The 143,824-nt window shown below is 41.9% G+C and overlaps 4 protein-coding genes across 8 annotated transcripts; 2 read left to right on the top strand and 2 right to left on the bottom strand.

Annotated features, from left to right (window-relative positions):
* The first annotated feature begins 55,595 nt into the window (after window positions 1-55,595).
* On the top strand, window positions 55,596-102,126 carry CLINT1 (clathrin interactor 1). Its single transcript, XM_027718555.2, has 12 exons — window positions 55,596-55,715; window positions 79,809-79,913; window positions 80,552-80,648; window positions 82,106-82,214; window positions 83,104-83,268; window positions 86,308-86,482; window positions 90,912-91,152; window positions 91,671-91,752; window positions 96,025-96,102; window positions 98,790-99,070; window positions 99,500-99,701; window positions 100,403-102,126. Exons 1-12 carry the CDS (start codon window positions 55,675-55,677, stop codon window positions 100,762-100,764), a joined length of 1,938 nt encoding a protein of 645 aa, XP_027574356.1. The 5' UTR covers window positions 55,596-55,674; the 3' UTR covers window positions 100,765-102,126.
* Window positions 102,127-116,130: 14,004 nt separating this feature from the next.
* On the bottom strand, window positions 116,131-127,883 carry LSM11 (LSM11, U7 small nuclear RNA associated). The gene is made up of 4 exons (XM_027718779.2): window positions 127,461-127,883; window positions 123,989-124,128; window positions 123,154-123,237; window positions 116,131-121,651 (listed from the first exon to the last, which is right to left on the bottom strand). Exons 1-4 carry the CDS (start codon window positions 127,870-127,872, stop codon window positions 121,253-121,255), a joined length of 1,035 nt encoding a protein of 344 aa, XP_027574580.1. The 5' UTR covers window positions 127,873-127,883; the 3' UTR covers window positions 116,131-121,252.
* A 1,065-nt stretch (window positions 127,884-128,948) lies between these two features.
* On the bottom strand, window positions 128,949-136,302 carry THG1L (tRNA-histidine guanylyltransferase 1 like). 5 transcript variants are annotated; one of them, XM_039385258.1, is made up of 7 exons: window positions 135,984-136,302; window positions 134,778-134,954; window positions 134,151-134,320; window positions 133,327-133,415; window positions 132,619-132,726; window positions 131,355-131,548; window positions 128,949-130,974 (listed from the first exon to the last, which is right to left on the bottom strand). In XM_039385258.1, the coding sequence occupies exons 1-6, from the start codon at window positions 136,172-136,174 to the stop codon at window positions 131,375-131,377; spliced, it is 909 nt and encodes a 302-aa protein (XP_039241192.1). In that variant the 5' UTR covers window positions 136,175-136,302; the 3' UTR covers window positions 128,949-130,974; window positions 131,355-131,374. The 5 variants fall into 5 exon arrangements, with proteins under 5 accessions (XP_039241192.1, XP_027574478.1, XP_027574477.1 ...); XM_027718677.2 differs by having other exon boundaries at window positions 131,363-131,548; XM_027718676.2 differs by having other exon boundaries at window positions 128,949-131,548.
* A 199-nt stretch (window positions 136,303-136,501) lies between these two features.
* Window positions 136,502-142,291, top strand: SOX30 (SRY-box transcription factor 30). The gene is made up of 5 exons (XM_027718675.2): window positions 136,502-137,182; window positions 138,181-138,420; window positions 139,372-139,545; window positions 140,426-140,900; window positions 141,855-142,291. Exons 1-5 carry the CDS (start codon window positions 136,525-136,527, stop codon window positions 142,222-142,224), a joined length of 1,917 nt encoding a protein of 638 aa, XP_027574476.1. The 5' UTR covers window positions 136,502-136,524; the 3' UTR covers window positions 142,225-142,291.
* Window positions 142,292-143,824: the final 1,533 nt, after the last annotated feature.

Here is a 143,824-nt window from a genome sequence, read left to right as displayed (position 1 = left end):
GCATACAAGAATCTCAGTGCATTGAGGAAGGGGGCTGCTGGAACCCCCCTGCCCTGTCTTGGCATTCACAGCATGGAAAGCAGCTGTCTGGAATCTCAGGAAGTACTCAGATGTGGCAAAAGAGGACCCCACTCAAGAAAAGCTGAAGATGGATGGCAGGAAAGAGGTCATCTCTGTGACTGCTAGGGAAGGATAAAATAGAACAATACTCCCAGCACACCTCTGCTCACCATGGCTCATCTTTGCTTAGGAGGCAATGATCCCTTACAGTCCTATCCCAGACACAAAAGCATATGGTTGGGGCAATCACTGTGGCTAATTGCACACACACACAGAGCTCAGTGCCCCGGGACATGCCCTCAGCCCATCCTCAGCCAGCTGGGGACTGAGGTGTCAGCAAGGTTCAGATGAACCAGTTCGTTCCAAGCCCTCACGGCAGTGGACAGCAGGCTGCCATGAAGCAGTCCCATCTCTGAGACAGACAACCACCTCGGCTATAATTAAAGATAATTATTCAAAGGCGCCCTGTTCATGTAGCACTGCTCAGAAGCTCCCTGCATGAGCATGTAGGCAGCAGGGCTGTTTTTCTTCATAAAAACTTATGAGGAACGCTGAGCAGATTAACAGCTTTAATGACAAAAATTACCGCTTACAACACTGACTTCAAATCAAAGAACAATATCTGCAGACAGATATTTTCATGGTTTTCATAACAATTCATTATAGGTGGCACCAAGGGATTATATTTTTATTTCCCTTGTGTCATTTCTCTCAGACTCAGGTTCATTTCTCTTAATGAGGCAGTGGAAGATAAAGGGCAGTGAAGGCTCCTCCAATGCCTCTGCAGAATGTGAGGAGTTTAGGGGCAAAGTGATAACTGATCCTCTAAAGGAAAAGGGAGGGCTTGGAAGGGGAGGGGGAGAGGGAGAGTGATGGGGTGGGATGCTCTCTGCCATAATGAACTAAAATTAAGACATAAATTTTCCTACCTTTGTTCCGGCCAGATCTAACAAAAGGGAATCAGCTCTTTAATGAAGAATGGATCAGTAGCAAAATTATTATCTAATTAATTGTAAAGGAAAGGGAAAGAAAAAGGAAAGAAAAAAATCTTCTCCTTAAAGGACAGGACTGAAAGTTCTTCTCATGAGCTCCCAGAATAGGAAGGAGGACCCTGAAACCTGGAAGCTTTCACTCAAACAGCAAGGCCATTCTTCACACATAGTTCAGGATGGCAAGGCAAAGGTCCAAGCAAGAAGGAATAAGAACTAAGCAGAGCTCAAAATGGGGTCCAGGATTCCCCTGGTAGTACCAGGCTTATTAGGACTGAGCAGAGGTTCCCAGTGAAACTGGATGGAAACTCTCCTGTGAAATAGTTTTCTGCTGGAAAATAATGTGGAGACAGAACAAAAGGGTTCCTGGGAGAGGGGACTCCTGGCACAGACTCAGAAGACCAGGAAGCTGTTTTTTTTCTAAACCAAAAACATCAACCCAAATGCTTTAAAGTCTTCTGAGAACTAAATAAACTGAGGACTGGCATTTCCAATCCATGGAAAGGCTTCTCATTCCTGAGTTTTGTTCCAGCATTTGTTTCAACAATTTTGGTTTCCTGTGAGTGGGGTAATCTGTGTTTCAGCAAGTTCTGCCCATCAATTAGGGCCTCAGGGCCCCCAGCATTTGTGGGTCAAAGGGACCAAAAAAAAAAAAACATAATTCAGAATTTCCTCTCTTTTGGGAATTCCACTGGAGAAAAAGATTCTATTTGAAAGTACTTAAAAGGGGACAAAAGTGAAATTGGGGCTATCAGAAAAACTCCAGTAAAGGGAATTTCTTTCTTTAGATTAATCTTAATTCATATCCTCCTTCTGTCTGCTCCAAGTAGTGCTTTCCTGAAAACCAGCATTTTAACCATTGCTAGAGCTGGGCAAAAGCCTGGGAGCCTGGATGGGTAACTATATCTGACAAGCCATAGAGACAGGAGACAAAGGGGCTAGACAGGGAAAGGAGAAACCGAGGATAAATGAGATACAGTTAGTGGCATTTGTGTGTGTTTGGCTGTGGGGGAAGACAATCTTGAGAAAGAGGAAAGATGTATTTTTGTCATAACCCTTTTCCCTCTACTTATTATCAGCTCCCAACTTTTCACCCTCTAAATGAAAAGGGAATAGCCATCCTTTCGAGATGAGTAGGCTCGACTGAAACAGATCATCACTATATGAAGTAATTATATATGGAGTATTTAGCCCACACTCTTTCTGCCTCCTTCAAATTATGAGGAATCTTTCATGCCTTGGCAGGGCCCTGAGTCACACAAAAAGGTGTTTCACACCTGCCTTCCTGTTCTGCACTGACATTAGGGAGCACAGGCTCACAGACTGAAAAACGTGGGGCTGAGGACTTCCAAGGTCCCTTCCTGCCCTGTCTCCAATGAACTCCAAGAAGCTACAAAGTTGACCTGCAAAAAAAATTTAAAAAATTAATATATATATGTATTATCCATATATATCTCAAGATATATTTGCCTTCTTCTTCCCATATTTTTCAGACTTTTCACTTGAAATCAACAGGGCTTGAATCATCTCTCTCGTTTAATGAAGGCTGAGCTTCTTGTGGACTCACATGACAGCAGGAGGTGCTGCTCACTGAAAAGCCCAGGATGGTGGGAGACTTTGATAATATCACGAGAGTTGGTAACATGGGCAGAAGACTTTGAATAAAGCTGTCTGACCTCCTTGGCCCAAGTGCTTTTACAGCCAAGCAAAACAATTTCTCTGGACTCTAATGAATAGACTTCTGTCATTGTTCATCATAATAATGCCCCGATCCTGGCAAGATTACCTAGATGCTACCATAATCCTGCTAATAAGTGATGATTATAAAGCACACACTTGAGGAAAAGGAAAGGTAGAATTTGGATCTTTTGCCCCAGTCTCTTCCCAAAGGAAAGCAGGATAATAAATGACTTCTGACTGTGATATATGACAAAGAATCTTACCACATCAGAGTCTGCTACAGCAAAATTCAGCCAGCTCACTTAGTTTTGCCCTTAAAAATACTGCTCTATTCAATGTGAGAGGCCTGATAAATGGGGGGGGGGGGACCATACTGAAGACAGTTAATTGGTGTTTTTTTTGTTTCTTGGGGGAAACAGCTGGAGACAGAAAAAAAAGATTAATTGTTTTTTGTGAAATAAGCATTTTTTCAAGCAGCAAAACTTCCTTGTAGTGCTATGCAAATATATGATTCTCTTATTATGTGTGACTTCCTATCCATTTTCAGCTAGTGACTTCTGTTTTCTGGCAGAGGCCAGGTCCAAATATTTTACCCACAGGCTAAACCAAGTTACTTAAGACAGCAAAGTGTGACTGAGCAGACTAGAAAACAAACAAACAAACAAACAAATAATTAATTAAATAAATATCAAGTGGGCAAATTCTAACTTTTTTTTTTTAACAGAGCATATGTAATGCCCCTGACGTTCCACTCCAGCTCAGCTGCTCTTTCTTGACTGTAGAAGGTACTGGAGGCTACTTATCACGGGGGAAAAAAGTCTTGTTGAAAACATGAACATGAGAGTTTTTGCTTCAGAATTCGGTGCATCACAGCTGATGGAGGATGCACAGAACAGAGTTCTTCATGCTTGCTTTACTACTTGTAAGTGTAACTGCTGCTTCCAATGTTAATGCAAGGGGACTGCTTCATTCGGAAGTGGTGTTATGCAGGTAAAAATCTTGCTGTATTCTGTAGCCTTAAAAGCAGGGGATGAGGTACTGGTATATGCAATAAATAAAGGAGACTTATGTTCATCTGACTGGGAGACCTCCACAGGTACAGCATAAGGAGATCAGGGCAAATTCCATCCCAGGAAACATTTAGGTACTCATGCAGGAAATGTGTTTCTACAGCCTCCATTATTATTCATTCCTGCTAAAAATACATGTCACCTCATTTACACACCAGAAGTAGCTGGTGTGCAAGCCTGCACGAATTCAGAAAGCCCAATATGTATTTGGAAAAAAACCCCTTTGCTTTCACAGTAAAGTTATCAGCAGCTCAGCTACCACCCGAGCTAAAAAAGCCTTCATCTTAAGACAAGAGCCTTTCTCTTCCCACTGGATTAGATTTCAGTGGGAGCTAGGCCAGGAAATTGCTTTTATTTATATTCTCCACCCCTGGCAAAGTCAATGGCCTCATTAATCCGCTGATGGGCCAGCACCACGATGGAAACTAGAGATGCAGCAGGGAAGAGTGCCAGAGGAATTGCCGCTTTTCTTGTCTCCCAAGCCTTCACCTTGCTACCTCCCCAACCTCACCTTCAGATCCCTCCTGCCAGCATGAAGAGCTTTTGCCACCACCTCCTCCTTTCCATCTGGATCTCCACCCTTCTTGGAGACAGAAGGAAGATTACAGCCTCAAATTCTGTGGACATATCACATCTGCTTGGATGGATTGGAAAAGGTTGAAACTAGCACATTGCCTCTGGGATCAGGCCCAAATAAACCTTCACTTTCTTAAATATGCAACAGAATTGTAACACAGCCTGTAGAAAATTAATTGTAGCACTGACTATGGTGAATTCAGGGAACACTGACTCCCTTTCAGACCACAGCTCAGATTCTTTCTGCACCCCTTTTGGAGGGGCTGTCACCCTCGCATTTCTTTTCAACACATTTTTTTATGTTAAAAGTGTTTTTAACCATGGACTTTAACACTGTGACTGTCTGTGCTTTGACTTTTATTTTCCATATAATCTGTTTTGCAGTAGAGGGACCATTAACCAGTCAAACAATGTTCTATCCCAATAACATTATCACTTAAAGGGAGCACGGCAAGAATTTCTGCTAACTAGTGGGCAGTAAATTTACTCTTCTAATAGGTTCATCTTTTATTAGGTATTTATTTCAGGAGGTTAAACCGTAATTAGATTGCATTAGGAAGCTAAAAAAGAAAGGAATGGCGATTCCAGCCTGAGAATTTGTTTTATTTGCTCCTCGGATGTCCAAAGAAATTCTCAGCGCAATCTGTATTCCTCCAGATAGGGGGTTGCACAACTAAACAGCTCCAATATTTCTGCCAGGAGTTTGCATTTGTCTTTCCTGTACAAAAGTTATTGCCAAGCTGTAATCCTTCCCTGAAATACAGTGTGTGGAGCCAAGGCTGAACCCAATTTACTGTGGCAGATGAATATAGCCAAGGTGGTGGTCTGAATGTTTGGCCTAAAGGCACAATCCAATTTTCAACTGTTTCAAAGCTATTATGTCAAAGGCTGTTTGCATAAACATAACAATAGCTGCGAGCCCAGGCAGAGGCGGCAGCAGAGGAGACGCCTGCCCTCTCGTGTCTCCTGCCTGCATGTGCCTGGGAGCATCCGCAGCCTCACAGAAACTCCCGTGCGTGGTCATGATGGAAAGAGTCAGAATTACGGGAGAGAAACAAGTGTATGCGTGCGCTGCTCTACACAGAGCCCATCTCTCGAAGGCAGAGGGGCCCTGTAGAGAGACCCAGACAAACGAGAGGGCTGAGCAATCACCAACCACTTAACAAAGACAAGTGCTGGATTCTGCTCCCGGGATGGGGCAACCCTGGATGTATGGACAGACCGGGGAATGAGATACTGGAAAGTAGAGCCGAGAAGGGGACCTGGGGGTTCTGGCCAAGCAAGTTGAATATGAGTCAGCAGTGCTCTGGCAGCCAGGAGGGCCAGTGGTGTCGGGGGGGGGCATCAGGCAAAGCATCACCAGATGGGAGAGAAAGGGGATTGTCCTGCTCTGCTCTGCACTGGGGTGGCCTCACCTGGAATATTGTGGCAGTTTTGGGTGCCTCAATATAAGAAAGATATAAAGCCATTAGAGAGTGTCCAAAGGAGGGCTCTGGAGGTGATGAAGATCTAGAAGGGAAGTCATATGAGGAGCAGCTGAGGCACCTGGTTTGCTCAGCCTGGGAAAGAGGAGACTGAGGTGAGGTCAGACCTGCAGCTTCCTCATGAGGGGCAGTAGAGGGGCAGCTCCAATCTCTGCTCTGTGTGCTCAGTGACAGGACCTGAGGGAATGGCTGGAGCTGTGTCAGAGGAGGTTTAGGTTGAATATTACAGAAAGGTTTTTCACCCAGAGGGTGATCAGGCACTGAACAGGCTCCCCAGGGAAGCGGTCACAGCCCCAAGGCTGACAGAGCTCAAGGAATGTTTGGACAACACTCGCAGGTACATGGTGGGGTCATCTTGGGGAGTCCTCTGCAGGGCCAGGAGTTGGGCTGGATGATCTTTGTGGGTCCCTTCCAACTCAGGTTCTTTTCTGATTCTCTGATTCTCTGATCGTCATGCCTGCAAGAGGTGACTTTGTGCACATGCAGAAACGGGTGCCATCTGCCTGTGTGGAAATGTACACAACCACATGCACTCACTTGAGCTGCAGGAACACACGTGCATATACACAGACAATTTTTTCACATGCACACTTGTCCACACAGCCAAGATGCTGATTAAAAAAAAAAAAAAGAAGTAGATTCTGCCAATGATGGAAATAGGAGAATGTTAATGACTTTTTAAACTTTTCTCAAGCTTGAGAAACAGATGTGATTATTCAATTCATTACAAGGAAAATGTCTTGCAGCAGCATGCATGTGATGAGCTGACTGATGATGTGGGAACCTATGAGAAAGCTGTTTCCCTTATTAGAACTGGAGAATTTTCAAGTTGATGTTCTATTTCTCTTTCCTGTTGTGTACACACACATAGATGCTTTTTTAAATAATAGAAATATGGCCTAAACCTTTAAATTCATGATGAAAAAAAGCAAAATAGCACTTTGGAAGATTCTGTAAAACCTGTATGATTTTACACATGGACTGGAACTGTCCCCAAATCTGTCATGTTCAGACAGTGTTTGGACTTGGGACAAATATATAGACTGGACCCAGTCCTGAGGCTCATCTCTAAATTTAAAAGATGGGAAGAGGATACACTTATCAGTTTTCTGGAGGGTAGCTGGAGCAGGGAAATCGTTAAATGACAGAAGTTGCCAAAAATAAACATCCGTTGCTTTAAAAAATCCTCCTTATATAGAACCATCAATGCACGGGGCTTATTAAGACATCTGGCAAATTATTTTTTTTCTGATGGTGAGAATTCTCAAGGCCTCAAACACAGAACAGTAGAGAATTTCACAGAGAAACAGATTTGCAGAGTCAACGTCACACATACCCTGGCCATTTCTGGGAGTCTGTGTTCACTGGGGTCCCACAGCTAAGATGGGGTTGAAGCCAAGGGACACAACCCCACAGCAACCTTCTCATCCAGTACCTGATTTCCAGTCAAAGCAGGCATTAGACAACACTATCGAATATGATAGTGTGAAGCTGGATGTGTGTGACAGATACTGGTTCCAAAATCAAAATTCTTTCTAAACTCAGATGTCTAGAATCTCAGACTCAGCAACATAAGACTTTCCATTGTTCCAAATTTCCATTTCTGCACTGACTACCATTAGAAGCACACGTTAGCTCCAGCTGTGACTGGACATCTCTACCACCTTTATACAACATGACCTAGAACTCTACCTTATTTTTGGCAAATTAACAAAGTGTATCTCATAGAAGTGGAGTCTTTATTATCAAAATATCATCAATCTGAAAGAAAAAAGTGCAACTCATCACTCTGATAACTCTTTTAAACAACCCAGTGATTAAACAAACAAAACTAACAAACACCCCACCACACCAAAGTGTTTATTCAGTCAAAAATAATAGATAATGCAGAAGGTGAAGGGCCTGTCAGGGTTAGGGTGGGTGTTCGAACAGGGTATGTAATCAGCTAACAGACAGCAGACCTTGCTCTAGGAAGCCAGTTGCCTCAAAAAGATGAAGCAGATCAAAGCAAAGCAACAAACAGACAAGTAAGCATTAAGTTAGAAACAGGAAAATTGTTCTTTTTCTCTGTAAGTAAAAGCACATGATCCGTTTCATCATATATTTCTTTCCAGAACCAAGGTAGGATTTATAAATCTTGTCTCATGCTTAAGAGGCACCCAGGCTTCCTGAGATCAACAAAACACAGGTACAATACAGCAAGGTTTCCCCAGGGTTTTCCTTGCCTGTGAAATGGGACAATGACAACTGAGATAATTATATTTTTCATAGGACATCGTGATGATTAATTAGTTATGGAAGGAGCAGAGCATACAGAAATTAAGAAGTAGATATTTTTATGTGATTGAAAAATATTTTTATATCTATGTAAACACTGCCTGACATTCAGAAGGGAGAGCAGTGACTTTTTGAGCAGTCTCCTCAAAGAGAAATTTTTCCTCGAAGATCCACTCTCAGCCTGCCCCCGTGACCCTCCTAACCCCTTCCACACACATGGAAACCCACCAGCTACAGCTGCTGTGATTCATGTACGTGAAACTAAGCATGACCTCGGGCCTTTGGGAGTCAGGGGTGGTAAGAATCATAGGGCAGGCGCTGAAAAGGGAAACGTGACGCTGCTTTTGCCCGACTCAGTAGCAAAATTAAGTCTCCCAACTCCCAGCCTGATGCTTCACCCACAAAAGCATCTGTCTTCCAGGGAAGGGCGGTAGGGGCAGACAGAAGTAGGATGCACTGAAGCAGCAGTGGGAACTGCTGAGAGAGACAGCTGAGAAAGGGTTTAATGAAGACCAGCTTTGCTACATATTTTTCTGCATCTTGTTGTTTTAAAGATGTATTCCTGTTTACATTGTTTCAGTTGCTGCTTCGTCCTTGGCTTTCCTGGGACCACTGTTAGATCCTCTTGCAGAGATCAGGATGTTTGGAATTGCAGTTCTGCTGCCGTGATTGGGATGTTAGAAACTGCTTAGGCATAAACAAAGCTTACAACCCTCCCTGTCCCTCCCCCAGAGAGGGCTGTGACAGCCCGAGAAGGACATCCAAAGGCAGTTCCCAGCTCCACCATGTTGCATCAGGCTCACCAACTTCAAATAAGGCATGTGTGTATCCTCAGAGTCATTCTCTGAAGAGATGGGAGACTCTTTGCAGACAGAAGTTTCAGTGCTTTGCTGAGTAAGGAAAGCTCATGTGCAAGTGTTTTGCTGAATTGCAGATTGATTAAATGCAAAGAAACGAGAAACAACTGGATGCAGGAGAGAAAATACACAAAGTTGCATGTTGTAAGGCTGGCATATTGTATCAGAGTCTCATAGAAGTGAGACCCTACAGACAGGCTCCTTCTCTCATGCGTGTCCCTTGGATGGTAGCTCATCTCAGGGGGACAACTCCAGTGAAAGCAGAATTGAAAGGATGTGGGTAAAGCCACAGAGCCAGGACTGGTTCTGTGTAATCAATAGTTCTGCTAAAATTTTCTTCACACTTGCTATCAGGTCGCTACACTCTACATGTTTAACAGCCTTCTGGTTTTAAGGACCCAATTCCTAGCTTTCTGAAGTACAGCTACATCCAGACTGTAGGAATCAAGAATACCCTTGAGCTCCTTTATCTGTGTGGGCCCTGCTCCAGTCGTACTCCCACACCCTGATTTTCAAGAGTGTGAGTCAAGCAGCAAAGACAAAAAGCAACAGACTCCTATTCTAGATGGTGGAAGAAGGAGGCCCCCAAAACCAATTGCCAGCACCTGAAGGTCAGTTTAACAGTCACAGAAACTCTGGAATGGAGAAAAGGGAAAATTAGTAAAAACTCAAGGATCCTGCAATCCCATGATATAAGCCACCATAAAATGAGAACAGCATCTGCCAAAGAGGTGCAGGCACTACAGCATCCTGTGTGAAGCCAGCAAATCCTCACTTTGTCTCATGCTGGTTTTGCAAAGCTTCCTTAACATTTGTGAAATGTTTGGAGAGCCTCAGAGGAAAGATGATACTGGACAGCAAAGCAGCATTGTTCATCAGCGTTAGAATTAAGTCTGCGTGCTGACAGCCAAGTAGATGGAATGAAAAATGTCAGAAGCTCGAGAAAACTGCAAACTTCAAGATGCATAAAGGGAGCAGCCTGCTTTTCCCCTTCCCCCTCCTTCCCATCACGCTCAGATGTAATAACTTTTCCTGGTTCTGTGGCTCTCACATAGCTAATGCTGTGTTCAGTTGCTGGAGTCTTTACAGATGCAATGCATTAGCAAAGCCTGCCAGTCGGCATCCTGTTTTTCCAATCACTCTTCTGAAACTCCTCCACTTTTCTCAGAGGTTTTATCAGAAAGATGTTCCTCTGAAACATTTCAGCGAGGGGATCTGACAGCTCTTCAAACACCAGCTGAAATTCATTTGTTTTCCACTGCTTCCTGTTTTTACAAGTTCATTAGTGTTTCACCAAGATAGACTACAGATTAGAAACTTTCACTAGCAATGCTGGATCCCTGACACACAAAGTCACGGGAGACTGAACGTCCACATTACATACAGATACACAAAAATGCATGGCCTGGATGCATGTACGTGCAGACTGTATGCATAGGCATAAATATACATACAGGAATATAATAAAAACGTGTGTGTGAGCGTTAGGTATTTGTAAATCTCAAATCTCCTGCATATATTGAGGAATGCACGTAACCGTGATGTGCACACGTAAACACACCCACACACATCCATAGGAAAAGCAAAGGCCCCACTGTGGGCAGCCTGACACTGAGCCTTTTTTTTTTTTTTTAAATGGAATTTCTGAGGCCAACAAAGTAAATAAGAGCCTAAAGTATCTCAGCTGTGGTCCATAGGTCAGGGCTGCTCTCAGGACAAGCAGGACGCCGAGCATGTACAGAGACATTCCTGAGGACTCACAGGAGCTGAGTGTTGGAGCTCAGTGAAGAAGGCACTGTGTGTGCTCAAGCATCCAGGCTTTTAGCATTATCTGTCTGGTACATTAATATGCTAATTGTAAGAGAAGAAACGTGGAACTAATTCCATGTATCGTTCATGTAAAAGCATCTAGGTAACAGTAAGATAGGGCTGTATGAAAACAGGCATAATCACATTACTTTTGATGTATTCTAGAACAGGAATACACAGCATGTTCTCCTATTTAAATAGGTTAACAGACTGTTTAGTTACAACAGCAGCAAGAAAATTGAAATCTATTTCTAATTTTCACACAGAAGCTGCTTTCTCTTGTATCCCTGAAATGCAGCTGGACAGCTTCTTCTTATAAATTGGAGTTGTGAAGCAAAGAGCAAGGAGCAAGAGAGACAGCTTTCAGATTAGTAAATTTGTCTATTCCAAAGTTATAAAACACCACTTTGCTGTTAATAATGATGATTTAACAGTTGGCTCTTAAACTGTCTCTCTTCTGTTTGGGTTTTATTACTACCTTCTCAAAATCTCCTATAATTGATCAATTCAGAAATGATGAGAAAAGAAAAAAGGTGAATGGAAGCATGTTTGCTTTGGTCTAATGATTTTAAACAAGCCTGATGTGTCAGCCAACAGAAAGTGCTGTTGATATAATCATGAAAGGTACGGGTAACTTACTCTACTTTCACATTAAACTAAATCTGTATGATCCAGGAGCTGGAGCTTTCTGCTTGACTGCTAAGAAAATATCAAATAATGTCATATTTTTAAACTGAGTTCTGAGGCTGGTGGTGATTTACAGCCAAATGTTTACGATAGAATCAAAAAGCCTTTCTTTGTTCATTTTTGTTGCAGGTCAACTTCTATGATTTCTGAGCTTCATCACGTGAATAAGACCAGCCTCACTTTAAAAATGGTTCCCTGGATGACCAAAATATCAAATTCCTTTAAAATTGTCCTGAGCCCTTAACACCACAGAGCCATATTTAACTTATTGCCAGAGACCATAAAATAAAATATTACTGCTTGGTTACACACCGTACTTGTTGTTCTGTGCTCTCTTTATAAGGGAAGCAAAACAACTGCTGCATATCTGCCCACTTTGGAACTATTTGCCATTTCATGCTATGATTAAAATTATTAATTACTTTTAATGGCTAATGAATATTCTATTATTATGTAGCTCAAACTTACTACAGTGTTTGATGTCTCTTTGTGTTTCCCCCAAAGCCTTTGGACCTGCCAAACAGAGCTGGAAATATAATCAGGTGTTTTCATGCTATTTTCATTACTGGTCTCTCCCTGGCCAAACCAACACTGCTGTAGGAGTATTTATTTGATGTGTTTCACCTTCACCTTCAAGGCTGTGCTGAGACCACCACAAAAGGACACTGGAGGGAAAAGTATTCAGTAAAGTAGCAGAGGTTTCCTGGGCTGTGAGGAGGAAATGGCCTACTGTCAGTTCAAGCAGTGGGTAAAGGTTTACCAAGTTTATGATAAAAGATAAGAACCACCACCATCATGCATCAATGTGAAGGTTTTTTCATCTGAAATCACTGGAAATTTTACCCAAACAGCACAGCAATGTAGCAAACAGACTGTAAAGTCTTTGGCATCCCACAAGCCCTGCAAGAGTATTGATGTTTTTGTTGGTCATCTGTGCTGGGAAAAAACTGCAAGTCTTTGCAAAGGAAATAGCAAACCTGAGCCTCCTACCTGCTGCCTTTGTTTAGTTCCAGCCAAACTACTTTATTATTCATGAGCTACATAATACAAGTAGCATGCTAGAATCTATATAGACAGGTGGAGAAGAAAGTAATACCAGAGGAAGCCAAGTTCACTGTTTACCTCTTCCTGGCTTTTTAGGAAGGTCTTTACAGAAACAGTGGGTTCCCCCATTAACACAAAGGATAGGATGTGTTGCCTTTTGCAGAATGTACTGGCATGTATACTAAGAGAAAAAAATAGCCTTCAGCACTGAAAGAGGAGATCAAAATCTGTTCTCGAGTCAAGTTGTTAAGACAAAACTCTACCTGGCAGTTTCATCTGTTCATTAGCTGTTGTAAATGAGCAATGTATCATATTTACTTGAACATAATCTTTTTCAGTCTCCCAGGCTCTTAAGAAATAAGGGTCACCTTGGGGCTGGTATCCTCGAATCTGAGTAAAACCAATAGCAACTTGGGGGAAGGGGAGGGAGAATAGTAGAACTAGAAATGATAGCAAAGTGAGCATGTTTGGAAATGATTTCTACTGTTTCCCTTTGAAAATCCCCAGATATTTAACGTGGAGTGTTATGAGTGTATAAATTACCTTTTGGAAGGAATGAGTTTTAATGATGTACTTGACAGAGGGGAAGCACAGGGGCACAGGAGAAGCCACCTGGGAGCAGAGCACAGCATGAGTTTAAAGAAAAAAAGCCAAGAGCTGAGAGTAGGAAAATTCATCAGGGAACTTGGCCAAGGCAGCGGAAGGCAGTGGAAAGAGATGAGAGAATGGAGACAAGCTTCAGTAGATCTTCCTTCCTCATTGTTTTTCTGTTGCTGCTGACCCCTCCATCTCCTTTCTCTCCAAGCAGCCAAGGCAAGGTGAGACCGTCTGGCGTCTGCAGCCCAATTTCCCTCCCCACCCCATCTCAACACCATCTGGGAATCCACACTCCTAATGGAGTTTCCAGATGTTCATGTCATTCTGGTGTTTGTGTCATTCTGGATCTGCTGTTTCAGTTCTGATCTCCCGTGTCTCCACCACGGCATTGGACATGCATCAAAACTTCACACTGCACAGCAGAAAGCACAGGAATCTCAGCAGGATGAAAGCCTGATGCAGGTAGGGATAACTGAGCCTTTATGACTGGTGTTCATGCAAGTAGAACTATCTTGCAGAGAGCCACAGATGTGCTGAAGTATCTAAGGGATGTATCACCCCATTTCCTGGCAGCCTTTAATACTGGTCAGCTTCCAGTGCACATCTCAATCATCACTACTGGGATGTCCATTGCCTGGAAGAGTTTTACAACAAGTATAGATAAATCAAAACACAAAATACCAGAAGGAACAACTTTACCACCTTGTTGGAAAAATTTTAATCTAATAGGTTGTTTGCACCTATAACTTCCATGCTGTAATCAGCAAAGTTATTCCACACAACGATATTGTAGGGATCCTTCTCAACTTTGCACTTGCACTGCTTAAGCCACAGCTTCTCCAAGCCAGACCATATCCTTGTTGTGGCTATAACTAACATTTACTGGGTTCAAAAACAGAATGCTTACAAATTTTTTTCTTCAGACTTATGATTATTTCCTGCAAGTGTCATTCAGGTGAATGTTCCCATCAAGACCTTGAGAGATGATCCCTAAAAGGCAGGGGTTTTTTGAACCCTGAAATCTCATTGTCTCTTCTACTAAGAGAATAAGTTATCTGCTTTATTATGGCCTTCTAAAAGAGTAAAAAATGCAATATCCTCTGCAGCCACTCTAAGAAAGTACCAATGGTGCTCTAGTAAAGCCTTGACCACATAAAAAGGGAGCACAAAATAAATGAGAATTAAAATCGAAAAACCAGTAGTCATTTCACAAACTCCTGAGCCACAAGTACCTTTTCTGTAATTTAAATTAATCCACTTGGAAAGTTGCACAAAGGCACTTTAGTAGAGAAGAACATCTGCTCTGGGATTTAACACAGAACAGTTACAGTGCCTAAAACATACCCCCAAACTTATTCTGTACTAACTTCCTGCTCAGATAAGCCCTAAGAGTTGAACTCTTTGCTCCTGATTTCCCCTGTGAAGCTGTGCAAAACCCAGGGCGGTGGGAGCATGTGCCTTGAAGAACAGGGGTCAGAACTAGAGAATCTATTCAATTGTTTTCTCACCTAAATGACAAGGAAAAAAAAGGTTCCCTTAAACTCCCAGCCAAGGAAGAAAGTAACTTGGCAAACAGATTTCTTCTGAGTTCTTTTACTGGAAAGATTTATATTTTGCTCACCACAAATATACAGAGCAGACGTATAGCACACTGCGTACGTTCCTGTGCTCCTTGTAGCAGAAGTTTTTGGCAGTCCTTTCTAGGGTAAGGCTTAGGAAAAATCACACTGCTGGGGGCAACTTGGCCATTGTAAAAGCCAAAACCAGCTTTTAACTAGATATATTAGAGATTTAGGCTGTTGTGATTTTAGGCCAGAAGGTACTACTGATCACCCAACCTTGTCTCCTGCACCACACAGGCCATAGGGATTCTCTAAATTAAATTCCACATTTGAGTCCAATAGCTGCAGACGAACTCAACTGTCCTTTAGAAAGCCATCCAATAGCAATAGGAAAGTATTCCTAACAGAGAACATACCACATCACAGAATATCATATGTCCAAGATTTCTTGGACAACCCCACTCCATGTGTGGTGTTTACACCCCAAATGGCAACTCAAGAAACTTTCAGAAAGCTCCAAGCCTGCTGTTCCCAGGCAGAAGCTACTGCAGCCCATGGCTCTTAAGAGGTCAATCTGCCTTTGGATGAGAGTCCACACCTATCTAGAGGCCCTAGACAAATGCAGCCATCCCTCAGATCAAAAACAATTAGGGTAAATGCCTTCTCTGTCCTCTGCAGAGGACCCTCAGAAGAAAAGAGGTACCCAATACCCTACTTACAGCCCCTAGTGCTTCCAGAACAAAATAATCCTGCTGTTAGAAGCATCTTAGAGACACTTTGAGGAAAGGCAAATAAAAGCAGAAAGAGAAAGAAAATGCTCACTGTGGTAAAAGAGTTCTGACAGAGCCCTTGACCTCTTTTCTTCTTTCTTTTTCAAGCTGCTTCTCTCACAAAGTCTCCTCTCCATAGGGCAGCTCCAGCTGCCCAGTCCTTCCACGCAGTTGTGAGCAGAGACTCTCCCCAGAGGAACAGTGTTAACCTTTTCTCTACTGACCTACTGGGCTAATTTATTCTTTGGGGTTTGGGGCACATAGAAAGTCTCATAAAGACTTGCAAGAAGTCAGCTGAAAACAGAAAGAAAATCATTGTTTCTCGAGGCTATGACAGTATTGCTGGTTGCAATTGCTGGTGGCAATAAATTTTGCAAGTTAAGGTGCATTTGTGTGCACTGTGGGTTACTGAAAGGGGGGAATTTCAACTGCATGACCGTGATTTAATTTGTTTTGCACTTCATCATGCCAAGTTTTAGTGCCTCTCCTGAGACTTCACATTCTGCCTTGAAAGCAAAAACCTAATTATTGTTGAGCTTTACCTGTTTCGTATTGTTACTCAAAAGTTTGACAGTGCAACAATCACCAGGCTTTCCAAAATGCATAGTGATCATGGAGACTTCTGTTCTGAGGGCTCCAATCACTCAGTGAGTTCTCAAGCAGAGTCCAGCATTCACTTTCTGAAATGTAGGCATTTTTCAAGTATTTCCAGCTGGACCAGGAAGTCACTTTGGACATCTCTCCCTAAGTCCCTGTCCTCAAGACACTTGGTTCAAGGAAGGGTGATTCCAATGCTGCTGGTATTGGCATAAAGCTGCTCTCTGTGGGAATTGTTCCCAGCTCTCAGTGAGGGCAGAATGACAGCAATCAGCTTTTGAAAGGGGCACACACCCACCATATAGCTCAGCTCTCGTGTTATGGTAGCAGCCACACAGTTCCACAGCTCCTTTCCCCTTCATATCCCAGCTGCACCCAGCCCCAAGAAGTCTTCTATTCTGTTATTCCTGGATTTTTAGAGCACTATAGATAGTTATGAGGCCGTGTTTTAGTTTGTGTAAAGCAGTGGCATACCCAGTTTAACTACAGCAAACAGATAATTGCAGAGCCCTACCACACGCTATGCTATGGCCTAACACACTCAGTCTTTCAAAAGCATTGCAATGTAAAAGTTACATTATATACTTTAGAGTGAAGCAGTATTAGCAACAAGGACAGGAGAGCAGGGTTGTTTTTTTTTTCTCTCCTTTTATTCTGTGTTCAGAAACAGAATTTTACAGGCCAACCAGCCAGCTGGTGCAACATCCATTATTTACTCCTCTTGGACTGGGAATCTCAGCAAGACCCAGCACCAGCGACCTGACACTGGCAGCATAGAGAGTGGAGGAGGCAAGAAAGATGCTCCCCGATGTCCCCAGCAGACTGTTCCTGCTGTCTCAGACAGATGAAGAGCACCGCATGTTGCTCTTGTTTGGAAGGTAAGAAAAAAGAAAGTCTATTTATTTATTTATCCAGCAGCATCTTAGAAGATTCATTCCCCGCTCCTTGGGCCTGATTTTTCATTGCTGCCCTGTAAGATGTAGTTTGTTACACCCGTGTTGCACTCTTTTTGCAGTGGTTCGAATGTTGTCATTTTATACGAGAGAACCAAAGAATCATTTAGGTTGGAAAACACCCTTAAGATTATCAAGTCCAACCACAGAAAAATGGAATGGTGTAACACTCACAGAGAACAAAGGCATGAAATTCCTCAACAGGAGGCATATGAGCTTTTCCAGTTTTAGATAAGAATTCATCTTCACCTCTCTTCAAGTATTTGACATGTACATCTCAACCTCCAAGGACTCAGAGAGATTTTTGCCATTGATTTGCCTGAGTTCAGTGGCCTATACAGCTTTTATTATTCACAGCATAAACTTCACAGCCTTTAAGGAAAAGAGAAATAAAAGTAGAGGTTGGTATAAAAATAAAAGAAGTCGCTTGTCCATAGAACACTGTTTTTTTTGTTTTCTGGGTCCAACTGGTGCCATAGCACAGGTTTTGATTCTCATTTATCCATTCCTGATGAAGGAAGAGAGAGATAAGCACACAATACCCTCCAAGCCTGTGGATATCATGGACTTCTTTTTTGACCTTACCATGGGTGGGCCTGGCCCTGCAGCTGGGCAGGAACCTCAGTGCAGAAACTGCACCCTGCAGGACAGCTCATGTGTGAGGTACCAGACAGCATCGCTGGCCTCAGGGCTCAAGGACCCACGTGTGCTGCCCAAATTCTTCCTCTGACTTCTTGTTCCAAGCCCACTCCAAACACACAAAGTACAAACTACTGCTGGTTACTGCCACACTTAGGTGTTTTCATTTCTGAAATGCAGAGCGTTTATTTAGCAGCAGGATTAATCTGAGAGGGAAATTCAGCTCCTAGTCATAACCTTTTTATTCACTCTGTGCCACTCAGACCTTGGTAAGTCCTAAGGGATCATCAAAAGTTAGCAGCCAAAACTCCACCCTCCATGTACTAAATTCATACCTAGTTGTTTGCATTTCTCCTGAAAAAATTGAGAAGTTCGTGATTCCAAAAATATTTAAAACATGTTGCTTTTGGGAGTAAGAAGCAGAAAGCACAAACCACAGCCATATACCCCCAATATATAACATGTTAACAAACATACATCCAATGAGCTCCAGAGTAAATATTCTCCTTTTTTTACCCCAGATATTTTGTCTCCCAGCCCCCATTTCAAAAAGGTTTTCTTGCAGAATGTGTCATTTGTGACCAGCTTTGGGTATTTAAAACATTTATAGGGGGAGAAAGACAGATTGATGCCTTTAGTGCAGCCTGCACTCATCAGGTCTAAAGACAGGTCAGGGAGATGACAGGAATGCTAAGCTTAAGGTGACGGGCTTGGCGCCATGCTACATTTGAGCCGAGACTGAGAGACCGGAATTTCTGGACATCATAAAGAATCTATTATCATTGTGGTCACTTTCAGCAACGCTGGTTTCATTACCATCTGTCTTCATCCACCGATGCTTAGGGAATAAATATTAAATATGGAACTTTTCCTGGATTCAAGTCACAGAAGGCACAAGGTGAAGCCACTCTCTAGTAATACAGTCTCAGACCACCTTTGAGTAGGTGGAGGAAGATAAAGGAATCAGATAAGATCATTAGCTCTGTCGAGTTGAAAATAAGGGTTCAGTTTTCAGTTGAGCAATAATTCTCTTTTCAAGGTGGGCAATATTTAAGCAATCATCCCTAGAAAATTGGTCATTACCACTGGCTAATAACCGATTTGTTAGTTAATAGCCCAAGGTGAAACCAAGGGCACTAAATGCTCTGGCAAACCACCACTGACTGCAGTATTAACAGATTTCAAGGGCATCATTGCTATTATAAACCATGTTCATTGATTTATAACAACACTAATATGTTTTATAAAAGAGCGGTGCAGTGTTCTGGAAAAATTAATCATTCCTTGCTAACCCACAGCTGACTGTCCACTGTTCCCAGTCCTGTAGTGAACTGGATACCATCACATTTCATTCTGTTTTAGCTGAGGAGCACAAGAACTGAGCTTGAGGAAGACGGGGAAAGGAAGGATTCTTTTCCAGAGTAAGGCACATATATCCGTGTGATCCTGACAATGGTTGCCCAATGTCCACATCCACAACTGTGTATTTTTTCCCTTGATCTTGCTGGTATCACACTCACATCCATTTCTTCCACACTACCCCAAGAGCCATTCACAGATGAGGTCTCCTTCTGAAAGCTTTCACAGTCGTCCTAAAACAAACAGACAAGAGGTTCAGATACGCTTTCACACCAGAAAGCACTGTGTTCTGCTGAACTACAAGCCCAGCACACACAAGCTCCAAGCAGCATCATCTGTGACGTAATTTGACCCCACTTGACCTCAGGGAAAGGCATTGACACCAAAGTGCACTCCTTTGCTGCTGGAGCGTGCTGGGAGCACAGACAGGGGTATTACAGAGCTCAGCTGACGGGTTGTGTCTTGTTAAGTGACTGTAACTCCAGCACATCACTGAATCCAAATACTCTGCAACTGAAGAGTGCAGCTATCACAGAGCTAATCAGATCAGAGCAAACCCCGAGCACGCCCACACACAACACAGGGCTGGAATGGAAAACCTGCAGCTTCTACTTGACCTGTGTAGCAGTTCCCCCAGCAGCATCCTTCCCCGTGTCACCCCAAAGGGCTGTAGGTGACACATATGTACATGTAGTGCATATTATTCATTATTCTTTACCATCAGCTGAAAGGAATCTACAGAACTGTACAAACACCCACCTGTATGCACTTGACTCCTGTGAGCAAGGAGAGGAATTTCAAGAAAAACATTTTGTAGGAGTTTTACCTCTGGCTTAGTTCTACCTCCTGGCACACTGGTAATTCCAAGTGCTGTTCCAGCCCTGGTTGAGTCTTGACAGAATTCACTCAGAAAGAAGAGTAGTAAAAAAAAAAACCAAAAACAAAAACAACTTTATGTTAATCATTCCCTGTGGGCAAAAAGCAACATTTTCCTAATTGCTGTACTGCTTGAACTTAAACTAGTCAGCTCACAGAGGAAAACTTCAGGTGGGGCTATTCCTCATTTAGAAGGATACTGAGAGTTCATTTATCCCTTCTGTTCGTAAATCTGTTCCTTCTGCCAACAATGCCCATCAAACCTCCATACTTTCAGGGGCAGGACATGGCAGTTCATGCAAGCTTTCCCAAGCTGTAGCATGAAAGCCTCAAAGAGGAAAAACTTGAAGGAGAATGAGCTCTGCTTCCAGATGGCCAGGAAAACTCCTGTGATTTCCAGTCAAGCAGCACTCTTTGAGTAGCTGCAGTACTTGAAGTTTCTTTAGAACTGAAGCTGGGATGCCCAGCTCCTCAGTGCACTTAGATACTCCTAACATTTCAGTGGGAATTTAGTGCCTAAATACCACTGAGTTCTGGAGCAAAGTCTTCAAGCAGACTAGGACTTTGCAATCTCTACCTGTTTATTCCCGAAGGAAATTTGAATGTGAACCCAGTTCGGCCAAAAGAAACAGATAGATGAGCTAGAGCTACTATATGTACATACCTGCCTGTATATAGATTAATCATAATAAGGATCTGGTGTGGACATTTCAACCCAGTAATTTTAATGGAAATGAGGCTCTAAATCTGTATTATCACACCAAGAAAAATGGAGCTATTTTCACATCTCAGTTGCCTAATGGACTAGACACACATTTTCCTTTGTCTTAGGGAATGAGCTGTAAGTGACAGGCTCTCCTCTGGTTGTTAATGCTATTTTCTTCTGTTGCCTGGCCCATAACAGCCTGCTTGTACTTACAGCAGGCTGTAAGTACCACTTTCTGCCCCTAAGCAGTTGGTGCTCACGTTGGTGCAGGAGGTGGGCAATGTGGACGTGTAGATGCACACCTTGGTCACCAACCCCTTCTACTTCTGAAATGGAAATTTCTGGTGAATTGAAATTTCTTTTAAATCCAGCTGTGACCATTTACTTTGTGCAATGGTTAAGGACCCTGTGACTTTCTCAGAGGTGAGTTTTTCCACACAAAAAACTTGTTGATCTCATTGTGAAGACTGAGCAGAAATCAAGTCAGAGTTTTGGGAGCTGCCCCAGTTTTACCAGTCACTGGAAATGTGTTTCCATGTATTACACAGGCTCACTCTAAGATATGTTCTGAAGCTGGCCCTGCCCAACAGACCTAATAAAGATTGTCGACTGCAATAAAACTTCTTTGACAAGTTAGGAAGAACAATTGGAAACATAAATTCATGCTGTGGATCCAGCACCTCGGCAAACATTTACTGCTTCTTTTTTTTTTCTTTCCCACAGAATGTTTAAAAAAAAAAAAAAAAAGAAAGAAAAATGACAAAGAATTAGCTGTATGTTTGTGGTTTATTGGTTTTCCTAGAATTTATTGCAATGCCAGAAATTAATTTATGAATAATAGCAAGCATGGGATCACAACAAACTTCATGCAAAGAAAAAAAACACCTAAAGAATGTTCCAAGTTGGCAAGAAAAAGCCCCTGCGTCAATTTGAATGCCAAAAAAGGAGGGTAAATCTCACATACCAGCTTTGGAAATCATTAGGGGTTTGTAAATTATGAGACAATGTTACATTGTCTTCCCAAAGATTTTTTCCCATTTACTTCTCTGTGTGCCTAAGCTCACAGTGTCCTGGAATTTTATTGCTTTATGGCCACCGATATGCAGAGATTTGGGAAAATGTTACTTTCCCCCCCCCCCCAACAGTTGTTCTTTCTTTTCCTTTGAATGGAGATTGCTATGTATTACTCACTCCCGTGTCTCTTTGACAAGGATCATTACTTATGTTTATCATAAAAAGATGCTCCATATTACTGTCATATGGTTTCAGGATTTGTTATTATAATGTTGCAGAGTTCGGAAATGGCATAAAACAAAGACCAGTTTTATTTGGCATTTTTGGGATTGTCTTTCGCTGCCAAGCTCCTCCCTAGTTGCCCCAATACAAGCATCTCTAAGGTCTAAAATAGAAGAGCTCATTTTGCACAGGGAAATGAAAAAGGGGCCAATTCTCATCTAGGAAAAACAGGTAAAAAATGGTAAAAAACACATACAGGAGGTTACATTAGTTTATAACACAGTTCACACTAGCACTGCATGGCCAAATACATCCAGCTGTCCAGGGCTCAGAGCTACTTAAACCCTATAAGTACCAGGAGATATGTTTCTCCATCAGGAATCCCCACCTTAGGACTAGGATCCTTGGCAGGTTGCTCAGCAGAGAGAGGAGCAGGAAGGTGCTGCTCTAACCAGCTTAGAGAGCAGAAGCAGGACTGAAAGTCATGTGCATGAAAGGACTTTGCAGCCATGTGGACTGTCCTCCATCCCACAGCCAGGAAAATGCCACGCACTATGAGGTCCTAAAGGAAGAGGGAATACAATCTCCTTTACATTTCCATCAATCTAAGAAATTCTTTCCAGAGAAAAACTCTCCCATCAATGTTTAGTTACAGAAGGGCTGGAAGCTGCCAGTGTGTTGCACAACACTGTACTCGAGAAAAATTTGGGAAAGATACAGGAATTTCCCAAGTGCTGATGTCTAAGTTCTAAGGAAACAAAGAAGGAAAGGCTGGCTGGCTGGCTGGATAGAGTCCATTTGGTTCCTTCATGGCAATGTATCCACTCCAATTTCACCTGATCAGAACTCATAGTACTGGCACAGACACTGGAGTGACATGAGATCATTTTGTACAACATGTTCTATAGTCATTAAATTAATATAATACTGACCTTACCTGACTGCTAGTCAGCCAGTGTTTATGGAGATCTTCACCATCACCAATCAATGCTGTAATCTCTTTATTAAAATGGAGTTTCCTCAAGTATTCCCAGATATGGTTACAGGCCAGTAAATGCAATGTGAATCTTATTTTAAATACAGTCTTCGTCCTAATCACTAGGAAAAACTCAAGTAGTAAAACCTTGATGTAGATGTCAGTATAATAAACACTTGCAGCTCGTGGAGAATATTTAAATTATTCAAAGCCTAAAAATGTGAAAAGGAAAATCAACATTTTTTAAGATGTGTCTCATTCTGAAACCTCCAAACATTCTGTTGAAATATTCTTCATTTATGCTGCATAAAAATGCTTTCCATCAGAAAGGTCAAAATGTTTTCACACTTTATTTCCTTTTAATTTAATTCATTTATTATAAGAAATTATATTGAAATTGAAATGAAACATTTTGACCCTTTTGGAATTAAAGGCCCTTTTCATATCAAAGTGAAGCATTTCTACCTTATCTAAGTGACTTTTGAAATATCTTCCCACAAAAATGTTGATGAAGCTCTTACACTTGTGAAAATAATTCAGTTTTTTTAAGTGGATCATTTTCAGTGGACTAATTCCAGTGCACTTGCCACACAGAAATATCTTTCATAGTAAAACAGACCTAAAATTGAAGTTCTTCTACTTTTATAAAAGAAAAAAATACATGGTGCCTCTGATAATTGTTAATTTGAGAGATGCTTGATTGTATACAGCAAAACAACAAAATTTGTACTAGACAGCAAAGCAGAAAACTGGTGAGGTTTTGAAGAAATGTAACAGCAACCTCCAAGCTACAGCCACATAAAAATCCTCCCGTCAAAGCCCTGCACCGCAAAACCTCTTCAGCACTACATCTCTAGACAACTTCTGCAAAATCCTCTAAATATGGCCAAATATTGACTTGGCACGCACAAGGCCAGGTAAAACCCAGCTGGATTTTGAGCTCCACAAGGGCTGAGCTAGAGAGACTTCAGCTCATGTATCAAAATTAGGTTTCAGAGGCTTGCAGTCACTGATCCTGCGGCAGCTCTGCGGATGGCTGCTCGGGAAGCCGGGGTGCTAATGAACAGAGAGCACAGTTAAGACTTCCTGCATTGGAAGTAAATGACAGAGGTGGTTTATCTTATTGTTTCCAATGGGTGCATTTGACAGGAGTTCAGCTGGAGCAGAGAAGGAAAGGAAAAAAAAAAAAAAAAAGGAAAATGTTAGATCTGGACCAAAATAATAATGACTGAGAATCACAGCGCTTTCCTTTCAAGTACTGTCACCTTAAACAGGGATGTATCTTATCAGGAATGGAATGACAGCTATATAGGTGGCTGTAGTTATAAATGCTGGCTATAGAGTCACTGGAGTATAAAAAACACATTGGGAGGATGTTTTCATTACACATTTGCTTTTGTCTTCCTTTGTCAGGTTAGTGTTGCGTTTGGTCTGTTGTGTAGTAGCAGTGACTTTTATTGATTTGTGTTCTTTATACTGTAAATGCTCCTGGTCAGGGGCTGTCATCATTGCTTGGCATGACTACATTCTGTATGGTACTTAGCATGAAATATATCAATAAAAATGGTGAAGCCCCCAGAGGATTCAGCTGTGGAGTGCTGAGCATGTCCCTGACACATCTCACCTCAGGATCTACAAAACAAGGATTCAAAAAGGAATTCAAAAAGAACATTTTGCTGTGTGTTGCTTTCTGAATGTGTCTGTTCCTCTGTGCACGAGGACAGGCACTGGCATTTGGGAAAAAAGCAGTCATGATTATGTCAGGGTTTTTTTAACCTTCAACTCTAAGAATTATAAGTTTTTTAAAGATAGAGATAGAGATAGATAGAGATGCAGAAACAGAGAGGTTTCTAAAATCCCAGGACCCCGGAGATTAATTTTAAGAAAAAAGATCCATTAGCACAAGAGTGCTACTAACATAATGGAAGCCAGCAATGATCTGTTCAGGGCTTCCCTTATGAATCCTCCTTAGAGGAACTTTTCATCTTTACTACTTCCTCATGACCCACTTCAGGATTTTCACTGTTGTTCTCTGGGGGCCTTTACGCCACTGCTACTTGTCTAATTCAGGTCCTGAGTCAGCAAGATACTTTATATCTCTGCCGAGTAGCCCCACTGGCTGTACTGGGATTACTCCCATGTTTAAAAGTAATATCTTGCTAAATTAAAATAACATGCCCTACTTAAAACTGCATAAACCAGAATCTGCTGGGTCCAGACCCCAAAAACATCAGGTGTCTTTACACAACTACTACTATTGAAGGTCACTCATATGATCAGCCACAACTCAGGAATCTCATGTCACTGTCTGGGTGCAAGAAATGTATATATTTAAGTCTATAGCTTTTCACTTTCAGGTCCTTGGGGTACAGAGGATAACAAGATTTCACTGCCCAAAAGAAGAAAAGGTCTTAACTGCTTTAAATTTAAGAGATTTCAATCCAGTTATTTGTTAGAGTGATGGAAGGATAATGGAGCAATCCTGTTTTACCCAGATGAATTTCCCATGACAAATGATATTGGCTCATCATCTGTGGTCCTGATTGAATTCCAGTATTTTCCTTGCTCTAAAGCATGGATAGGGCTGTAAAGAGCTCTTGTTTTCCTTGGGACATTTGTTTCCAATTTTGCAAACACTGAGAATGTGGTTATTTTTGTAGTGCTGTTATGAAAGCCTGGCATTTTCTTCTTCAAGTTGGAGTTAATTATAAATCATCAGAGTTGCACTGCCCACAACAAAGTTCTCAGACCCAGAAACCAAATCATTGCTGATCAGTGCTCTCCCACCCCTGCTCTCTCTCTCACTGTCAGTTGCTCTTTGAGGAAGGGAGGGGGCGTTATTTTAAGATGTTTTTATTGGCTTGGGAATATAAAGTGTCAGTTCCAAGGTCTTTTTTTCCCAGAACAAGATAAACTCCTTTGGGCAATATATCAGGGGGCTTTCGCATAACTTGACAGGACCTCACATTTAAATGCCTTTGCAATACCATATCTGATGACTTATGGGAGGACTGTAGTTTTTCAGGGGATGTATCATCAAAAGCCCCTTTCAGTAGCATTGGGCTTAGTCCCAGGTTTGCTTCTTTAACACTTTCAATAGAAACTTTTCTTCCTTTAAAAAAAAAAAGTCCACAAAAAAAGGGTGCACACAAACACAGTCATACACACACAGGCACAAGTAATATCATCACAGGCTGACTGTGCACGGTCCTAGGTTGGGGTTTTGTGTTTGCTTGGGAGGGTTGTTATTGCTGTGTTGTTGTTGCTTTAAATTAACAGCTTAGGTCTTTTGTGAATTTTACTGTCGGTTTAGGTTCAAGCATGCTCTTTAAAGAAGATTAAGCCTGAAAATTCAGGTCAGAGGATCACATCAAGTTCTGTTAAAGGAAATTTGTTAAAGATCCCCTCCCACTAACCTACTTAGTGTCAGGTCTGATTTGAAAGTAGGGCACTTATAAGTGTAAAGAGTTTAATCAGGTTTCTTTTTTTATTAGAAAAAAATGAAAATCCAGCTTCTCTTTAAAATAAACTGCTCTATTTTTATTTGAGTCTTGGTAAAGGCATTTGTGTTCATTCTTAAGGTTGAATGCATTTGTAGGAGCTGTTTGCTGCCGTCTTGTGAAAGGAGATTGTCTCTGGAAACAAAATAATCATATTTAACTTAATTGGGCCCTTGTTCAGTAAAGCACTTAAGCACAAGTATAAATCTAATCTTACTCAAGACAAGACTTATACAAGCACTTCAACCTGAAGTGCTTAATTTCCAGTGGAGTCAATGGAGCATTCCAAAATCATGACTCAGGTCCTAGAGTCATTAGACTGGCATGACACCAGGGGGAGAAAAAAAGCATACCTAGATATTATTTTTTTCCTGTCACTATGGTGGCTAGAAAATTTCTTAAGAATAAAGCTCCTTCCTTCAATCTTAACAGCACACTTAACTTCGAGATATTTTTCTGAATTAGAGATATGAACCATGTCAATGCATTGCAGTCTAATGTCTCCTCAAAGGAAGATCATTTTGAGGCTGGAGAAATACGTGTGTCATCAGAAGATGAATGCAGTGTATAAAGACATGTTTGTAGAAGACTTCACTGGAAGTGAGGTCAGAGACCAGAACCATTACATGGAGGTTACTGTGTAGCACAATCCCCAGTGGTGATAGTGAAAAAAACGCAACCTCTCATGTTTAGACTGATGTGTATAGTGGCTGGGAATAATTTACAAATCCACTACCTCCTTTCAAATAAAAGGGAATCAATGTTGAATGCAAATACCAGTACAAAATGCACAGCTATAGATGGTGCATTAAGTTCCCTTTCATTTAAACAAACAGCTCTGTGTTTGTGAAGAGGAAAGACAAAAAGACACATCTATTTTGCAGTTTCAGGTATACTGGTACTAAAATATACCTTCTGGGAAATGAGCCTGTCAGCTTGCATACATTGTGAATTAAGGAAATAATATATTCAGTGTTAAATTACTTACTGGCATAATGTATGGAATCCTACTGCTGGCCATACAGCTGCTTGCTCATTTAACCACTGGGCATATTGACCTTAATCCTACTGTTCAGCAGGCTCAGTTATTCCTATTTAAAAAGCTCAAACTCATGACAGTAAACCTGTGGTTGTAGTAATTATGTCTTTTCCTCACTTTTCCACAAGCCTAAGACATTTAATATTCCAGGCGACTCCAATAAGCTGTTTGCATCTGGGGTAAATCAGCTTGATTCCAGGGAAGACAAAAAGACAACGGCAAGTCCCTCTAGCTGAGAATCTGGCCTACAGTGCCTCCAACTTCTCTAGAGAGGCTAATGGGGAAAATGCCTGTCATTTTGCGGCTTCTTTCTCTCCACAAACACATTTAAGACAAGTTTGGTCAATTATCCCCATGTCTCCTATATCCATTTAGTGTAATTCCTATTAAGTGCAATTCCACCTACAGCACTAATGGGAGAAATACTGATCAACCACAGGTCCCTCTTTGCTATATTTAGCTCACGCAAGTTCTTGTGATTCCAGCGCATTGCCAGGGGAGTGGGATCGTTATAGGCTGTACCATTTCCATTTGACTTCCCGGGAGGATAGACCAGCATGGGTGAAATACAGAAACCTACTTCAGCAGACATGCAAATAATAACAGGTGTAAGTGACTGGAGGCTCTGCAGTCACAACATCCTGGAAGCTGAGCTGAACTAACACTAAACCAGGCATCAAAAAAGCTCAGCTCAACTTCTGTCGCTACCCTGTTTTGTGACCCTAAGCAAGCTACTTCACCACTTTGTGGCTTTCTACCTTATTTTTTTCCCTTCTATGTTTTCTCTCTTTGCAGCAAGAACCACGCCCAGCCCAGAGTGTGTTTTCAGTGAGAGTCACACCTTGGTCTTAGTGCTTGTCTCAGCTTCACCCTCGGCTTTGCCTGGCAGGAAGTGGTTTCCAGGCTGCTCGTCAGCTGCCCAAGCAGACAGGTAAATGGGGTGTTGTTTCCCCTCAGGGACACGTCTGCCCTGTCTGCAGGCTCTGCATGTGCACCCAGGGAAACCTGGTCCTCTTTCACAGTGCTCTGGGCCATCACTCTTTCTGTAGAACTGGTGCCTGAGATTCCCTGTGGTTCTCTGGGCTGGGGCACTTTGGGATTACCTTTCTGATGCTGACAGGACTACTATGGTGGCAAACTGAGGGAGAGTTTTCGACGAAGAATCAACACACAATTGAGCTTGCTCCTCCTTGGAATGAGCTCTGGCATGATCGAAAGCACAGCTTGTGTTTTGACCCTTACATGTTTGAGTAGACCTGGGTACAAGTCACTCACAAGAACCTGCCTGAAGGTTCTGTGGCACAGAAAAATGTGGTCTGGCTGCACCCCACAAACACCCTACAATCAGAAGCAAACTAAACACCCCGTTACTCCTGATATCCAGCTTCATTAGGTCTGCCAGGTGGTAGAGTTCTGCCATGAGTGCAAATAAATAAGAATACTAACTCAAACTACAGTCAGTTAAATGTGTGCTTACAGCCAGGGATATTTAAAAAGCTTTGTAGAGGTCAGCACTCAGGCACATGTGCACATCCGGTTCCAAAAATGGTTTTTTATTGGGCAGGAAGAGGATGTAACAGATAAGCATGTAAAATCAAGGCAGTGGGCAGGAGGGAAAGAGATAAGGAGTCAGACCTCTAGAAGGAATGCAATGAAACTTGTTTTCAAAATCTGTCCCTGTATCTTTAGACCAGTAGAAGACTTGGGCAGTCTGTTCACACAGACACACCAGGATCCTGCACACTCATTCTTCTTCACTCTTACCTTCCCAGAGAGCAGTATCCCTGCTACATGCTCATACACTACTGGGTACCTTCACATTTCCTAATTCACAGTGGGTTTAAGGATAGACCAAAAATCACCTGACAGAGGAAGTCAGACAACTTTGGACAATGTGTTGCTGCTGTTTGAGCTCTTGTAGGTCAGATCTTCTGCAAACAACCAAAGAACAGGACCATTAACAGACAGCATTGAGGGTGGGCAAGAAATCAAGGAATCAGAAAAACAGCTTTTTAGAGGAGCAAAGCAGATAACGAAGCTCGGTTCCCTGCAGCTTTGTGTTCCACGTCCCCTAAGCCCTTCCTATGATCCTCTCCCTCCTGTCCCACACAGTAACTTCTACAGTTGCCTCCTCCATCCCCTGTTAGCTGAGCATGAGGCAGCACAAGCTGTGGGTGTTTTGTGGCATCATTTGTGCACAGAGGTTGGCCAGTACATATGATGACTGGCCAGCTGGCTGCTGCCTCTCTGGATGCATGAGATGAGCTATAAATGCATTTCTCAGTGGTGGCACTATCTTGGGTCTTTCTTCTCTGCCCAGGTGTTTTTCTTCATGAAGTTCTAGGAATTTGTAGCTCTGAGTTCAAATGTGATTGAAATTGGCCAACTGGCTCCCAAACTGTTGGGGAGGGGAGGATAGACAAGCAGAAAGGCTGTACAAGCCCTTTTTCCCCAGGAAATCAGTCTCTGATAAGGGCTGGAAAGGATCTTGAGAGATCACCTAGACTGTCTGGCTGCCTCAAGGCAGGAGCAGCTCTGGCTACATAAGTCTTGACAGATGTTTGTCTTCCTTGTATCAGGCATTGAACACTGGCTTGGGAGCGTGCCCAGGCGATGAGAAAACTAGCTATCTTCAAACTACCTGGCAAGCTTTTCCATGAGCTCGACACAGCATTTCTCAACACCTGGAAACTTGAGAACATCTGCTTTCCACACGGGCAGAGCAGGGCTCAGTTACATCAAATCCTCCCATCCATATTTTAATCTTGTGCGGCTGACTACACTGGGATCAGCACAGCTCGGGAAGACTGGAGCATCAGTGACTTCACAGTCCCTGTAAACATCCCTCAGTTTCTGCCAATGTGGCTGTTCTTCCTTACACCAACTGCCAGTGAACCCAAACGCATTTACCAAGGCAGTTCATTGCAGGGCAATGTCCCTTCTCCCCCCACACTGCTCGAGTGGCTCTGGTCTAATGCATCTACTGGTGCCATTTCATCCCCACACTCCAACCCCAAATCAGTTCAGCACACCACAAGACCAATTCCTGTAATGCCACCAAAGAGTCTCTTAAAACACTGCACTTTTCTGTTGCCAGAACAGTAGGAGATGGGAGTTACAGCCAGAGGAAAGGAGGTTTGGCTGGGCTGTCCCTGGGCTGATTTTGGGTTTTCAGCACACCCAAGACAGACCACACATGAGGCAGCTCTGACCTGCCAGATGGAAGTGGCATTAGGATTAATGTGAGGAGAAGCTTTTCCAGATTACTGATTTGCCATTTATATTTTCTATTCTTCTGCACCCTGAAATACAGCTCAGTCCATTTCAGTGCTTGACAATTAAAAAGAGAGGAGTTCAGCCAGGACAGAGTAGTGACCTCTCTTTTTTCACGAGCTGCTATGAGATTGCAGGTCCAAATCCAGTCACATGCTGGGTTAGTTAGGAATCCATTTCAATCCCAACTCCTCATTATACACATGGGTCACTCTGTTGTCAAAAAGTGACCTGAATAACATGAGTAACTCAGTACATGTCAGAAATATTTCTGACCTTATTAAACAACCTCTGTGCTCAGAAAAGAGGTTTTCACTCATCAATCACCGTTTTATTCACACACGATAACAGCCTCATTAAATCATATGAGAGTTGCAGGAGATTTTATATGCTAATTTAATACCAGTGTAACCAATTACACAAACTTCACATAATATTTTTAAATAATCAAGTGGGTACTCAATTAGCATGCAGTGACCATTTATTAAAATCTCAATTAATTCCTTGTTTAAGACTTGTGCAGTGATCAAACCGTGCAAATTCTAAATAAACCCACCAGGCAAAGCCCTGGCCCTGAGACAGCAGCACTGCTTTAGCAGCAGAGATGCCCCTGTTCTGCAGGAGCTCTCTGACACTGCCTCTCCCCCTACACAATGAGCACTCGGCATGCCCCTGGCACTGAATGGCCCTGCCCCATTTGATGGAGAATCAAGTAGCAGACTCAAAGAGTACAAAAAGCTTTGGCTCTGATTCTACTTCAGCTGTCTCAGATCAGACTCGTAAGGTCTAGACACGCAGCCGAAAGCAGGTTATTAAGTTGCCAACAATCAGCACAACCCCAGTAATTGTTGGCATTAGAGATGAAGTAAGATGTGCCTCACAAGCAGAGTCAGCTGATGGGCAGTAACTTGTACCATGGTTAGAAAGTCACTTGGCCAGGTGCTTTGAAGCACATCTCTGAGGAGTGCTCCAACCTTGGGATGGAAGTTCCTGGGGCAATTCAAGGTATTCCTGTCCCTTTCTCTGAGCCACTATTGGAAGCCCTGGTGCCCAAGCAGGAGTTAAAGAATGAGGTTTGGCCTTTGTAAAGATCTGACTTGCATGTGGGAGGGCCACTGCCAGCCTACCTCTGAGCAGGCATAAATCTCTCAGACCTGGACCCTCACAGGGCTGTCTGGCCACGGAAAACTCAGTTTATCTGTGCTGGTGATCAAGCACCACAAATGCACAGTCTCTAAATCTTATAAATAAAGATTCCTGTTGTAACTCAACAACAGCTGCTCATCTCTGTCGTCACTGTCATCGTAATGCTTTCAGTTCCTACACGAAGTGCATCACAAACATTCAACAGCCTTCCAAGAGCAAAAAACCATGTTTGGCCTCTCCAGCTGCAATGAGGTTTTCATGCATTTCCTTATGGAAGACAATTATGTGCATCACTTCCAGCTGAGCAGTTGAAAAATCTGGTTTATATACACAAAATATTTCCGTGCACTGAGAGCTCCTTTCTCACCTGTGAAAACAGAGTAAGGGTCACATGTGCAAAGTCGTACTTACAAGTGGCACAGCTGTGTTCTGAGAAGCCGGGTGGAAAATTTAGCCCATAGCAATTTTGCATTTTTCACAGGGTTTATTATGAGCTCTCTCACAGTTTTACCCTATGGTCTCCTGGGATTGTGTCACAGGTGATTTTCATTTAATGGTGTTAATCAAGAAGTAACTGTGAAACTGATGTTTGTCACTGATTTCAGTGAGACCGTTCACCTGGCAGCAAAGAGAAGTTCAGATTTGGAGGAAAAGATAAAAATGACTACTCAAAGGGTCTGCTCCTTGTTCATGTTGGGACCTCCTTCTTTTTCCCCTCAACAAATCCTTTAGCAGTATTAACTGCAATAAAAGAAATCATCATACAGACGAACGGTGCTCCATCGAGCCTTGCAGGGACGCAAACCCTGATCTTTCCTGATGAGCTCCTGAGATGTTTTGGAGAAATTGTTCCACTAGATGTCAGGGCCGAGCACGGAGCGACAGCCACGACCCGCCTCCCTGTTCTGCTGGTTCCTCATCCCGCTGGTCCTTCATCCCACGCTGCTCACAGGCAGCGCTGCGGGATTCGAGAGTCGGCTCGGAAGGCAAATCTCCTGCTGGAGAAGGGCGCAGGGAACAGGAGGGGGCCCTTCCCTGATGGTGTCCTGCCTTCCTTAATCCGTAGAGGGGATTTGCGTGTATGATTGGCTTAGTGGAGGGAAGCAGAGTTAAAAGTGCTTGTGGAATGTGCTGATGTATTACTCCACGGTGTGCAGCCTGCCGATGTTTCTGAGGGTCCCTGGGAGGTTACTGAGGGTGCAGCTCTGCAGCAACTTAAGCAGATCTAACGAAGCAGGGAGGAAATGCTCCTGGGAAAAGTCTACTTGGCACAGTGCAGTGCAAGGACAGTTCATCCTACTAATCCTGCCATGCAAAGCAAGCTGTGACCTGTCACACATAGGAAGATGTGTGCTGTGTATCAGATCTCCACGTGGTGAATGGACAGAGCTCTCAGCTGCGGTGCAGAGGATTTTAGGGTGCATAAACTTCACTCCCCTCTCCTGACCTTGAGCTGCCACTCACATCCTCAGCTTCCTGCCATGACCACCAAGGTGTGAGGCTGAGAACATACATGGCAACAGGGTCCTGGTGCACAGGGCTGTTTGTGGGAGAGCATGGCAGGGGATTCAGTCATTGAGTGCAGAGCTCCATGCATGAGGCCTTGGGAGATCTACATTGGAGAGCAGTGGCTCAGGGAGTCACAGAGGGGCTGGGAGACATCCTGTGAGATCGGCTGGCTCTGTGTAAGACTCTGAGCACTGAGCTCTGAGACGCAGGACAGGACACTAAGGTTCACACACCTCAGTAGAGCTGCCTGCACTCATCTCATGGTGCCTTTAACATTGTGTTACCCTTTCACAACTACCCCTGGATAGGCTGGGAGTTACTGTGCTCCCAACTGGAATGAGCAAAGAGCCCACACAAGGGTGTGAGGTTGGTTTTTCCTGCTAACTGTAGTGAACACGGGGAGGGGGCCCCCCAGTATGATCAGAGCTCCTTGCCTACATCTGGGTCAGGCCTGGGGGTAGGTGTGTCTGCTTGAATACATGAGCTTCTCTTTAAAAGAAAGGCAGAGCCACCCTGACTGGTTAGGCTCGTTTTTCTCAAGATTTCTGACAAATGCTTTGTATTCAAAAGGTCAGACTAGCAATGGCACCTCACGCCCTGGAGGAAAGAGTCATTCCTCACTGTTTCACTCTACTCACGGCTGGCTGCCCAAGCTGGCTCTATCTCCCTGCATCTGACATCCAAACTCTTCTCAATGCAGGGGAAATGTAGCCAAGTCCTGGCATAAACTGTCAGCTCAAACAGAGGGGAACAGCACAGTGACATCAAAAATGTGTTGATGGATATTAGCCCATTACCCAAGTCCTGCCTGTAACTTCCCTGCAAGTGAATTTTTCTCTTTTACCAAGGGCCTTACTCTTTTGCTGCAGCAATAGTCTCACAGTCCTGGGTCTGAAAGGGAAACAGGGAGGCTGTATTGCTTTCCCCTACAAATCCTGTAGTAAATAGCTGCAGATCTTGCATAAGATACTTGTCATCTTTTACATATTATTGTAAGACAGAAGCAAGTAGAGACAGAGTGCTTAGAAAGTGGGTATACTCCTAAAAAGAGACACCTCCCTTCCCTACGGCAGTCTCTTCTCATGGGCTGAATTTCATGTCAGGAAGCACCCACCATGACTTAACTCTTTGCACTTCCATGGAGAAATCATTTCCCCCAGTGACCAGTTTTGATGACTCTTCCATTAGTAGGTGTGAAAGTGCCTCTAGCAACCCTCTTTTCTGTGCAATGGCAACCCTGGGGAGTCTTCGAGGACTCTCAGCAGAAGGAAATGCATTGTCAGCTGTCAGAGCAGGGAGCAGACCTGTCCCAGACAAGAGAGAGGTGTTTAAACAAAAAAGCAAATACGAGGGTGTTCGCGAATATACTGGATAACCAAAACAGGAAAGTCCTAGCCAGGCTGACTCAATCAGATGTATTTCTCATGCTGACAGTCTCATAGCCTCTTTGTCAAGGTCTGTCCTAGTAGACACTGAACTCCTGTGCACATTTCATTTCATTCTTGGCAGGGGAAAAGACAGTCTTTGGTCTCCCTCCTGCATGACCTGGTTCAGGTCACTAAGGTGGCAGAAAATTAACCCTACAAAAAGAAAAGGGTCATTAGTTTATGAACTCTGATCCAACAGTGAGTGTTGAAGGAATGCACAACTAAGAGCTGTGCCAGTCCCAGGATAGACCAGCCTAGGCTGTTGTGATCCTTATTTTTCCAAAAAGACCTGTCTCCAGACAGAGGCAGGAGGGCAAGTCCAGCCCTCTTAGCACTGTGGTGATTTAGATCAGTTTAAGGTAACTGAGAAACCACTCTCCAAGTATAACTGCTGTTCTATGGTATTCAGGATCCTTCCTAAAGCTCAGTATTGGTTCATTCGTTAAAGAGGTATCTAAGCACACAAACCAACTGCCTTGGGAACAGGGAAGTGCCCTGTGTCCAAGTAGAGCTTTTAGAACATGGAAGGCTTTCTCTATAAAACAAAATTATTATAACCAAAGAAATGAAGGAGGTTAACCCAGACTTCAACAAAGAGGAACAAAGCTGCTCACCCTTTCTCCAGAGGATTAAAGCTGATTGCTTAACAGGAATCCAACTTAGGCAGTTTATTTTTCAAAATAGTTGGCAGCTAGTTTTATTACACAACAGGATTTGAGACACAGACTTGTTGAAAGAGGGAACCTTGCACCAAACTGTTCAAATGAAACCTTCAGCATCTTTCAGCATTGGCAATATTTAACACAAAACATCTTATGCCCTTTAAAAATATTTTTAAACATTTTTCATAAGAAAGAAAAAACTCCCAATCTCTTCCTTTCTCTATAACAATACTTATTATACATGTGTTGAGAGACCAAAATAAGGAGAATGTCTTCACCAACATTCTGGTAAAAAAAAAATGGAAAAATAACATTTGTGGAGGTGTATAAGAAAAAAAAGGATCTTTTCAAATTCTTTGAAGTAAAGGATTTCAAATGCTATATTTTTTCACAAGAATATTTTTGTGAGATGATATAATGTACAGTAAGCCTTTCAGAATTTGAGATCAGGAATAATAACTAATGTATGTATAAAAACAACCTGGCATCATCTTTTTATTAAACATACACATTTTGCCTGATACTAAAACAAAACAGTGTAAATATCACTGTTGTTACAAATTAATCTTATTTGATATTGTAATTAAGCTGCGACTCTCCCCCCCAATTATTATTTTATGTATCACTGAAGGATTATAATTAGAGTGAGATCTTATTTATAGTTTCCAATAACTTATGCTAAAATTTCATCCAGTACTTTCAGATTTCAGCTGTAATATCTATCTGAATACCAAAGACAGGTATAAGGACAATATTATTACAGTGCATCGAAATTAATCTGGAATTATTGGACCCTTCAGATAAGTTACCACACGGCATTTTAAAATTACCCTAATTTCTCTTTTATATATATATAATCTTAATTGTTTTGTCATCTGCATTGGGTAAAAAGGGCTATAGAAATGTTGGGTTGTGAGATTGCATGAACTTATCACAGAGAACCTCTAGAAACCCAGAGTTTACTGATCCTTTTCTTATCACAGTAACACTACCACTGCAAACATCTAGGGCCACTTTAATTCTCATTAGTGAGATTCTCCTGTAAAACAAGAGATACCAATGGCACTCCACAAACCCACTATTTGAATGGTTCATCTAAACTCTTTTTTGTTTAACACATCAACTTTCTGAATTTAGAAGAAAAAGAAATTAATAAGAATGCAGGGTAGGGGCAAACAAAATAGGGCCATAATGCTAGCAATTGGCAAATACAGAACTGACCAGATCTGCCTCTCAGAGCCTGAAATTCAGCCATTGGCAGAAGTCCTATGCATGCATTTTCCTATAGGCAAAACTACCACTCCTGTCTATCATCAAAGATAAAGTGTTGTATCTACTTTTGTCAACCAACAGTTACTTTCATAAAATAGAGAATATGCATAAGATTCTTTTCAAAGAACTCAAGTTCTGGTCATGATGATGATGGATGGATAAAATCAGCACTTTTCTATCATTCCTAGGCAAGGTTTTCTTGAGACTATATTACACAGAAGTACTCCACCATGTGTTTGGCTCAGCAAAGAATAAACATTCCCATTTCTACTGTTCATCTCAGGCTCTGACGTACATGTGTGACCAGACCATCCTATTGCTTTGGCTGGCTCGGGCTTGCCAGAGTTGACTATAGGGTGTGGGCTTCCAATAGGCTGAGCACAGATGCATAATGCATTCTTTTTGTAAAAAAATGCACTGTGAACCTCATCTTAGCTCCTTAAGAGCAACTCCTGTAGGTTTTACTGAAGCCAATCTCTGAAGCTTTTACAAATGCAAATGTCGAGGGTTGAAAATCATAATTATTGACATTCTTCATCAGTAAGATCAGTAATTGAACGACAAACTCAGCAGGCCTCCCTCAAATGCTTTAATGGCTTATTATATCTCCAGGCTGCCAATCTATTCTTTCACTCCATACTTCAGTACTTTTATGTTTGTAGTCCACACATAAAACATTGTACTTCATTTTTTTTTTACAGTGTCTTTCTTTTAAGCAGCTGTAGAGCTGTCAGGAATGTGCTGCAAATGAGATATGACATCACAGTGTGGCCACCCTAGGAACATATATTCAATAAATATGTAAATCAGTTCAAGTACATCTCTTCTCAAGTGGGAAAAGGTATGGGAATATGGTCAAGTATCACATTAAATTATCTTCTCAGTGGAAAATAATAACATTCTAAGGAACCAAAGAAAAGGGGAAGCAAGTAACTAAAATTAACTAGGTTTTTTTCTTAAAATGCAATGAACAGGCTGATTCAGTGGGAATTACCAAGAAGCATAAAAAACATCTCATATCTCCATGTTAAAAAAAAAAAGCTTGTAAAACCAGAACAGCTGCACTGACCTCGGCACTGCCCACATGACTGAAATGAGTCCCTCGCTCAGTGGGACTGAGGGGGAGCAAATACTGGGGACTTTTGTTGATGTCCATTATTCCATTAATGGGTGAGATTCTGATATCTTCTTGTTGGCTACAGCTGCAAATGAAAGGCAGTGTTGTGCCTCAGAATTTAATGGATGTCTCAGATGAACTTAGTAGAACACAAGTGATATGATTTGGAAGCAGAATACTTGCTAATACTGCTGAAGAGTCAGTGGGGCTGATCCTGCTTTCAGCTACATCCCGGTAAATCCAGAGAAAATTTCACTCAGATAAATTAATTAGTTCACATTTTATTAGGATAAATGAGACAACTTCTGACAAATCATTCACCACTCAGATGATTTATTCTCCTTGATATTTAAATAAACACATAATAAATGTGCACCATCAAGGCACATGGGAACTGAGTGCAGTGTGGTGGCCAACTGACTTGGTTTTCTCCTTGCCATACAGAGAGATGAGGAAGCCACTGGTGGGAACCAAGCAGCAAGGAGACATGCCAGGTCACTGTGCCTCTGCTCCTAATCTGCTGTATAATTTTAGAAGCGTTTTTTCCCTGCCCTGTGCCTCCATGTCCCCTTTTATCATGCCAAGTGGACTGACAATTATTTGGCATGATAACATTAGGGACTCAGTTTTGACTCTAACCCATCAAACTTCAGTCAAATAACCTAAGAAATAACGTCCTGTTTTAAAAGAGAGAGAGGCTTTTATTCCTGAAAATCTCTCAGCTGTGACACACAGTTTAGAGCACATAATTTTGAGCAATTAACACCACAGATACACCAAGTCTCTAAGCCAGCATAAACCAGCACTGCTCCTGAAGGAAATGGCCCTTCCTTCCCCACACCCCCAGCCCACATTCCACTTCACTCCCTGCCTTGTGCCAGCACAAGTGTTCTTGTGGCCCCGCAATGAACCACATCAGGGAACTCATCCAGGTCGAAACTAACCTGGGGAAAAGGAAATTGTTTAGTTTTAAGCTGGCAGACTTCCCTGGCCTGGTTCACTGCACAATCATGTGTGTGCTGGTGCCAGCACAGGGAAAGGAGCAGCCCTGGGCCAGGAAGGAGAAGGCAGAGAATGGGAATGGTGGACTGCCCTCTGAAAGAGTTTGTTGCAGAGCTGGCTTATGCCAGCCTAGAGTGTTTGTACAAATGTGGCACATATTTAAAATCTCACTTTTCACAGAATATTTGTCTTCAGAGGATTAATGCTTCCCAGGATCTTCCAGCCTTGGACATCTGTGGAGCACTGCTTCTCCCTCTCTCCCCCCAGCCCAATATACTGGCACGGAATTAAAGCCTTGAGAAACTTGAAAGCGACAGGCCTGGGGATTTTGTGACAAATGCAAAAATGCTCATATTTGTCAAACCATTAGCAAAGGGGCACAGCTGTTGTGAGAGCCTTGCCCCCGTGCCAAGAATGCTCCAGCCTGCTGGAAGCTGCGTGCCTGGATCATACTCACTCTGGCAACTCCCATTGAGATCCCTTCTGTGGGTCTGTGGCAGGTGCCCAGACAAGCACAGTTGACTTCAGGATGTCCAGAGGAAGATTACTGCACCCTACATGAGCCATAGGTATTTGCTAAAATGCAGGGCTGTTTGCGTGGGGCTACAGCACTTCCAAGGACAACTGGGCTGCAGTGCTGCAGCTGCTCTTGCCCACCGTGGAGCTGAAGTCCTGCCAGGCATGAGCCAGCCCCTGCAGGTCAGAGCAGGGCAGCTCTGTCCTGTGTGACTAGAGCCTCTGGAGCTGGAAAGCCTAACATGGGAACAGCCGAGCAGCTCTGGAGAGCAACAGTCCAGATCATGTCAAGCCCAGTGGTGGCCCTGCAACTGGAAGCGGTGGCTGCAATTTCAAATTTGGAAGAAGACAAAAATGAAGCCACAGCCTTTACTCCCCAGGACTAGGAACCAGGGAAGAAGGAGCAACCTCAAAGGTATGGAGCAAGAAAAGAGGAGGTAGAAGTTGGTAACTCCAAGGGTGAGGAGCAGATGACAACAGGTACCTCTGTGGCACAGTTTCAGGGTACCATATATTTGGTAGCTTCTTTCACTAACCCTGCTGACCCCAGGAGAGCTGTGTAAAGCACAGAGCAAACATCTCAGGTCTGGGTCTGATGGTCTAGGTTGAGTCTGCTAGAGACAGGCGTTAGTCAGGCTTCCTGGCTTTGCACAGAGGTGATTGGTGTTCCACTCTCACAGCACAGAGCTCCAGACACTCTGCTAATAGCTAAGCCCAAAGCATTTCATTCTGACTAATCATCCAAAGTTCAGGGCTGATCCCAAAGTCCTCGGTCAGCAAAGCTGGCTAGAAATGTCATGTGATTTGGCCTCCACCAGATTCCCAGAAATCTTTGGGCTGGAAATGCTATGAGGATTAGGCAAAAGTGAAATCTTTCTTTTAGATTAAGTAGATATTATTTGTCCCTGCTTAGTAGAGCAAATATGTTTGCTTTCCATATTGGGCCATTGGTTTGAGGCTTTTTTGTTACTGCTGCCAATTTTTGGGTACTTTAAAGCCTGACAAATCCTTCCTCTCTTCCATACCATATTATGTTTGCTGGGAACACTGATTAATCCCTTTCCACCTCATTCTTCAAGAGCAACCTTCATTGTATGTGTTCAGGAGGAGCGGCTCCAAGGCTACAACAAGCCAGAGAGAGCAATGTTTGAAAGTGGAGCTGCCTACTAAAAGTAATCAATTCTCATTCTGGCTGGTTTCCATGTTACTGACCTCTGGTCAGACTCTGCCACTTTCACTATTCTAAAAAGACATAAATTTTTCTTATCCCTGCAGTTTGTACTTCCATAGTATTCTGTTGGGTGGGATGAGCATAGTTTGTGTGCATAGAGAGATAATTCCACAGGTTCTGCTCTAACCAGCCCTGGTGACACAGGAAGAGGAGTAAGGAAGGTTTGTCATGACTTAAGTCAGGGAGAGATTTCCTCTTCTCTATATCATTGTGTTGGTGTGAGACCTTGTTCCCAGCTATGTGACAATGACTTGCCTACCAGAGTACAGCATCTTTCCCTCTTTAGACATCCCTCAGGCTCATGTGAGTGTGCTACAGTTTATTTCCTGCAAAATCATTTGGATCAGTTCATCCATCCATCCATCCATCCATCCACCTGGCATTGCTTGAACACAGGATCACCCGTGGGATGTTTCACTGGCAGAATGGCTGGGGCAGTAACCCCTGGCAAGGTAGATGATGACGATCTCCTGGGAACAGCAACATCTTCTACCAGAACAGCTGGATTTGTTCACAGCTGTGTAAACTTTGACTAGCTAAATCCAGCTAGTCAAAAATAGACTTCCAAATCAATCCCAGGCCCCTTGAGCTCAAGTTAAGTGAAGTCTCCTCTCTGTCACACAGCTCTTCAGCTGCTGGGAAGAGCTCCAGCAGTTAAAAGCTACTGAACATCAGGCCTTGTAAAGCTTCTCATCTCTGTGCTCCTTTCTCTCTCTCAGAGCAATCTGAGTAAAAAGCATTAAAATGATCAAGAAATGGTGAGTAAAGCTGATAATTACAGATGCCCACACCGAGATCAAAGACAAAGCAGAACTCTCAAACAGCATAAACAAGTAATGTTATCAAACTCTCCCTCAGCCTCTCCAGCAGTGGATTTAAGACCTGTGGATAAGTAAACAGCTCTTTACAGCTACATTAAGCAAGTTTATAAAATAATGGAATGACAGATTTTTTCCCCATATACAGTAACAAATGTCTTTGCAGTTGTCACTCAATGTGCTGTAATGTGCAGTTCAAACAGCAGAGCCAAGAGAGATGTTTCATGGACATATTACTCTCTACACATACATGTACGTGCCCCCATTCACACAAAGACACAGACCCTTCCCTGGGACTGAGTGGGCAAATCAACACTTTTTCAAGGATATTTTCCAAATAAAATCATGAAGAAAAACTCAGAACTGAGAAAACATGAGGGAAAAAAAACTGGGCAAGTTTCCACAGCTGTCAGTTAACTTTTACTAATTAAAGGAGGTGGTGGATTTAAAAAAAATAAAGGAATTTAGGAAATATCCTAAGTGTGAGGTAAGAATACAGGTAAGTAAGAGGTAAATTCTGTGGGATGACTATAAACCCCTTGTGAGGCAGGAGAATTAGTTCTGTAGTTTGCCAGTCAAGACAGACAAAAGTCAGGTAGAGTGACAATCATTGCTGTGATCATTACCAGGAGGGGAAGAGATAAGGTGAAACTAGAACCTGTGTCTCCTCTGTGTTGTGAATATATCTCAGTCAGTCTTGATGGAGTCACTAAGATGATGTCCATTCTTTTCAAGGGATGCTGAATTAGACTAACACTGAAAAGAAAATACACAGAGACTGGAAGGAACATGAACCACTCCAAGTAAAACTCATCTGGAGCACATACAGGGACAGCTGAAATTTCAGAGCCTTTTGTTGGAAAATGTCTACTGAAGGAGCAGGGGGCATTTAGTGGGAACTGTTTTTTCATGACAGTATTCACCCATTATTATGCCAAGGATGATTTCTTTTTATTCAGAAAATGAAAAAGGATCTAAGAAAAATTTTGATGAAACGAAAAAACAAAACTGTAACTGAAATATTTTCCACTGGAAATAAAGGAACTGAGCCATTTGCCTGCTGGCTGTCAGTATGCTCACTTATCCCCCTGGAACTAACTCTCCACATCCCACCTGATGCCTCTTCCCTCTGCTGCAGACTGGCCTCCCAGAGCTGCAGAGCAACTCAGCCCCCTCCCTGAGATCATAGGCAGAACAACCCAGTCTTTCCAGTCTGCCCCAGCTCCCCAGGTATTTTGGCACAAGTTCACTGACACAGGCCTTTTCACTGGCAGAGGAACTCAGAACTGGAAAAACTTGAGATATTTGAGGTCAGAAGCAAACATGTCAGCAAAGCTGAGCTGAAAGGAATCTTGCACAATGTCTGGGTACTCCGTGCCAGGAAGCAGTTAGTCCTAATGCCCCTCCAGTTCATTAGCACCAAATCGACTTACAAGAAAAAAAAGAAAGACAAAATGAAAAAAAAAAGAAGCTGGCTGTCCTTATTCCCGATGAATTGGTTCCTGTACATACATGTCCCCTCTCCTCCCTGGATTGCTGCATCCCCTTGCACCTAAATGCTATTGCCCCTGGCAAGGGTGTCTCCTTCACACGAGGGATTACACTGTCTAATTGCTGTGAGCTATGGAAACCCAGGGTTCTGCTGGGGCTGCAGAGCTCCTGGAACATTCATCCCAGTGCTCTCTCAAGTGCAGCTGGTGTGTTTCTCAAGAGTCAGTCTGGGCTGATCCCATTCTCTGGAAAAGGACACAGGACACACATTGTTGTTCAGCAGTGGGTGTGCTGGGAAGAAATTCTAGCTGTGGCAAGATTTCAGCAGTTGCAGTCTGCAGTAAAACTGAATTCAGTTGGCTACAGCCAAGCCTTGTGTGGGTTCCTGGTGACTGTTCAGACAATCATGGTCCCCAGTGCTCACTGCACCTCAGAACTTGCCCGTTTTCACAGGACATTCAGCTCTTTCTTTGTCTCAAGCTCTGTCAGTGGGCATTACAGCCACATTCAGTGTGTAACCTTTTCTGGCCGATTAAAAAACTATCTTGAACCTCAAGTGAGACAATCCTATACAGCAGAGTGACTGTGTTCAGCTCTGTGCAGGTGCAGATGTGCTGAAATTGTAAGAGTTCTCTCCAGGAGATCAAGACATTCTTCTAAGAATCATAAAATCATTAAGGTTGGAAAAGATCTCCAAGATTGCTGAGTCCAACCTTTGAGCAATCACCATCTTGTCAACCAGACCAGAGCACTGAGTGCCAAGACAAGTAGTTTCTTGAACACCTTCAGGGTTAGTGATTCCATCACTTCCCTGGGCAGACTATTCCAATGCTTAACAGCCCATCAGAAATTCTTCCCCATGTCCAGCCTGAACCTCCCCTGGCACAGCTTGAGGCCATTTCCTCTTATCCTGTTGTCTGGGAGAAGAGGCCAATCCCTATCTGGCTACAGCCTCCTGACAGAGAGTTGTAGGGAACAATAAGGTCTCTCCCAAGCTTTTCTCCAGGCTAAACACCCCCAGCTCCCTCAGCCACTCCTTAGCAGACCTGTTCTCCATACCCTACACAGCTTCCTTTACCTTCCCTGGAAGCCCTCCAGCACCTCAAAGTCTTTCTTGCAGTGAGGGGCCCAGAACCAAACACAGTACCACGTAGAAACCCATCCCAGCTTTTCCTCATTCAGACTCTTGTATGCTGACAGCACAACTCTAAGCATGTAAAGTTAAGTGGATAAACAATTATGACAAGTTCAAGTTGGGTTTAAGGAAAATTACATCGTGTAGAAACCCAGGGAAACCAAGTTTTCACAGCTTTTGCAAAGTTGTATGGATAGGGAAATGTTGGTTATTGTTTGAGACCCAGCCTGACAAGAAAAAGGGAAAGGAATACTGTTGTTTGGTTAAACTCTGCACTGTAGCCTGTGTCTGGGTTGCCTGAGCAAAAGAGGGTAACCAAAGAGTCCTTGTACTGCCCAAAGCTGTAAATTCTCTCTAGCACCAGATTCAGTCCATGGAGTGGTGAGAAGATTCCAATGCTGTTCTTTGCAGGAAAAATGAAACCCTTTCAACTGGCTGGTCACAGCCTCTGGGCACTTATGATTTTGTTTTCTTTACTACTTTGCTGTGAGTGACCAGAATCTTCCTTCCCCAAGTCACTTGCATTTTTCACATGACACACATGAAAGCGAAGCTGATCAACACACAAACCCCTGGGAGCACTCTGGGCTGGTTGCAGACACAGCAATATGAAGACTGAAGCTCAGTTATTCCTTCCTGACACTTCATATCATATCAGTGGCACACACCTATGCTTGGATTCAAGCAGTTTTTCCCTGAGCCTTCATACCAAGATCAGAGTTTTAGGAAATGAAACCAAGTATAATAATAATTCTATTCATTAAGGCTAAAGCTTGTAATGGTACTTAGCCATGAAAAGATGCAGCCAGTGGGATTTTCAAATTGCCTAAGTAGATTACACATCTAATTCCCATTGACAGCCAATGGGAATTAGGTCCCAAACTCCCTTAGGCACTTTTATAAATCCTATTAGGTGTCTGTCTGCATCTTTGTATGTTTAAATACCTTTGTAAACCTGAGCAAGGCTGTGCTCCCATGTTCCTTAGGTAGTTTTTCAGGGTTTTGGTAACAAAAAAAAATCTGACCTTCTAGCTTTTCTTGTAGATGTCAGGATTTGGAGGATGAACTACAAATCAGGTGATAGTTTTGCTAGCTTTGGAACCTCTAACATTAGAGCAGTCCTGCTGAGGTGTGTTCACAGGCTGCTCACTAGTGTTGACTCACTGCTGCTGGAGCAACTCTTTTATGATTAGCTGCCCAGCTCAGCTCTGCCAGAACAGGTCAGGAAGCTCAAGCCTTGTGGAGTTGAACCAAAGACAGCTCAAAAAATGCTTCCTCTTTATTTCATGCTGCCATAAACAGGAGATTACAATGACAGCGCAGTTCACTTGAGTTTTGCCACAACTGTTTTGTGTGCTCCTGTCTGAAGGGCACATTAGAATATGTGCATAGTGCTAATCAGACTAAGTTGATTCCCTGGAAGCACAATGGTGCAATTTTTTAAAGACCACAGCCATGGTTTTTCTAAGTCTCTGCGAATGCATCCTTTATTGAAATGGCTTTGTCACAGTGTGAAACTAAGGAGTCCAAAATGAAAGCAAACATTCCCCCCCCTCTGAAAAGCTCCAGTGTGATCACAACAATACCAGTTGAACTCTACTCTGAGCTAGAGTAGTGCTGAGGACTATTTAGAAAATAATTAACTGAACTTTACATGACATTCAGATGTTTCTTGGCTCAAATACCAGTCTATTCCTCACTGAATTCTAGGGATTCTGCAAACAATGGAAAATATTTCCTAAATGGTAGACTTGCATACTAGGTTCATATTGTGCTGAGTCACTGTATCAGTGAAGACAAATGATGAAAAGAATGTTTAGATAGAGAAAAAACTTTGCTAGATAGACTTTGAGTGTGATGAAGACTTGTCATAAATATGAAGCAAATATGGGATGTTTTTATGGAAATGTGTTACTGAGTTGAAAGGCAGTTTCTCTCAGTTCCCCAAGGAGATTCTTCAAAGCATGTGGATTTTTCACTTTGTTGGGATAAAATTGCTCATGTCATCACTAGAAATGTCAACCAGTCTTTGGCTGAAACAAGAGTTAAATCCAGTACCCTGTTCATACCCACCTACAGCATATGAATAAAACTGTGCTAAATAGTTTTCTCCAGCTCTCAGTTCTGAGGTTGGAATTATGCAAGACTTGATGGTTTATGATCCTTCATTGCTGTTACCTGACTTGATAGCTGATAACTCTCATCTTGAGAGCAGGCTCAAACTTCCATCAGGGTGACAGTGTAAACAGATGTACTACATTTTCCCCTGAAAATCTGAATAAGGAGAAGCTTGTTGCTTGGCAGCCCAAACAATGTTCCAAGACCAAATTGCCAGCTTGTAAAGAGAAAGAGAAAAATGGACAGATTATGAAAAAAACTTGGTTGAAACAATGGGAGTAAGAAAGAAAGAAAGACAAAAAAATGTGTGTAGCTTAGTTGCGAGGACATTTTTCCCTGTGTTGATGGGTGGAAGGGCAGATGTCTGTGAATGTCCACATATGTTTGTGTACACAGTGTTGGTACTGGAATTTCACATATCTGAGGGAAACTGCATTCTGAATTGTCATGAAAAACTGGATATTCAATTTATTCTAGAGAAAGACATCCTCTGAAAAGCACCATGACAGATCTATGAAAACAGACACAGCAGTGATTTAGATGGCTGGTAACAGAGGCAAAGGTTTCAAATCTGGCCATAGCAACTAAGTGGACTTACGAAATACTTGCACATAATATCCATGTTCTTAAAAGCATCTGTTGTCAGCCACTGTTGCCTGTTTTTTGCAAACAACAGTTGCAGTGTTTCAGTTTCACAAAGATGTTTCTGTTATGAAACAAATGCAGGTGCATCCTAAAACAAATGGCTTCGATGCCATTAGTGGAGCTGGCTTTCATTTGCGAAGCAGAAAATAAAAATTACCCAAAATAGATCTTTTACGAAGAGGGATTTATTCAGATAATAACTGTGGACCTGTGGAAATCAAGAAGGCGGCAAATAAAAAGTACACAGATTGCACAAGGTATAATGTAATCTCAAAAGAAGAGAGATGGCACCTAGTAAATATTGGTACAGAAAGATAAACTCTGAGCAGCAGATGCACACTAGACACTTGCTCACTCAAAATGGAAGACTGTTTTAATGACTTGCAGCTTGCAAGCTCCTTACTTAATGGAGCCTTGGCTGGGTTAAACCATTTAACACAATCCTTTAGGCAATAAATAGCTTCTATTCCCAGTATCACAAAACATCTCTAAACACAAAAGCATCCTTCGTACGTGCTAAATACAAACTGCAATTGAAAAAACTGTGATGTCAGAAAACTCAGAAGGATTTGAGAAATTCTTTTGAATGGCTTGTGCAGGATGGGTTTGTGCTCCAGATTGGCTCAGCGCTCCTGAGCCGCCAGTCGAGGAGCCAAGCGGGTTTGCAGGGAAGTACACACACGTCACTTACAGTGGGGACTCAGTGGCAAAGAGCTAAATAGATTTTGAAAGATCTGATTACTGAACGGTTCCCTTTTATTGGCCATGTGCTTTCTCCATGGATGGATTCATTGGATGTGCAACAATAATTGAGTTTCATCCCATGGGTGAAGTCCATTTGGCGACTTAAGTGCAGTCACTTGTCAGGATGGATTTTTCCACAAATGTACATTTTTCAAGTTTGCATGTCTTTTGTCAATACCTCGGCTCTCCAAGGGACAGCATGTCAACTTCCTACACTCTTACATTTGACTGGTACTGAAAATCCGTCTGCTATGGTTCTCTGAAGTCTGTTTGATGGGGAAGGCTTTTTGACAACTCCTGCCTCTCTAGAGCTCTTACCTCTTTGTTTCTTTTGTAGCTTGTTGGGTTTTTTTCTTTTCCCAATAACAGAACCTTTTACTCAGTCCAGCAGCATTTATACTCTCTTTTTCTGTTCCTGTCTTCCAAAACACCAAGGATTCCCCAAACTGATGAACTCTAATGAACAAGCACCTCAAAGCTTAAGGGCTGCTGCTATCTTCTCTCAGCTTAGCCCTCAGCCTCCATCCAAAAGTAAGCATTAAGTTCATGACACAGGGGGACACAGGAAGTAAAAGTCACACCAATGGGAACAAGAGAGGAATTGAAACTATTGAAAATGAAAAAAGCAGTAGAACTAGTACAAAATTAACCAGGCCACTGTATTAAGGTCTTGTGCAACATACCTGTTTTACCGGGTGGTACTGCATGGAAGGCAAAATTTTTAGATCTGTCTGGCAATTATTCCAGAAGGAGGAGACAGGTAGTTGGAAATGAGCATCACTTTGCTCCCAAAGCTATCCTCAAGATCAGAGGAAGAGTAGATGGTAGTTCCCTCTTTCTTTGACATGATCTAAGAACTGAAGGTCCAGACACAGTAAATTCAATACTGAATGAACCTCAGAGAAGAACTTTGGAACTGGAGACGATCAGTATGTTCAATTCACTGTCTTTTACCTGATGGTGGCCAAATGATCCTAAAAAAGAAGCTGTAGTAAATGACTATGGATAAGGCTACTCAATGCTGCAAAAAAATGTCCACTTGAATCCTAGTGGATCAAATTTGGTTCTTGTAGACAGCATAAGAAATACATGCTGTTACTTTATGATATTTTATCCATGTGACATTTCTTTCAACTTGACAGTAAATCTCATCAGTTTCCCCTTTGAGATTGAGTTTGTTCTTTCAACTTTCCTTTTATTTCATTAAAACCTCAGTAACTTTTGTGCTGTTGATAGTGTTTGCTTTTGTAGAACACTAATAGTCAACAGCAGTTTTTAAAGCTCTATTTTTGTAAAAAAAATAGGAAGAAAAACAACCAGATTCTATGCAAGCAATGGAAATAGAAAAGAAGGAATGAGGGAAGCACGAGAGTAAAAGTTGTTAAAACACCATTTTTTTCCTCTCTAACAGAAGTTATTCTGGTGGGAACTCTTCATGACAGGATTTGCATTTGCACTGTTTTCCTGTTGATCATATAAGTTATTATGTGAACTGATACAAAGAGAAGAAACTCATTAAATGACACTTTTTAAAAGTATTATTTGAATGTAGAAAAATCAGCAGCACTTTCTTCCATTCTTTTCTTTGAAACATGACCTAATTAAAAATTGTGGTGGGGAAAAAAAAGGCAGCATTTTAAGGCATTGTCTCCCACTTTGAGATAGAAAACCAGTTTCTCTGACTAAAACTGGCTGGATAATTCCAGTCCAGAGAGTTCCAGTCTGCCAGTTTGTGAAAATATCTCTATCTACTGTGTTTCGATCCAAATCCAGTTAAATATTCTTAAAAAGGAATTTGGAGACCATCTTGTGATGTGTTACCCCAGCAGTTTTAATTTCCAGCCAGAATAAAATGAGACCAATTTTTGTTTGCTCAAACACTGCTTTCAGATCTCCCCATTTTTTGTTTGTTAGCTTGCATCCATGAAAATATGTAGAAATGACCTTTAAGAGAAAAAGCTGCAGGGATTCCACTAACCATGCTTCACCAGCTTACCAAACAGCAGTTGCCCTGGACCACAGCTTGAAGATGATTCTGCTTTGCCATTTCCTTCAGCTGTTTTGGGAGCTGTTTAGGTGCATCAAGAGGGAAGCATGACCACAACTCTGTCTTCTCCATGTTCACAGCTGATGGAAAACCATAGCAGGGCTTTATCTGATAGGATATGTAAGACATTTATGGTAATAGTTAATCTATATGAGAATAGCCAGACGAAAATGAAATGAGGTCTTCAGAGAGCAATAAAAGAGACCTGTTTTCCTGTAGTTTTGTGGTCAGATTCTCCTGTGTGTAAGAATGAACAATGTCCCACAGGAGCAGGAACACTGGTAAGAATGGTCTCTGAGGGGATTCTTAGTTATCCAATGGAACTCCTACTGCAACCTTTCTACTCCTACCACAGATTTACAGGGGCATTCATATGTATCTCTCTCCACACAGCTGTGCATTTTCACAAAACATAACTTCAAATCCTTAAGCCTGCCATCCCTGTATCTCATTTGATTGAAATTGGCCCAACAGTAATTGCAAGGGGACTGAGAGACACAGAGACAGCAAGATCTCATAAGCTTCGTATCCTTAGGAAATCAGGCAAATGAGACCTTTCTGGCTTGGGATCTGGCACAAAACTGAGTGACTTGGACTACAGTCAAACTGACAGTGTAACAAATGGGAACACTTACAGGCTGCATCCCTCCCCGAGAATTCTGACCTCACTAGTCTGGCATGTGCTTCTGGTTCAGCCCTGTTCTGCTACCAGTTTTCTAACCCCGGCCACTGTCACAGGCATTTTGGAACTTGAAACCCAGACTGCTAACCAAGACAAATCTGTCAAGGGCTGACTGCTACAAAAAGCAGATGACAGCCTGTCCTTTTCCCCTCCTACTGACAGTTTAAATGCCAGAGAGAGGTGAATTGTTGTCAGTGGACAAAAGATCTTACTGGAACACTGCATAACAGCAAAGATCAGCAGCAATCCAGGCTATAGGTTCTTAAAATATATTGGAGCTATAGCGAAAGACTGGTGAATCTGTAGATGAGTTTCTGTGAGAAGAATAAAGATCATGTGTGGTTTGTATGAGAGAATTCTATTCTGAGCATCAGTTCTCAAATTTCCCATGGAAAGTACCACATCCACTTTAAGGAGGTGTCTAAGGGCATGACAGAGAGAGCTGTGACATTGGGATCGAATTCAGAGGGGGTTTCCCCATATTTTACATTTCTAACAGTGGGAACATTTTACAAACTGTATTTCCAAAGCGCCCCTAAGAACAGTGTCAGATAATGCCACATCATCAGCCTGAAGGAAAGCCCGGAACATCTAATACCATCCATTAATTGGCAATCCCCAAAACCCCACATTTCTATCCTAATTTGGAGGCATACACACTCTGCCAGTTGCTAATGTGGGAGAAAATGAGAAACCAAAAAAACCCCAAGTAGTTCTGTAAAAAGTGGAACTAATGAAGACTGCTTCCCTGGGGATATTTGTCTCACAGTTGATTGGTTTGATAATTAAATGGTAATATTTTGGCAGTGGGAATTCACCCCTTTCTAGACATCAGGGGATCCACAACAAAAAGCAACGCTGTGAATGCCCCAGGCACAGGAAAAGCCAGAATTTACTGCTTGATGGACAATGGAGAACCCCAAGAGGAGAACCTTGACCTTAAATGCGTTTCATTAAAGGCTGAGCACATCTTGCACTTCTTTTTCAGGAGCAGTGACAATAAGGCCTCTCTTAGTCTGTCATTTATTTTCAGGAAACTTGTAAGAATTTTGCATAAATTTGTAATTCATTTGGAGAACAAACCACCTCTTCCTCATCTAAGCAAAATGGTTCAGCTGTTTCAAAAGATTGTGAGGAGACAGAGTGAAATCCAGTGTGAAATCAACTTTCATTTCTTCAGGCTAGAAAATAAAGCAGCACTGGGTTGGATGCAACCTGATGTTAACATTCAATCCCTCTCTGCAGGGACTTTCTGCAAAAAACTGTCCGAGTTACCCTGGCAGAAGGAGCTGTCTGAGGGGTAGAGTTGTCCTCCCAGCTCCTGAGATAAATCATCACTTCTTCCTGGCACTCCCAGTCTTCTGCAGGCACAACATGGGCAGTTGTAGCCTTGGCTCTAAAGCTTAAAATAGAATCATTTTCACTTCTTAAAAGAAGCCAAACTTTGAAGTTTGCTACCTACATTCCTTTGTAGTGAGTCAGACAGGTCCTGGACATGCAAATGCTGGTAGTAAATGGGTGTATCATCTCAGCAGGGCAGCATTAGGAGGGATAACATTGAAACATCACTACCAATCTCCTTTTCACTTCCCCCACACATTCCAGAGGGGGAATTCCCTTCCAGTATTCCCTGTTACTGCCTGCCCCCCAAGATTCTCTCCTGAAGTGAGTGTGATATTGGCTCAGGTGATGGGTAGTGGAAGCTTTATAGGCAGTTCTACATCCATGGAAGTGACTGGAGGATTTTGCCAAAGGCAGAACAATTCTGTGGCAGAGCAGGAAAAGTTGCTGAAACAGCCCACCTAGGGACCTTCAGTTTGGAACATGATACGGGTGTGTGTCTATGGGATGTGTTACAGAAAGACAGATTTGGATTCGGAGAAGCTGCAATTTTTCAGAAAAGCCTGGATACTAACCAGTCTACAAACAGAGAACATTATCCCAGTGTTACTTCTGCCCTACTGACTAATTCTTAAAACAAACAAAACTTTACGAAATTCAGATTTCAGCTGTGCAAGTGGGTAAAAAGTGGAGCTTTATGAAATCATGGAAACAAACACTGCTTTAAATGAAAAGTTTTTCTCAGTCTGCGCCATTGCCTCCCTCCCCTGCCACAATGTGATTTTCCTTGACATTCCTCTCTCCCCCCCTGCATTTTAATTTTAAATTAATCACTGACTTGGATATGTCTCTACTGTGTGTTAATATGGTTGATATTAACAACAATATTGCTCTCCAGGCATTTGGAATGTGCAAGACTTTTTGTGCACCAAATGGCCCATATTAACGTCTGGAATAGCCAGGTGCAAACTCTATTGCAGTGTTCAAATTAGTTCAATTTCTCTAACTGCTTCTCCTGTAATTGATGGCTCAAATTATAATAAAGTACAGTTCCTCTACATGATATATGTTACAACTACTACCTGTTATGCTGAATATTGCATTGCTTTGAAACTGCATTACCCTCTCCCTACACTGATCAGATCTCTTTTTTTTAAAGGAATTACTTATGAACCAGAAAGTGTCTTCACATCATTCAGAAATTATACATATGCTCATGCACTTTATCAGTAGCTGACAGAATGGGGATGGTAAAATTACTGTCAGTCATGTTGCATTCAATGTCACATAAAGACCTGCTTTTTACTATACCTTAAAATTGACAATAAATGCCAGTCATCTCTCCTTGCCCCATTACTGCATCCAGACACAGCGAGCAATGCTTGAAAGATACCCACCTTCCTCTGAACTGCTTTTAAATTCCAGCTTCAGTCTTCCTTTCTTCTGCCTACACTGTAATTCTTCTATGCCTGGACCCAAAATACTCTGTACTATTCTCTTTTTTTACTGAAGTGTGCAATTACAGTGGGTCAGAATTTTTTTTTTTCACATGGAAACAACAATTCCCAAAAACCAAACAAATAAACCAAGTCCTGGTGCCTTATCGACCCCTAACTGTTTCAGTTCAAATGTCATCCCTGACAGGAAAATAGTGAGGAATGGGTGTGTTTGTCTTTGGGGGTATGTGCACCTTGAGGTGTGGTTGAGCCTGGACCCTGGAAACTGCCTCTGGCAGCCCATCAGGAGTTGGCAGGTCTGGTCCAGCACCCAGAACTCTGCAGGTGCTCAAGGAAACCAGCACTAAGGAGAACATCAATTCCACTGCACCACAGCAGAATCTGGGGAACTTGCAGTTCATCAGAAATGTATTTAGAAATTTGATTTTGATCCAATATGGACTGAAGCCAAACATTAAAATAACAACATTTCTAGCCAATCAGAAAAGTGTGTTTATTATACTCTAAATTAGTTCTTCATTAAACAGACACTATAAACATCATCTTCTACTCCTGAAGATCAACGTCCTCAATTTTTTCATAGAAAAGAAAGAAGGTCAGATATTAAATGGCAGGAGTCCTCACCCAGCTTGCTTTGCCAGGTGTTACAATATGAAATTAGGGATGTCCCTTCTCCCAGTCCATAATGGAATGGTACATGGATATATTGGGGCAGCAAAACTGGTGCTGAGTTCAGTTACACACAAACCACAAAAAGTCACCATGGGCGCTGTGCTGCAGATTAAAATATCACCTCAGTGTTCTTCAGCATTCAAAAAGGCTGTTAAGAACTCATAAAAGGAACTGAGAAAAAACTCATAAGCTATCGCTAGGCTGGTCAGTGTCTTCAATCCTGCAGGGTCAGCTCCTCCCCTTCACTTTCAGATTTGATACAGCAGAATTGGAAAAGCGAAGCACAGTTTCAGAACATACAGAAATTAAGTATATTTCAAGTCTTAGGCAGTGAAGAAAACAGTGCAGTGAGAAATCTACAGATTCCTAAATTTGCGACTGACAGGGAGAGGAGCACTAGGGAATTGTTATGTCCTAATTCTCATAATACTTGAACTAGCAATGCTATTAAGCAGACAATTTAAAATACAGAAAAGGAACTATTTTGTCATGTGACAGTTATAACACTGAATTCATTGCCATGAGCTATTGTGTAAGGACTCAAAAAGCAATCAGTTAAATTCTTAAAACAAAAGTGCTCCTAAACAGGAAGCTTTAGGATGAATACTCCAGAACCATGGCAGGGGGTTGGAACAAGATGATCTTTAAAGTCCCTTGCAACCCAAACCATTCTGTGATTTTATTCCATGATTCTATTCCATGATTCTACATTATTCTATTCCATGATTATACAGGTTAACTACAATACCTGGGCACTCTGTTCATGTCCTGTCATGTACAAAGACATAGCCAACAGACTTCCACTTCTCTTCCACTCCCTATCGTGACTGGTCATTCAAAACTTATATCAAATACAAGTTGCTAGAAAACAAAAGTAAATGTATATAATGACACTCTCGTCAATCCTGATTCTAAAATCACGTTAATGACTTTACTGTTTTCAATTCACTGCTTATAGCCAGGGAGCTGTGATTTCTGTGATTGCCCAATACCCTGCATGAGCAATATTTGAAGACGGTCTTGCAATGCCTGTTGGCAAGTTATGTTAAAATAGGCAATATTCTCCTGAGGCAGCTTTAATGTATGTGATTGTTCCTTGGTTTTTGTCAATCAACCTGGTCTTTCTGAAGAAGTGCAGACAAGTTCCTGCATGTGCTATGCTCCAGCGGACTGTGGGGCAGCCATCAAGCTGCATCCCTTCCACCTCCTTTCCTGTGTGCCCCTGCTGCAGAAATCTGGGTCTTGGATGCAGGAGGAATTCGGGAAGTCCGCTGGAAATTCACTCCAGCCCTTACACAGTGACCAGCAAACGGGCAGCCATAGAGACAGAACGCTGCTCTTGACGAGTCCCTCGCACTAAAAACAGGGTATAAAACCACATTCTGGCCCGACATGTGTTTTACACCAGTGCTTTGACTTTAACCACCTATTTCATAGACGCTTTTCCCTCCCGTGCCTCGCCGGGCGGTGGGTCAAAGCTGGCTTTTACAGGGGTGTGAGGGCGGGTCTGAGCCGGGCTGTACCCGCCGCTCAGACGGGCACGGCGCCCCGGTGCCATCACCGTGTGACAGTGCCCGCAGAGCCCTTAGGAGCCGGGCGAGCCCCACCCCAACCAATCCCATCCCATTCCCGCCCACCCCACCCTGTCTCCTCCCCTCCCCTCCCACCCCATTCAATCCCACTCCGCCCCCATCCCATCCCATCCCATCCCATCCCACCCCATCCCGTCCCACCGCGCCCTGAGGACACGCCCCCGCCCTCCCGCTCCCGGCAGGCCCCGCGCGCGAGGCCGCGAACTACCAGTCCCGGCAGCCCCCGCGGCTCCCCACAGGCCCCGCGCCTGGCGCGGCTTCCCCGGGACTACAACTCCCAGCATCCCGCGCGGCAGCCGGACCCTTCATTTCCGGGAGCGGCGCCGCGTCCCTGGCTCGGCGGAGGCGGCGGCGGCCGGAGCGCGGCGAGCGGGGCCTCCTGGGGCCGGCGGCGGAGGGAGCGGGGCCGGGCGGGTCTCCGGGCGGTCGGCGCCATGCTGAACATGTGGAAAGTGCGGGAGCTGGTGGACAAGGCGTGAGTATGGCGGCGCGCGGGCGGGGGGCCCGGGGGCGGCTCGGCCGTGGCCCCTCAGCCGTGCCCGCGCTCCCCCCGCCCCCCCCAACATGGCCGCGGCCCCTCCCCTGCTGAGGTGGCGGCCTCGCCCCCCCGCCCCGTGCCCGGCTGACCCCGGCCCCGCTGCCCCTGTCCGCCGCCGTCCCTGTCCCCCGGTGGCTGCCCGGGGTGGTCCCTGCGCGTCCTCCTGGCGCGGCTGTGTGGCTCCTCCGGGGCTGCAGGCGGGTAGGGGCTACTTTTCAGGTGCTCTGTGGCCTTTCCATTATGGCTGGCTGCTTTCCCGCCCCACTCGGGCGTATCTGGGACCCTCCAGCTCTTGGCGAGCAGCGCTTCTGCTTTGGGTTCCTCCTCCTCTCTCAGGGCTCCGTGGGGTCTGTGCATGTTTTGGTATGTGACCCCTTGGAATCTGTCTCTGCTGGATTTGCTCCCAACGTGGCCCTTAGGCCCCTTAGGAGCAAACAGAGAAGTCACTCAGAGAAGGAGGGGAGTAAAGAACCACCTGTACGTTTTCAGAGTGCTCCCAAAGTCACCACATGCTCTCCCAAGTGTATCCCTGCTCCCTACGGACAGGTTCCCTGCTGCGATTGCCATTGACTTGCTACCCCGGGCCTTTCAGAGGTGGGGCATAGTAGAGGAGTGAAATGCTCGTTCCCACCCCTTAAATATTTAAATAGCTCAGATATTTGCAAGTTTATTTCCTTGACTAGAACATCCTCACGCTGAGAACTTGGCTGTGGTCTTGGTTGTCGTGATCACTGCGTTTGCAGCTTGAGAACATGACGTTGTTACGTGTGTCAACCACTCCTTCCTTCTTGGCAGGAGAAAAATTTGACACGGTGGAGATCTTAACAAAGATTGGTTTGTGTCTTTAAATAAGAACTCTTTAGGGGCACAGTTGGAGCACTTTTCCATCAGTCTTTTCGGTGGTGCCCAGTGACAGGACCAGGGGCAACAGAAACATACTGAAACAGGAAGTTGTGTCTGAATATGAGGAAAAGCTTCTTTACTTTCAGGGTGACATGGTATTGGAACAGGCTGCCCAGAGAGGTTGTGGAATCTCCTTTCCTGGAGATATTCAAAACTTACCTGGATGTGATCCTGTGCAACCTGCTCCAGGTGAACCTGGTTGAACAGGGGGTTGGACGGGATGATCTCCAGAGGTCCCTTCCAACCCCAGCCATTCCATTATTCTGTGATCTAGCTGAAGATGTCCCTGCTCGTGGCAGGGGGTTGGCCTAGAGGATCTTTAAAGGTCTCTCCCAGTCCAAACCATTCTATGAATTGTGGAGTGCTTAGAGGAATAACTGCCTGGAGGTCTCTAGATTAGCATATACCAAATTATATTACCTGACAGTTGTACCTGGATTTAGAAGTCAAAAGTCCTTCAAAACTGAGGTTCTGTTTTAAACATCTTTCGATTTTTGTTTCTCCAAACAAACTTAAACTGGTCTGCTTGATGTATGGGTTTAAAGATGGAAAACTGGAGAGAAATGGCAGCTTATTCATGATAATCATCTGTTTTGCTTATGGTACTGAATACCAGACTGAGACTTTTCTAGGCCAAGAATTGGATGACATTTAAAACCTACTGCAAATAAGACTTGTCCTGAAGAGGTTGTTTACTTTTTACAGCTTCTTGCATGCAAAGTCAGCCCTTGCTAAAGTAGCTTTAACAATGTGACAAATGAGGTATTTAATAGTAAATCCCAAATAGGCCTGTCTTGAGTTCCAGGACCTAAAAGGACACCTTCAGGGAAATCAGGTTTTCCTAAGTTTTGCTTGTGTACTTTTTTGTGTGTAGGTTTAATGATCATGTAGCATTATAACAGTGTCACTGTCTTTAAAATGTTTACTTTTAAGGATATTTCATAATTTTTTAAGTCAAACAGTACATGAAAACCTGGTTTGGAAAACACATTCCATTTCCAAAACAGGTGCAAAAAGTGAACATTTTAAATAATAAAAAATATTTTTTTAATAGACTTCAGTTTGTGGGAATAACATTATCCAAATAATAAGCAGATTGTTTATTAAAAAAAAAAGGAAGGGGGGGCAGGAGGAAAGTGGAGCCTGCAGAGTAAATAGTATTTAGAGACATCAAGATCAATAGTCCCATTGTGTGTGGTGCAGATTTGTCGTAATGTCTTCTGTTTTAAGGCCATGACTTACAAAATTCTCTGCAGAGGAGGCTAAGTGATATAATCTGCCTCATAAATAACAGCTGATGCTGTGGCAGCAACATACTGAACTTCAACAAGAAACTGCCTTTCTTTCCTTAAAAAAGGAATATAATTATATGAGGATTTTGAAAATGTGCAAATAGCTTGAAATTTTTCTAGTTTCAACTTTGGTATGTTTGTAATGGTTGTGAGCTCTGCATCCTGGCTCCATATTCAGCTGATACTTATCTTAGAATTTCAACTTACTCATCTGGGGTTTTTTTATCCTTATTTGTACTTCAGGTGGCTGAGAGCTTGGTTAGGTCAGAGATATTTCAATGTGGAGGACTTCTATTAATTTTCACATTTTTTGGTGTGTGAAAGTTTAGTAAGCAATGGTACATAAAAACCCAAGTAAAAATGGTAACCTATTCAAATTCATCATAGTCTTAGAACCTAAAAGTAAGTTAACAACAGCAAAATGCACAGGAAAAATTCAGATTTATATTTACTATAATTGAAGTATTTTGTTTTTATGTTTCTTCAGTGTAATTGAAATTTAGCAGTCGAGTTCATGAGGTCAATTTGCTTTGTAGTTCTCTTCACACGAGAATCACCTCTTATTTTTATGGTAGTAACTCCAAAGTATGTATCTGCATCCTGTTGTGCATGCAACAGTTATTTTGGATACTGAGTGGTAGTCCTATTGTATATGAAATTTAGGAGGAAGACTGTGTAGAGAATTAGATTTACTGTTCCAAGATATGACGAGTTACTTTTGTTGTGTGTCTTGTTTTCCCTTTTGTTAACTTCATTCTTTTTAGATGCTGGTACAGCTCTCCCACCTTAAATTTAAAGTGACTTGATTAGTTTTGATTGAACAGCAACATCTTGTTTCTGATTGGGCGTTGTGTATAAGTTTGCAGTTTAAATCAAATAACTAATAAAACCTGTCTGTTCTTAGTAACACTTGCTTGCCATAAGGTTTATTTTTATGGTTGCTAAATACACCTAAAGCTTCTTCCACCCTCCAGTTTCTTCCTGGGTACTGCAGTGTGTTCAACAGTTCTTCAAATGTGTGGAATTATATTGAATTTCTGGTTAGCTTGTAGTTTAGAAGGTGCAGGTCTACATTTTCTTATTTCTTCTGGAGTAAATTCTATTTCATGTTATTATGGGAATAAATAGACTTCAGAAGGCAGCTTTTCACTTTTTTTTTTTTTGATGTTCACTTGTAGGAGTTCTTTCTCCCCAGTAATTCAAAACTGAATTGGAAAGTAAACAAAACAATTGGAAAATAAATGCAGCCCTCTGTGCTGAGCTTGTTGGCTCTGGAACAGTAAACTGGGTATAAATGACAGAGGTTTCTGATGGCTCAGGTCCAGGGTGGTGCTTGGTGCAAAGTTGGTGAGTCAGGTGTCAGCTCTGAGTCACTCCTGAGGCAGTGCAATAGATTTCTCTTTCGATTGTGTTTTGTCACAGACTCGGGTTGGGGCTGCAGTGTAAATGTGTCGCCTCAGCATTACAGGACAGTTCTTGTGCCCTGCTGAGCTGCAGACGCGTTACCGTGACACAGCACAGAGGCACACAGTGCACACTGGAGCTGGCTGGTGGGAGTGTGAGCTCCAGGAACATTTGGCAGGTGGGAAGTGTTCTGGTCTCCAGCTCTCCCACTGCTCTGCTGCACGATGGGCTTTGCAGCTTGGTCTCTGGATGATCTGGTGACAGTAGTCCTGATATTCTGTGGCTCCCATGGCAGAGGGTTCAGGTTACCCGGTGCCTGCTCTGACAACAGCCCTGTAGTTGTGATGAAACTTGAGGCCAAGTGTTGATTAGAACTGCTTGTGAGCTGCATGAGACTAAGGATCTGCAGGTTGGCTGTATGGAAGCAGCTTATACAAGAAATATCATATTTTTATTGGTGTAGGTGTACATTGATAATCAAACCACCAAAGACCCTAAACAAGTATCTCCCTACTGTGTGATAACAGAACTGGCAAAAGTTATTTTAGTCGCTGAGATAGTTTGGGAGTCGTGGCTGTGGAAATCTAGAATATTATGCAACTTGGTAACTTCATTTTTAAATCTGTTCAGACAAGTATATATTGTGCTTTGTGTTCCCTGTGAAACTTTTAGGGGAGTTCTACAAAGAAAACCCCATGGCTTTTTCAAAAGAAATCAAGGTATATTAAGAAACTCCGTTAAAACAGTTTCTAGCTTGGCAGAAACAGGAAGGTATTAGCTTGGCCTTGTGACCAAGTTCAAAAGCCAGGCCATCATCTCTCTAGTTCTGTTGAATTCTCTCTTTTTGAAGCAGAATCTGCTGATATTTCACTGAGGTGTTCCTGCATGTTAACCTGCATGAGGTGACTCTGCTCAAAGCAGAGGACAGCGTTTGTGTGTGTTGTGTAGTTAGCAAGGCTGGTTGGACTCCTCATAGCAATAATTCCTCTCTTAATATAAGATGTGATAGTAACTTAACATTTTTGCTGACTAGTTTCTGTCACAGACACGTAGGACATGCAGTTAGCAGGATGAAGACCTTTGGACTCATTGAGGTCAGATTGCTGCCTGTGTCAGTGTAATAAGACTTCTTGCCCACTTTCTTTAAAATACCATTGCCATTCTTTTGTGATCTTCTACATGCATGATGTGAGAGAGCTCCTTTTAAGCACCTTCCACATATCAAAGGGTCAGAAACAATCTAATTAAAGATTTGGTGAAGGTGACAGGCCTGTGAGTAGTAAGGACAGTATCACCCAGATGTTAATTTGTGTTAGTTAAGGTAGTTGTCACTGAGTTTTTGAACTTCTTGGATGTGTACTTAAAAAGAAAAGGAGGGAGCCTGTGAATTTCTTGCCGGTATTAGGAGTGTGACAGCTGCCATCTTCCTGTTTATTCCATGCCCCTCCCAGTTCAGTTTTGTCCACCTAACTGAGCCCGAGCTTTGCTTGTACTGCTCTTAGCCACACCTTTCTAGTGACCCAGCAGGAATGTATTTGCACTCCCTCGTGTTGTAGAGTGGGAGTTGAAGCATTACAGAGCTGTTTTCACACACTTTGCAAGCTTGATGAATTGCCCCAGTATGTAATATTTTAATCTGTTTTTAAATGGAGAGCAAATAGTCTTGTTTAGAACTGATTGAATACTTATATGGTTAATAAACGCTGGAAGCAGTTATAACACTTCAGAATTTATTTGCCGAGTAGGCACTTGGGTCCTCTGTTATTTATTCTGATGCTACATCTATGCAAGGAGAAAGGATTTTTACTGTTTGTGGAAAAGGAAGGATTAAAGGAGCTGTTATCATCAGCTCTCATACAGCTAGGTAGGGGAGAAGTTCTTGTAGTGAATAAACAGCGTGTTTTCTTTAGTGCTTCTAATTGTACAATCTGTAGAGAGAAGGGTAAATTATTGGTAAAATAGAGTGAATTACTGCTTTGACTGCAATTTCTCGCTGTTGTAGCCTAAAGCATCTAAATTAGACCTTGCACTTCACTCCCACTTCACGGATGAGGAAAACTAATAAGATAATTGTGTCAAGTAAACTAAATCACATTGAGCTGATAACAGTTAAAACTCTGGATTCTCTGACTTCCAGTCTCATGTCATTGTGTGCTACCTCATACTATGTCTGCAAGATACTTATTAATGTGGGAGATGTATACCAGTTATTTACCCTACAATTACATGCCTTACAGTCAACTCTTACAGTCAACTTTTGGTTGCTCATTGCCTGTAGTATCCTCGTGTTTGACCAGCACATAAACAGGATCTGATGTATACTCAGCTGGAGGTTTTAAGTCTTTTAGTCTAACTGCTTTCTTTTTTTAATATGCCTGGAATTGTTCTTGTTTACAGGCCATTTTCTTGTGGTTCATGGATTTGTCCACCCAGACTATTAAGCTCTTTAATGAAATGCTGTTTGCTGGTTTAGTAATAGCAGGTATTATGGTAAATGATCCATCATATGGTGTGTCCAGCAAAGGGGTAGATAACTGTCCAACACTTGTCCATTGCTGTCTGACCTTCCTGTAAACTCCTTTACTTGACTTCCAGGATCATTTAGTTTTCTTTATATTTAAGATTTGTCTTGGTTTGCATAAGCAAGATCTTCAGAGCAATGAACACATCCACTGTTTTATGTAAGGGACAGTTAACCCTCACTGCATGAGTTACCCTCCCATTGCTACTTAAGAGATGTCCCGCTGATAACTGCTTTAAGAACAGCATTTTGTGTTATTATTACAAGCAAGGTGATGATTATTATCTTCAGCCCTCCAAGGACTTGTCCTCTCCCTGGTTACCAGAGAGTGAGAGAAGAAAAAGTCTTGACAATACAGAGGAAGACTGCATTTGAACATGGCATTTGGCTCTGCAGCCCTGCATGGCTGGGTCTGCCAAGCACTTGTAGCAGCACTTATGAATTAGGACTTTCCTCCTTCCCTTAAAAAAACTGCCAGAAAGCTTATAAGTTAATAAATAATAAAAGGGCTTATAGTCCTTGGGCCATGTAATTTAGTATGGGTGATAAGCATCTTTGAAAGTATTATGCTCTGTTATTACATAGATGTGTCGTTCTCGTTTGAATATTCATCTGGTGGAGTAATCAAAGGTAGGCAAATATTACAAGCTATGGTGTATATTAAGGGTTGGCATGAGGCAGTTGTGGCCAAGCACACAGGGTTCATCAACACACTCCAAGTGGTGCTTTTGTTAGTGCTCTTTCAAATGTGTTATTGCCATTTCACACCCCGTGGAAGCTGACAATAGTTTGTATTACATTGCGTAAGACTGGCTAAGGTGTTGGCTTTATGTATTTCCAGGGAACCTACATGATGTGTGTATGTGTGACAACTTCTGTGTCCTTCAAGTGTTTCTAAATCATAGCTTGGCATTGCTCTGCCAGAAATAAGACTGGGCTTCTGCTTGGGAAGTGCATGAAGCTGGTCAAAGATAAGAACCTTACCTACATCACTGCAGGTGTGGTCAGAAGGATCAAGGTGCTTAGCTCAGTTCTGTGCTAATTCCTCTTGGCTGTGTTGACAGCTAGTGTGTTACGAAATATTAGCTGATTTGTTTAATTATTTCATATACAAGTATAATTACTTGCAAACCTTGTGCAAATGTGGAACACACTACTGCTTTCTCTCCTCAGGCTTTGCTGTTTTAGGGTGCAGCTGTGTAAGCACTGCAGTTGTCCTAAAATAAAATCTTGAAATTCCAGTCTGATTCTGCTTTCTCGTGTTTGTCTCTGTTCATTTCATGTATTAAATGAATTTCTGTATTTATGTGAAAATAAAAAGTATTTAGAAAAACAGACTAGACATTGAAGAGTGAGTGGAACCTAAATGATGGTAGGTTAAGAACACAAAAATGAATGGTGTGCTTCATTCTGGAACTTTTGGAATTTCTGTCATTGGTTTATTCTCAAGTTTGGGATACAGCTTGTCCCAAGTCATAGTACATGAAGTCCCATTTAAACTCATCTCCAACATGCAGAACGTGACCTGTTGCTTCAAGCATGTTTCAAATAGTTCGTTGGCATGTGCTTTGATAAAAACCTTCAACTTCCACATTGCCACTGCGTGCTCTGATGGTGATTTGGGTTGCTGTGCAGTGAACCTGACAGGGGCACAGATCCAATGGGGAGTTGTTTCTCTGCCCAAAGGACTTTGTAGGTTATCTGGTTTGGGGCTAGATTAGTTCCTTAGACTTTTTTTGCCATACAGCTAAATATTTGTGTTGCCCATCTGAGGAAGCAGTGTTGGGATGGGAGGGGAGAGGAGAAGGACCTGTAATGCTCTAGCATAAGTGGAGGACATGGGAACACAGGGTTGAGTCTCCCGTTGTAGTTGCCATGAAGTCTGTAACTCCATCAGCACAATCACAAATTGAAAACATAACCTAAGCCATGAAATCTTGGTTTGTAGTTTCACAGTCAGTGTAAGCGTAGGCTGATGGTAAAAGAGGTTTCACAGCCTCCTGTCTGCCACAGACTGCACACTTCTCTCCCTTTTGTTGGCACCAGCAGACTTTCTGCTTGATGAGAGAATCTCTGACTAACCAGTTGTTTTTGCCAATTTAGTTCTCCACTGGATCGGTTCCCTGGTATAGTTAACTCCATGGTCACACAAATATTTGTTCTGGCATAAGGGATGGAATGGTATTTGGATAGGAATAAGTGGCTGGGGGCAAAGTACAAGTTCAGTGCTTGAAGTACACCCTTAGCACGTGGTTTCACAAGCAGGTTAAAGAATTCTATTATTATTCTTCCATTAAAAGAGGATGTCCCACTCTTATACCTGGTCATTCACTGTCTTTGCCTTCCTTATGCTGCTGTTGTGTGGTTCAGTATTTGCTTGTGCTCTCTTGCTGATATATGTGAAAAACCCCAAGGTTTTAGGGTTCAGAACTGATCTGGTAGGTGCTGCATAAGCAGCTGCTGATGGCACCACAAACACTTGTGCTGATTGGGAAAGGACAGGAAGATGAGCTGTGGGAAACTTTTTAGATGAAAATACATTTTTATCTATTCTTATTTGAAACTGCACTGTTAGTGGTTTGTTAGCTGCAAGTTTAAATTTTTTTAGGTTGCTTTTCTATCTTATATATCACTGCTTGAAGCTCCTCAGCTAAGCTTTCTGTGTTTGTCTCAGTGTTGTAATGGGGAGGGTAAGCATCAGTGTTTTGGTTCCACGCTTGGGTCCCAAACTTCGGAGAAATTATGTGGATTGAAATAAAATTTTGTCTTGTATGGCGCTACTTTGAGTGACTCAGGCTGGAATTGATCCTACAGATCTTCATCTGAGAAGCTTTCAATTCAATTTGAAACTGCATATTATTATATTAGAAATGTTGGTGGTGTATATTGTGATTAGTCCAGAGTGGTGAGACTGGTATTCTATGTATGCTGTTATTTTAAATAGATCAAATCTTTTTGGAGGTGTTTGGTTTGCCACTAAAAATAAAACTTCTGTGACAGCACTTACATTGTCAGTGTCTATTTATGTGTTTTAAGGAAACCACTACAAAACTGTTGTACTTTTCCCTCCTCTCATCCAAATAGTGTTATCTTGACCAGTTAAATATTGACTGCATGCTTAGTAGATATTAACTGGTTCATTGGGGATACAATTAGAAATATTAGTGTATATTCAACATGTTTAATGGGACTGACCTGCATTTTTTTTTAATCTCTTTTAATAATAATGAGACCTTTTGGGAGTTAGGGAGTAGTTTTTTTCTCTACTCCATTCTGAGTCAGAGCAATAATGTTTTCCTCGGTGGTTACTCTCTCCATCCTGTCAAGCTGTTTAGAATCACCCTAATGTAGGTTACAGACTGCTCAGTGTTTCCTCTCAAGACATTACTTTAGTAAACAAATACCTCCCTGTGTGATTCTTGGGAGGGGTGTGTTTTGTGTTCTATGAGACTACTCAGTTCAAGGTTTCTCTAAGACCATTTTGAATGTAAAGAGAAGAAAAAGGCTTTTGATAACTTTGGATAATTTTATTGGAGTTGCAGTGGGCGGATGCATCTTCTGAAAAATAAATTACAGTCTGGGTAACTTAGGTCTGCAAATAGAGCTGATGTCTTAATGATTGCTGTCGTCTTTAATTATTTGTTGTTTTGACAATTATTTAATTATTTAAACTGTTTGTATGATTGTGGGGGGGGGGAAGCCCTCCATTCAAAGATATTTATTGTCTAAATGAGTTAACTTCTATCAGAGTGTCTTATCTCTCCTTGCTATCAAACAGATGATTGCATTTCTTGAGACAGCTTGAAAACTTAATGCTAATAGACTCCTAATTGGCAAGTGGAGTCTCTCAGCTTTAAACTGCCAGCATCGTGTTTTTGTTAATTAAACGGTAACTGTAACTCATGTAGCTGCAGACATTAGCTCAGAAAAATCCAGTAATCTTACCATTAGTGAGTAAATAAATAAATAGTGCCTGTATTGAACTGTAGTGAAATTGGTTTGTTGCAAATACACGGTGTCATTGGAAATTTATCATCTGTGTGTGGACAGGAACTGGAAACGGGCTCCAAGGCAAATGAAACGGCTCTTGTTACCTTTTTAGGACATAAGAGTCACTTGAGCTCCTGGAGGAACCAGTTTTACAAATGATACCTATGAAAGGAGAGGAAACATCATTATCCTCCACAAATAAACATGGCTTGGTATTTGGAAAGTTAATTTGTACGTTATTTGCCAGACTCATTTCACAACAGAACACTTGCTTTGAGTCAAAATGCATGTTCACGAACCTCAGGGGTTTTAGTTTGTCAAGCTACACTTTTTCTATGATGTGAGCTACCAACTTGAAAAGTTTAATGAAAATAACGTTAATATAACATTGCTCTTGTAATTCTTATTCTGAATGGTGTGTTCTCACTGCTTGTGCCCATTTTTGGATACTCTGCTGTGAATAGCTGTGGAAAGACACTGTCATCAACTGTAAACCAAAGTTACTTTGTCCAGTTTTTATACAGCAGCAGAGGTATTTCTAGGTTGTCACCTGCCTTCATAGAAAATTGAATGACTAAAGACAATAGGTACTAAGCTATTTAGGATTATGGTGACTACTTTTTATTCTTGGATAGACTTGTAGCAGGAAAAAACCATGGTAATTCAGGCTTATTAACGGATGAATGATCTGAAGTAGGAAAATATTAGAGTATTTTTTTGTTAAACAGGGTTCTTTGTTTATTTCCTGGCTGCAGTATAATAAGCTGTAAAGTAAATAATTGTGCCATTTGTAGGAACTGGCAATTCAGGACTAAAGGTGTGAGGGCAGAGCAAGATCAGCAAGAGGACTCTATTGCTTGATGTCCTCCCGCCCCATGGGGATGGCAGAGAGGTGATGTGGGCAGGAAATGTGATGGCAGTGGGTGACTTTGTGTCCCATGGAGGTTAGATGCACATTGCATCAGCACCTTGTAGTTTAGAAAATAAGATAGTTAGATGATAATGTGGTTTACTTTATAAAAGCCAAGATGAAGATAGTGGCCTCAAGTGTTTCTCAGTCCTCCTGAATACATCCTGCTGAGCAATTCCACTGCAAGACACTTGAATAAATGAAGGAAAATAATGGGTTGTGAACCTGCAATTTGATAACATTGTCTAAACTGTTGTTTCCTCTTCCTTTCTCCTACTCTGAGAAGTGCAGTACAGCTTCTGCCTCAGCCTTAGGACATTTTCCAGGGCACAAGGCCATATTAAAAGTGCAGCTGAAGGTTTTCTCGTTTAGTTGCTTCACCTGCTACTTGGACCATACTTCTGTTGATGATATACGTGTCTCAGGCTTTCTTAGGTAATATGGTGGTAATACTTTGCTACTACACAGATGAAGTGTGAAGCTGTACAGAGTCATAGCTCTGGAGTTAAAGGCAGGAGGAAGATGAAAGCCCTTCAAAGGCAGTCTGGATGTTGGGAAGAGAGAGCAACTTGTGTTTTTCTAAACAAAACCAAGTTTAACGTGTATAATTTCTGTAGGGTTGGGATGCTGCTGCCCTGACTCTGGTTGCCTTGAGCCTAAAGGGACAGGGAGAGGAGCTGGTAGAAATTGGAGCCCTCGAACAGGCTGGAGACAACAAGGGTGACACTGAGCGGGACTCCAGACAAATCTGTTAACCTTACCTGTACTCTGCCCGTGAATCTGATCAGAGAAGAGCTTGTAACAGGTGTTCACTGCTGGCTTAGAGGAGTTGTCTGTGCTTAGGTTTATTCCTCAAAATGATTGCAGAAGAGGATTGATATTGCAAAGTACAGGGGTACATGGGATGTCACAGTGCCAAAGTGATTATATGGTAACAGAGAATGATCAGTTTGTGTGTTAAAAGCTTCAGTACCTGCATTGTTTAAACTTTAATCAGCCCTCCCTGGTGGAACAGCAAGCATGTTTAGAGTAATGCTTAATTTGTAATAAATTTGGAATTAGGGCAATGTTTTAATGGTACTCAGCTTGCAAGGAAGGGATAGCTGGAACCATGAGGATTGTTAAGCATAGCCTCCTAATGTTGGGGGGAGTGTTTATGTGGTTTTGGCAATATAAAACTCCATGTTACTGCATGTGCATTCTTCTGTCCTCACCAAATACTCTGCCAGTTGACAAGTAATTGAAACAGTTCTTTGAGTATGTAAAGTTTGGATTATTTTGAATTCAGTGTGATTAGTAGCACTGAGTAGGTCTGTGCTGTCCGAGGTGCACTGACTGCCAGGCAGTGTTCCAGCTTTTCCAAGTAAAATCCCTTACCTGTAACTATTTGGTTAATACACCTGAAGCATATGTAGCATCAGGAGCTTTCCTTGAGCAGTTGATGCACTACTTAGAACTGTTACAAATTCTTCATGATGTTAAAAAACCGTGGTTTGACGTTTTTTGGTGAACATATTTCACATGAATAGTGAGTGAACAGTTACAAAGAGCACAGAATTCCAGAAGCTTCAGAGGTGAGTGAGGCTTATCAAAGGAGTGGTACATTTTGGGGATCATCCTAAAGCACTAATGCCAGGTCTTCTGACACTGAAAACTTGAGGTTTGTTCTGGGAGTGGGAGATACATCTTAAGTACAGAGGTCACTACAGTGCATTCTGGAGGGTTTGGAGTATCATATCTACTGTTAGAGTATTATTCTTACTGCGAGGTTGGTTTTTTGTTTTCTTCTTTTTCCCTCCCTATCTTTCTCCTCCATTTAAGGTGACTCTCACAATTTTATGGTTAAATATAGGAAGTCTGTGGGTTGAAGTTTCACAGCTTCAAAGCTTACTGTTGTTTCATGGTGAGCGTAGCTACAACTTCCTTGTCCTCTGAAAACTTTAACCCCTTTTATTTGTTGTTTTGAAAGAAGGATAAGACCTTATTCTTCTTGTAAATACTTAAGATATTTTGCCCTAATCCTGAAAACTCAGTGACTGGCAGTACTTGTGAATCTCTTTATCTGTTGAAGATTTAAAATACTCGAGCTCTGGGCTTGAATGTGGTCTTTTAATTCTGTGTACATACAAGGAAGGAAGTAGCACTAGATGCTTGTTTGTAAGACAGCTTATGCAGCACATTATGAACACCTGAAACCGGCTTTTTATCTTCAGAGAAAGTTACTCTTTAAGTTATATGAATGAAACAAAGGGCAAAGAAACACAGTTGATTGGAGGCTGTAAGCTATGGGGAGGAGTGCTTCAGTCTCCTAAAATAATGTATTTAAATTTTAGTTTTATGTTCTAATTGTTTACCAGTGTTTATTGGGACTGACATTTTGTGCTGGTATTTTATTCATATAAAAAGCACTCTAGAGAAGCGTTTAATTATTAGATTTCACTTGCTCTTTGTCCTCCCTGGTTAAACATTTGTTTCCAGCACAAGTCCTGTTACCTGATTGGATAGCAAATATGGAAAAATTAAAGATAAAGCCTGTGATGGCAAATATGTGATGTGGCTCTTGCTGACTCTTGAAGGATGAAGTGCAATCTGAATTCTGTAAACAAATGCATTTAATTCTAAAAAAAAATATTTTTAAAATTGTTGTGGCTTGTCTGTTACAGAAGAAAAAAAAAGCTGAAGTATAAGAAGCAGAGTAGCCAAATAAGTCTGAGGATTGAGCAACAGTAAACTGAGCCATGTGATTACAGAGTACATATGGAAACCTCTTCAGTTCTGCAGTTACAAAAGGTTACCCAAATTTCATAATTCCACTTCTTTTTTGACTATATAGCCACTATTGTTTGAACATAGCGTGTTGAACTTTGAAAGCAATTAAATCCACAGGAATAGGAGCTGCAAAGCAATGACTCCAATCCGATGTGCCAGATGTAAATTCACATGAGGCAAAGAGACTGAAAACTTGCACAGGGCAGTAACAGTGTTGCCTTTATGTCTGAATCAGAAACAGAGTTGCTGTTTTAGGGTGTAACTGCCCCACCAAAATGTCAAGTGCTGCCTAAAAGGCAACTTTTTTCCACTTGTTTGTGAAATTGGTTTTTATGTTGTTCAATGGGATTTGTCACAAGAATGGCTTAGGTGTATTTGTCCTCTAATTTCAACTAAAATTTGAACTAAAAATATGACCTAAAAACTATTACTGAAAAACAGTGGAAAAACTATTGTGTTCTTACTATGTAAGTTAAAAGGAAATATTTTGATTCATTCTCCTTGCTGGAGTGTAACATTTATTCTGGTAAGTCACCTTTTAAAGAATGTTTTTTGAATTCAGTATGCAAAACAAAATGACAACACATACTAAGCCTTTAAAAATGAAACTCCAAAAATGTGTATTTGAAGGAAAGAGAGGCTAATTGGTGAAGATTAGAGGATGGTAACAAGAAGATGAGGGTGAGCGCTTGGAATTAAAACTTCCCATAAAACATGGGGAATAAAGAAATGGGTCTGGGCTTTAGACAAAGATATTTTTTATAGAGAGGTGGTGCAAAACCACAGTCATTAGTATTAACATGGCAAAATCCTTGGTGAGTTTGAGAAGTTATTTACTGCCACATATTAAGATACATAAAGCAGCCATGTATCTGTTGGTGTAAACCACAAGGGATTGTTTTATACAAGAATATGAAAATATTAGCACTGACATACTGCAGGGAATCTGCAGTAGGAGAGGTGAAATCAGTCTTAAATCAAGCGGGGGAGGAAGTGTTTGTTCCTTGCACAAATATGCTTTAAAACTACCATGTTCCCAAGCTTCATGTTCCCAACATCTGCAAAAAATAATTCAGCTGTAGAAAGCAATTACAAAACCATTTAGAACAAAGCTTGCTGCAATTGGGTCACTTTTGGCAGGGGGAGACTTTGAAAGGAAAGATTTCAGTAAGGTGCAGTGATGGTTTCTGTAAGTGAGAGAGCTTCTGAGTTCTCTAACAGGCTGCAATTTAATTCTTAAAGTCACTGTTGTTTTTGAACGTGTGTGTGGTGGATTTTGGGTTATCTTGTTTACTTGGTAGTCTTTTGTGATTAGAAGTTGTAAGGCACAGGAAATAGCTTTATAGTTCCTTCCTCCCACAAGTTGTAATTCATTTGTGGCCATCAGGATGTTTTTCTTGGCTTATCTCTTTCTGTGCAGTTTGCCTTGCACATCTGCCACATAAATTATGAAACTGAACTTGAAAAGCTGAAAATGTATTTCAGATCCTCCTGTCCATAATGCAGATGGTATCGTTGGTCAGAAAGAGCATGACTGCTACTTGCATGGAAGGTGTGGAATAATCCCTGGTATTCATGGACTGAATTGGCTGGTGTCGTATTTGTAATGGTTCTGAGGAGCGGCTGGAAAATAAAGAACTTCAAACGGTCAAGTATCTCTAATGTTGTGCTGTTACCTCTCTGTAACCTGAGGTATCTCACCAGGCATTTTGGCAGATGGGTCCCCATCTGTTTCTTCGTTCAGTGTGGACTGCTGGCTTCATATTTGGTATCCATATGTTTCATCTGTAAGGCTCTAAATCTAAGCTGCATGTTTTATAACAAAAGTGACATTACTGACAGGAGCAAAATGAAAATTCATTAAGTTTGTTACATGTTTTTTAGTTAGTTTGTCTTCACTCAGCAAGGAGAGGGATGCTGGTTGAGACTGAATATATGAGCTCACTGAGGGCAAGAACAGCACCATCTTTATTTTGAAGGCAATTAATGTCTTTTTCTCTGAATAATTATTGGTAGCATTAGGTACATAAATTCCTGAATGTCCATTATATTGTTTGGGATAACAGGTGGATAAATGATGTCTTATCTTTCTGCCCTCTGTCTGTGAAACTGTTTGCATGTTGAGCTTTCCAAGGTAGTGACAGACTGTCACAGGGCAGCGAAATCTGGTCCTGAAGTGCATCTTTCTATTTGATTTTCTTAAATCCTTTCAGATGCTTGAAACACAAGTTTGGACCAGTGATCAGAGCCTGAAGGAAGGGATGCTCACAGAAATAAGTGGAGTTAATAGATGCTGCCCCTGACTATGGGGTGCTGCTTGCACCCTGGCCTGGCCTCTGGTGGTTTGGGAGGCGGTGCTGTGTGGATTGGGATCGGTTCTTTTTTAGCTCACCAATTCAAATGCTCTGTTGAAAGTATTTCGTGCCCAGATGGATAAGTATTAAATGATTTTTTTTTAATTGGCAAAAGTGTTTCTGGAAACTAATTAACAGTTTAATAGATGCCAAGATTCCCACACCTGGGAGTGGGGGAGACATATCCTGTACTTAGACAAGTTGTGTAGCTTTTTATTTACTGTGTGCTCTCACTAGTTGAAACTAACTTCTGCACATGGTTTAAAAATGGATCATTTAATATTAAAGCAACTTTTTTTGTGTTCTCAGAAAGCTTTCCCTCTTATTTCCACTCCTTCACAGGAACCTTTTAATCTAGATACTAAAAATAGTTTAGATGCATGACTCATGGGAGTTGAATGGTGAGGATGAGATGGTGTGTTCACTCTTCTCCAAGGGCTTCATCTTAAATGCACGTGTGTCTGTAGGTGGAGGTCTTCTAGATAACTGTACTGTGAAAATATTCCCAAGGTCTGCCTTATCTCTTCTCCAGATGTTGAATGTTCAGCTGGCTCATTTTATAGTGCAATAATTAATTCATTTATTCTTCTTTTAAAAAACAATTATGCATACAATCTTAAAAGTCTAGAAGCAAAGCTACACTATACGTTGGGGATTTTGCCTTAAGTTGTCAGCCCCGTACTGATTTTTGGGAAATGTGAAAGCAAATTACTGCTTTTGTGTTTGGATAATATTCCTAAAACATGCACCATGGATAGGATGAGCAATAGCTCGTGGGTCCCTGTGTTGTCCTAGTGGGTGACTGCTGACTTCTCAGCTGAGAGGGACCAGGCAGCTGAACTGATTGGAGAAAATGAGCTGCTGGAAGACAAAGCCAGGGCTTGAAGTGCAGGAGCAGGGAGTTGGCTCAGCCTCCAGGTGTGAGTTACTGCTGCCTTTGTTCAGTTTATGTTGGAGCTACCACTGTGCTGGTAACACACCATCCGTATGAGAAAGTACTCCTGTTGTCATCTCTGTGCCTTCCCATAAAAACAGTAGGGATGTGTAGATGGAGAGAGGAAAGGCAAATAAGTCAACCATCTGCGTATGTTCTTCTTTATTCAGTTCAAGCGAACTTTCCTTGTGCTGTAACTTAACGTTTTTTTAACTATTTTATGCATTTTATGGTCTTTTCTGATTGTATAATGCAATTTATTAACTTAAATCCAAGAAACACCAGGATAGAGCTGTGCAAGTGTATTCTGACTTGATTTGTCCATGTGGACTCTAAAGACTGTTACTGTAACAGTCTCCTTTGCTATCTCATCAAGTGAGGTGGTGAGATTTTATTCAGTCTGTAACATCTGTTCTGTCATGGACCAAACTTAGTGTGCTTTGCTTTCATTTGCTGTGAAAGTCACAGGAAACATGAAGACTTTCTAAAAATAAGGAAACTGCTAAAAAAATTACAGAAGGAATGAAATTAAAGTATTAGTATGTGAGAATTGCCTATTGAAAGGATAATGTTAAATACCTTATTCAGAAGATAAAATCATGTTGTGTCTGTTTCTGGCATGTTAAATAACAAAAGGTTAAAATATTTGTTTCTTGTAAGAAAACTTTGGCACCAGACTTCAGAGTGCTGTACAATAACAGAGCTTCTCTTCTGTTCATCCAGACCCCTCCTGCTGTAACAGACTAATTTCTTTCTTTAAAAAAAATAATTTCTTTAGTGTTGCTGTTTGTTTGAATAACATTATTGTTCACGCTGCATGTATGACACATACATGTAAGTAAAGCTTGAATTTTCTTTTCTTCTACATTTAGTCCTTAAACAGATATTTGCAGAATGGGGTCTCATTGGAAACTCTTAATGGTGGTAAAACGTACAAAGTTTCTCATCTCAGCTTTTAGGATTTTAGCGTTCCCAGTAGTAAAATTAAAAAAAGGAAAACAGAAGGTGCATAATCCAGTGGTGTCCTTGGAGTAATAGTTAAAGGCATAATATTATGCACATAGGAGTCCCATGTATACATGATATTGTAATTGGTTTGAAATATACATTGAAAAATATTTGACTGTGTAACCAGGTTCCTTGCTGCAGCTGCCGAGTCCCTCAGCACAGTGGGCAGCTTCCCAGAGGTTTGAGAAGTGTTTCTAATTAGGCTTCCCCTGTCCAATCCAATACCTTTATCATCACTATAAAGAAACTGCTGTAATGTAGCCTGTCTGTGGCTTCTGGTTATTTTAGTTTTCATAAAATTAGACATGGCATTTCACAAATCTTCTGTGGATCTAATGTCCAGAGATGTACTTGTGTCCTCAGTGACACCACCCACATCAATAGCAACGCTAATCCTGATGGTGCTTTTAATGGAGTGGTCTGACTCTTGCCCCAGGGCTTATTCAGGGCTTTTAAGTTTGTGCAGAAACATAGACTAAGATCTTTTAGGCTTTCTGATTCCTTAATATGCTTTTCAAGTAAGTTCCATTCTGAATGAATGGATGGATAGATATTTATTATTCTTTCATTACCTTTAATGTATAAATACCTTCTTTTCTCATGACGCTTATTTTCTCTAGTGCAGGTTTTCTAGGCACATGCTGTTGAAAGGTTTCTGCATATTTGAGACTGCTGATATTTGAGCATTCATACAAAGTGCTGAGTATGTGATGTTTGAAGGTCTGAAACTTTGAGATATAACACTTTATTCCTTTCCCAATGAATGCTTATCTTAGGAATAATTCCTTCATTGCTCCCAAAAATCTAGCTATGAACTGTGAGCTTCCTTTACAAGTTGTGATTTCCTACTGGAATGTATTGTCAGGCTGATGACAGAACAGAGCACCACTGACTATGGAAAAAATCTGAAAAATAGAGGAGATGCTGGGAAGCATGAAGTGGAAGTATCTGTGTGATGTTCTTTTGGGAGGACCATGGAGACTGAACTATTTACACTTTCTAGTGCTGTAGGCTGCCTCCAAGGTTCTGAGCAAAGTGTTAAATCACATGGACAAAGACAAAAATTGTTGCATCTTTTCCTTTAGCAGGTTTGCTGCCATTGTATTTAAATCACTGCTGTTTGAGGATTAACCTTCAAGTTTGGTGGTTAATTTTAGAGCAGAGATTAGCTGAGAGAATACTATTCCATTTCTGTTGCTGACTGTGCTCAGAGCCTTGTGTTTCCCCGTCCCCGTTTCTGAAGAGTTTCTGGTTCAAGGGATATGATTTAGAGAAATTTAGGGTGGGATTTTTTTCAGTGTGGAACCAGCAGTAATGATGTGGATAATTAGTTCAGGCACAACAAAACTGATTGTAATGTTACCAGTTGGAAGCTATTACTAGAAGCAGTACAGTTATAGTTGTGTATAAGTGATTGTAATCTCCTAACAGATAATTGAGCTGATTTCATTTACAGCATATGAATTTTGGTCCTGAACAGTGAAAAGTCTTCACTGTGAGACAAAACATTTCAATTCAGGATGTTGTGTTTATTTAATTTTTTTATTAAAATGTTGGCTGGAAATAAAATGACTTTGCTGGCATAAAAGTAGTTTTAAAAAAAGAATTCCTTAGTCTAGAAAAGTATTCTTTTTCAGTGCTTATTTTGCGACTGTTCTATAGAGAACCCACTGAAGAAGTGCTGATGTTGCTGAGAGCAGAATATACCTCATGCTCACTAATGCTGTCCTTCTGATCATTAGTAGCTTGATTCATGTGGCGTTGTGTAAGATCAGAAACCTGAGCAGAGTAGCTGGATACATCTCTCAGAGCCTTACACTGGAGTATGTTGAAATCAAACACAAATAGGAGTTTTCTGCAGATATTTTTATCACTTACTAGTGTTTGTGTGTATTTATGTCCACATTGTGGGTTATGTTCAGTATCTGCTGGTAGGGAGGAGGAAGACAGGACTCCTCTTAAAATCTGTCATTGTTGTATCTCACCTGTGAAGTGCTCCTGCAGTGTGTAAGGTTTTATTTTCATGCAGGCCATCCACAAGCTGCCTTTCATTTCCATGTATTAAAGGTTGCTGAGGACAATCTCAGACCTATAGGATTTTTATCCTCTTACGCCTGAAAGTTCAGGTGCTTTCAGGCTGTTGAAACTGTAAAGGTTGAATTGGCAGGTAATTGGTAAACTTTTTGGCTGGACCTTGATAGCTTCTCTGATCTGAGTTTTATATGGGCAGGTACAGAACTTCTTATTCCCTCTTGCTCTCCTTAACACCAGCTAAACATCATTCTTACCTCAAATAATACATTGAGGTATGTATTGAGTGCTGCTCTCACCCCTTTGATCCCTCTCTTTTCCCTGTCTTGCTTAATTTTCTGTTTATTTTTTGGGGTTTTTTTTAGCGTGCTGCAGGATGTGACACCTGGATCTGGGTGACACCTTTGTCTCAAATGCACAAATCTCAAAATGTAACTTTGAATAAAATTTGGACTATTTACAATTGGTTCAATTCTTTGAAAAATACAGACAAAATTGTGGACAAAGTAGTGTTTTGAAGGTACATGATGCATCTATTAATTTTCAAAATATGTTAAAATATAGTTATAAAATACATGTAAAACTTTTTTTTTAAGAGGAAGTGTCTTATTATCTGATGCAGTTGGAGATGATCGGATATTTGCAACTACTGCCTACTGACTTTTCATTAGCAAATGTCCATTTATTCATGTAGAGGAATTTAGTTTCAGACCTGAGCTACCTATTTAGTGTTGCTATAAATTGTGGATGCAAACATTTAAAGCTGAGCTTTCTCTTCCAAGAAATTAAAAGCTGTCATCGTGCTGCCTGTTCCACAAAGATCTGACAGTGCCCTCTCTTGGCTTTTCCAAACAGTTTGGTTTTCTTCAAAAAAAAAATAATACTGAAATAAAATAATTTGTTAGGGGTATAATAAAGATTAAAAATCATCTGTTGACACTAGTCTGATTTAATAAACTTGAAATAAATGTAACACACAGAAGAATGCAACAGTTTGTGATGTTTGTCAACTCCGTTATTGCTGTGCCTTTATTTTGGATGTAACCTTCAGAATATACTTTTCAGTTCGATGTCTTTGTCTGTGTCAGAAGTTCCTGTAAATGTTCTTGTCACAAGATTTCAGTTGTGCAGGTTTCAGTTAACCATTTGGGGTGAATCCAGTTTGTCTGGCAGATAACGGGGTGTTTTAAACACTGACTGCTAAGTTACTTTCTGTCAGCCTTGACTGTTGTAGTCGATTTGTTTGCAGAGCAGACCGTGTCCATGCAATCCAGCACGATTCCCTGGAAGCTGCCCAGGATAAACCAATCAGAGAGCCCCCCCTGGTGTCGGGAAGTATCCTCGGATATTAAATTTATATCAATCACAGGAAGTCTTGGCAATCAAGCTAGTCACTTTTTCCCTTCACATCTGGACGTAAATTATTTTTTTGTTGCAAAGGTCACAGGAATCATGGGTAGGGCATGGAATGAGGGCCATAGAAAACATGGGAAAGGAAGAATAAAACTGTATTTCCACCTTTTTAGAAATGGTTATTTTTAAGTGCCCTGGAATGATGCCAAACTATACAACAGCGGTGGGGGTTTTTTTTCCTTGAAGTTTACATTTGTTGCTGAATTAAATGCGGCTTAAAGATGCTTTGGTTTGGAATGTTTTGTGCCATTAGATCTCAGCTTGGCATTTATAAAAGAGCTTTCTCCTAGTTGCTGAGAACAATAACTTTTCTGCAGGAGGAGTTTAGAAATAGAGCATGTTTCTGTACTTAGGGAGGCTTAACTGCACCTTCTTTCTTTTGGCATTACTTAATTTCCCTTGTTTTCCTTCCGCTTCCCCCTTCCAACCCTGCTGCTGCTTTAGCCATGTGCTCTGAGCTCTTCCATAGCTAATGCTGCCGTGTATTTTTTTACAGCAAATTTGCATCTTTTCACGCATTTTCCATTCTTAAAGTCTTTGCTCTAAGAAATTAAGGAAATGCTTCATTTTGTGCTTCCCCCTCCCAATCCTCCATCAAGTCTCTTGAACAAACGCTTAAGGAGGGGTTATAAAAACAAGCAGAACCTTTCCATTCAGCTCCCTGCCTTTCCTTGCTTTGGACAAGGGAACCAGTGTGCTGGAAGCTGCAAATCCTGAAGCCTGTAGCTTTGGGGTTGTGTTTTTTTCCACACATAAGGGAAATAAAGATGGTATTAGTTCACAATTTTACATCTGGTGAAGAAAATATCAGAAACAGAAGCTTGAGGTGTGTTTGGCATAAATGAATTTGTAAAACCTTAATGGCTGTTGTTCCAAACTGCTGCTGTGTTCCTACATGCTTTTTTTTAATATAGATAGTCTCTGTTAGCTTGCTGATTATTTATTCAGTCATGTACCTTATGCTCTCTTTAGACACAAAGTTGAATAAAATCATACATCAGGATCTGACAGCAGGAATTCTCATGCTGAGAATCCAGGATAAGTCCAGGAATTTTATTCTGTTTTAACAATTACCTTCTGTGTCCCCTTTCAGACTTAAGGGGATCTCATTCTTGTTTCTGCTGTTTATAACTCCCAGTTCCAGGATCTTTGCTATCCTTATGCCAAATAAAATTGAACAGGAATTGCTTGAATGCTGCTTTGTGCCAACTTCCACATGTACAGAGGGATGATTATTGAGCATCTTGATGTTTGTTATTTTTTCTTCTTTTAGATATTTCAGGTTCAGAAGAGGTTTTTAAGCAGCAAATGCCTTCTCCACATTGCATTATAAATCATTAGAACTTTCTTACAGTTTAATTAATTTGACTTTGTGGGATGGTTTGTGTTGAAAGTCATCACCTTACAGGGTTTTTTAGCTTCTGAAACCAGTTGTATGATGTACTTTTAAGTAAACTTTCAAACTTCTGACATGATAGGTGTAAACATGTTATTTCAAATACATTCCGAGTATGTAGAGAAAGCAGAGGCCACCAGGGCTCCTTTCAGTGATAATTTCATTCCTGTTGTGGGTTCTTGCCCCAGAACTGGAGAGCTGGTTTTCAAACATTCTCTGTATGAATAAGGCTTTGGGCCTGTTTACTCACTTAAAATATAAGGAAAATTATTGTTTTATCAAATATATCTGGATGCTTTTAGGGGCGCAAAGGACGTTGCTGCTCTTATAGGTTACCCCTTTGAGAGATTAATTAAAAATCCCCAAAACCCCATATTTACTATTTTAATGCAAACAGCATGGAAAAATTGCCTCCTTTTTTCCAAGTGAGGCTTTTCTGTGACCTCTTGTAGAGACAGCCTGAGCTCCTTACAGTACTTGCATTGCTGTAATTGTAATTGAGTGCTCTGCAGCTTTTCTTTTGCTGTTTTGCCTTAATTAAATAAATAGAAGCTGGGAAACAGGCCTTCTAGTGAATCTCCTCTCCCTTACTTCAGTCTTCCATGTGATTTTTTGTTTGTTTGTTTTGTTTGTTAGTTTTTCACCAACACCTGTTTAATACTGATATTCTTGAGTTTCCCTTGTAGCACTCATTCAAAAAGAGCCCAAACTGCTCCTGATTGAGTTATAAAGCCTCTTGCAAATAACTGTGCACCGTTGCAAACCATATCTAGTTGCAGAAGCTATCAGCTTTGACTGTAGTGGTTTGGTTTGGATTTTAATTTGACCAACAGCCATTTTTACTGGACTAAATCCAGCTGTAATGTAATCCCTAGTTTCTCATCTGTATTCTTGAAGACTAATGGAATAGTAAAACCCTCCTAAAGATAACTTAAATATGTTGTATGGTGTCCTCAGGGTAACTTGTGCACTAAAGCTGTTTTCTTTCCCACTCTGTAGAGGTATCTCATTAAGTGAGATACGCACTAGTGTCATTATTAAGTTTTCATGTGTTTCTCAGTTTTGATGCTAATCTTCATGTGTGTGAATTTTTTTTCCTTTGCAGCACCAATGTGGTTATGAATTATTCAGAAATAGAGTCTAAGGTTCGAGAAGCAACCAATGATGATCCATGGGGACCTTCAGGGCAACTCATGGGAGAGATTGCCAAGTAAGTGATAATTTGACTCAGTGATGAAGAAAAGAAAGGTGCATTTTATATAAGAACGTGAAATCTGCTGCTAAATCAACTCTGCGGTATGCAGACTGATAATGTTGAGAAGTTGCTGTAAATCAAGTCTTATTTTTTTAATGAATAATTTTAGAATGTATGGAAAACCATCAAACAAAAAATGAAGCCCAAGTATTTTTTAAATTCTTGATTTTCCATTTATGTAGCCTCAAAATTATTTCAATATATCTGACGTTTTTGGAGCGTTTATTTTCAAAGTGCCTTTTTGTGACTTTTCCAAATAGAGTAAAAGATGTCAAATTCTTCCTTGAGCTTTTTTGTCTGTTAAAATTAATTTGACTAGTTGCAGTGGTTATTAGGGTATTCATATTCAACGTTATTTTGGTTACAGATTAGTGAAGGTTATTTTACTGCCTCAGATTTTTCGAATTACTTTTTTTTTTTCTTTTGTAGTCCTGGAATGTAAATAAGTAAAACCGGGGATAGCTTTTTCCCTTGTAATGTCACCCGACGTGCCTGGGCTTAGATCACGCTGCCATCTACTGCCAGCCCTGAGTCTGAACAAGCCGTTGTGGCAAACCACGGAGAACATTTACTCCTTTTGTTTAATTCTTTAGGGCTACGTTTATGTATGAGCAGTTCCCAGAACTCATGAACATGCTTTGGACTCGAATGCTGAAAGATAATAAAAAGAACTGGAGGAGGGTTTATAAGGTGTGTATGTCTGAGACTTCGTCTTGGTGCTCGTACCGTGTAGTGCCTTGTGTAGATACTCCTACAGCACTTATTCCACCAGTAACCTTTAATTTCTTTCTTAACTGTTTTGTAATTCTGTTAGTGAAGTCAAAGGTGTCTTTCAAATGCTGTATGTGAAAAAACCACAAAATTTCTGGTTTTAGAAGAGTGTTTAAGATCCTACTTAATGAACGTAACAGAGCAATTACATTTTGCTGATATTCAAGTGTTGGAGTAGCATTCGCAGTTTGAATCTACCCAAAGGAGTTGTTACAGAGCTCCGTGAGAAGGAGGTAAGTTACTGTGCTGTCAGGAAAACATTTTTGAAGGAGTTCAAGAATACCTGAAATAAAATGCAAACTAATCTTAATTTTCTGGCAATTCGTAATTCTTTAAAAACTGTAGTTTAATTGAGTGGACCGAATTTTCTTGCAGATCTTATAACACTTTTCCAAAACACGATTAGGACGTAACCGAGTCATTTGCATTTTTCTTGTCTTTGGTGAATTAACATGGTACAGAAACTTTTTGCTTGAGATTGTATCATGCTGCACTCGAAGTGGTGTTCAGTGTTCACTGAATTATGCAAATATAACCTCATTTTTTAGATTTGATGTAACAGGCTAGCTTATATTCTGTTTTTCTTGATGCCAGGATTGTAGCAAGACACAATTAATTCTAAAGCATGGTTTGTGCTTTTCACAGGTGCTTGATGTTTTGTAGTCATAGTAATTGTTTTCCCTGAAGTACAATAGAAATTAATATTTAATGCTATCACACGTAGCTACTTAATGTTATAAAGACTTCTTGGAATTGCTTATCAGGTTTGGATTGGATGAAATATAATGATAGTTTTAGCTGATAAAGGCACTTCTTCAGATAAGGTACATTATTTTTTTTTTCTAGATAGAAATCCTCAACATAAAGAATTGAAATTAAGGTATTATTTAAACTTCATTTGTTTTGTCACTTGCTTAAAATTGTCCTGAAATGCAGTTTTGTATATCCATGGAATCCTGCAGAAGGCTTCTTAAATTCCTGTAAGAGTTACTTTTCAGTGAAAACCATTGGAAAATTGTGAACAAAAGAGGCAAAAGAAAATGCTTTGTTTTGCAGGGTTAACTTTTTCTCTTAAATTGTTACTGCTTTCTCTTAAAATAAGCAGTAGCTGATAAAGGTAACAACTTGTGATTTAGTAGTAACAAGTTAGGGTTTCACAAATACAGTTTTGATAGTCTAAAGAGCAAAAGGTTCATGTGAGGAAAACATGTTTTTTTTCTTTGTGAACCATATAATAAGCATTTATTTTAAAAGGGAAAGTCTTATTGCTTACTAATTTGGGGAGGGGGGTAGGTTTGGTTTTCTATTGCCTATTTAAAAAAAAAAAAGATAGAGCTTTTGTTCATGCAATCATAAGGTGCTTTGTATTTTTATAGTCTTTGCTGCTCCTAGCTTACCTCATAAGGAATGGATCAGAGCGTGTTGTTACAAGTGCCAGAGAACACATTTATGATTTGCGATCCCTGGAAAATTACCACTTTGTAGGTGAGCAATAGAAAAATCTTATAAGCAAATTAAAACAGTAGTTGGAGTTGTCAGTCACCTGAACCAGCTTAGAAGCTTCCCCAGTCTAATTAAAATGTGACTGTTGCCAGTTGTGTGAAGAGTGCAGAATCCAAGACGTGGGGCCCTAGAGTATTAATTAGTGAAGACAAGAACTTGCAGAAAAGACTGGCTAATAACAACAGAACCAACACAACATGAGTGTTGGGGTTTATATTAAAATATGCACTAGAGACTGGTCCCCTGTGGTGTCCGTAAAGGAATAGCTTTAATCATATGGGAAGAAAAGGTTAGAGCTCCAAAACACACACATCTGTTTGAAGCTGGGGTTTTTTTCCTCCCACCAAATAATATTTACAGTGCAAAGGCAGCAAGGCCAGTGTGTGTTTTGAATGTGAAAAAGGCTGGAAAGGAGCACATTTAGCTTATACTACTTCCCAACTGAAAGCAGTTTTTCAAAAAAAACCAGTTTTACAGTGAGACAGTTCTTGCAATGAAACTTGCCAAAACTGTGCTAAAAAGATTGAGGGGAAAAGGGGGATGTTTTGAGGGGTTAAAATTGTTCAAGTGGAGCATATAAGTTCTGTCTCAGTCTTTATTAATCTTTCCAGTGTTTCAGCAGCAGTTAGATGTTTCTAAGTACACCGTTCAGTGAAAACTCATTTATCTAAGGATGAAAATTGGTGCTAAAGTGTTTGGTCCCTTTTAAACAGATGCAGTGGACCTCAGTAGCCATAAAATCTTTGATTGCTCTGCTCATAATTCAAATTTTCTTATCATTTCGATGTTCAGTATTGCTGCCTCTTATTTATTTTTTTCCTTTTTCCCCCCATCTTCCATCCATCATCTCTATCCTGCATTCCCTATACAGATGAGAATGGCAAAGACCAAGGGATAAATATCCGCCAAAAGGTAAAAGAAATGGTTGAATTTGCTCAAGATGATGATCGGCTGCGGGAAGAGAGGAAGAAAGCAAAGAAGAACAAAGACAAATACATTGGGGTTTCCTCGGACGATGTTGGAGGGTTCAGATACAGTGAGTACTGGGCTTCCTTGGTCAAGGGTTGACAATCCCCACTTGGCTTAGATCACCTGAATAACTAAAGGAATTTCTAATATGTTCCTGTTTATGCTTTTTCTTTTATGTTTCTTTAACTGTCAGTGTTACTATTATAAAGGAAATCTTGCATATTTCCCCCCCATACAAATTTAAATGAATTACTTTAAAAAGCATAAGTTAGTCTTTTCTGGTCATAACTAATTAGCAACTTATACAAATAACATTAATGCATTGACTTAGCTGTATTGTTTTTATCCATAGGCAGAGTCTCCTTGTGAAATGGATGCTGCTGTAGCAGAAGTAGATAAAGAAATGTCCTTGTAAGTTAGGGTTTCTTAGTCAGTCTTTTAATCAGAAAAATAAAAGTGATGATGCTTTGCACCCACCATGGCATAAGGCTTGCTTTGCCTCCTCCTGCCAACCTCCTTTAGCACCACTAGTTAATTTGGGTTAGGGCTTTTTGGGTAGTGATCCTGTTTGGGTGGCACAGCGTAGGTAGATAGATGCCATTAGACATTTTGGTTTTCCAAGTAATACTTGAAAAATACCTGTGGATTTTCCAGGGTCTGTCAGATCTGACTAAATATAGGCACTAAGTACCTTGCTTTCTCCTTGCTCCCCAGTCCCTGTCATAGTGTGTAGCAGAGATCTGAGCTTGAACTGGCTTTTATATCTGATCTATCCCAGCATGCCATTCATGATCCAGCTGTCAGTCTGTGTTTTCTTTGGCCTAAGTAAATCCTTGGCTGCTTTTATTCAGGGATGAGTACCACAGTCCCAATGGCACAAGGCTCTGGGTTGCTAGAATTGGGGAGTTCTTTGAGAAGGGTTTGGTGTAAGAGCTGAGCAGTAACTGTGCACAACTTAAAACTTCACTTGTCCCTCTCTGGTGCTCTCTGTGTGGTTTTTTTACTCTTCTTCACTGGGAGCCTTAAGCTTAGATTTGCTCCCTTCTGGTTCTGACAGATTATTTCTCTGTTCTCTCTTTTTGTCATATGAAGAGTAGTTGAAAATCTTTATTTCCATGGCAGGATATATATTGTTTTATTATATTCCTTTAGGCTTTTGCTACCTGCTTGGAATTCTGGTGATTCTCTTTTTAGGAAATACTTATGAGTCACTGTATTTGTGCTTTGAGTACATGTCCCTCTGTTCTTTCTCTGAGCTTATCTTTTGACTTGCTCTGTAAAGAGTCGTGATCTATCCTTTTATGCTGGGTAGAAACCTTTCTCCATGTGCTCCTTAGTTGTCACTCGGGCTTTTTAATTTGAAGGACTAGTTTCTTTGTCTTGTATTTAATTTTTATGATATTTTTTATTATTCCTTCATTTGGTGAGTAAAGTAAAAAATGAAAAAAAACCCAAAAGAATCTTTCTAGCAGCAGAAAACAAACCTTTTCCCAGGTGAGATTTGTAATCAAAAAGATTCTAGTTATTTAGACATAAATGCTTTTGTATGTTCAGATTTTTTCCTAGTTCATTTTATCCTGAAGATACCGAGCTCTTAGTTGGTTTCTTTTTTAATTTTAAAATTTCTACTGCACAAGGAAACCCTTCTAAAGGAATCTGCATTAAAGTGCTTGAGAGCCTGGCATAAACTGCTATAAGGCCATTTTATTCTCCTGCAAAATTTAACAGCAATACATTTCTTAGCAGTGTCTCCTTTTCCAGTGATAAAAATCTCACTGAGTATCTCAAGGATTTGTAACAGATTCTCTACTGAAAAAGTTTGATTGATCTGAACAACTATCATTGGAGTCTTACACTTATGTCTTTAGTAAGGAAATACGTCCTCTATCATACGAAATTATCAGACAGGTATAACTTAAATTTTGCACCTTGTAGTGCTGGAATCCATAATTTTCTTTTTATTAAAAATGGCTTAATTGAATACATCTTGAACGTTGCCTGAGCTGCAGTGTAATTCCTGTGGAACTTGAAGTAATGATTTTTTCCACTGTTCTTCCATTCTGCTACTCAATTTTACTCAGCTTAAGTAAAAAAAAGTATAAAAAGTGTCTTGTTTCGTGTGTGTGATGGCCTGGAATGCAAAATGTTTGTCTAAAAATGTCTGGAAACTGAGCTGTTTTCCTTGCTTTATACAGCTTTATATTTTGGGCAGAAGGTCTGAGAAGATCACAATACAAGTTAAAGTGTGATGTGCTCCTGATAGTTAAGTCTTTGTTAAAATGTTGGGGTCTTTTTCTTTTGAATTAAGCTCAGGTTGTCTCTGTGTGTATAAGTAACTCGGACTTAAGTGTTTTAACCTTCCTTGTTGGGATTGTACAGCAAATGTGCTTATTTCAAGTAAAACCCGACAGCTGTTTGTAATCTAAGATACCAGTATGGAGGTCTTGAATACTTGATTAGGAAAAAAAGTTTTTGATTCCTTGATAATAATGTTCAGTAAAGATGTTCAGGGTACTCAGTGGCTGCTGAAAAGGTGAATTGCTTTACTGCCTCTTTTTTTTGTTTGTTTTCATCTCTGTAAAAGGTTTCTTTAACTGCTAAGTGTGGAAAAGAAAACAGAAAGTTGCCGTGCATTGTACGCGTCTTTTGAGATTTTGTTACTGTGCTTTTCTGTATTCCTGAATGTCAGTGTGTAAAAACCCAGGGATTTACCTCTGAGCACACAGCTTGGCCAGGAATGGAATATTCTGCATTAAGTGACTGTTCAGAATTGGTGTGTCCCCTTTTTGATCAGCTGCTTATGCAGCCAGGGTTGATGGTGCCGCTTGTGCTTCTCCAGCAGAGTCCAACAGGATCCTGATTAGGATTGTGTCATTCTCATAAACAAAAGTCTTTGAATCTGCATTTCTGCCACTTAATGATTGGCATTCCATGCTGTGCCTTGCTGTAATAGTGTTGATTCAGCACGGTGGGAGCTTTCAGATTGCTTTGAAACTTGTAAGGCTTTATGTCTGTGGGGCAGGGGGGCTTGAGAGGGATTCCTGAAAGACCACAGGCATTTTTTTTTTGTGTTATCTTTAATATTTCTTGTCTTTGTCTTACACAGGTGAAAGATACGATCCTGAGCCCAAGTCCAAATGGGATGAAGAATGGGATAAAAAGCCAGCTTTTCCATTCAGTGATAAGTTAGGTGAGCTAAGTGACAAAATTGGCAGCAGGATCGATGATACCATCAGCAAGTTCCGAAGGAAAGATAGAGAAGACTCTCCAGAGAGGTGCAGGTACTAACTGGAGTTATTTTAACACAAATTTATCTGTGAAATCACTATTATAGAGCTGTTTGACATTGCTGAATATTCCTTACAATACTCTGCCATTCCTTTTGTCCGTAAGGAAGCCTGTTTGGGTTCAATACCTGCTTCCTGGACTTCTTATGCAGGTCTTCCTGGCCTTAGGGAATAGTGTAGCTCTGGCAGTAGTTAACTACTCTTGGCTGCTTTCCATTATTGCCCCAGCTTAGAAAGCTGCTGGCAAAGCAGGGAATTTGGCTGAAATTTTGTAAGCTTTTCCTTGTCTCAGCAATTCCGTGGTCTTATGCCAGTGTACCGAAGGCTGCCACTCAATGCTACACTTGCTCTGAATGCTGAAGTGCCAAGGAAGAGGAAGATAAAAATTGCTTAGACTTAACTTGACACAGGGCTGCTTCCCTGAACTGATTCCAGGAAGAACAGCCTGCAGGTGGCTTCTTTAAAAAAAGTCCATTTCAGTTGAACCTTTTCAAGAAAGTTCTTGTATTTTACATCTGGTCATTAAATTTTTTCAGTAAGGAAGAAAACCTACCCTGCTTTGCCTCCAGAAAGAACTTTACATACATCACACTTCAACAGGTGCATTGAATTTAATTATCTGGAGATCAAGTTTGTACTTAACAGAATCTGAAATTGCTGTAGAGAAAGTGCTCAAGTATATTGAAATAATTCCCTTTTGGGAAACAACTTAAAATTCAAATTTGCACTGAGATTTGATTAATATTTTTTACAGGAATGTCTTTAGATACAGTCACACACATATATACATATGGGTATATATGAATATAAAAATACACATGCACACGTGTCTGTGGTGCAAGAATAAAGCAATTTTGTACAGAAAGAAGATATAATGGTAATGGTAGCATTTCTGGGGAAAAGGCTGGTATGGTCTTGCTGGGGCATTAATAAATCATAAAACTGGTATTCTTTGCACACACATCAGGGTTTCCTCTTAGAACTTACTATCAGTGGACTACAAAGAGAAGGGATCAGAAGGAAAGTAAACAATTTCAAATGTAACAATGGTATATTGCTGTGTGCTTTTCTGTTCTTACCTTTCAAAAGCAACTTGTCCCCTGATGTCTGCAAAGCTCATTTTTTTTTATCTTATTTCCTTTGCTTTATTTCTGAATGGCTCCTGGTCTCTTACACTGGATAAATTCTTGTACTTTTCAGTGGTCTAGGCAGGCCTTTCTGAAGTCCAATCTTTATCAAAAGCAGCTTATTTTGATGACTTCTTCACTGTACATCTCTACCCCAAGTGACACTGATCTTTTTCTCTGACTAATATTACATTTTTCATTTCTGTTTTGCTCTTGTAACCCTTGTCCCTTCTGTTTTATTTTTCTTCTATTTTTTGGTATGTATCACTTGGGGAATTTGTCTAGAAATTTATGAAAGGACACAAAATAGAAGGAGGGTTTTTTTGGGACATACACAAGCAAAGCCAGTTAGGTAATTGCAGGTTATCCTGTTCTAAGAAGAATCCAGGTTGCAGCAATATGGTTGCTTCAGCTCCCATCCTGGAATTTCCTTTTGGCTCCTCCTGGCATGGTGATTAGATAGCATCAAAGCTATTTTATCAGAGTGTTCAAATGAAGGGACTTCTTTCCACAGAAGCCATCAAAGGGTCCAAGAAGATTGAACTCCAGGTTATAGACTTCTGTATTTATACTTAAAGATACTGTAACTACAAGCCTTAGTGGGTGCTCTATTAGCAAAATACTGTATTTAAATATTGAAATGGAAGGAAACATGAAATTTTAATTATCATATAACTTAAGCTCAAAATAACAACATACTTTTGTAAATGCCTCACAAAATCAGTGCATTTCTGTGTTTTCACACTTCAGTAATTTTTTTCTAAAAAATTTACTGGCTTATTCATAGCCTGCTGCTATATAATAACAATTAAGTTGCCATTTCACTTGGAAAAGTGACTAAATGGTGATACTCACTCAGCTGGCAAATGTGCTGTTATGTTCTATTGTTTCTATTATAATAACTTTATAAACATTATTACTTGAGTACTGTAAAGCCAATAAAGGCCTTGAAGCACAGAGAATGGGACTTACACATCTTCACTGTGGTTAATGGAACTTGGAAGACATGGTCTTTATGTACCAGAAGAACTTGCCCAAACTTCTGGATTTCTGGCTTTACTTGCAGAGCCAGTAATTTGTAAAAAAAAAATACTTAAAGTAATGAAGAACTTTAACAAAGAGCTAAGAACTGCGATACAGACTGTTGAGTGTACAGTAGATTTCAGTGGAACTGCTCTACACAGCGAGCTCTGGAGAAACTGGGTCTGCTTAAGTCTCAGTAAACTTTTGTTGCCTTAAAGTATGTTAAAAAAAAACAACCCACACCACAAAAAACTTCAGGCAAAGAAAGAGACTGTGTCCATACTTTGATTCCTAGAAGTGGTAACCATGTACTTTCTTTGCAGAAGTGTTTTTAATTATTTGGTACACTGCTAGCTAGAATTTTTATTTTTAAGTTACTTCTGTAATTCTCAGATGAAGCACTGTAGTTTTACTGAGCACAGTAAACACACTTAAAGTGAACATTCATCTGTAATTATTTTTTTTGTTAATGTGACCATGAAAGAAAAATAAAAGGTGGATCTCCTGAGAGGATTTCAAAGCAGTAGAGGTTGTCATAGAAAATTGAGTCTTTAATATTTATTCTCCTTTCTGGGATATATGTTTGATTTCTTTTCTCAGAAGCTTTTAGTCCTTTATTTTGCTGTAGATCACCAAAGGCTCACTCTTTCATCCTTGCATTAGTGAGATTGATCTGTAGCAGTTCTGTCAGGATCAGACTTTGGTTGTCAATCATTTTCTCAACCCACAAAATGTGTACGTGGACTTGGTGGACTCAGTAGTGAGGACAAGAAACATATTGCAGCAGGTTTTAAGAGACTAAGCCTTACTTTATGTTGTCCTAGCCTTGGAGAGGCTTTAAACACACATCTGAAAGGCAACATCATCCACACTCCTCTGAGGCCTTTCGGATGGATGTACCATGTGCACCATCTAATGTGCAGGTCTGTCTTCTCTGGGGGCTTGTGTTAAAATCCTGATGTCACAAATGGAAATGTGGTGAGTGGTCCCCTCTGTGTTTGTGCACACAGGTGGGTACCTGCACAACTCCAGAACTGGGACAGTGGGACTGCTGTCACACGTCAGGGTTGAAGTGCCTTGGAAGAATAAGGTTATGGTGGTGCCATTTGAGCTCCCTTGTCCCAGGAGTTGCTGATTGGCCAGCAGCTGTGATATTTACCTTTTTAAAAGTAAAAAATTTGAAAAAGGGAGGGAGCATTTGTGTTCAGTGATGTTACTGAACTGAGGCATCCCCAGTGGTGAGTAGGTAACGTGTATAGAGGAAACGACACAGGCAACATGTTCCAAAAAAGCCAACCATTGTTAGCAGAGAACAAAGGCTCCCCTCCAGAGTATATTGCAGTTATTGTCATATTCCCACTGACAAAGGGACAGCCTTTCTTAAATCTTGCAGTTTTAGTATTCTAATGCATTATTAAAATATAAAACCCTTCCACTTTCAACTCTGTTGCTAAGGGAATTACTATTCAAAATGTTTCAATGTATTTAAGCTTTCTTTATAGCAGTTCTCCCTGCTATGTACAAATCTTGATTGTAGCAGGCAACTTGACTGTTGGCTGGGGCCAGTTGGTTTGTGAAAGACTTAAAATGTAAAAGTGGAAAATGTAGCAGATTAAACAAATAGTATGCAGTGGCATCCAAAGTTTTTGCCTAGAAGGGTGACATTTTTGTTCTTTTACATTTTAAGAATAACTGTGTGTGCTCTGATAGAAAGGGAATAGTATTGCATTGCATAATTCTGTAAACATTTTTTCCCCACGAACATTTTAAAGAATATAAAAGCCTGTTTCTCTGGAAAAGGAAATGAGCTGAAATACCAATGGAGCTGTTGAAACCTGAAAGATAGTGCCTGTATTCGGTTCATTGCTTTCTGTCTCTTGGTGTAAGTACTGAACAGAGCTGCCAACTTAAGTTTTTCTTGCTGAAGTGTTACATAATGTGTGGAGGAGTTCCTGTCAGAAGGTAATTCCATGTACTAGATTTAAACACTGATTTCCTGTTATCCTCTGCCGTGGACTTGCAGTTCATGTTTAACAAAATAACCTGATTTTCTTCATCACATCTGTACAACAGGTGCAATGCTGTGTGATGTGATGGGTTATGTAAGGGGGAAACATTTCCTTTCTCAAATGTAGGAAGAAGCAATATTTTTATTAGGAACTGTTGCTACAGGAAACTGCAGTAACCAAAACTCTTGTGGCTTTAGCCAAATGTCCACTCAAGGAACTGAGAAGTTCATCACGAATGTTGTGCTATCACTTCTGTTTTTCTAGTGACAGCGATGAGGAAAAATCAAGAAGAGGTAAATCTCCCAAAGCTGAATTTAAAGATGAAGAGGAGACTGTGACAACGAAACACATTCATATTGCACAAGCTACAGAAATTACAACCATCAGACAAAAACGCTCAGCAAATCCTTCAAAAACCATTGACTTGGGAGCAGCAGCACATTATACAGGAGATAAAGCAAGTCCAGAACAGAATGCTGCTCATCCTGCACAGCCTGCAACAAAGGTGAGACAGCAGGAGGGCACAGTAAAACATGATTTTGGAAACTGCTTTCTTCTGACCTCAGACGATTTCTACTTTAGGGTAGAATTTTTATTATGCAGTGTTCAAGGGAATTATTTTATCAGAAATGTTTAGTTGTAGTTTTCAAAGTCTGTGGAACAGTTTAATCTATGTGATTGATTTAAGATGTAGAATATTTTAGATATAGTCATTACTATGTTTTACTCTTCAGAAAAGCAAAGAGAAAACCTTGACCTGAAGTGTGAAGGATTCTCTGGAACTGCACAGTTATTGAAAAGTCACCAAATTCTTCAGTTACAATAAAAAAACCCAGACCTGAGTCATGAGTTTTTCTGGTAGTTGATTTTACATTTAACCACATTCCACTGATTGTTGGCTTCAAAGACAAATCTGTTATCTCTTCAAAGTAAAAGAAAACAAAACCTTCCAAAACCTCGAAAACTTCGCAATGTCATTTGATTGATGACATCATGTGATCTGTTGTGTAATTTCTTCTTCAGGCTGCTGTACCCTCTGGCAGCAAGCCATCTAATGACCTGGTTGACCTGTCATTTGATGGAGCCAGCCAGCCAGCTTCTACAGGTAGGCACGGTTTGGTTTTATTTCAGTAATGCATATTTGGAACCAATTCTGTTTAAAGCTTGTTCAAGCTTGTTTGTTGCTGTGTAGATAGAGTAGTAGATAAATGGAGAAATGAATACTGAAAAACAGTTTAGAACTGCCTAGAACCTTTTGTAGCAAGGTACTCTGTGCTGTTGCGTGGGACTAATAAATGTTAGCAGCACAAAGATCAACTGCCAGATCAGTCTGTCAGAAACTGTGTATGTAATGCAGTTATTTATAATTAACTCTAAAAGCAAGTGCAATTCACTCACATTCAGGCATTTCTCATAGTGCAGTGCAAAGGATGGAGATGGATGATCTCCATAGAAACTTTCATCTCAAGTATATGGCAAATTTGTTTCTTTATCTTTTCTCTTGGCACTTAGTTCATCCAAACCCTAATACCAAAAAGAAATTACTACCTAAAAGTAAAATTACTGTTTTTAAAATGCATCCCTTCACTCTGTAAATGTGCAAGTATGTTGACCTTCATATGGACCTACCTTTAAGCTCTCAAAATGCACTTTTTAGGAGTGTGTTTAATTTTAGTGCATTGCATACAGGATTGGTAGAGGCATTCAGGGGGTTGGTGGTTTGCTTTTCAGAACCGAAGACTAAATTTAAAGGCATGTTATTGTGCTTACCAGTTCTTTGTAGTAAGGGGTTTGGTTGTGACATGGAATAGAAAAAGGGCTTTGTGCACTTGTAGTCTGCTGGTGCAGTTGGGAGAGAGTTAACTGTGGGCAGAATAATTTTGTTTAAAGATCACTTTGAGTAGCAAATAAAATATGAGCATGTGCCTTTTTGTAGGAAGGAACCTTTCACAGAACTTCTCCCATTTACAAATAAGCAGTGTCTCATGATACATGGGTTCGTATTGACATTGTTTGTAAAAGTGTATGTGTATATCTTAGGCTGACCTGAGTGTCTGCTGTCCCCTTGTTTTAAAGACAAGGTAAAATCACAGAGGCTGTACCAAAAATGGCAGTCCAGAGGGGCTGGAGACCATGTGTGTGGCCATGTGGCTGCATTCAGGTGTTTGTAAAGACTGCTCTTACTCACTTCTAGCTGAAGTTACACCAATTCTGGGGTTATTGTAGGGGGAACCCCTGATTTTGTATTGTAACATATGAGCACAGTACTGTGACCACTCAGAGAGACCTTCCTTTCATCACTATCCTACCAAAATGCTACATCTGTAAGTATTCAATGCACTATAAAATATATCAAAACTACTGGAGGGGAGGGAAATTGTCATGGTAATTTAGTATCAGACATCTGTCTTAGTCCTTATTTCGAGTAGATCTTTACAACTTTGTTCACTTTTATTTTTGGGAAAGAGACATTCTGTTCTGGAATGTGTTAATTCCTAATTGTTAAGAAATAAAATTAATTTCATGTGCTTTGTTTTTGTGCACAAATGCTTAAATTTAAGGAACAACTTATTTTGTGCTGTTTCCTATTTTGTTAACTTCGTGTACAAAGGTGTTCATTGTACATTGGAGTTACCACAGTCCCATGAAATTTTAATATCCTGGAGCGGAGCCACTACCCCAAAATCAATACTGAAACAACTTCTATCCAGTTCTTATGGCAGAAGGGATTGGAGCCTTTTTTTATTTTTATGCGTGTGTATGTTTTTACTTTTATAAAAATAAAATCACATTGAGAATAGATGTTTCCACTTCAAAGCAAACCTGCCCATATTTCAAACAGAACTATGGCAGTTTCCATATTACAGTGTATTTAAATCTTTCATCAGTTTGGCTCCTTGCTGTAGTAAGCCTTTTTTTCTTTACCTTTTTTCTTCTTTTTCCAAAGCAGCATTTAGAAATGGTGCTGAGAAGAGGCATATTACCAGCTGGTCCTGCTAAATAACCTCTGCTGACCTGAGCAGGCAGATGGAAAGGGTTCATTTGTAGTGACAGATCTCGCATGGGAATCTTTGAGGCCAGCTCATGTTGAGAAGATTAGCACTGTCCTTCACGTGCAGGTCACTTGTTATGACCACTGCTCCTTGCAGCACAGGGTGTGGGAACATTCCCAGTGTCAGGCAAGACACAGGGAAAGGGTCAAAGGCAGCCTTTGATCTGTCCTGTGAAGGAACTGGCAGGGAAGTGATGTGAATTCAGGGAACTCAGGATTTGCTTATCTGTGTATTTTCAGGTGCAGAGATGTGGAAAAGGTTGCTTGGGCTCAGTGTTACACGTTACTGAAGTAACACAGTTTGTACGTGAGGGGGTTGGTTTATTGCCATAAAGAAGACAGAATCCATGGTTAGACCTGCTGGAAATAACTTTCTGGTGTTGCTGGAACTGAGGTTCTTTAACCTTAGCTTGCGATACCTTTCTTTATAGAGTTACTGCATCCAGCTTAATCTCTGTCATCTGGAATTCGATTTCGTTTGAGAACAGGCAAGAGAGGTAGAAGAGAAGATTACTTGATGGAAAATGTTAAGGGATTTTTTTGGGTTTGAACCTTATTCTGTTTTTAAAATTAAATTAATCCCTAGACACTTAGGCAGGCAGCCCAAGGATAATGGGTATAGCATGAGAGCATTAATTTTTTTTTTTTTAATTTTTTTTTGAGCATGTGGTCAGCAGTATGTCATCTATGTTGCTCATTTGGCATATAAACTCTCAAACCACTAACCTGTTGTGAACTCTGGAAGCACATAAGTGATGAAAAAAATTGTTTGAAAATGTTCATTGCAGTAGACAGAGTAAACAGGATCAGAACAGGGTTTTTTAGCTTAATATTTTACCAACCCCTTTTCATTCTCAGGTTTCAGTCAGAATAAAACTTGTATATAAACATAGGTAAGATGCTTATTAGATCACTTCAGAATTTATCGAAGAGATTCCTTAACTTTGTGTGAAATCTTCTCCCTCTTGGAAAGGTGGCGAAAGGGTTTCAATAATGCTGTATTGGTGAAAATTCAAAGAGAGCATCCTTGCATTCCCTGCTCATGTTTTATATCCAATATTACATTCTCAGCAAGAAGACATTTCCCCTTGGAAGAACGGTCGCCTTCCTGGCAACGTCTACAGTAGAATAACATTATAAAGAAATACAAGTACACATGTATTAGGAAGTGAATGGTTCCTTTTATTACTGCTGGCCATTTATTAAAAAGGAGATGGTTCTAGTTTAATTAACCCAGTTGAGAGTAGCAGATGGGGCAGAATGTCTTGCAGCGATAAGACAATTCCGAAATGGCACCAGATGTTGGAAACTGTCCCTGGTGGTGTTTGAGTGCAGCACAGATGTTCCAGTCCCACCTGGCTGGTTCCTAAGCACTGCAGGCTAAGCAGCTGTGATGTAACCTATATAATGTAGGCATAACACTAAAAGCAAAATAATTGAACTGCTGCAGCTTCTTCTAAGGGTGGGACTGCTTGGAGGTGAAATCTTTGAGGACAAACAAATAAGGTCAACTTCTTGGCTTCCTCAGGTCAGGAATCCCTGCTTAAAAGCAGTACCAACAATAACTGGGTGACTTCTTTTTTTTTAACTTTTTTCAGTTTATTTTTAAAAAGCAGTTTTACAGTATGGTTTTTAAATCTTCTAATTTTATACCTTTGCTGTATCTTTTAAGTGAAAAATTGTTACTCTGCTGTATTCAGAAGTTAATAATTTATATGCTATATACAAATGTCTAGTTGGAAAACTTAATGTTCTCCTTGTAGAAAGGGAGCAAACTTATAAAAAAATGAACACAAATGCAAACTCTGTCCTTGAAATCCCAATTCAAGAACATTGCAGAATCATTCATGCTTTAAGTAACACAAAAACTAAATATAAAGTGACATGTAATTTTTCATAGGAAGCATAATAAATTAACTTTTATACAGTAGGAATGTTTGGCTTTTTATATAATGCTCTCAAAGTTTTAATTTTACAAACTGCCAAACTAGTAGCATTTCTCCCTAGTTAAAATCTTGTTAATCTTTTTAATATCTCTACATTTATTTTTAGAGATGACAAAAACTTGCATATTTTAGTTCTTCCCTAGGAAAACAAAACTGCAAGATCTGCCAGGTAGTTGGAAATAATCCAGTTTATTGTTGCTCAGGGTTGTATAAATATAGTATGGAGATGAACAGGAAAACAGAGCTGACTTAGGGAGCAGAATCAATAAATCCATCGTGTCAAGTACAGAACAGCTTTTCTTCATAAGTCCCACATGCAGTTGTTGCAATGGATCTTTGCACAATCCTGTAACAGCTTTTGGCTTCCTTCTGTTTCTAGGTGGACCAACTGACCCATTTGGAGGATTTGCTGATTTTAGTTCACCTGCTGCTTCAGCAAGTTTCCCATCATCACCAGGTAGGATTAATTTACAGATTGATTTAAGGATCAGAAGAGGGGAAGAGATGCCACGTGGCATAATTGAAAGTCACCTTGCTTTGCATGGCAAACTGTGTGTGTAACTGGACCACAAGTGCTACAGGAGTAAGGAAGGTACCCACTGCCTGGCACAACCTGTGTCTCCAGGGCTGGTTCAGTGCACATGCAGTCATTTTGCAAGCAAACATACAAGCTGTTACACAGACATGGCCACCATCTGAACAAAGTTTCCCTTGAAATTGGACTAGAAAAAAATAAAATATACTGGGGGGCCACCTGAAGCAATCAACTTCCCTTTGGTGGAATGTTTTTGGGAGCCTGCAGTGCTACCCAGACAGAAGAGGGCTGCAGACAAGCAGGGAGTGGAGAGAGCTGGCTGGCTGTCTTTTGTGAAGTTAATTTGGGCAGGAGTGTTTGTGACTGGGGGTTCTCAGGGTAGGATTAAGTACAAAATGAGAAGCTAATAGCTAAGAGATTGATCAGAAAATCTACCTGTGAGCCAGCTTTTAGTCAGTGTGTTTATATCTCTTCCTTTATTTTACTGTGTTAGGAAAACTGTGCTACCTAGATTAGTTAATACACATTTAATTTGCTTGGTGGGAAAGAACTGCTCTAATTTTTTTACAGGCTTTCTTAGTCAAACCCAAGTTGTTTTGCAAACACAAAGCCGCCTACTATGCAAATAACTCCTGTGTTAATACAGTCTAAATTGATACAATCTTTTATCTGCATTAACATGATTAATCTATTCCAATCACCATTATGCAAGGGACAAGGAGTCCTGTGAAATGATTAATCATTCCTGAACAGCGTAAGCCCCTCTAGAAATCTTTTCCTTCTTGATTAATCATCTTTGAAGTCCTACTGAAGGGGCAAAACCTTCTCCCTTTTACCCCCACTTCCATTATTGGTGCTCAGTGCACAGGTCTGAACATAGAAGGAGCACACTCAGCATTTACTTATCTATCAAGAATATTTAAAGTAGGTTTTAATTTTTAATATGTAATACTAATTGAAACATTCTAATATAGGCCCCTCTTTGTGAGGAAGATCAAAGCAAATGTTCTAGTAAGGCCCTAAGCTAATGAATATTAGCCCACTTCATGCACTGAAGTTGTTGGCAATACTTGAATTTTGTGAACAAATTTACTCTCCTACTATTCTTTAAATTGTAATGTGTTGGTAAAGATGGAGAGGACTAAAGGTTCAAGGTGTGTGTTGATAAATATTTACATGAAGTGTGACAGACTGCTGCAGTTACACATGGGGGGGTGGAATACTGATGTAGGATATGGCTATGGGTGGCCCTTATGGAACCAGACACTGGATAGAGCAGGAAATGGAAACTGGCACTAGATTAATCTACCCCAGCTCTGTGTGTTTGAGTCTTCATTCACTCAGCTAAAGAAATTCAAGAGATGATTTAAATGTTCATTAGCATTCAAACTTCATTGCATATGGCAACAATGTTGCTTGTGACTGCTGAAGTACCGAAAGTGTATCAGTGAGATAATCAAAAAGCTGACCTAATCAGTGGCTCAAACTCAGAACAAGATGCATTGTGTGGCATGAGAGCTGTTTAAATGCTGTTACTTTGTATTCAGCATCTCCTAGAGATGATGGTTTTTAGCTTTTCTTCCCCCATCACTCCTGTGAAGCAACACTTTTCTTGTTAATCCAGAAACATGTGTTTTTAAGGGAGGTAACATCTCCTCCTGTTTGACTCAAAGGTTATGACATGCTCTCAGTTCACTGGTTTGTGTCTCAACATCTGTGATGCTTAAATAGGTGCTCTTGCAGGTGTCTATAAACAGCTCATACTATTGGATCTGTCCTCACAGTGGGATACAGTGAGAGCTCTGTGTTTTTATTTAAATGCTTGTCTCCAAAAACCTCCTATATTGAAATGAAACAATGTTTAAGTGATGAACTAAGAGTTCAGCAAAGCTGCTGCTGAGAGAAATGCTAGATCCAAGTTAGAAATTCTCCTTCAAGCCAAGGCATTTCGTTCAGGAATCAAATTTAGAAAACCTAATGTGTTTTACATGAGCACTTCATGGAATAGGAAGTGCTTATTCCTTATCTCAAATAAGCATTCCCTGACAACCTGCTTTCAAAGTTCTGGTTTTTACTCCCCTCAGCATGGTTTTATACAAAGAGCTACTAGTTGTATACAACCAAATTTTGTTGTCTTTCTTTTATCGTGATGGAATTTGCTTTATCAAGTGGCTTGTTCCTGACAACTGCTCTCTCAGCAAATACCAGAATGCTTAGATAAAAAGTTGATAAATGTTATCAAAGTTCTAGGTGTTGTTTTGACTGTAGCCTCCTGTGTACCCCTAAGTTATCTTCCAGTTGTACTTCAGCCAAAGAAAACCTGTCCCTGCTGGTCTTGCATCCACAGGTGACATGTTATCAAACATCCTTCTACTTTGTGTATGGGTGTTTCATATTTCTTTTCCTACCTTGTTAAAATTGTTGGAATATTCATGAGAGGGAATGATGTCCAGATGGAGGTTCTACCTGCAGATGTTAATCTGGACGGACACAGATCAGCTCTCATTTGTTTCAGTTCATGGAATATGGCATTTGCTCAGCGCCTTTCTCTAAGTCTTCTGCCTTTCTTCTCTCTCTTCCTTCCTCCCACACTGTTGCCTTTCCTTCAGGTACAGCAACAACTGGAAATGGAGACTTTGGTGACTGGAGTGCCTTCAACCAAGCTTCTCCTTGTCCCAGTGCTTCATCTGGAGAGCTCTTCAGCAGAACTGCACAGCAGCCGGCTCTAGAGCTCTTCAGTAGCCCCCAGCCAGCTTCGGGCCAGCCTCCAGCTGCTTCAAATGCTACAGATCTTTTTGATTTGATGGGTCCCTTTCAGACAACCATGACCACCACCCAAAGCATGAATTTCACCATGATGAGTGCCAGTTTACCCATGTCCAGGTCACAGGTATGCTGCTCTTGGTACTGTTTGCTAATGACCTACCTGGATTAATCTTTTTTCTTCTCCTTAGTCACAGCATTGAAAATGAATCCATCTCACTCCTGGAATGCATTAGACCTGGTCACTCAGATGTGATCAGCATGTTGTAAGGAAGTTTTGTCCATAAATGTTTGAATAGCCTACTAAAAAGAAAAGTCCTTTTATAGGCCAGTGTTCTCAGAGACGGTCTTCATTGATCTAGGAAGTGTTGCTGCTTTTTTGGAGAAGTTGAGGTTGATATTTTAAAGCCATTTTCCACAGCATGTTACAGGTTTCCAGCCTGTTTTATTGGGGTTTTTTTTTGTCTTCTGTGGGAGAAATTAACACCTCTTGTTTAGTCCAGTTTCCTACTGGTAAATTCTTTCAAGTGAATTCCAACAAACTTCTCTTTTTTAGCCTCTGCAAACCATGAACACGATGATGCCGAAGTCTAACTCTCTTTATAATGCGACAGAGATGGTCCAGAAAAATGCAAGCAAAACTCTACCCTCAACTTGGTCAGATCCCAGTGTAAATATCAGTTTGGACAATTTAGTACCTGGGATGCAGCCTTCAAAACCCCAACAGCCATCGCTTAACGCCATGATGCAGCAACAGAGTAAGTGATCATTGCGCTGTTTTGTGTGGACACTGAGCCCTGCGTTCAATAGGCCGGCCCTGAGACCTGAGTGCTCTAGCCTGCTGTTTTCCTGCCTTTAGTCACACTGGTTCCTGAAACTGCTGCAGTGTTGTGACACAAGTGATGTTTTCTAAATGGAGATTATTGATGTGCCAGGAGGCTGTATGTGTGCAGGTTCTACTGCAGAGCTTGCACCGTTGCTGTATCTTGATTTCAGGCTTCCTAATCCTTAGAACTTCTCTAGAATATGCAGAGCAGCATGTATTGGTAAAAAATTATATTTAAAATTTTTATAGAAGTTTTCTGAGTCTTCACACAGAAAATAGGGAAACAAGCAAAATAAAACCACAGAATCATTAAGGTTGGAAAAGACCTCTATGAACATCAAGTCCAACCTTTGACTGATCACCGCCTTGTCAACTGAGTGCCATGTCCACTTGTCTTTTGAACACCTCCTCAGATGGAGACTCCACCACCTCTCTGGGCAGCCCCTTCCAGTGCCCGACAACCTTTTCAGTGAAGAAATTCTTCCTGATGTCCAAATCAGGAAATAGGTGTGGGTTTGGCCATTGTGTATCCATGCTCACAGCAATTACCACATAAGTTTCTTAAAATGCCTGAGCACCTTCAGTGCCATCAGATCTGATCAGTGCTTTTTGTGTGCTTTCCCTTTTCTGCAGATATGCAACAACCCGTGAATGTCATGACTCAAAACTTTGCAGCCGTGAACCTCAGTCCTCAGCCCAACGTGATGCCTGTGCGACCCCAGAGCAGCACGTTGATGGGAGGGCCCATGCCCGTGGGGATGGGAATGCCCAATGTGATGACAGGTACAATGGGAATGACTGCCATGGGACCCACACCGATGATGAACCAGGGAATGATGGGAATGAACATGAACATGGGAGTGCCAGCTACAGGAATGGGTTTGACGGGCACAATAGGAATGGGGGTACCCAATATGGCTATGACCACTCTGACTCCTGGGACTGTACAACCCAAGCAAGATGCCTTTGCAAATTTTGCCAATTTTAGCAAATAAAGATTGTAAAATAGATAAATAAAATGAAATTAAAATAAAATAAAATAAATGGGCAGGCTGAATGAAGGATTTTTAGCTGCACAAATATAGCTGAGGAAGGGATGGAAAACACTGATTAATACTTTTTTTTTCTTTATCAGTTAAAGTGTCTACATAAAGAACCAAAAGCTATTTTCTAAATGTTGAAATAACTAGTGTTCAAATTCTGGAGAGGTGAAAGATTCTTCTAAGGAATGTGTTGGATGATTTTACAAAATAATTTGTATTAAGACCATCAAAAAACCTTTCCTATGTAGAAGAACCAATTTTAACGTTGAGACTTGATGGAAGACTGGATTGGGGACTGGATAAAAATGTTTGAATCTAATTTTATACTTTTCTTTTTTCTTGAAGAGCTTTGACTTTCTTTTCCCCCCCTCTCCCTGATCGCTTTGTCATAATTGGATCATTCCTTTTACTACCACTGAGTCCACAATTGTGAAGTCACTCAAGTACTATGATCAGTTTTTTATAAGAATATATATTTTTGTCCAGAAATGGCTTACATAAGTGACTATGGCTAATTCAAAGGGACCTGGAATGTATATATACTTTTGCTAATGTTCCAGCCACGCTGCTGTATTACCCAAATTTTTATTGTAAAAATTCTCTCTCAGCAATTTGGTAATCAACAGATTTTTGGGGTCTTAACATGCTTCTAATGTTATATATGATATCCCATGGAAGTCTAAGAGAATCTTTATCCAAGACTGCTGGAAGGTTTCCTTTCAGAAAACTCCAGAAAATGCGCTTTCTTGGAGTTCTTTTTGCAGTGGCACTTGGTGTCCTTTGTAGCACCAATGTCCCTATGGAGCCACTGGTTTAAGGCATCAGCAGCAAGTGAATCACACTTCAGTGATGTAAATCTGTAACCCAACCTAATCCAATGGCATTGGATCTTGGCTTTTATACAATACTTGGTGATTCTTTTGTGTAAATATGGCATTAGCAGCTGTGGAATCCAATAGAGGAGTAAAAAAAAATATATATATTAATAAAGGAGACCTGTAGCAGTCAAAGATTTTACTGATTTACTGAAAGCAAAAGAATGAATTAAGGTTTTTGGGGTTTTTGTTTTTCCTTCTGTAATTCTGCATTTAAGTTCACTTGAATCAAGATTTTAGAATCTGGAACACAAAGACATTGTTATATTCACAAGCTGGGAATATTGTTAAGAATAAGCACTATACTATAGGTATGAAATTTATTGCCTCCCTTTTCTTATGTTGAATTTCTTTTTTATTATTAAATTGATAAAACTTTGTTTCCATTGTATTCATAATGTTCTGTTATACATAACATTAAAATGTTCATTAAAATCAGTGTTGGGCTGCTTTTCCTTTCATTCCATTTGACGTTTATGAGAGCATTTGGGGAAAAAAAATAATTATAATTTGGGCAAAGTAATTTTTATAAATAATTTAAAATTGTTTAATGACTTCTTATCTGAAGCCTTTCCTATCTGGCTCTACTGTTAGGAATTAAAAATGAAGCAGGCAAGATATCCTGACCCGCTCCAGCCTTGCTAATGCTCCATCTACAACATTTCTAATTAGGCAGAAATTCATGTACTTCAGCTAAGTGGTAATGAAAAGTGATTCATTTGCTGAATAAGAGATGAGAGTGAGTGTAATTAGCTGACTGCGGTTTTTAATCTTTCAACAATTCAATGTGTTTAAATTAGTTTCAAAGAATAGGAGCTTTCAAGTGTTGTTACATCAAAGTAATCAAGGCAGGCTTCAGCGGCTGGGTAGGAGAGATCACTCTGGTTCCTGTTCTGAAACCTTTACACTTACTTGGAATAATCATCTTCAGACCCTTTAGTTGGAACAGATGGCAAGACTCAAACTGGTTCAATCTGTGCAAAATTGTGGTGGGAAGAAAGCTGGTTCCAGAGGTGGGAGGTGGGGGGGCAAGGAAAACTAAACCTGTAGTCAGTGTTATCCTGTCGTGCTGGAGGGTTGCAGTGCAGCTCTGTCCTCTGTGGAAGGTTTTTGGATGAGTAGGATGGGTATTCCTCGTGGTGTTCTTTTAAGGTGGGTTTGGCTGGTGAAATAGTCAGCTTTGAGTTGAAGGATCATGTCCCTGTTTAGTTTGTTCACATCTCACAGAGCAACCAGTGATTCTAATCAAGACAGTGATAATGAAGCAGATTTGTGGGGGGTTAGAGTGACTCCGGTGGAAAACATGTGGCCACTTTGGAATGGATCATTTGGATTGTGCCAATTACACCTTAGTCGGGTGCAGAGGCTCAGGGAGCAGCTGCAGTGCTGAACTGATCCCTGTTCATCCTGTGGATCAATATCCTCATTACAAAGTAGGGTGTATGGAGTGGGAAAAGCAGCTTTGTCAGCCAGCCACGTCATCTGCAGGTGGAGGAAAACAAAGTCCTTTGATCCAAAATAAACATCGAAAAAAAAACAACAAGGATTCCTTCAGAACATGGACCAGGGGCATCCCTGTGCATCTTTTCTGCAGTGGGATAGGTAACCTGGGGCATGGAAGTTTTGTCCCATTCTCTCTCCCAGTTCAGGCATGTGAATCACAGGTAGTAGTGCTTAGCAGAATATAGTTTACATTTTTAGATAAAGATCAAATGTAAAATGGGTTGGTTTTGCTTAAAATAGTATTGAACTCGTTTAAGATAAATAGCATAATATATTTCCATTTCTGATATTTCAGGTGTGAGCAAAGCAGCAAAATAATATCTTTAAAAATTATCTTTCCAGGTGCAAAAACAAATGAGCTACTGTGGGAATGGGGACAGACATGCACCATTTATCAGCTGCTGCCGAGTAAAATTTGAATATAACCAAAATCATGCCACTGTGTTACTTAGTACAACTCCTTTCTTAATTTTTAAAACTGGGTCCAGCTGTACCTGTGATCTCTGGATTTGGCTGGCTGGGTGTTGTGTAGCACTTGACTGTATATGTATATAGAATCATGGAATTCTATATATATAATTTTATGAAATAACTCTGTCTCTGTTCCTAAGAGTTAAACTTTTACCGCCTCTGGATTCTGTAGCTTCTGAAATCTGTAAGAGTTCACTTAAAATGAGTGAAATCCTTTGTAAACAATATCTATACTTTAGAAGAGGAGAAAGGGGCAGCAGAATCCAGCTCTGTGTTTGATTTTTTTTTTTATAGAATCATTAAAAAAAAGGCATCTTGATGTGTACAAAGGAGTAATAAACTCCAGAACAGGTGCAGGTTCAGTGATAACTAGAGTACCCACCATGTTCTACAAAAGAAATTATATTCAAAACAGCTAAACAAGGGTATTTATAGCAGCATCTGTTTCAGCTCTATCTGTCAGCTAAGAACAGTCTGACACAGCTTAGGGGAGGTGGGGGAGGGATTTATCAATGAAGTGTTTACATAATGCAGGCAGGCATTGTATACTCAAGGTGATACCAGCTATAACAGGATAACAAATATCTAAAGACACTTTTATTCTCAGAGGCCTTTGCTCCAGGAGTCGCTCTACAAAATTGCCTCCATGTTCCTCTGTGCATGACTGTAAACACTTTGATAGCAGATGACATTTTATAGTACCATCACTTGGTTCTGATTAAAGCTTTTAATGCACAAGGGTTTGGTTTGAGGGGTGCTTTTAATTTTTTTTTCCCTTGACCCCAAGTTTTATTTCAAGATGCTACTGACTAAAATTCAGAATTGTTTCAGGTCTGTTGGGTTTGCAAACACATTGAAACTCTATATTTTAGGCAAAATTCTTGCATGCAGAGAGAACGTTTTTGTTAATACAGAATTGTCAGCACAGTAAAAAATCTCATTGTGCAGGGCCAGGTACTTGGTGACAGACTGGACTGAGGGAAATTAAAAGTATGAATGAGAGATTTGGAAACTAAATCCTGAATACCTGCATGCTTCCTCTTATCCCCCCTGAAGCTCTGCCTGCAGCCAGGAAGAAGTAGTTGCCCTCTTCTTTCTCTCCTGGTAATGGAAGTGCAGCTCCTTGGGACAAAGCAGGGCTGATGCTCCTCGTTGGCTGGCACGACTGAGGGGCTGTGCAGTTCCTGCCCATCAGCCAGGAACAGAATCCTCATGAACCTTGCATTTGGAGCTGACTTTAACATTTTAGACATTTCTGTGGCCAAAGAGCTTCCTGGAGGTGGTGGCAGGAGGGTGGTGGTTGTTCTAGCCCTGCTTTTGGGAGCTGCTTTTAGAGCTTGGACGAAAGAAGTTGCAAAAAATAACTCGGTGAATCAGGTTAACCTTGCAAGACTGAGAAGGATGCCCCATGGAATTTGTAAGTCAACCTGTACAGCCTGTTCAATGATCTGGTCACAGTTTTATCTAGCTGGGATGTCATGGAATTTTGCTTCTCTGTATAAAATGACCTTTAAAATCTGAGATGTGTCTCATTTTCATTTTTCCCTGTGTTTCTACGTCCATTATTCACATAAAGAACGATAAGAGGTAAGAGAAATTCTACAGAATGGGGAAAATGAAGAAAGATGCTTTTCCAGAACTCCATGTTTCCCAGGATTCTGCAGCTGGGGGTTCTTTACATGGAGTAATCCAGTCTCTACATCCTTGTAAATTCTGCATGTGTACAGCACAGCAAAGGCTCGGTTCATCTCTGTTTTTAAAAGTGTCTGTACTCACAAATTTGCAGATTTTTTTTTTTTTAATCATGCCATAAGGTACTGGTTCAGTAATTAACTGGTTCTTTAATCGAGCTGCAATTACTTTGTTTCATGAGAAGGGAAAAAAAAAAGAATGTACACCAAGACAGAGCTACTTTCGACATCTGGGAACCTCCTAACAGCTGGCTATCTAATGAATATGCATCTGCTTAAGAGGCTGTAGGCCATTAATAAACCAATAGATATAAAACAGAAACAATCTTTGTCAGCTTCAAATGAGATTGGATGCAATGTGCTGTGAAGTGTCACTGTCACATTGAATCCAGCCGGGGAGGTTAATCCAGCGGCTCCGTGGTACCGGCGGCTCCGTGGCGGAAAAGGCGGATGCAGGGAGAGGGCTGGGCCTGCCGAGCTCTGCGGGTGGTTTTTGCTGCATTTTGCCTCCTTATTTCTCCTGGTACCAGTTGGGTTTGAGCCACCGGTGACCTTTTTCTTTGCCATTCCAGCTAGTGTTGTCTTTTTTGGTCTGACAGAGGAGGATGTGGGGTTTCCCTCACAGTTTGATTTGAGCGACACGGAAATCGATCACATGAATAAATGACGGCGGAGAAGTTACAGGAATGTGATAAAAATGCACCTATTGACTGAGACCTGGGGCTTTGTAAGGAGGCTCAGAACAGCCCCTGAGCCATGTTGTACAACAGGATTGTTGCAGGGTGAAATAAATACTCTTAAAACAGTGACAATGACCTCATGTGACTAGAGATATCTCTGACCCCTTAAGAGTTCTATCTCCACTTGTTCCAAGGTGTATAGCATCATATGTTGTCCCGAGCTGTGCCAGCATTTGGTACCTTATAGCTGTGTTGTTCTGCACCTTTGTTTCCTGTGGCAGCTCCTGTAAAGTGTGAAATAGATTTATTTTAGACATTTATTTTATCCCTTCTGCACAGCTCAGGTTAGTCCAGTGTGTCCTTCCTTTCAAGGGATGATCACACTGAGCAGTAGCCTCTCACAGCAGTGAGAAATGTTAACTAGGTGGCATTTTCCTAAGTGAAAATCCATGATTTCCTCTCAAGCCCCGGTAATGGAAGAAGGCACTGTCAGCTGCAGAAGAGCTGGGCTGCAGATGCCCCTGGGACAGGGGTAGGGACAGCTTTTATTTTTGGTTTTGAGGAACTGGAGTAGCAGTTTTGTACCTCACCTGGACCTTGCTTTAGAGCCAGACTTAGTCCATATACATTTCAGTTCTCAGGTAACTCTTTAAATTGAGATTTGGATTAGTTTTCTATGTGGCTGAGTTGTAAAGGGCAGTCTTAGTTTTAGCAGAAAGATCACTGAAACATTAAGCGTTTTCCCCCCTGATTTACAGGTTTTCATTATGAGAAAATAGAGGCAAGAAAAGTTAATATGGGAAGACAAGTGCTCTGTAATTACTGCAGATCTTCTCTAGCATCTCCTCAAGAGAGAAAATTATTGCACTTTGTGTCATCACATGGATATAATTTAAACCAAAATCTGTTAAAAAGATGACTTAATTCTTGAAATAGTGTTTGGTCTTACCCTTAGTTTTAAAACAGAAGATTATTCAAAATCTGTTTTAGAGCTGCACCCACACTGGTTCAAATTTAACTTAAACTCCAGGTTTTACGTGAAGGCTTCTGGTGCAGCTGAGCATCTTCCTGGCTTTTCCAGGGGTGGAATTTTCTCTCCTTGCTTCAGCTGCAAGTGCTGCTGTTCTGCCACAGCCCCATCTCTGGGCAGCAGCACGTGCTTGTCCACGTTGAGCGGAGCAGGTTGGTCACTGCTCAGCTGCCCACCTGCCCTCTCCCCCAGCTCTGCCTTTCATCCCAGCATTAGCAGGGCTCTCAGATGCAACAGTTTTATCTTTTTTTGAGGCAGACAAAAGAACTCTCTGCAAAGGAGGGCTGTCCTTTTAAGTACTTTCACTTTTCAAGGTCATTTGTGGAGCTTTTATCAATCAGAAAGCTAAATCCATACAAAAAGCATCTATAATGAACCAAGCATATCTCAAAACTTATCCCTTCAGTTGAATACGAATTATCCAGGAAGGTGCTTCAGTGGCCACGTTCACCAAGTTGAGCATCCCTGTGAACATTTATAAAGTAAGCAGAGAAGCCACTACTATTGTGGTTTGGCATTTATCAATTTCTTGTCTTTTTTTTTCTGTAATTGATTTATTAATTACAGCACCTTAATGATCTATTTAAAATAAATAAACCATTTACACCATTTCAAAGGTATTTTGTGATGTTCAGCTGATATTAAAATAGCACCAGCCTTATGTGCTTTTTCAGCAAGTGACCTAATTAGTTAATAAAGTAATTGAATATTAAAAAGGATGTTGCAAGTGATTAAAATTTAAGAGCCTTCAGAACATTATTAAAGCTATAAATCATACATCACTGTTTTAATTTGCATAGCTACAGAATTACTAATGGTCCCACATGCATAAGCTACTTGGCAATTAGTCTTTTAACAAACTGTTGGTGATACTATGAGGTTACCAAAATCTTTCCCCATTTTTGATTTGCAAACAAATTCCCAGATTGGAGAACACTCAGGGTTAAATTCCTAAAAGCCAGGAAATTTGGTTCTTTCAGTTGTCTCTCTACCTGCCTCTACTTGGCCCTTGTCCCTTCACCTTCCCACCAGGGGACCACATTCTCCCAACTCCTACTGAGGTGTGGCCTCCAGATGGTTTTCCAGCCCAGTCTAATGCACGTGAATCTCCTTACCTGGTGCTGGAACATTCTCCATTTTTATCTCATGCCTACAACTGTCCTGGCACCACTTTCCTTCCCAGGACTCCTGGTCCCTGTTGGTGCTGGGCAGGCTGAGCAGAGAGAGTTGCTGACAGCCAGCAGTCAGACCTGAGCTTCGTCCTGTGGACTTGTCTTTGGGCTGTGGGAGAATCACACCAGGTGCTCGACACCTCCCACTCCCTGCACAGGGGCTTGCAGCTCATGGGAAACCTGAAGTATCTGCAAACATAAAAAGGGTGGGAATATGTCACTGATGGGATCTTCCTGCCCTGTGCCAGCTGTAGCACTGAGGGTCAGCTGCCCACAGCCTGGGGCTTAATTAGACACAAACTGCTTCGGCCAGATGAGCTGTCCTGGTCTCCTCTCTCAGCAGCATCCAGCATCTCTGGATAGCGATGATTCCTGGCCCTGGGAGTTATGTCCAGCGGAGCGTGGTCCAGTGCTCAGTCAGAGAGCGGGTCTGGCTCTGGCTTCAGGACTTGGAGCCTGATAGAGGAACGACAGTGCTGGGGGCAAAGCCAATGACCTGGTGTGCGATGGAGCACAAACCCAGCACCAACAGCTCTGCTGGAGCAGCCGAGAGCTGGGGAGAGGGAAAACAGCCAGAGCTCCGGCCACGCCAGGCAGCCACCAACCCCCTGTGTGAGCTCCAGGGCCTCTTCCCCGGGAGCAGTGCTGTGGATTGCACCACATAGCCACCTCCTCCCGGGGCCACACAGCCCCCGGGCTCCTCTGGGCCCCCAAACTGGTCTGTGCCCCCACTCCAGGGCCAGAATCACTGCAAAGGTGCCTGAGCAGTTGCTGATTTCCCCACTGTTTTCTTTGAGGCAGGGTCTGCATAGAATCACAGAACCATGGAATGGTTTGGGTTGGAAGGGGCCTTAAAGATCATCCAACCCCCCTACCATGAGCAGGGACATCTCCCACTAGACTAATTTGTTCCAAGCCCCATCCAACCTGACCTTGAACACTGCCACAGATGGGGCATCCACAACTTCTCTGGATAACCTCACCACCCTCACAGCAGAGAATTTCTTCCAAATATCTAATCTCAATCTACTCTCAGTTTGAAGCCGTTCCCCCTTCTCCTGTCACTGCATGCTCTTGTCTTCTCTCTCTTTGGGAGCTGGGATTTCAGCATCCCAACCCATTGCAGGGACTGGAGCCTGTGTGGCTCTTGCTCCCCACTCCTGCCCTCCCACCCTACCTGGCTCAGTTGCTGCAGGTGGTTGAGCTGGTACCTTCACCTTGTCCTTTTTCTTTTTTTTTTCTTTTTCAGTGGAACAAAAAAAGAGACATTACAGAACAGCATTTACATGCAAAACAAAGATGTTGTTTCATCCAGTCAGCAGAAGCCTTGATGTAGTTTTAGCTATTAAAGAGCTACATTACCTGAAGAATTTCTTTTTTGTGCAGCAAAAACTTTCCAGGAGTTTCCTTTGAAGCCTTTATTGAGGTCAGGGGCTGCAGCCTCTTTCAATCTTTCCACATCAGCCTACAGCAGTTTTTGAAAGCCCTTACACTGGATATTGTGACAAAGGCCCGCTCTTTGTTCATTAGTTTACACTTGGTAATAGATGTGAGGCCAGGCTGGAGGATGCTCTAGGCAAGCAATTCACACTCTGCTGCACTAACCTTTGTCATGGCTAGAATAGCTGGAGACAGTACAACCCTCTTTTAAGGGTCTGTGTTTTTAATTAAAACACCAAGCTGAGGAATGGGTGACTGTGGAGCATTTTGACCCAATAAGGAATGACAAGCACATGTCGGCTTTTAAAATAAATTAATTAATACCCACTGTCTTACCGGTATAAAACTGTCAGCACTCGAGGAGGGTGGGCAAACCCAGATGCAAAGCATTTCTAAACTAGGCTACGCAGACACAAATGCTCCTGCAATACCAGCAGCACACCGAGGCACACGCTTTGGAACACCCGGCTCCAAAGGTGAGCTGGGGGGGACTGGAGCTGCTTCCAATTCACACCACTGGGCTGATTTTAGGGCAAGTTACATACACGACCTGTTTCAGTGCACCTTGACTCCACCACCCAGTTTCACTTCGACGTTACAACATCACACACCAACGTGAGGGGGGGGCAGGAGCCCACGCTGGGGTGACACAGGGGTCCACTCCTGCTCAGGGCCTTTGGACGAGCATATTCTGCCCTATTGGGATATTTCATTTTTAAACACCCAGTTTACAAAACACTACAAACACATGCAATTCCAGAAGCAAACACAGCCAGTGCTTCTCACCTGATAACTCTTTCTCAGCCCATTGTGGGTAACTGTGCCACAAACCACACATAAGCTTTTCCTTATGGGAAAAGCCCATTCCACATGGGACCCCTTCCCTGTGGGACACTCCTCCAAAGGAGGACAACTAAAAACTATTTCCTTGCTCTCAGATTTAAACACTTTCATGGTTATGGTAGTGGAAAGAGGGGACTTGTCTCACACACCTTCAGCTCAGGCTCTGCTGAAAACATTTGGGAGCAGCTGGGCACGAGGGCTGCCCATCCAGCCTCTACAAATCTGGGAGGTGGCGCCAGGATATTCCCTTGAGCACTGTTTTGAACCTGTTTATCCCTGTGTTTGGAAGAGCCTTCTACCAAAGCCCTGGATGCAAGGAGGTCCTCCTGAGGGTCCCACACACACCATTCTTCAGCTTCCCACTGTTCTGGTTTTCAAACAACTACAAATAAGTTTTCTCCAGTTTGTTCTTCCACCAACTTTGGGATGTTGCTTAACAGTTGCTCACTTTTCCCCCAAGGAATCAGTGAAGAGCCCTTGTTCCCAGCAGAGAAGTGTAAGATCAGGAATGTTCTGCTTTCTGGTCCAGCTTGTCCCATGGTCCCAATAAGGACCCCGGCTGACTCCAGCCCTGCAGCTCTTCCCGCCGAGCGCGGTGCACATCCTGTTTGCCATCCTTCCTGCTGCTCAGTGCCATTAGCACGATACCATCAGTTTTTCCACTCAGGCTCCCACATCCTTTTCCTGATCAACACGTTGTACAATTGTTCCATTGACTACACTCTGATGGAAAAAATGTACCAAGCTTGAGCCTCATGCCCTGAAGGGCAGGACAGCAAGGGGTGGTTTCCTTCTTCAAGCCTGTGCTGTCGCATTTACAGATAACTCTGCCACAGCATCCATATTCTCAAAGAACAGTATTTTATAGGATCAACTGCACACTGTGTATAAATTATTCATGATTTCTTCCTGTAAATATATGACAAGATACGGGCACCCACAGAGTGCTGTTTTACAGCCTGGGCAGCACTGCCAGTGGTCACTGTTTCCAGAGTGTTCCAGCAGACCCAACAGCACCGACTTCTGTGCTCCTCCCACAGCCAGTGTTTCCTGCAGCCATCATCCTCATCCATGCTGGACAGCTAGAGGACTCCTCTTATATCCCAAACCACCCACAGAGGTTACCTGGGAGAGCTGCTCCTGCAGCCTGGCCTGGCCATGGCTCCCTCCACCAGTGCTGCCTCCCATCGAGTTCTTCAGATTCGTGTCTGTGCATTCCCTGTGATAAATTCGGTGATGTTTTGCCTACCCCAGGGTTCCCTTTGCGGGCTCTGGTGCAAACCCAGAACTCAGCTTGCAGAGACACCCTTAAGACAACACATGGGGACTAATTTTTTGGCCCATTCTGCCGCCAACCCTGTTGTCAGACCTGGCCTGGAGGTGAGGGCTGCTCAGGGAAGTGGAGGAGTCACCATCCCTGGAGGTGTTCAAGAAACGACTGGATGTGGCACTCAGTGCTCTGGTCTAGTTGACAAGGTGGGGATGAGTCGAAGATTGAACTCGATGATCTTGGAGGTCTTGTCGAACCTAAATGACTCTGTGATTGTGGGAGGGCTCGGCCCCAGTGACTCCAGCCATGCCACCACTCCAGGACAGCTGTTTTTAGGGGGGGAAAACTTGATCTGGCCAGTCAGGAGAGGGGCGATGCTCTGCAAACACATCACTGCGCCCTGTGAAGCAGCCGGGCGGTGTGGAGCGCACACCCCCAAACACACATTGCCCGTGTCCCAGCGCGGTGCCCGCAGGAGCGTTCCCTGGGCGCGGTTTTTGGGATGTCCCCCCGTCTCCCCCCTTTTCCCGGGATCCCGGAGCCGCCGCCGCGGGGTTTCCCTGCGCGCTGCTGCCCCCTGGCGGCCGGGAGCGGGAACGGGAGCGGGCGGGGCTCTGGGAATGTCAGCCCGGGAATGTCAGCCCGGGAATGTCAGCCCGGGAATGTCAGCAGCTGGGGTACCTCCGGTGTGTCCGAATCTCACCTGTATCCCGACGGGAGCATCAGCGGATTCCTGCTGGTTAGGAGCCCGCCTGGCGCTTCCATGGCTGCGCTGCCTGGACCTGGGGAGAGGCTCTGTCCGAGATTCCCAGCGGAACACAGAGCAGCTGAAGGGCTGCAGCATGCAGGGGAGTCTTTGAACAACCTTTCTGGAGCATTTAATGCCCATGGAAAGGAGAAATCCAGAACCCTGAAGATATCCCCTGCTCTTTCCCAGAGAACAGGGCTCCTGCTCAGAGCAGGAGGATCCCTCCACCCACCGCCGTGCCCATTCACCTCCCACCTGGGATGGGGTTCCCTGGAGCAGGGTCCCTGCACAGAGTGGGAGTACCCCTTACCCTCGTGCCCATCCACTTCCCATCTGGATGGGATTCCCCAGAGGGAGCACTCGGGCTGGATTCTCCTTTTGCTTTGACCCTCTGGGCAATTGGCAGAGAGAATTTTTACACAAAACTATTCACTCTCCCAAATCACCCTTTAAAAGGATCTGCACAACCAGGAGTATCCCAGAATGATCCCTTTACAGCTGGACTCTAAAAGACCACGAGTCTACTGCCATATTGGCTGTAAATCATCTTGTAAGAAATCAGGGAAACACCCAACATATGGAAGACAGGGCAGACTTCCAGTGTAAAACAACACTTTCAAATGCAAATCAAAGTCAACGGGTTGCAGACCTCTTCTGTGAATTCTGTCAGATCCTGCTCATTACATGCATCCTCATATTGCCACTCCTGGCTTTAAACTGCAAATTTTATTCTTTAAACAGTTCCTATTGCAATGAGAACTACTCCTTTAGCAAACATCAGAATTCCAGAGCATGGGTATGTTACCATCTCCAATGCTAAACCACAGAGTTAACACAGAATCCTAGAACAGTTTGGGTTGGATGGGAGCTAAAATCATCTCATTCCAACTCCCTGCAATGGGCAGGGACACCTTCCACTATCCCAGGTTGCTCCAAGCCCCAGCCAACCCAGCCTTGAACACTTCCAGGGATGGGGTAGTCACAGTTTCTCTGGACAACCTGTGCCAGGACCTCACCACCCTCACAGGGAACAATTTCTTCCTAAAAAAAAATCTCTGATCCAAATACATGAGCATCACTTACCTGGGGAATAGAAAGATTCCTGGAAGACAGGTTCCCCGCTGGCTATGCACACACCAGAGCAGATGCTTGGATGCTGGCTCCGGACCTCCCCAATTCCTGAAAAACCATCTCCTGGTGGCATGGTGGAAGACCACATACTAAGGAAATAGACCTTTGAGTGATCAGGCCAATGGTTGTTACGTTCTTCAACATGAAGTTCACTTCCCTTTTGCACTTCTACAAGACAGGTATAATTATATTCCTATTTTGTAGATTAATACCCTTTTCAACACACATGAGGGGTTTGTTCACAAACCATGTGACTAGACAGCAATACTGTATCCAAACCTGGTGGTCTCCACATCCAGGTGGTCCTCACCACCACAGTAGGAGCTCCATCACTGACACAAGTGTATTGGCAGAGCACAAAAAAAAAAATCATGCTTTGAGGCAAACTGTTACACAGATATATTTATTGCATTGCAGTCGTAGCAATTTTAAATATAAACATTTACATCTGGAAAGCAGGATATTGCAAATTCAGTATTATTCAGTATGTTCATAGCAGCATCAGCTTCCTAAGAAACAAAATATTTAGGAAGAGAGAGAAGGAATTACAAACAAGTTACACTCTCATTTATCACAATCTGACCCAAACGTGGAACTGCAGCTGTGAAACAAGATATTGAAGTCCTTGAAGACGTCAGTAATTTCAAGACTGAAGTGCATTGTTGTACCTGATACCCTGCACAGGTTTCATGTGCCAAGGTGTGAGTCTAACAGTCACGTGCCTGGAGAGGGCAGATGGTGGATGTACCTGCATTACCTGACAGGGATAGTTTTAATAACAATACTTTGCACTTACCACCTCCCCAGATCCTTGCAAGACAGGCAAGGATTGCTCTTAGAAGTGTTGCAGCTGTGGAGAGTCAGGGAGAGGGAACAAAGTGACTTGTGAAGGCCACAGTGAGGAGCAGAGAGACAAGAATTTGTCAGCCTCTGACTCCCAGTCCCACGTCAGTCTGGCAGGTCATGCTGCTCCTCTGTGGTTCCTTAAGGAAGCTCTATAGGTGACTGATTGGTCAACAAGTCCCAATCTGTCCAACTACAGTGGATGTGTGCACTATCTGAAAAGAGGTCAATGCATCTGCTCCCCTCCTAATGCCCATTTTAGTTTCAGGCAAACCAAACACTTCTCTCATTTCCTCCTCTCAGAGTGATGTGTCTCACTGAACACACAGGACACAGCTGCACTTTGCTCTGAAGTAGTGAAAATCAGAAGCAATCGCTATAGGAGCAGCTTTCATTTCTTTCCTGAGGGAGAGCACTGATCTTTTGAGAGGAAAACAGGATGGATATGTTTTCACACAAACTGATCAAACTGTTTTTCATTCTAAACGAATACAAGGCTGACTGAAAGTCTCAGGTGCACTAATTTTTTTCAACAAAGTCATCCAAGTGTACACTACAAAGCTAGAAGCTAACAAGATAGTTATCCAGGAACATCAGAAGGCATTTTCCTTCCCTGACAGGCCTTCCCTGCCAACAGCTAAGAGCAAGAGCACTTAGTGACATCTAAAAGGACTTGTAAACATCACCAGACAAACATCTCTGCTATTTCTCCACTAAAGTAGTCCTTTCTCCTGCACCCCTGGGAAGCCAACAAGGACAACCAAGTCTCCTCCATCCCTGCCTCAACAGGGCAAATTTGCTTACTTGTTTTTTATCCCACTGGGTTTCCCCTGCAAAATTTTAAAGGTGGGATCAAACATGTCAGTTTTTAGTGAAAGAGCCTGGCAGATATTCCAGGGGCAGTTCCTGTGCTGTGAAAGGCTCACAGCACAAGGGAAGCTGCACTCAAGGGCTGTCTCTGCATCTCCCCCTTCCCCTACAGAGCACAACTGCCCAGTGCTGGCCTGATTGTGCCCAAGTCCACAGGCTAGAAAGCCACTTTCCATGTCAAGGAGTTATCACCGAGTAATTCCTCTTCACTCCTCTTTCTTTGCCTGCTTTCCCACTTTCAGCATGCCATGAAAGGCTACAGTTGGGATAATGTACAGAGAGGTATGTGTTATACTTACAGGAAATTACACACCTTTTTTTTTTCCATCAAGAAAAGTCTCCATCAAGTGCACCAATCCTGCAGTGCCTACCCAGACGAGGACCATCAGACTGCCTTGCCTACCCTTTCCCAAAGGGCTTAGTTTTTTCTGCTACTAATAAGTAAAAAAGACGGCAGCAAAGGATAACAGTTTTCTCCACATTTCACAGAATCACAGAATGGTTTGGGTTGGAAGGGACCTAAAAGAACATCTCATTCCATCTTGCCATGGGCAGGGACACCTTCCACTAGACCAGGTTTCTCCAAGCCCCATCCAATCTGGCCTTGAACACTTCCAGGGGTGGGGCATCCAGAGTTGCTCTGGGCAACTTGTGCCAGTGTCTCACTGCCCTCACAGTAAAGAATTTCTTCCTAATATGTAATCTAACCCTACTCTGTCAATTTGAAGCTGTTCCCCCTTGTCCTGTCACTACATACTCTTGTAAATAGTCTCTCTCCATCCTTCTTGTCGGCTCCCTTCAGGTGCTGGAAGGCTGCAATTAGGTCATCCCTAATTGTCTCAGCTGAGAGAATGTCAATTCTCTCAGCCTTTCCTGGTTTGCAATATCTTAATTACAATAAGAATTCCACAAATTCTGTAATACTCTAGTTTTCCAATACTATTTCTAGTAAGTAATAGCTTTTCATAATGTTATAACGAAGGCTGTCTTAGGATTGCTATAGTACACACCTCAAATTTTTAAGCCAATGTCAAGAAGCAAAAGCATGAACTGAAATAGTTCTGGGCTGCAGATGATGCAGACCTCAGCATTTATGTTTTAGCCTCGGCTGTGCAGGCAGGAGACAAAAATCTTCATAGTAATTGGCAGTATTTTGCAGTTATGCTCTGAGGCAGACACTGGCATATGTCTCAGCAGCTTCTCAGGGAAGAGCTTGCCTGGCTGAGGGAATCACTGCATTACCCCTGAAAAGGTGCAATACTGTGCCTTCCAGTTTTATCCAGTGGCAGAGCTTGCAGTGTAATTTGGTAGTTATAACTCTGATTTGTTTGATCAGAGATGGGAAGTTCACCTGGAGATAAACATCCTCAAAAACTCAGTTTGCTGTCCCTGCTGCTTCTCCATTTTCCTTCAAGACCCTGGATGAAGTCATTTTCCCCACCTGTGTCATTTACGTCAGTGGCAGTAAGAAACAGAAGGGGTGAGTGTAGGCAGCATGTTAGACAGAATGTCAAATTCAATAAAAATTAGACACCTTTTTTTCTCTGCCTCTCTTTTCCTGGACACCTCTTCACCCACAGTGATTTACAGGTGCAAGTGGGTGGCTGCAACAGCAAACAAGGAAAACCTAGCACTGTGGGAAGGAAAATAAATAACAAAATTGTTTTTCAAAATTTTTCAGTTTACTTCCAAAAGTACTATCATCCAAGACAAATAATTCTTCTGACCAAATAATTCCAGAAGTGTGAAGAGAACACTATGAAAATCAAGAACAGGCAAAGGCTATCTGGATTCAAAACTAGGTGGGCTAACATTCCTTACAGAGGGGGAAAAATCAGCAGGCAGTCAGGTTTATTCCTGATCTTGCCCTGCTGAGGGAAAGCTGCAAAAGAAACGACGAATCCAAAAACTGAAGGACAAGAAGCAGATGGAAAACAGCACTCACTGATTAATTCATTAATCACCTGGGGAGGACGTGCTAAGTACCTCTCTAGATCAGGAAAAAAACTTCCAGGCAATTAACAAGCTGGACTAGTCAGCTGAGAGAAGGAACTAAAACCACCCTTTTTTACAAGCTCCTTTTTTCCCCTCGGCCTTACCTCTTCTACTACCACAGCTCTGTTTAAGAAGTGTTAGGTAAAAACTGGGCAAAACCACTTCACTGTACAAATAAAACTGCCACTCTTAAAATTGAGACTTGGCTCCCTGCTGGACTGTGTTGGGAATGGAAAGATACACGATGACACCATGAGATATCTCTGTGACATCACGTTCCAAGACTGTGGCATTACATCATTTCTGCACCTGGCATGGCCACATTTCACAAGTTTTGTTTTGTCTGCTGTTTTAGAAATTATCCTAAAAATTTCTCAAATTATCCCAACACTCCTTCAAAGTTAGTTCAGAAAACTGCTCCCTATAATTCGGTACCTCACCACAAACACACGTTAGGAACCACCGCTGAGCACCAGGATGAGCAAAGTCCTAGAAATATGGGCCAGGGAACCGGTGGATCCTTTTCAGAGGTTCTTCATACCTGCCCAAACCTCTTTCACTCTCACACATCTTTCTGTCTCCTAGGACTGTCTCCTGCTCCTACTCCTCATTCCTTTGGTGTGTCTTTGCTCACAGCATCTTTGTGACACTGCAACCAAGAGAGGGAAGGCTGGGAGCAGACAGCTTTCTGAACAAAAATTTGATGCTGAGTTTGGAAAAAAAAAACATGGACAGAAAAACCCAGAAAAAAAACCAACACCAAACCCAAAGCTCATTTGTTTCCAAGGGTTGTTTTCTTTTTTTTTTTTTTTTTTTTTGGAACAGATTTATGTCAATACTTAGGTGAGGTAGAAGAATTCATTTCAGAACATGACATTCAATTTTATTTAAAGAGCAACATTATCTGAAGTTTTAAACATGCAAGTGACAACACACATACAGGATCACTTGCTTAATCACAATCATGATGCTTGAAAGAGACAAAATCCATAAAATAGCATTTTAATAATGCGCTTTAATGCCAGAAGAAGTGGGAAAAGGAAGACATTTTGGAAGATCTGAAGTTGTAGAAGAGGCAGCTGTATTTAGGAAGCAGCTTGGAAATAAGGAGAAAGGTGGACAGGAAAGTAGGAAACAAACAAAGAAGCAACAAATAAACCATAAAATCTGAATTGGAAGAGAGAATTTTAACCAACTTCACAGATAAGAGGAGGAACATTTTAGTAATGAGGTAGTGCAAAAAAAGTAGACAAACTATAGTTTTTAACCAGGTTTGCTGACCCAAGGTGATGATTCTGGAAGAACAGGTTAGGGATGATACAAAAATCAAGGCACAAACGCAAGTCTAAGCACCAGTATTTTTCATAAAATGTAAACAAAGGAACTTGTAAATGTGAAGCAACAAACACCTGCAAGGTTTCAGAGAAAAACTTCTGATTAAAGGAAACACTGAGACACAGTTCCAGTAGCAACTGAGAACTTGGGGAAGTGTCAATGGACAAGGAAGGAGGGCAGGACAGCCACAAGAACATTCATGGCAGTTGTACCTTGTTTAATGCACAAGGCAATACAAAGCAGACAAATAGAATTAAGAACAAGAGGTAAAGAAAAGCAAGAATTCAATTAGATGTAGTAGTACACAGGCCTGAGGGTAGTCTGACATCCTTTGGGCAAATATGAAGGAAAGAGGAGAGGTCAAAACCAGCAGCCTCTGGCAAGAATGGAAAAGGCAGAGAGGAGTCATCCTAAGCAACTGAAATAAAAAACAAAGCTGTCAGAAAACAGAGGGCAAACCCCCCCCCCCAATCAAAAACAGAATGAAGAAAATATTCACTTGCAATAAAAGCTGCTGGGAAGTCAGGAGCAGAAATAAGCACCTTGTTTCTAGCTTCACATGTTTCTAGTAATTTGTGAGGGTTCTGGTTAGTTGGGAACCACACAGAAAGCCAACCAAGAATGGTTCAGAAAGCCAGAACAACTAGGGATGAATACAAGAACAGTCTTCATAAACCAGGGTTTAGAACATCCTGAAGAGACAAAGTACTGACAGGAGAAAGGGGGAAGAAAAAAAGGGAAAAACTGCAGAGCACAGGAACACAAACAAGAACAGCACAGGAGAGGAAACAAGAGCCTCTAAGAGAAGAATCTTTTCAGTGCCTGGTCTCAGTTCATAGTGGGAAGGGATTACAATAAAGCAATGTATAATAAGAAGCTGTAGATAGTATTTCATTTTTTCTTTTCTTTTTTGCTCTTGATGAAACTGTTTTGCCTCAACAGCACTTTTTATTCTGAAGCACTTCTGTCCCAGGCTGAACCAGGGTTTGCAGCTCACTGGCTCAGCTCATGAGCTGTCCAAGCCCCCTGTCACCTGAAATGTTGACAGAAGCTTCAGGCTCCCCCAGAGGCAAAACCAGCTGCTTTGTGTGTCCAGGAACTCCTGCTAAATGATTTCTGTGATTCACCCAAACACCAGACATCCCCCTAAAGACAAGCAAGCAGAATGCTGCATTTGCAGCAGCAGACATCTACGTCACCCACAGAACAGTCACTCAATTTGAGAACTTATGACCCCTATATGCAATACAAGACCTGATATAAAGCAATTTCCCAACTTCATCCTAAACACACGGATCTGCTGCAAAGCACAAGGCAGTTGAGATGAATACAGGAATAGCAGCATGAATTCTAGTGTCCTTGGACAATGAAGCTAACAGACTAGATAATATAACAGCTTCATTTACCCTGAAACTTCTCCACATGACTCTCTTGGAAATTAGTTTATTCCTGCAGAACCCTGGCTTTAATAGTCTTTTTAAAATAAAACACTGATGAGTTGACTTTGACTTTTATATTTCAAAACATTTTCAGCCACACCTCCGAACCTCAGTTCAACTGGAATTAGATGATGCATCATTCACTTGGATAGGAAAGATCCATGAAGATTTCTGCTCCATGGGAATTGCTGGAGGCACAGCACCTCTAGTTTCAATAGAGAGCTTGAAAGGCTCTCAGATACAGTACAAGTGTGCTCAGCACAAACACATCTGAGAAAAACCCTACACCTTTGCCAGCTTCACTATTACACTAAGTAGTATATGGATGAAATGTAACAGTACAATTTTCCATCTGCATCCACAGCATTCACAGATAAACCCCAAATATGGAGGCCCCTGGATCAGCTACATCACCTGCTTGCTGGTGACACAGGGCCAAAGCACAGCACTACAAAGAGAAGCCTAAGCTTTGATATGGAAAACAAATTACAGTCCTATCATCACTCACATTAGACGAGCAGTTTTCAATTAAAAAGTTTTCTATCACACAGGGCAATAGCCATCAGCAGTATGTCACTCCACCTTTTTACAAACTGTTTCAAAATGACTGTCAGAATTATGTCTGGAAAAGAGGACACCCATGTAACAGCAGCAGATAAACTGTTGGTTTCATCAGCAATCTCCTCTTGAGATTTCTCAGAACATGCAAAAGAGCATTTCTGATTCATTGCAGGTGGAGGTCTTATCTTAAGCTCCTTAAACATGTGCCACAAGTAGCTCCTATAACAGATTACACCAAAATTCTCTTCCAACCCTCTCCATTTAGCTTCTTTTTAAGGAGCAGTGGGATCTGTGCTTACCTCCCTCATATCGCAGAAACAACTCCATTGCTGACCTTGTCCTGAAACCCCCAACAGGGATCTAAGGAAGCTGCTTTGGCATCAAGCTCAGGATGCTCTACTTACAATTATTTCCCCTACCTTGTTATGGCAATGGGAAACCAGCCATGGTACCATCAAACTCAATGACAACTTTAAATAGCAATGGGAGCTGCTGCAGCAAGTCATGCTATCAAACAAATACGCTGACCAAAGCTCAGCCAAGTCAATGTGCTAAATGGACAAGCAAGACATTCTCTCCTCGAATAAAAATCTGGTTTATGTGACGTGTGAACACCTGTTGATAATCCACTTTGGGCCGCCTTTTCCTCCGGGACTGGCTTCGTGCACGGGCGCCACCAGCACTGGCACCCTCAGTGTGGGCAGTCCTGCTGCCCACATCAGCTTCACCTCCGGCAACCAAACTGTCACCTGGCGTCTTCTTTTCTCCAGCTCTGCCCGAGTGTTTCTGCCTCTCACGCTCCTCTTCCGCTCTCCCTCGTCCTGATCCAACTTTTGATCCCAGCGTCTGAGAGTCACTTGTCAGGGCCAGCTCCTCTGAGACAGTCTTTGAGTCAGCTCCCTTCTTCCCCGAGGACTCCTGAAGTTTGAGTCTGTCAAACAGCTGTAAAAGGACATTTGTGTCTATGACCACATTCATAAAACAAGAGAGGCTGCTTGTTCCACACGTGGTATTTGTGTGTATGATCCTAAATCAGAGCTCACAAGACACAATCAGTGAAGAATCTTCACCACCAATAAAGACAATGTTTTCTTACCCAAGTCAAACAGTGACACAAGGTGAATGGATCTCTTGCACGTCTTTATGTGAGCACCAAGGAATTTAATTTGGGGAGCAACCCTGCTGTGTGGTAGCATTTAACGTTGGTCAAGAGTAACAGAGAGACACCAAGTTGCTCCATGAGCTCATTTTCCCAGTGCTGTTGTAATGTTGTCAGTGTTAGAGACATCCTTGTGTCATGAATGCCTAAGATAAGGGGTCTCCACTAGCAAAGGGTGCACACTGAAAAAATGAGGGATCTTTTGTGTTCCCCAAAGCAAACTAAAAGTTGCCGTGTGGGTATTCTGGGATGTGAGCAGATCACAAACAACAGAAAAATAATAAAAGCTACAGCAGCAGATCCAAAGCACTGCATGAACTCATTAATCTAAGAATACATGGTGCTGAAACTGGGAAAGAAACTGCTTTTACTCTGGCAGCAGGCAAGCTTTTATGAAACACTGACAAATGAGAAGGATTCTTGGTTAGCCTGTCTTGTCCCAGCAACAGGATGGAAAGCCAATCCCTGTGAGAGTGGGCTAAAGGAACAATGACAACTTGATTATTTTTAACTAATCTTTAAAAAAGGAAGGGTGGGATCTATCAAAAAACGGATTTAAATGGCAGGAATTTGAAAGCAAACTCCTCACAATGAAACTGTTTAAATGTTTTTGTGATGCTTCTCTGATGTTCAAAAAGGCCCAGAGCTGTTGCCATACAACGGGCACAGCCCTGTCACTTTTTTTCCCCTTCATTGTTCAGAAGTTCATTTATCATCTCTTCAGTTCTCAACTTGGTAAACAACTCTGTTTGCAGCTGGATCGTAGAGTGTGTCTTGCTTTGGAGCAAGAATCTTGGGCTCCACAGTACCCAGGCTAGAAGCTCAAGTGACCAAACAGCCGTGTTGTTTCACTGGCTGCAGACACAGACTGTGGCTCCATGAACAGCTGTACCAGAGGGATGCTCTGCCACATTCCCTGGCAGGACAAACATGGACCTGATCAGTCACAGGTGCAAAAAGCACACAGAACAAATAAATCAAAAACCAGAGCTTCTAGAAGCTCAGCATATTGAACTAAGCAGTGGCAGCAACTATGTTCTGAATAACAGGGGCCCTAAAGTGGAACTTTAGTAGCACTGAACTACGGCCAAAGTACTTTCAAAAAGGTCAGAAAACATTTTGGGTTATTTTTTTTCCCTCAGTTCAAGTCATTTTATAGTCATCTGTAATAAAAGGAGGTAAAATATTTCAAATGTAAATACAGTTTTCCAATCAATGCTCCCCTTTTACTACTTTGAAAAAGGAGATACTAATTAAAAAAAGAAAACTGGAGATGGTCACCTACTCGGGTCAGTGTGAGCTGAGGTTCTGCATAGAAAGCTTTGCCCATTACTGGTTTCCTGTAAGTCTCATCCACGTCTGTCAGGGCCTGGAGAAGAGAAAAGAAACGGAAAGGTCAAAATTAAAAGAAGACATTAAGCAGCTTTGGACCAGCTCTGTGTCAAGGCATAATGAAATTATGTTCTATCTGAGAGAAAATCCATCTCTCCAAAGAACAAACTGTGCTTTGGAGCTGGTTTGTTAATCATCTAAATTGTACTGAGGTATAAAAGCAGCAGCAAAGCATTAAATCCATTCTGCATTACTTGCAAAACCTTTCTGAGCCTTGCCTGAAAAATCCTTCCCACCTCCCCATTTCCAAACTTTTCACAGCTCCAGGCTCGCAAATATTTAATTGCTGCTTTTCCATCCTCTGTCTTTAAGATGTTCATGGGGTAGAGCACAGAGAAAAGCTTTTGTCACTGACAGCCCAGTGATGTTAGTGAAAGAACACAATGAAGCAACAATCACTACAAAAAGATTGGGTTTTGCAGAGAAACCTTTGGAAGTTTCTGATATTCCTTATATTCCACAATCATGAATTCTTTGAAGATGCTGGGAACTCTTCAAAGCTTCTCTCTCATCTAAATCCTCTCTAAAACGGTTGGGCACCTCCCAGATGGACCAGCCCAACACCAAGCACCACTTACATCTGAAACCCAGCACTTGGTGCCAGAGCAAATTAGTTTGTGCACCACAATACCACATTAATCCTCTCGGAATGTTGTCCGCTTAAACCTGTTGCAAATTTCAAGTTTTCAGTATAACAGTTATAAATCAAGAGCTGGAACAATAATTACCATATTCCAGAATTTGTCAAATGCAACCAGAAACCCTGTGCAGACTCCACGAAGCCCTTTGAAAGTGCGGATGTGAACATTGATTTTGACACCATCTCGGACACAGCGATGAAGTTCCCCCAGAGGGCTGCCTTCATGGACTAAAACAGAAAGAGAACGTCACCAGTCTTCAACAAAATATAAAGAATCATAGAATAGAATCATAGAATGGTTTGAGTTGGAAGGGACCTGAAAGATCATCCAGTTTCAACTCTGCTGCTGTGGGCAGGGACACCTTCCACTATCCCAGGTTGCTCAGAGCTCCATCCCACCTGGCCTTGAACACTCCCAGGGATGGGGCAGCCACAGCTTCTCTGGGTAACCTGTGCCAGGGCCTCACCACTCTCACAGTAAATAATTTCTTACTAATACCTAATCTAACCCTACTGTCTTCCAGTTTTATGCCATTCCCCCTTGTTCTATCACTACATTATCTTGTAACTACATATACAGAGAGAGAGAAAAAAAAGTAATGTAGAAATCTACTCTATGTACAAATATGGCACATCTTGGCACGACACTTGTCTTCACAGTAAAAGGAACGAGAAGCCCCAGAGCACTGTAACACACTGCAGCTGCAATTACCAGACCACCAAAATTCTTATTATGGTGGGGACAGCCAAGACTTCATAAAACATGAAGGTTTTGCTTTACATAACCCACAGTCGAATCAGCCTTAGCTGAAAATCTTTTAACTACATTTCAAATTCATGCTAAGTAATGCTAATTGTAAATAAAAGTGGTTCAGAGGGAACAGAAAGCTCATGGGGGCAGAGTTAGTTTCCCAGAAAAGACAAATGCCTTGTTAAGACTACCCTGGATTAATTATGATCTGTGAATAAAGGATTGTATCAGATGTGTTCCTTTCCTTTATGAGAAGATTTCTGAAACAATGACTCAAAATCCCTCAACAAACTAAACCAGACCACTTTAAATTGATGAAAATGTGTTGTTTCACTTCAAATTTCAGCAGCCAACTGAACATCCTTCAAAGACATACAAATATTCGGCAGAGGAACACGACTCTAAGCAGCAGCCAGCAATGAAACCATGTTAAACCACAGGACAATAATGCTTTTAGCCAGGGCAAAACTGAAGGAATTCAGTACAACACATGCCTTACTTTGCACACACAAGTCTCATCTGCACACTAGAAATCTTTGCAACTGTAAGTCATCTAGCGGGTAAATCTTATTTACTTTACCACTTCCACCCACGTCATGATGAAGCCATCACAGTGATAAATCACAGGTACCCATTTGCCTGTGCAAACACAGCCTCAGGGTTGCTGTAAAATTCCTACTGAGAGTCAGGGAAAAGACTTGGTCTAAAATCTCACACAGTTCTTCATATTAATAAAATATGTGAGTCAGAGATGATCTCTCACCTTGTGCTTTAGGGACTATGTATTCAAGGTTTGATTTGCACAGTGGAAAATGCTTCCTGTGAGTGTAAAGTTACTGTATGACAGCTGATCTGCAGGATTGGGCTGCAGGGTAATTCACAGCCACAGCAGGGAAATCTAAAGCAGTTTCTTCTGAATTAACCTAATCACGTTTATTTTTTGAGATCCATTGTCCTCTTGCCAGCCCCCTCCAGCAGGATAACTGGAGGAAATTGGTTTCACACAGAGCATAAGCTACCTCAGCACCTCCCAGCTTTGCTTATGAGGGTCTTTTTGTGAGTCTCTGTGCCTCCTTCAGTTGAACTGATGATAAACTTATGTTCTGAATTCACAGATCCACCCTGGGAACCAGAGATGACACCACCACAACATCAGATTGATGCTTTTAATCAGTTAACAGCACTTTTTCTAACCAACCCTGAGAATTTGAATAGTAATTTAAAATCTAGATTTTTTTTTAATTTTAAATTCCAATATTCCCTTTACATATAAATTTTATCTACACCTTTTTATAAAAATCCAAATACAATCCTTATTTCCAACTATGCCTCTGCCTGTCAGCACCCTGGCAAACACTATACAGCTCTACCAAATCTAGACTGCCCACTTTTCCTTGCTGTGTAAGGTTCTGGCTTCTCCACGGCAAACCTCCAGTTTCACCTGATCAAAAGGGCAGAACACATCATCCAAAACCCTCTAAACAACCTGACATCTCAGAAAAAATATGCAATGCATATTTGTCCTTCCAACGCAAGGAATTTATTTTTGGAACACACCTCTTCTGCAAGCACCAGGGGCTGTAATGACCAGGCTCTGCATGCAGCCAAATCTGCCTGTGCATCATCCTGATGCTCTTAAGTACCAGGATTAATAACATATAGCAATGAATACACTGTGTTTTGGTGTCTAAGCAAGAAAAAAGTTCTGCTTTGGGTAGAACTGAACATTTTGGGCTTTGTCTTTTTATGTAAAGAACATTAAGGTGATGGTGGTGAAGAGATACTGATTCAAAAAAATCCCCAGTATTGTTAATTAAGAGTACTAAAGTTACATCTCATTTGATAGCAATGCCATTTGATCCTCGGTGTAGGTGCAGAAGTGGAACCCCTTAATGTTTAGGGGGTATTACCACAATTGCACATATACATTTATACCGAGAAACTTGTACATCATCACAACTGATGAATTTAGCAACATCAGAGCTACCTCCCACCTCAATCCACTGTTCTGCCATCATGTTAACAGAAACGCCAGTGCTGTATTTATGCCCACAGGATGTATGGTTAGTAACCAAGTAACAACAGTGTGTTACAGACTCACCCTGTGGTTATGATTTAACTATAAGCTGCACGGACTCAAATCTGATTCCTGGTCTAAAATAGTACTTTTGAAAGTCCAGCAGTTTCTCATCCCTTTTCCCCTTAAAACCAAGGGGATGTATGTCACTAACCAAATAACAGACATCACCACACCAAGTCAGACAGGACATGACCACAACAGTGTCATCTCTGCGGGACCAGCTCTGTGAAATGCTGTTCCTCATTCCAGCACACCATTTCATAGAATCACATAGTGTTTTGGGTTGGAAAGGAACCCTGAAGGTCATCTCGTTCCAACCCCTGAGCTGTGGGCAGGGACACCTTCCACTAGACCAGGTTGCTCAGTCCCGTCCAACCCGGCCTTGAACGTCTCCAGGGATGGGACAGCCACAACTTCCCTGGGCAACCCGTGCCAGTGTCTCACCACCTAAGTACCATTTCCGACCGAACGCCATCATCCCCCGCTGTCACCCACCCACGCCCCGCTGCCACCCAACCGCTTCCTCCAGCCACCGCTCTCTTCTCACCTCCAAACTCCCCAAAACTCCATCCCAACTGCAATCCGGGCACAACCGCATCTCCCGACCCACCTCAGCCCCTCTCGCCATCCCCCCGGACCCCACCGTGCCGCTCCCTCCCACGGCACCCAGCCCCGGCTCCAGCGCCCGCCCCAGCGCCGCTCAGCCCCCCCGGGGCCGCGCTCCCTTACGGGGCATCCTGGTGAGGACATTGCGCGGTGCCCGCCGCCGCCGCGGCGCCGCCGCTCCTCCCTCGGCCGCGTCCTGCTCGGGGCCCGCGTTCACCATGAGGCTGCGGAGCCGCTGGATGCGCTCGGGGTCGGCGGCGGGCGGGCCCCGGCGGGCCCCGCGGGCGGCGGGCGCGGCGCGGCGGGCGGGGGCGGCGCGGCGGCCGCGCGGGCGGCGCAGGCCGCGCTGGAAGCTCTCGTACTCGGCGAGGTTGTTGAAGCAGGGCGCGGCGGGGAAGGGCAGCGGCGTGCGCGGCGAGTAGAGCGCCAGCAGCGGATCGAAGCGGCTGGAGCTCACGTCCAGGCGGCCGGGGCTCGGCGAGCGGCGGCGCCCGGGGGGACCCCGCGGCTCCGCGCCCGCCTCGCCCTCCTCCATGGCCGGGCTGCGGGGGCGGCACCGCCCGCGGCCGCCACTAGGAGCCGCTGCCGCGCAAGGCCCTGAGGGCGGAGCGGCCCCGCGGGGCGAGGGCCGGGCGGGCGGGGAGCTGTGGGAGCCCTGGAGGTGCCACATTCGGCACCCTTCGTGTCAGTGCTGTAGCCGCACAGAACCATACAGCTTAGGCTGTGTAGCTTCTTAGTGTAGCTTAAGTTACGTAAAAGGTCGGGGGTTTCTCGACAGACAGGAACTTCTCAAAAGATTGAGGGGTATCTTTCTTCTGGGAAGTGGAAGTGGTAAAAGGAACACGAAGCTTGCAAACTAGTCAAAACTGTCCTCGTGGTCGCACGCTGTTTCAAAGGGACACTGATTCTAGAGGGCTTGACGATGTGCCAAAAGTAAGAGTTCAAGAAAAGGGCAGTGTGAAGAAGACTAAAGAGCGACCACCGTAAAGGACTGCTGACTCCAAACGGGAGGCGGGTCAAGGGGAGGAGCAGTTCTGGGGGTTAGTTTTGGCAATAGTGCAAGAAAGAAAAGGAGCTACTGGAGAGGGTCCAGCAGAGGCCATGAAGCTAGTGAGGGGTCTGGAGCATCTCTCTGATGAGGAGAGACTGCAGGAGCTGGGCCTAGAGAAGACTGAGGGGGGAGTCTCTCAGGGTGTCAAAGGAAAGGTGCAGAGCACTGGAACAGCTGCCCAGGGAGGGCATGGAGTCTCCCTCTTTGGAGACATTCCAAACCCACCTAGATGCATTCATTCTTGTGTCACCTGCTCCAGATGACCCTGCCTTGGCAGTGGGAGTGGACTGGATGATCTCCAGAGGTTGCTTCCAAGCCTAATAATTCTGTGATTCTGTCATCTTCACTCAGACCCCCTGGTTCAACCCTTCCCTTGCAGCCCACCCTGGAGCCCCTCAGCGGTTCTGGGGGTGCTCCCTCGACTGGGCACCAAATCCCATCTGCCTCAGGCAATGAAATGGCACTTGGGCAACGTGTGGTTGCAATATAATTTGCATTTTAACCCATAAAAGGATCTACAGCACAGAACCACTTCTCTGAGGAACAGCGAGGAAACACCATTAATGCTGCAGAGAGGTTTTACTGTAATGATTCACCACCTCCATTAATGTTTCATAATGGGTTCCCGTACATTTAACGCCGCCTGTTACAGCAATACATCAGTCACAGGTCATTCCCCAACTGCACAGAAAACCCCTCTTTCTTCACTGGGTCACAGTACAGGACTTCTAAGCTACAGCAATACATGGAAGAACAGGCACAGGTCAATCTGTGTGTGTCACCAACACCGGGCTGCTGCTTGAAACTTGGGAGTATTTATTTTCCCCTACAGCTATTAAGTCATATCTATGACTTTATGCATGAGGATGCCACAGAGAGTTTCTTTCTCTAGAATTTATATTAATACAAATTAAAGGCCATGGTTGTACAGACAATCCATATCTCGGTTACAAAGTCTGCACTTGTTGGCTTATTCCATATTATTGTAAGGATGAGTTAATTAGAAAACACTCTGAGGATAAGAACTTATACAGACCCATTTTTTATACACACATACAAGGTACATACATAGATATGTTGTATAATGCATAAGGTGGCCATAATATTTAAGATAAAAAACCTACATAATACTTTCTAAGCATGAATCATGGTTGCCAAATTTTTTTTTTTCATCTTTAGTCTGAGTAAATCCAAAGTGTTAACAGTTCTGGAACAGCTGCTTTGTATGTAACGTCCAAAGTCAGGCACCAGACAGTAACAAATGGCATTTCAAAGTCAAGTAAGTTACATTTGTGTTACAAGACAAAAAAACCAGCAGACAGATAAAAAGTTCTTGGGGTAAATGACTGGTAGAATGATTCATTCAGAATCTTTATCTCACAGTCACTCACATCCTCTTCCTAAGAATTTTGTGGCCTGTTCTACAAACTAAAAGCAAAATACATTCTTCTCAGTGCATGTTCTTAACTGCTCAGTATTAGCACAGAGCAGCAGAAGGGGAAGCCCTGTGCTATTATAAACACACAGGCTCATTGTTTAATCTCAGGAAGAAGCTACAAAGTAGTAGTTTACATCAGTACCTGGCTCATGTTTTTAAAAAAAGACCACCAAAAGGCACATTGCCTTAAATGTGCAAGTTCTTCCTGCAGGAGGGGGAAACAGAGTAGATTGATAAGTGAATTCATGGGAAATGAACTCTGTACTGAATGACCTTCTCAATCACATTTGATCCTTTCTTTCCATTTTTATGGCCAGTCCCAACTGCTGACTATCTCTCCCTTAGTAACAACTGGCTCAGTTACTGTTCCAGAACCATGTTTTTGAAAACAGCATGGTTAGAAGTAGTAATAGCCTTATAAATACCTATTATGTCATTATAGCTGTGTTTCTACACTGAAATAGGTTATTTCTCTCAAGTTCCAAGCCCCTATCCATTAGCAGAATTTTTTCTGCTCTGAGAGATTGTATGATTTAACTATTTTGACAAAGGGTCTTAACTGATAGTTAAACCAGAACAAACCTGTGCATTAACCAGACAACACACATTCCTCTCTCTTCCCTCTAACTAACACGGATTGTCAGCACTGCTATGTCTGTGTCATTCCCAGGAAAATCAGAAAACAGCAGTACAAGTTGATATTGGCTCCCTCTTTGCAGGCACCAGGAATGTTCCCCTGTGTTGCTACTGCCACTCCTGCCCAGTAGGAGACAGGTGACTTCCCAGGCCATGGAAAGTGAGAAAACTCTATCCCTGTCCTAAGAGAATTCCAGTCTGTACAGTATCTTTATTAACTTCACTTTTTGGAACTTCCACCACTTACTAGTAAAAATCCCAGGAATGAGGAAGGCCACATGATAAACCATACCAGAGAAGGTATTATTATTATTTTTAATTTTTACAAGTATAAAAATCCTGTACATTTGACAAAAACTTTTAAGATCTGTCAGGAAACTGTTGAGCTGCTCCATTTCCTTTCAGTAAGAATCAGACATTAGGCAGTTGAATGGTGTGTCACTCATCTGACCAAACACACTGGCCTTGAATTGAAATACTATATGCCAATTGAGTATTCTGGTCCAACTCAGCTGAAACAAAAATAAAATTAATAATTTTCTGTTCAAATATGCAAGCTTTTTTATGGTTCAGCAGTTCAGTAAAATACCTCACACGTTAAATGGTACAGAAATGCAGGGAATTTCTATACACTTTTTCTACAAATACACGTGTACAAGGAAGGAGCAGTCTTAACTTATGACAAGTTCTTAACATTCAAAATATAATATGATTTTAGCTCTCCATATGGGCATATCCTTGTATGCCAGACAACACACCAGTGTCTTCTTTTTAGGCAACAACAGTAATAAAACCAATGGAGCTGCTGAAGAGGGTTACAGGTTAAACTCTGCCAGCCACCATCCGTATTACTCAGTGGCCAACAACCCAAGCAGAGCAAAATGTAAACTACCAATTTACTTGTCAGAGGTATCAACGATCCTCAGCCAGAATCTCAGGATATTCCTCCCAGAACTGGTCCCCAATGATATCACAGTGCAGAGGAACAACTTTAGTCTTAGTTCGGGTCACTTCCACTTCCTTTTCTTCTGCTTCCTTTGGCAGCTTTATTTTCTTTGTGATGATTTCATTAACCTGAAAATACAGCTGACACATTAGCAGACATATAAGACTCCAGAGGGGATTCACAAATGGACAAGAAACAAAGGCACAACAAAAACAACTATCAACCCTTTATCATACCAGAGTCTGAACGTAGCATCTTTTGAAACAGAGTCTGTTCTCAATTCAAAGACTTAACAGTGAGCAGTTGCTGCCCATCATCATCACATGGCCTAAAGAAATTACCTGCAAATTCACATTACTAAGGATTCAAGTAATCTTGAATGAAGCACAATATGTACTTTGGAGCTACATAAAGCAAAGAGGAAACCTTGCTAATGTCTACAATTACCAAGGAAAAATATGTCTAAGGAACAAGTGGACTGTATTTCCAGGTGGGAGCATCTGTCTGCTCTAGTTAGTTCAAATGAACTAAAAATTGTTAGCCAAAATTTAAATAAAAAAGGATTACATTTTTTTTATGTATAGAAGACAAAAGGCTGAGCAAGTTATGGAGAACTCTTAGTATAGACAGATGGAACACTATTTCTAGATAAGGTCTCCTAGCACAGAAGGACACTAAGGCCATAAGCATTTATGATTTTCTGGGGTTTCATCTCATAAAAAAACACAGGACAGGAATTTTTTCCACTAATTCTGGATCATCCTAGAATGATGAACATTTCCAAGTTACTTTTAAAGCAGAAAAGGACTAAGTGTACTATGAACTGAGCTACATTATTGAACAAAAGGTTGTAATTCCTTTGCCATGGATACACTTGGGACCTAATTCTGGGAAGGGCCTGGCACAGGCCCAGACAATATACATATTGTCATCTGTCGATACATGTTTTATCTAGTTGGTCATAATTTGTATCTAAGCCAGACTTCACAGACTAATTTTTATATTATGTTCCTGGAAACAGATATCTCAAAGACATCTCCAAAACAATTAGTCATCTTACACATCATTACATGGCAAATATGGTTAGTTAGTTAGTATTTATACCTAGACAACCATTTGAGATACATCTGGTGATTTTACAGTGTAGCCTGTCTGCCACAGTGTAACTATTTAAAACATGAGCAAGAGGCTAGTGGTAATAGTTTTTTACCTTCTGCCATATTAAGACAGTTCCTTTTCTATACATCAAAGGTTCATTGTTGTAGTTGATGTTGAATTCAGAAAATAAGATTTCATTCTTATCTCCAGCCAAAGTTCCCTGAGAAGAAACGAAAAGAAAAATACTCTTATAGATAATAACCAAAACATTGAATCTCTAGGGTAGAAGATGGGTGAATATTGAAAGACTGACATTTGTGCAGGTTTTTCACCTTTAAGTCACAAGGTTCAATTACTTCTCTCAACAGAGGAATTAATTCCAATTGCCAAACAAGTATTAAAACTGAGAAGTTTTTTATTACATTTTCAAGACAAATAGAAGAAAGTCAACGGACTCCAGGATAAAACAGAAATAATTTTCTGAAGTCTACACAAGGAGACAAAACACAACAAAAGGGGCTGGGAATCAACAGTAGCTGAATTCAGCAGTTGTACCTTGTACATTTGGATACTGAACATTTCATGACACTTCTAAGATTTCTGAACTTGCTAATTAAGAACTTAAAATCCTGTTAATAGTTGACCAAAAATACATTCTTTGCTAATGATACTAACATCTGTGCAATTCAAGATGTTTGAATCTACACTCACAAAATTATTACAGACAAGCCAGCCAGGGCTGCTGGGCAGGCAAGACACTTTACAAATCTTATGATTTAATTTGTAGCTGGAAAAAAACTTGACCTCAGGAGACTCTTACCCGGAGCCTGTCCTGTGCTTCCACTGGTGTCAAACCACTTCTCTGTACAAGCATCCAAAACACTGTATTATAAAGGTTATTAATATGGCCTACAGAAAACATACAGAACAGCATGAGAAAGATTATTTGCCAAATTTAAGTGACTACTTAAAAAAAACCAGCTTTATTTCCAGGGTTGTACCCAAGATACAGCCAAGAATAATGGGGAATTAATATAATCAGTGGCTAGAGAAGACACAAAGTTTGTGACCCACTTTTAAGGTACTGCATATCAGAAGAATGGCTAGAATAGACAGATTTCATTGTAACTCTGAAAAGGGAAGAGCAGGGGGTGAAAGATGTTTATGTGTAATGTGAATTATCTTCATTTGAGCAACAGGGGTTACGTACTGACAAAAGCCTAGAGTGTAAACCCAATGCTCTGTTCTAGCATAGAATATACAACACTTTTGATTAGTACCCGGTGTGAATTTAAACATTCACATCTCTTCATTACAAAAGATTACCTTGGCTAAACCAACTTGAAACATAAAAATGAATAAATTAATTCCATTAATAGTTATAATATTTCCAATGCTGAAACCGCAGCAGGCAATGCCAACCGCAGGAGGCAATAAATGTAGTTGTAGCTTAAGACTCAGAATTTCAGCCAACATTTCTGTAGCCATACAAAGCCCCAAACAATTCTAAAATTGCTTATTTATTTAAAACTACTACCCTACCTGCTGTTCTTTCACTGACAGCTATATATACAAATACACTGGCAGTAAAGGCATTTCTAGAGAACTCAACTGCACGAATCTCTGTTTTCTAGACACACTTACAATCTGCTTGCCTCCAGCTGAGATAGTCCTTCAAGTTCTGGTTGCTGGGATACAACACAATTCGTCCATCAAATCCTGGTGGGTACAGAAGTTGCTGGTCCTTAAAGTAATCCTTCCAGTAGAAAACATAACTTGAGGCAAACTGGGAGACCACGTGAGTCATGAACTTACTTGCAAACACGGAATGAGAGAAAAAAAAGAAAGAAGTACATCAGTATGGTTATATATCTGAGGTATTAGTAGTGATAATTCTGGTGGAGAGCAGCATTTCTTAAATAATGGCCCAACAGATCAGCAATGGCACAGAGTCTTTTGAACATCAGAAGTTCTGAGAATCAAGCAAAAGCGTTTGGAAAATGTAACATTTTGTTAATATAATGTTTGTTCTAACAATGTTTATTTATAAAGTTTGTTTTATCAAACTTTGTTTTTAAAGCTCTGTATTACTGAACGTATTTTCCTGGAAGATCATATGCAAAGAGTTCACAAGAAGAACCTGAACTAACTGCAGTGTGAGCACCAGCTCACCTCCTAACCCCTGTGTGTAAGTAAAGGCAAATCAAAGAACTACAGGTCTGGAGAGAGGTGTTAAAAACAAGTTCACTTCAGTATCAAAGCAGCTGTTACCTTGCTCTTCTTTTAAACCACCTGGTCTTCTTTTTGAAGACAAAACTATATTCATCACTCTGTCCATAAGCAATAGCAATATCCTCCAGTTCTTGCATCACTGTCTGGGCACACCTGGTCATCAGCTGCAGGGCACGGTCATCATTTGGCTTCTTGAACTCATGCTGCTCAGAAAACCTTCAAAGCAAAAATGGTTGAAATAAGAATCCCTTTAAAAGGTATAAAATGCTAACCCATTCATTTTCCTCATGTTTTCTTTCTGTGAATATTGATTTCCAGCACCTTGTAAATATTGACAGAGAATTCCCCCCAAGTATGGAAAAAAACCAAACAAAAATCCTCTTTAGATATACGCTGGATAACCCATTCGCTTTCCCATCAGTATCTCACCCTAACCAGTCCTTTAAAACAGCTGGTTTATGCATTTTGCTTGAAAAAGGCTGACAAATACTACTTTCTGTAAACTCCTTTTATCCTAGGGCACCTAGGAAACTCAGTCCAATACAGGCAACATTATCAACTAACTTATCAAAGTTTTACCAGAACCAAAGATCAAATCCCAGCAAGAATCTGTGTCATCTACGAGCTGAGGGAACTGTGTTCTATTTATCCCAAGGGAAGGTGAACACCACACAGACACTGACTGCAAACACCAACGCACGCTCCTGTAACAACTGCTGTCCCTTCCCAACACGCTCAAGGCACTGGGACACCATTCCCCTACCACCCGGCCACATGAAAACAAAACCGCATTCGTAATTCTGTGCCCTGGAGAGACCCAGTGAAGGTTCATTGGGACTGGGGAGGAAAGGAGGATCTGTAACTCCCGCACCTGCGGGACAAGCATCCAAAACATCGTATTATAAAGGTTATTACTATGGCCTACAGAAAACACAGAAAAGAGTGTGAGAAAGACTACGGACCAAATCTAAGCGACTACTTAAAAAAAAGCCTGCTTTATTTTCAGAGTTGTATCCAAGACGCATATAACGGGGAATGATGGGGAATTAATATAATCAGTTACTAGAGAAGATACGACGTTTGTGATCCGTTTTTAAGGTGTTGCATATGAGAAGAATGACTAGAATTAGATTTCACACGGGTCATGCAGAAACAGTCCAGCGCAACGCAGAGCATCACCCAGGACCCTCTTTTCGGCCCGGCGCTCCCAGCCCGCACCCCCCGCGTCCCCGGACTGCCCCTCACCTGTGGAAATTGCGGCCGTCCAGCCGCACCACTATCCAGCAGTCGGGTAGGCAGGTGTCGTCCGCCTCGAAGTCCCGCACGTACTCGAACTTGCTCTTGGCCATGGCGAGGCCGCGCCGCCCGCCCGGGGAGCCGGTTCCGCGCCCGCCGCCCGCCGCGATGGCCGCGGCCGCCCGGCAGCAGCGCAGCATGGCCGGCACGGAACCGGAAAGCGCCGCCGGAGAGAGCGGCCCCGAGCCCTTCTGCGCGGCCCGGAGGAGCGCTCGGTGGTGGCGGCGGAGGGCGGAGCGCGGGGCGGGCGCGGGGCGGGCGCGGGGCGGCTCCGACAGCGGTGCCCGGGGCGGCCGCGGGGGACGGGTGGTCGGTGCGGCGGCACCGGCGGGCAAGGGATGGGGGGTCGGTGCGACTCCGCCGGCGCTCTCGGGATGCGGGGTCGGTGCGGACCCAACGGCGGCCGCGGGGTGAGGGGCCGGTGCGCGCCCCCGGCGCGGGGCCGCGGGGAGCGTTGGCGCAACGGCGGCGGGCGAGGAACGGCAGCGGGATGGAGCGCAGGACCGCCCGGCACTGCCGCCTCCGCACCCGGGCCCCTCACAAGTCGCCCCCCAGGCACAGGGAAGTCGTGGGTTCCCTCGGGGGGCTGCACGTCAAAGTGAAGGAGCTCCAGCCGCAGGATCGCCCCGGGCACAGCGCAGGAGTGCGGGAGGAGGGCACGCGCTTCCCGGCTGCGGGGACCGTTGGAAAGGAGGCCCGCGGAGCCATCCGGAGAGAGGAGGACCGCGAAAGGGGCAGCGGTGACAGCCAGAACGAGAAGATGCTGGGGCACGGTGGGAATGGGAGTCAGCCCTGGAGAAGAGCTGCTGTCAGAGTGGAGCCCCCCAACGTGGCCTTTGAGGCGCGCCCAGTGAAGGTGGAGAAGAGCGATTCCCCAGCTGGATCCATGTGCAGACCTGGTCCAGCCAGCCCCGATGACCGCGAGGTCCAGCAGTGTGAGAAGCGTGGGTGCCCTCCTGAAGATCAGAACATCCCGGTTGTGTTTCACCCCTTACCTTCCAGGTCCCACGTACAGATCCAAGGTCCTCGGCCCTCACAGCTGATCCGTGTGCCGGTAAAACAAGTGCCACTTCAATTGCAGCCTTTAGTGCAGCCTCCAAAGATTGAAACGAAAAACATTCCCCTCACTGTCCTGCCCTCCGATTCAGGTATTACGGTCAGAGAGCTTGCAAGGGTCCAGTTAGTGACACATGAGGTGACAGGTTATCAGGAAGGAGAACACAATTGGAAAGGTCATATTAGAGAACTATCCCTTTGGATAGGCTGGAGTTAGCACAACTCTCTTACAGAGCATAAGACATTAACGTGCGGGAGCACAGAGTTCTGTAGTGGTTTGTTAAAATCAATGCAGTTTTGTCTACCTGCTCCCTGGCTACATGAAACCCCTTAGAACAGTGTTTGGAATTACGTTGAATTGTGATTGCAGGTTTAAGATAAGGAATCTGGTTGATTTTTAAAGGTACGAAGCATTCATACACCTCTGAGAAATCTGGGGGATGCCTGTGTTTACAAAGAGTCAAAGCCATGTATCATGTAACAGTCATTTGGGAACACAGGTTCCTCCAACAAAATGAGTGTCCAAATCTGAGAAAAGAAAAAATGCAACAAAATCCAACCAGAAACCTGGAACAACAACAACAACCTCAGCTGAGAAGGCAGGGATTGCACAGGTGTGGGACTGAACAGCCCTACCATCCTTAGATCTGGTCCCTGCATCCTTAGGGCTTTGGTTACAGAGTTCTGGTGGTGATAACAATCCAGCCAAATGAAATCCAAACTAGTGTATTAACAGTCCTATGTTTCTTGGGGTTTTTTTTGTGTGTTTGTTTTGTTTGGTTGATTTTTTTGTTTGTTTTTTTGTTTGGTTTGGGGCTTTTTTTGTTTGTTTTGTTTTGTTTTAATAAATAATATGTAACAAAAGCCAGGTAAATGATTCCTTATGCAGTGACCCAGTGAAGGTTAGTGGAGGATGATCCCTAAGCCTCAGTTATTTTTTAGGAACTGCTCTCCAAATGTGCACCAAGTTTCATCTGTTCCAAAGCTCTAGTGAATCTGTTGCCAAATATCCTTTGGATCTACTAATTAATATAACCTGTAGTGCTGTATTCCCTGAAAGATGATCTTCTTTCCTTGCCTTGTTGCACAGGTATGCCAGATACTCCATTTAGCAAGACCAAAAGTGGCCGTGTAAAGCGTCCAATGAATGCATTTATGGTGTGGGCCAGGATCCATCGAGCTGCTGTAGCAAAAGCTAATCCAGGTGCCAATAATGCAGAAATCAGTGTTCAGCTTGGTTTGGAGTGGAGCAAACTGACTGAAGAGCAGAAGCAGCCGTATTATGAGGAAGCTAACAAAATAAAACTGAGGCACAGGGAGGAGTTTCCTGGTAAACATTTTATTTATTTACCTGAACGCTTTAGAAGTGCAAGGCTTTTTGAAAAATGCATCTCTTACATTAGAGCAAGTAATAGAGATGGAAAAAAATTACAAATATTTCAAGTACACAGTCCTTTTGTGTGCCTGAAACTGTATAGATTTTTTTAAAGTATCCAAAGCATTTAAGCACCAAATGGTGCTTAAACCACCACAACTCTAGCAACTCTTCTGAATGCTTTAGTAGTCTAGTGGGCAGATAGTGAGTTTGTTGTGAACATGGCCTGCTGCATCGTTTTCCATGCTCCAGAAAAAGCTGCCCAGGTGGCCTGTGGTGACATATGCATCCGTTCCTTAAAAGCAGGAAAGGGAAATGCCACAGGAAGCACAAATGGCATTGTATTCTGTGGGATTCTCCAATGTGTAGACTTGGGGTTCTCAAATAATGGTGTGGAAGATGTTGTTTCTCAGCCTTTTGTCAAAAGGGTTAAAAATTTGTACCCCTAACAAATTAGTTTCTCCGTAACACACAGTTCAATAGAACAGAACATAAGTACTCTAAAGTATAAGTACTTTTTAAAAGCTTTTGGGATACTGGGTGTCATGATCCTTTCTCTGTTGTCATAATCCTGCTAGTTCATGATTATGGCTAATCCTAGTAAACAAGATCTGACTAATCTGTCATAAACGTCCCTCCCCACTTCTCTGTATTTCTTTGTCTCACGAGCAGTTACTACTTGGTAATATAGAAACAATGCCGAAATATGTCTATTTTATTTTCATCTTGCGTAAATTTCCCCATTTGCCAGCTGACTGAAAAAAAATGGAGTATTGCCATTGACTGCGGGAGCAAGTTTTGGACTAGTTTTATGAGATACTTCAGAATTACAGATACCATAGCTTCAGATAAATAATGAAACCATCTAAAATATTGGGTGTCTGCATCTTTTTTCGTCTCTGACAGGTTGGGTTTATCAGCCGAACAAAAAGAAGTGTTTCCCACCATCTCGCTCTGCTGTATTTTCTGGCACTTCTCAGAGTACCATCGCTACAAGCCCAGCTGGCCCTCGTCCCTTCCCATCACCTGTTTACTCTTTTGCCAGCCCCAATGTTAAGAACAGTATTGGACATCCAGTCTGTGAGTTTTCAGTAGTGACTTATTTAAAAAATTCAGAATTTACCTGTTGTAGTAAGAGTTTGTATTTACAAGGGCATGTAGTGACAGAGCTCTGGCTCTGTCAGTCCGTGGATAGTGGATTTCAACAGCAAATAGCTTAATCCAGGCAGTGGCATTTTCCTCTTTAAGCATCCTGACAAGGACTGCTCTCTTTACAAGGAGACAAGAAAATGAAATGCCTGTTCATGCTGTGTGGTAATATTTGGAGATTTTTAAAAGAGAACACTCAGCTTTGTTCTCGCGAAGTTCTGAGTTAGTGATGTTTGAAAACACTCATTCAATGTGTTTTGAAATCTTTCCCTATAAAGGCAGCCCTGTTGACATGAGGTGGGATTTAAAACCGTACATTGAAGTTTGTGCTCTGCAAAACATTTCAAAGTGAAATTTCTAGTGGGTACATTCACTGGTGAAAGAAGAAAACATATAGGGTATTAGGGTGTTTTAATTGTTGGTTCTGCTTCTCAACAGGCAGATTTGTTATAAATTTGGCTCATTCCAACTCAGTAGACTTGTGAAGTCTTCTGAGCTTCAGGCATTGCAAGCACACTCCAACCCATTCTGTGGCCTTATTAGGACAAGACACAGCCCTCAGCAGCCCCACAGTCCCATCACTCACTAGCCAATTCCTTCTTTACTTGGGTTTCTGTGAAAGGAAGCTTGAACATGCGGGCTTCAAACTTGTGTGTCAGGACACATGTAGGCCATGTAGTGCAATGACTGTGAGTTCCAGGGAAGTGGTTGGGGGAAAACGATTCAGGCTCTAGTGTGGTTTGCTACACTGCTGTTTATAAAAACTCTTGCTGTATTCATGTCTGATAAATAACTGTTTTGTCTTCTAAAGGTGAATCTCCTGTTATTCATCTGCCAGCTTCTTCCAGTCAACATACTCGTCCAGTGACTCTTTTCCAGACCACTGGTGCAAGCACCACGTCAGTGGCTGTTCCAGTTCCAACCCTGCCCCTGCGCCCTGTAATTTCAGCACAGCACTTTGCTAAATCTGCTCAGACAGAAGCTTTTGTATCATCTGGGCTCAATTTCTCTCTGAAGAGACCTGCACCTGTTTTCGCTGAGAGTTTCAGCAGAAACCCAAGTAACATCACCACCACCAATGGCAGATTTTCTGTCTCTAATAGTGACACCCCAGGGATTCCTATTTTTCCTAGAGCAATACCTCTTCCTCAAGTTACCCCTTTTATTCCCACACCTACCTATGTGTCTGCTCCCATCGTTCAACCAGCCAATCTTTTTGGAGGACCTCCTCAGTTTCCATTTTGCCACCCTTCCTTTGTACCTGGACCTCGCTGTTTCCCCCCAAGGTAATGAAACCCTTCATTTCAACACCAGTAAGAACAAATGCTAAAAGGCAGAGAGTCTTTTGACTTGCAGAAAGCAGATGGAGCATTCAGAAGGAAAGGAGTTCTTACCTTCCTGTAGCTCCTGTGTGGTGGGACCTGCTGGCCTCAGGCTGCTCTTAATATATGCCCTGTTATTGAATCTCCATAATACTGTTGCAGTAATTGGCACTCCCAAGACCACAGGAAAGAGAAGTATCTCCTTTCCACTTTATGTATTTAAGTGCAGTTGATTTTGACAGAAAGGCATTAGCTAGGGATAGTGTATATATATTTTGAAAATGGTCAGATAGAATTAAAGTAGATGTGTGAGATGTCTCCTGGGTCCTATGATTGCAGCTGCCATAACTGCTAATATTTCTGAAATCTCGATGAGTGCAACACAAGACATTCCTATTTTTTGAGGTCCTTTAAAGAAACACAGGACACATATTCCCAAAATTGCTAAAAATGAGCTTTGCTCAGGCCTTGGTCTCTGAAATTAGATGGTTTTGTGAGGCCTCTGAGAAAGAGGAGTGTTATAAGTTCACTGTCCTCTAAACTCATTTCTTGTACACAAGGATCATGATTTCTGAGTTGCACTGAGAGTGCAAACGTGTGTTTTACTATTCTGAGTATGTTGGTTAACTCACTGCAAGGTGATCAGATGCTGCTTTATTAATGATATTATTTTATTGATAAAAACAGTGGGGTTTATGTTTGTTCTCAAAGAAACCTGATGTGTATATGAGGTTGAAATGAGGCTTATGCCTCATATGGAATCTGGACGATTCTTGTTATGGCCATAGTGCTTAAATTAGGCATGGTTTTAAAGTTTGAATCAACAGGATAAGCTTACCAACCCAGAACATCAGTGTCATTCTGCAGCCCAGGCAGTCTGCACTTCTGAAAGCCAACTTTGAATCTCTTTCATTGCAGCACATTCTCACTCAGACCTTCATTTGGCTACGGGAATTTCTCCAACTCAGTGCCTCAGTGCTTCAGCTTTTATGAACACAGGAACCAAAGACAGGAGGTGATATTTTCAGCCGTGAGTGAAGACTATCCATTTAGGAGATACTCAGAAGAAAGTATGCACGGGGACCAGCGCATCTGTGAGAGCCCTGAAGTGGTGCCCTGTCAGAGCAGCTGCACCAAGGAGCGGTCTCTGAGCCCCCTGCCACAGCTGGATGTTGAAGTGGTAGAGGAAGTTTTGCCATCCTCCCCATCTACTCCCTCCAGCACTTACATCATCAATGTAACTGATAGCGATGAGGAAGAAGATGTAAAGTTGTTTCAAGTATTGTAATTTTTAAAACAAATTATAGTCCAGAGAAATATTATAGAATGGGAAATAAATGTTTTCCTCAGCACTACCTTTTCAGTCAGTGTGTTCAGTGGGAAACCCGTGTGGCTTCAGCGAGTTGCACAGGTCATTTTGAAGAATTTGATGAGCTGTTTGGAATTTGAGAGCTTACATATAGACCTGGGGAGGGTAAATTGTAATTCATGTAACAGACTTCTGTGCAGCTAGGCTGGACATTCCTAGAATGATGAGCTGAAGTAATTTTTTCAGACAATTCAGGCTACTAATATTAGTTTATATATGTGCTTGTGTGTATTTACAATTATGAAAATCCAAAGAAATATGGGAAGAGCTGAAAGCCATGGATGGAGAAGTCCATCCATGCTGGGCTGCCAGGGGATGCATGGAGAGGACTACAGTGCTTCACATGTGCAAACACAGTTAAAAAGATGTGGTGTGTCTGCATATAGAATCTTCTACCATCAAGTTCACTTGCCTGTAGGAATGAAGCAAAAGTAGTAGCAGAAAGTAGCAGCAGCGACCCACCCTTTAAAGGAAGCACAGAGATTGCTTTGATATTCTTTCACTATCAGCACATTGGGACAAGCCCTTGTCCAATACCTGATCATCTTACAGCACTTCTCCCTCTTTGGCAGGACAGCTGCTCTAGGGCCTTTCCAAGGATTCCTGCTGTCCTACATGGGTGGTGGAAAAACAAAGTTAAATAGAGTATTCTGGGTCAGCTGAAGCTGCTTTCAACTGCTCAGATTCAAGATAAAAAAGTTCACTGTTAAATCTCCAGTTCCCTTCACGCATTCAGAGCCTCCCTTCTTTGATCATTTCAAATGATCTGAACGAGAAAAATGTTCTGAAAAATGAGATATTTCACATTCTACTCAAGTCAGCCAAAGACATAGAATTTCTCTCATCCGTGTGAGTATCCGTCATGCAGAGGTTAGGCAGGACAGTCTTCTCCCTTCTGCTGCTAAGACTTTGATTCTGGGTAAAATTTCCTCCAGTGTCAGCAGGAGTCTTTTCAGAGCACTTTGTTCAACAACCTTTCCTATTTCTGAAGAAAGAGTTCCAATGAAATATTACTGAGCTCTTACTCCGATACATGTCCAAGTCATTCTCTGCATAAGTCTGTTCCTTGAACAGGCGTTCTTCTCCCTAGGCCTATCTATTTCCTTGCTGGCTAACTTCTAATTTACTATGAGCATAATGGGAGAATTGTCATCTTTTGCTCTCCAGCCAACAACAACAGTGTTAAATCATCTTGCAAACTGTGGAGCAAGTGCAGAACCCCCAGTGCAAAATCTTTGTCATCAGCTTTGCCCTGAGGAGGCTGAAACACCTCACTGTCGAGCCTAATGAAGGCCCCTTGCTCTGGGTGCTGCGTGGAGGCTGCTGCTAATGGGATTGTCCATGCCTTGATCACAGGGGATGTAACAGATGAGGGAACAGAGCTCAGACTCGACATTCCCAGCTGATACTTTTAATCAGGCAGTTTGGATCCTGGAGGAAATGAGTCTGGGCCTGTAAAATTCCTAGATAACCTAAAGTCTGACCTTGCTTTGTGATTCAGGCAAATGTCCCCCTGACT

Source organism: Pipra filicauda, unplaced genomic scaffold (genome assembly GCF_003945595.2).
Source record: "Pipra filicauda isolate LSUMZ 115617 unplaced genomic scaffold, ASM394559v2 scaffold3_size10097308_pilon, whole genome shotgun sequence".
Classification (NCBI taxonomy): domain Eukaryota; kingdom Metazoa; phylum Chordata; class Aves; order Passeriformes; family Pipridae; genus Pipra; species Pipra filicauda.
This window is presented reverse-complemented; position numbering and strand designations above follow the sequence as displayed.

Excerpts from the sequence above, each read along its gene's own strand:
- THG1L (XM_027718676.2), bottom strand. The coding sequence starts at position 136,174 with ATGCTGCGCTGCTGCCGGGCGGCCGCGGCCATCGCGGCGGGCGGCGGG. Across the intron at positions 134,955-135,983 it reads GACGGCCGCAATTTCCACAG|GTTTTCTGAGCAGCATGAGT; the intron begins GTGAGGGGCAGT and ends TTTGCTTTGAAG. Across the intron at positions 134,321-134,777 it reads TGGTTTAAAAGAAGAGCAAG|TAAGTTCATGACTCACGTGG; the intron begins GTAACAGCTGCT and ends CGTGTTTGCAAG.
- LSM11 (XM_027718779.2), bottom strand. The coding sequence starts at position 127,872 with ATGGAGGAGGGCGAGGCGGGCGCGGAGCCGCGGGGTCCCCCCGGGCGC. Across the intron at positions 123,238-123,988 it reads TTGACAAATTCTGGAATATG|GCCCTGACAGACGTGGATGA; the intron begins GTAATTATTGTT and ends TCTCTTCTCCAG. Across the intron at positions 121,652-123,153 it reads CTCAGCTCACACTGACCCGA|CTGTTTGACAGACTCAAACT; the intron begins GTAGGTGACCAT and ends GTCCTTTTACAG.
- CLINT1 (XM_027718555.2), top strand. The coding sequence starts at position 55,675 with ATGCTGAACATGTGGAAAGTGCGGGAGCTGGTGGACAAGGC. Across the intron at positions 82,215-83,103 it reads GGAAAATTACCACTTTGTAG|ATGAGAATGGCAAAGACCAA; the intron begins GTGAGCAATAGA and ends TTCCCTATACAG. Across the intron at positions 99,071-99,499 it reads TACCCATGTCCAGGTCACAG|CCTCTGCAAACCATGAACAC; the intron begins GTATGCTGCTCT and ends TCTCTTTTTTAG.
- SOX30 (XM_027718675.2), top strand. The coding sequence starts at position 136,525 with ATGGAGCGCAGGACCGCCCGGCACTGCCGCCTCCGCACCCGGGCCCCT. Across the intron at positions 139,546-140,425 it reads CAGTATTGGACATCCAGTCT|GTGAATCTCCTGTTATTCAT; the intron begins GTGAGTTTTCAG and ends TGTCTTCTAAAG. Across the intron at positions 140,901-141,854 it reads CCTCGCTGTTTCCCCCCAAG|CACATTCTCACTCAGACCTT; the intron begins GTAATGAAACCC and ends CTTTCATTGCAG.